The 144,179-nt window shown below is 46.6% G+C and overlaps 1 protein-coding gene across 1 annotated transcript; it reads right to left on the bottom strand.

Moving 5' to 3' along the window:
* Positions 1 to 29,814: 29,814 nt before the first annotated feature.
* On the bottom strand, positions 29,815 to 111,530 carry GNAI2 (G protein subunit alpha i2). The gene is made up of 9 exons (XM_031958936.1): positions 111,307 to 111,530; positions 52,501 to 52,543; positions 51,842 to 51,983; positions 50,656 to 50,816; positions 37,925 to 38,053; positions 36,275 to 36,404; positions 35,310 to 35,463; positions 32,165 to 32,384; positions 29,815 to 31,181 (listed from the first exon to the last, which is right to left on the bottom strand). Exons 1-8 carry the CDS (start codon positions 111,422 to 111,424, stop codon positions 32,194 to 32,196), a joined length of 1,068 nt encoding a protein of 355 aa, XP_031814796.1. The 5' UTR covers positions 111,425 to 111,530; the 3' UTR covers positions 29,815 to 31,181; positions 32,165 to 32,193.
* Positions 111,531 to 144,179: the final 32,649 nt, after the last annotated feature.

Below are 144,179 nucleotides of genomic sequence, written 5' to 3' on the forward strand. Positions count from 1 at the left end.
GAGGCAACTGAGGCAAACAGGGTGAAGTGACTTCCCTGGGGTCATACAGTTTTGTGTCTTAATTATTTGATCTGTTTAAGATTTTCTCCATCACTATAACATTAGACAATCAACAAAACAATACATTAAACCTTGATTTGCAGAGCTTGCTGATTTCTCAAGTATAAATGCTCACCCTGAAAATTTAACAGTGACCTTCAGAGCTGGTCAAAGCTGGCTCCAGAACATTTTTGCCTTTGTTCTCAAAGCAAACCAAAGAGGTTACCACCTCCTCCCAAAGACTGGCATTTAGCAGCTTAGTCCCTGTAGTTTAGCCTAAAGTTCTGGAGAGATGTGCTAATCCACTTGTACATGTGTAGACAATCTCCGTAGCTTGGCATGGCTGGGCTCCCTTTTAGACCAACTCTTTCAGTGACTCTCGAGGTGACCAGTTCCCTAGAGGGACCTTATGTATCTGAATTGGTCTGTATTCTTAGCAAACTCCTGGACTCTTCCCTGGGAAGGAGAGGAAGCTTGTGGACAGGGAATGGGAGCAAGCTGGTACTGGAAGAGGGCAGATAGGCCTGTGGCACTGGCCACATGCTCATGTACACACAGGTCTGGGCAGGTATCTCTGTGCCTCAGGAGAGGTGAGGTGAGTGCTGACAGCATCATTCAGAGTTTGTGTAATGAAGGCCCTAGATCCCACCATGAGGAAGCCAGGATCAAGGTTTCCCATCAACTCCTCCCTGCCCCTAATATACACACACGTACCCAGAACTCACATCAGGATTCTGACCTCACCCAACTCCCCTAGGCCACCCACTATCTCGGCCATCCCTCCCTCCCCCTAAACTCCAGCCCCACCCTGGGCACTGGGTGACGAAGGAGGAGATGAGATATTTCCTTGTGACTTCCGTGGTACCTGTTGGAGGTGGTCAACCTGAATGTGTTTATCTGTGAATTTATGAGTAATGTTTATGCAGGTTCATATCTGTGTGTGGCTATGTTGTCACGCTTTCGACATCAGTTAAGCCATGAAAAAATCACCACTTCTTTCTGAGACTCAGTTTCCTCATCTATAGAGTCTCTGGATTGTTGTGAGGACTCCCTCCAACAATGATGCTCCTCCTTGCCTGTCAGGACTAGTTATTGGAGACAGAATTGAACTGGAATGTTAAGGTCATAGACGGGATGAAAAGAAATTACTATTGCTGAAAGAAACCCTAAGGACTGTCTAGTGCCAACACTCTTATGTTGCAGAGGAGGAAACTGAGGCCCATAGAAGTGAGATGATAATAGCACTTGAGTGGCTGGGTATGCAGGGGCTAGAGTCTGGAAGACATCAAATCCTGCCTCAGACACTTACTGTGTGGTCCTGGGCAAGTCTACTTATCCCTGTTTGTCTCAGTTTCCTCAGCTCTGTAAAATGAGCTAGAAAAGGAAATGGCAAACCATTCCCTTATCTTTGTCAAGAAAATCCAAAAGGAGTCATTGAAGAACTGGACATAGAATAACTGAACAACAAAATTATAGCACTTAGCATGTGCCAGATACAAGCATTTTATAATTATCTTATTTGATCCTCACAATAACCTTGGGAGGTTGGGCCTATTATTATCCTCATTTTACAGATGAGGAAACTGAGACAAGTAGATGAAGTGGCTCGCTCCAGATCACCCAGCTAGTAAGATCTTTCTGATTCTTGTTCTGGTGTTCTATTCTCTGTGCTATCTGATCCAAGTTCACATTGGTAGTAAATATCAGAGCTGAAATTTGTACTCAGATCCTCTGAAAGTGAATTCAGTACACTTTCCACTGCCCCATTCTGTCTCCTTTCTTGGTATTATTATTACTAAAATAATTCAAGGTTCTTTAGTCGCATCAGTGCTATTAATTCAGATTTCAAATCTTCTACACCTGCGAGAAGTAACTCTTCATGACTTTCATATGGACCAGAAGAAAAGAAAAAAAAAATCATTGTTTGGTGTTTAGCCTCTGGTGGTATCATCATCATCATCATCATCATCATCAATCAGTAATAGCTATAGCAGTAGTAGTAACAATAATAAAGTAACAGTAAAGTAGTAGGAGCTGCAGTAGTAGTAATAGTAGTAAAGTGATAGTAGTAATTGTAAAGTAGTAGTAGTAGGAACAGCAGTGGTAATAGTAATGATAGTGTAGTAATAGTAACAGCGAACAGTAACTACTATTGTAGTTGTTAGCAGTAATAGTAGTAGCTATTAGTAGAAGCAGCAGTAGTGATAATAATAGGAGCAGCAGCAGTAGTAATAATAGTAGTAATTATACTAATAGTAGTAGTAGCAGCAGCTGTAGCAGTAATAGCAATGATAGTAGTAGTAGTAGTAATGGTAGCAGTAGTTGTATTAGTAGTAATAGTAGCTGTACACAGTGGCGGGGCAGTAATAGTAGTAATAGCAATAATGTAATAGTAGTGATAGTAGTAGTAGTAGCAGTAATAGTAATGATAGTAGTAATAGCAGCAGCAGTAGTAGTATTAGTAATAATAGTAGCAGTAGTAGTAACAGTAGCAGTAGTAATAGTAGCTGTAGCAATAGAAGTAGTAACAGTGGCAGTAATAGTAATGATAGTAGTAATAGCAGCAGCAGTAGCAATAGTAGTAGCAGTAGTAGTTGTATTAGTAGTAACAGTAGCAGTAGTCATAGTAGTAGTAGTAACAGGAGCAGTAGTAATAGCAATAGTAAAGTAGTAATAGTGATAGTAATAGCAGCAGTAGTAATGATAGTAGTAGTAGCAGCAACAGCAGTAGTATTAGTGATGATAGTAATAGTAACAATAAGCAGCAGTAGTAGTAATAGTAATAGTAGCAGCAGTAATAGTAACAGCAGAAGGAGGAGGAGCAGCAGCAGCAGAACTGGCCATTGTTGGGGAAACAAAAGTAAAAGCTGAATTCTCAGACCAGAACAATACAAAACAATTTAAACAATTTGTGTGACTATGCCAGCATTAGTACAAAGCTCTTATCCCAACAGAAGTGGGAGAAATCATTTGGCTGGAGAAATCAATGAAGAATTCCTGGAGAAGGGGGGCATATGTACGTGGTTGTATCCATCAGTATATGTCTGTACATACACAGTAGCCAGACACCATCTAACCACAACCTCCTCTCTTGAATTCAATGATCCTTTCAGTTCCTGTCCAATAGGGTCTGGAGGGAAGAAGGAAGGCCTGGGTTGGGAGGGGGTGCTGGGGAAGTGGGGAAAACTGTTGCTAGGGGATTTTTCTTATAGGGGAGGAAAAAAGCAAAGTCTGGCCTCTTGGAGATGAATAGCTGGGCCTGGGGAGAGGAATGCCTCACTTGCCATTCCTCAGGACACGGGAGGAGGGATATTCCCTGATCTTCGGAGCCAGTTTCCTGGGAAGAAGAGTTAAAAGAATAGAATGGGGAGGAGGGTTGTAAGATGAGTGGATTTTCCAGGGGACCAGGCATTGGTGCCGAGCCAGAGGAACAGACGATGACCTCAACCGACACAGGGAGATGAGTGCAGCCCCAGTTTCTAGGATTCCAAATGCGGGCCAAGCTGGCACTGCAGTGCAGTGTGTGCTGGGGAGGGTGTCTATAGTGCCATACGTTGGGCTCTTAGCCTCCTTTTTTAATTCATCCTCCAGTCTTTGGTTTGTCTCTCATAGCTTTAGTTCCTATCTATCCAGATGATACCCAAATCGGTCTAAGCTGCTCTTTCCTGAATTCAGAGCCCCTCTCCCATCCCCTTCTGCCAGCTGAATATCTGCCCATGGATGTTCCATACACATCTCAAACTCAACAAACTCCTAAAAGAAACAGATTAATACCCTCCCTCCCTCCCAAACCCACCTCTCCTCCAAACTCCCTTTTATCAGTTGAGACCACTAACCATATTTCCAATTGTCCAAGTTTGTCTCAAACCCTACTCCTTTGAACCCATCCTCTGGTCCATGTCAGTATCCCGTCAACTCCCAAGGCCTCTTTAATCCCACCTGCCCAGCATCTCTTTCATTAGCACCAGCCAAGGTCAGAGCCCTCTCACCTCTTGCCCAGGCGATTGTGATTTCTAACCTCCTAATTAATTTCTCTGTTTCCAGTCTCCTCCCTTCTCCAATTCATTCTCCACACAGCTGCCTCATGTCAGCACAGGGCTGACCATGTCACTCCCTTGCCTGATTGCCCATAGAATAAAATGCAAATGGGCCCGATGTAAAGGCCTTTATGGTCTGGCTCCCACTTAACTTTCCAGACATTTCATTTTAGTTTTCTTCACATTGCAGCCAAATTGGCGGAGTTGCTTCTTCCCTCCCCGATTCAGGATCTCATCTTCCATCTCCCAACCTTTCTACAAAATGAACCCTCTGTCTAGAACAATGATGTCAAACTCAATATAAAGGGGGTGTGGTGTGGGTACTATTCTGTACATAAGGATCCTTGCAGGCTGCAAGTTGATTTACCTTTATTATCTGTTTTATTGTATTTTTATTTTTGGTTAAATATTTCCCAGTTGCACTTTAATCTTGTTCAGCCCCCCCCTTGGGAATGTTGTGCCTTTTTTGACACCTCTATTTAAAACACACTTCCCTCTTTCCCTTTGCCACTTACAATGCTTCACCTACTTCAAGGCTCAACTCCTATGACATTTGAACCTACCCTGACCAACCCCTTCCTTTTCTGTAGCTTGTAGTGCCCTCCTAAAATCATTTCATATTTATCAGTTTACATGTTGTCAACCACATCAGAATGTAAGCTCCTTGAGGGCAGGGACTGTTTCTTTGTTTTTAATATTTGCTCTCCCCTGTAGGTGTTTAATGTGCTTTTGTTAAATTGCTTGAATTACCAAATTAGGTTAGGGTAGCCATAAGAGTGGGGGAGATCAGTTGAGCCTCCAGCCTCCCAGGTGGGGAGGGAAAGACCCTTGCAGTGAGGGTACCCTGCGCTTCTCCCTCTGCTCAGCTGTCCCACAGCTGCTGGCTCCTCCCAGTCCCAGGCAAACAGAATTCTTTGGCTGTTTCCAATTTTCCAGCATAGGCTGCCAAGATCAGCAAGTGCTTGTCCACCCACCCCTCCTCACTCAGGTTCCTGGCCCGTGCCTTAGGTCCCATGGGCAGCAGCACCAGCTGTGGGCCAGGCCCCAGGGGAGTAAGATCTGAGCCCGGGATCCAGAAGCTTAGACTCTGGTTACTCTATCCCCCTACCTACCCCCACTCTGGAGATCTCGAGTTGGACTTCTAGGGAGACAGGGTCTTCCCTAAGGCCCTGGGCCCCCTGACTTTCCTAGGCTCCCCAAGCTAGCCTGGACCTGAGCGGTCTGAGGTGATGGGAAGGGTTTCTATTAGGGAGTAAGTGACCCTGGGGAAGTACCTCCTCCCCCTCCCATATAAAGTGAGGGAACTAGGCTAGATGGTCTGTCTCTAGGATTCTCCCTGGCTTTAAGACTGATCCTTTAATCTTGTGAAATGAAGCCTCTTTAGGCCATGTCTCCACCCTGCCTCTCCCCCGCCCCCTGCCCCAGTCACCAAGGCCAGGCCAGGCCAGATTTCTAGGGCTGGAATAGATGGGTATTGGGGGCAAGATGGAGAAAGGAGATGGAGGAGAGACTTTCTGGCTCCAAACCTGAGGGGGTTACCTGCCTGCATTGGCAGGGCATCCATTTATACACCGAGATTAGGGCCTGGCTCCTACCTCCAGCTCTTAGATTCACATTTATACACTCAAAGAGACATGCAAACATACACATATGCAGACAGACACACATCTCTCCTGTCCCATTATGCTGGGAGCTCCTCATGAGGACAGAAAGAATATTATTTCTCCACCTTTTGGCTAAGATCAAATGAATATACTATATTAAGTATTGCCTGAGATAGGCAGTTCAAGTATTATATTCATTTTACTGATGAAGAAACTGAGGTTTAAAGAGATTACCAGCATGACAATTGGTCAAATGAATGAATGCACACAGGGCTCATTATTTATCAAATTCTAAAGTTCTGGGGAATGTGAAGAAAGGGCCTGTTTTCAAGGAGCCCATCATGGAGTTGAGTGCAAGTTAAGACTTGCACATTACAGAGAGATAGGTGACATCCTTATATTACCCATTTTAATTAAATAATTTACCCAGGGTCATTCAGTCTTGAGTTAGATTGAATCCGAGTCCAGAGTCCACTATTGTCTCTGCTGTTCTACCGAGAACTTGCTACTTACAACAGCCTACTACTGTTCCTAGTGGAGTGGAGAGGGTTCGAAGCTGCTGTCTGTCATTCCTCCAGCCTTTCCTAAGAATGGGTGTGGTGGGCCCCCGGGGTCCTATACTTCTTCCCCACCCTTTTCAGAGGCTGCCCTGGCCAGGGTCCTTGAACTCCCTATCCGTAGGTATCTCCAGCCCCCTCGGGGACTGAGATGATAAAACCATCCTCCCCTCCTCGTTTCTTCCTAAACTGCCGAATGGATACATTGTATCTCTTGGATTGTTTCTTCTGGGACTGCTAGTCATAGCCATCGCCAAGGCCACTCTTGGAAAGGGGTCATCGCCCAGGAGGACTGGGTGGGAGACCAAGGGACTGGGACTGGGACTGGGAAGAGGCAGGGGGAGTCCAGAAAGGGGAAGCTCTGTTTGGCTCCTTCTTTCAACATTCTCTAGGTGTCTCTCACCAGCAGGAGAGCCCATGGAGAATCACACGGGAGTACGGGAAAGTGCTTCCACGGGGAAAGGGGAGAGAAGAGCCTTTCCTCCAGTCTGTTTCTGAGGGCAAGCGATTAATGTCCCTCTCCTGATACTGAGATCTTCATGTTTAGAGATTTCTCCCCAGCCCACCCACACCCTCTGAGATGGGGCATGGCCTCAGACTGAAGGCGGGGATCCCCAGTTTCTTTTTTCAGCTTGTCCCTTCTTAGTCTGGTTTGTCAGTCTGGGGCCTTTATTTCACTTTCTGCAAAAGGAGCCAGCTGCTCTTGGGCTCTGAGCCTGGTCCCTGGGCACCATGGCAGGGAAGGACCCTTGTTTGGAAAGCAGATTTTGGGAGGATCCCTGCTTTGCTCCCCAATGCCCAAGCTGGACAAAAGGCACAATCGCCACTTGCCCACCCCTGCGGTCTCTGCTCCGTCTGAGGGGGGAGGCTGGGCTGGGTGTTGGCCCGTGTGCCCTTCCTCCCCCACTCCCCCGTAGGAATTCACTCGGCTCCTGCCCACACCTGCTTTAGCCATTAAGGTCAGGGACTCACAACACGCCCAGCCCTGGCAATGTGGGCACAAAGAAAGGTGGTACGGACCTGCAGATGGGGAAGATAATTCTGGGATTCAGGAGAAAGGGGGCAAGTGAAATGTTCCCGGGGGGAGACAGAGGGGGTTAGTTAGGGCTAGGGGCCCCAAGAGAGGCACAGGGAACTGAACATTCTGCTCCTTTCCCTCCCAGGCCCATACTGGGGTCTTCTTCCTCTGAAACTGCTTGGAATCGACCTTGCAAGGAGAGGGAGCACCCACAAGGCGCCCAGACCCCCAGACCGATGCTCCTTTTTGGTCTAGAATTGCTCCTTCCTCCCCTAACACAAATACATACTGGGGTGTCGGGCTGTGGGCAAAGGTGATGGCCCCTCAGAGACCTTCCAGATGGAGGAAGAAGGAGGGGGAATGGGGACAGCCCATCCCAGTTTTCCCCTCCCCTGCCCATCCCTGGGCCTGCTTGGGCCCCCAGTCTAGGTCTCCGTGGTGATAGGATAGGGGAAGCAGGTTAGGAGGTCAGGAGACCGTGGGGGGTTGGGGGTGGGGGAGCTGTCCCTGAGGGGCCCCTCCGACCCCTCCTCCCCTGGGAAGGAGCAGCCCCGCCCTCCTCAATGTGGGCTCTCAGGGCTGGGGGTGGGGGAGCCTGACGTGACAGCCTTTCCCCGGAGGCCCCAGCGCAGCCACCACCCCCTGGCAGCCTCCTCCTGCACATTCCTCCCTGGGTGAGGTCAGCCCGCCCCCCCCCCCCTCAGAGGAGAGGGGAGGGAGCCCCGGGCCAGCCACATCACTACTTTCTCCCTGCTCCTGCTTTCTCCATCGGCCCATGGCAGAAGCAGCCTGCCTGGGAGGAGGGGAAGGAAAGGGGGTGGGGGAGACCGAAGAAGCGCTCTCAGCTTCCACAGCAGGGAGCAGGAGACCAGAGGCCCCGGCCCCTCCCCCCAAACACTGGGGGCACACGGGAAGCCCCAGAAATCCTGGAGTCCCGGAGTTCTGCTATTGTAGAAATACCAGGTTAATCTGCATGTATTTGCATACATTTCCATAAAGCTTTGAAAAAAGCGAATCCCTTAGAAACAGGATTTCCCTAAAAGGTGAGGAAGGGGACAGCACCCCCCAAAAACTGGAAACATGGGCTTATTGGGGGGGTGAGCCCCTGGTCCCCGAACCTGGTTCAGGAGAGTATGAGAGCTTGAATTGGGGCATCAGCCTCCAAACACCTTGGAATTCCCTGCAGGGGTCAGAGTTTAAGAAGAAGGGACCAGAACCCCGGGATTCTGATTCTCGGCAGGCCACCAGCCTCCATATATCTATTCTGTGGCCCCGAGACTAAAAGCAGTGGGGGAGGGGGAGGCAGAAAGGAAACCCTAAGGATCTGGGGACATCTCTGCACCTGCTGTCCACATCTCCTCCCCAGAACGTGTGTGAACTCGGCCCTTTTCCTAATTCTTAACCCAGTGGGCCCTCAGGGCTATACTTCCCCCATCACTGAGCCCAGAGAGGGCAGCTCCTGAGGATCCATGTCCTTCCAAAATACACTTGCCTTTAGACTTCTTGTCCTTTAAGGGGAAACTGATGGGCGACGCCCTCAGACCCCAAGGGGAACTAGGATTCAGCAGGCGGCCCCCAAAACACTAATTCCCACTCCCAGTTAGTCAGACTCGTAAAAAACACTCCTAGTCAGGACAGGATGTGTTACCCCACCAAGATATTAGAAGTTTCCCAAAACTGGGCCTGAGCAAGGATCCTGTCTATCCCTTTCTTAATCCCCAAGCTGAGTGAGCTTCTGAGATGTCAGTCAGTGTGATACAGGCCTTCTGGACTGAGTCTGTCCCTTTTTCTTTCTTTCTTTTTTTCTTTTCTTTACTTTTTTTTTTAGCTAGGAAGTGTTAAGCATCTGAGGTCAAATTTGAACTCGGGTCCTCCTGACTTCAGGACTGGTGCTCTACCCACTGCACCATCTAGCTGCCCCTGTCTGTCCTTTCTTGCTCCCCAAGCTGAGAGCTTCTGGAATTACTATAGTGTGTGACTGTAGGGGCCTTGGGGACTGAAGGGCACGGCTTCATCGCCTTTCACCTGGTCTAGGGCAGGACATTCCTAATGGGAATATCCTGGTTTATTCCAGACATTTCCAAATTGAAATTTCTAATGCAATTTTTCAAGCTCTGACCTCCAGCATCTTCAGCAGCTCCTTGTTGCCTCTTGGGTAAGTCACGGTGGATTCCCCAGCTTCTTTCTCCACTACGTTTCACATTATTCCCGTCCATACACTCTATTCCAGAAAAACTGGCTTGCTAACTGTCCCCCAAACTTCACACATCATTTGCTGCCTCCAAGTCTTTGCACAGACTCTCCTGGAATGTTCTTTTCCTCCCCTTAAAATTCTTTGCTTTTTTTCAAGACTCGGCTCCCATTCGCTGACTGTCCTAATTCTTCAGCCTTCTTTTTTCAAGAGATCAATCAGCAAGCATGTATTAATTGCCTACTATATGCCAGGCACGTTGCTAAGCAACAGAAAGACAAAGATCAGGAATGGACTATCCCTGCCCAAGGATCTGGCCTCTAATGTCTCGAATTATCTCATATTGACTTATTTACTTATCTGTATTTATTTGTCTGTCTGTGCCCGGGTTCCACTTGAGCCTCTTGAGTAGGGGGACTGTTTTTCTTTCTTTTCAGTCTTTGTGTTCTTGTATTTCTAGACCCGGCAGTGCCTGGCACCTGGTAGGTGTTTAATTAATACACACTTGTTATTGAATGGAATCGTGTCTGACTGCCCGTCCGCCAGACTCTGAGCCTGTGTGTGTGATTATGAATGGGTCTGTCTAGGCCTGGGTCTGTGTGACTGTGGATGTGATCAGGGCGAGGCAGCTTTAATGGGACAAAGGTTATCGAAAGGGAGAGAGGGCGGAGGGAGCAGTGAGTGGTGAAATCTGTGCCAGGGGCCAGGGAAAAGGGCAGGGTTGGCGGAGTGGGCACCAGGGGCCTCCCTAGGGGCTCTGAGCTCACAGCCACCCTCCCAGCTTGATTCCCGGGAGAGGGAAGGATTAGGGTCAGCTGCCTCCTGGGCTAGGCTCCCAGTGCCCCATAATCTTAGGAACACAGGAGTAAGGGGGGATGAGGAGCCTAACATCCCCCCTCCACAGATCTTAGACCCCCATTCTTACAGATAATCTGCTCCTGAGGGAGGGCAGAGAACACACACACACACACACACACACACACACACACACACACACACTCATCTGTCTGTCTCTGTCTCTGTGTGTGTCTCTCTCTGATTCTGTTTCTCTCTGTCTCTGTCTCTGTCTCTCTCTGTCTCTTTCTCTCTCTCTCTGTCTCTTTCTCTCTCTGTCTCTTCTCTTCTCTTCTCTTCTCTCTCTCTCCTTCTCTCCCTCCACCCACCCCCCCCACCCCCCGTCTCTCTCTGGCAGTAACAGGCCCCAGTACTTCACCCTCCCCTTCATAAAGTTTTTCTGGCCTAAAACGCTGCCATTGCTGGGGGTGTGGCACTTCAGGGTCAAACAGAGTCTGGGTCCAGCAAGGGCAGGCTGTGCCCCTAATAGGCAAAGCAGCAGATTTGGGGTTGGGTATGTAGGCAAAAATCCCGGTCCTATTTTTTTGGGAAAGTGAGGGTCTAGGACCAGATGACCTAAATCCATGAACGTGTTATCTAATGGTGGGTGGGGAATTTTAACTCTGCCTCCTGCCTACCCACATTTCTATGTCCCTGCCTTAATTGCAGTTATATTCACTAGAGACAAAAGGCCGGAGACTGTTTGGGTTCAAAGTGCTTATCCCAGTTCAGGCCAGGGGAACCCAAGTTTCTTTTTTCCTTTTTTTTTGGTGAGGTAACTGGAATTAAGTGATTTGCCCAGGGTCACACAGCCAGGAAGTGTTAAGTGTCTGAGGTCGGATTTGAATGCAGGCCCTCCTGACTCCAGGGCCATCGCTCTATCCACTGCCCTGTCTAGGTGTCCCCATGTGCTATCTAGCTGCCCCCAGCTTTCTGTGTTAATGACTGTTCCCTGGATCTGTGCCTCAGTTTCGCAGTTTGCAACCTCGTTTCTTCCTCTGAGCTAAGGGCCTTGTGGGCCCTTTTGTGGGCTCCTGAATCTCTGGACACGATTAGTGCTCTGGCCTCTTAGGCATGTCCAGCTGGTGGCTGTTTCTGGGAATCCTCTGTCTTCCATGGGAGGAAATGGAAGAGAAGATGCTGGTGAGGAAAGAAACCCCATTTCATCTGCCCTCTGTCTCTGTCTCTCTCCAGCTGCTTCCCCTCCCACCCTCCACTGCTTCCATACAGGTTATAAATAACACACAACTCCACTCCTACCACATCAGGGCTTTCTGAACTATTTTAGGGCAGGGTGGGGCTTCTGGGCACCGCTCCTGCCACCCAGGGGGCGGGGAGGCCTGGCTCCCCACCCAGAAGCCCGAGCATCAAAGTCAATCCTCCCTCAGAGAGGGAGCTGGATGGCACAGTGCTGGCTCTGGGTCCGGAGGACTCATCTCCCTGAGTTCAAATGCAGCCTCAGATACTTGTTAGCTTTGTGAGCCTGGGCAGGTCACTTCACCCTGTTTGCCTCAGTTTCCTCATCTGTTCAATGAGCTGGAGAAGGAAAGGGCGGACTAGTCCAGTATCTTTGCCCAGAAGCCCTCAAATGGGGTCGCACCAGAAAATGATTCCACAAGAGCAACAGGTGACTTCTCATTCCTTTTGCTCATGAAGACAGCCCTGGCCCTGGCCCTGGCAGAGGGGCCTGTCAGTAAGCGGTCCACAGACCCAGGACTTCCCAACTCTCCCATCCTGGCCACATCCTATTCTTTTCCCCTTCCATAATCCCAGAGTCAATTCTTCCCAACTCTCCCACAGCCTGTCTCCAAACCAGCAATTTCTCTGTCCTCTGAAACCTGGGTTCACTCCCTGGATGGATATGGGGGAAGGAGGAGCTAACCCCACGGGCTCTTTGGGAAAGGGCCAAATGACTCAGTCTACGCCTAGAAAGTCATGGGACCCTTACTGACCTCTCTTTGTAGCTCGGTCTCCCCCACCCCGGTTCCTAGAGCACCCTCTTCGTTGCCCCCACAATGGCTGGGAATTTCCCCTAGCCCCCAAGGAGGTAGATAAGGCCTTATTGAGTCAGCCCCCGCTTGCCCGGGCAGGACAATGGGGGCCTTGTCTCCTAGAGTTCAGCGATGCTTAGATGGGGGAGCTGACAGCCTGCCCCCCTCTCTCCTTATTTATGCCCCTATCCTGTGGTGAGGAGGGGGGAGAGAGAGGGAAGGATGAATAAAGGAACAAAGCCTCAGTCTGGGTTGGGGGGAGGATTCAGCCTTACCGCTTTGGCCCCTGTGGCGGGATCTTTTTTTGCCCAGAGGTGTGGTTTAGGGGCTTGGGGTGGAGGGATGTGGGCTGTCGCCTTAAAGAATCACTTGTGGGTCAGGGTCAGGACTCTACACATTCATGAAGAGCTTGGGATCACCTCAGACCCCAGGTGCTTCTTACCCCATCTCCCAGAAAGATCAGGATACAGGGGGATGGAGGATAAGGGACGTGGAGACAAAAGTCTGAAGACAGGGGATTGAGAGACAGAGAAAAAGGAGGCTGGGGGAGATGGAAGGTATGAGATAATGACATGAGGTCAGAAGGATGGACAGAAGGTCAGGGGAACAGGAGACCGGGAAAATGGGGTGGGTTCAGAGGGATAGGAGACAGCATATATGAAGGGCTGGAGGAAAAAGATTGGGGGTTCTGATACCAGAGAGACTGACGACAGATATTAAGCACAGAACAAGAGGCTGGTCACGAGCCCGTGACCCGGGCAGAATTCCTTTCCTCTGGGTCTTTGCTCCCTAACAGCATTGCTGGGGCAGGGATGAGAGGGGGCAGGCCTCCAGAAGCCCCACCTGGCCCGGTCCCCGCTTCCCAACCGGAGGAGGGTGTGGTGGGTGCAAGTTGTCGTCACTGGCAGAGATGCCAGCTAACTCAAAGAGGCCTCTATGTCCTGTACTCCACCAGCTGTCCCCGGAATAGCCCCTGGACAGAGGACAGAGGACACAAGGACTTCCTGGACAGCCTCCCTGGCACAGATGCTTCCGTGTTCTGTGTCCTGTTCAGCTGGGACAGTGGGAGGGCAGCTAAAGGGCAGTTCCCCCCCTCTCCCCCCTGGCCCAGCCCTTCCAAGAGAACTCTCTTCTCCCTTACTTCTCAGTTTTGGACAATGGAGAGGAAAACTTCCATGCTTACTCCATGTTGGAGGGGGAGGAGGAAGATGGGGAGAGGGGTCCAGGTAGGGATGGGCAATGGATGCCTCTCCCAAGCCAGTAAGGAAGGAGCTGGGAAGCAAGGACCCCGGCGGAGCTCTAGGCAGACAGCTGAAAATCGGGGAACCCCGTCCACAGGAAAAGCCTCAGGAAGGGGAAGAGTAGGGGTGTGTCTGCTTCCTTCCCAAGGGGGGAAGGGGCTCTCATCTCATGCCAACATCTTACCCACAGAGGAGATGTCTAGGGGGCATGGAAATCTGGAGGAGAAAGAATAGAGAGAAAGCAGAGGGGTATTAGCAGGAGAAGGGGAAGGGGAGAGGACATTAGAGTAGGATGGACAATGGGAAGCAGAGGGTCATGGGAACAGAGTGATGGACCTGGGAAAAGGGATATGGGTTGAAGGAATGGGGGACAAAGGACAAAAGGAAAGATGAGGTAAGAGATAGAAAGACAAAAGGATGAGGGGTAGAGGAGTAGGTAAGATCTGGGTTTTACCTGTTTCTGTCTCACCTGCACTTAAAGCCTCCTTGGCAGATCTCATCACTGCCTACCTTTTCATCCTAATTTCATACTATTCCCTTTCAGGTATTCTGCATTTCTCCCCATTCTCCATTCTCTTCGAACTTGTCTCCTACCTCTGTGCATTTGCCAATGCCTTGTCCCAATACTGGAACACGCTCCTTCATCCATCATCTTCTTTTATTCCTTTAGGGTTATTTTTATTTTTATTTATTTTAAGCCTAAGGTCACACAGCTAGGAAGTGTTAAGTGTCTAAGGCCAGATTTGAGTTAAAATTTTTTTGGGGGGGAGAAGCGATTGGGCTTAAGTGTCTTGCCCAGGCACACACAGCTAGCTGCCCCACCTTTTATTCCTTTAGACACAGCCACCTTCTTTAGATAGATACCGCCTCCTCCAGGAAGCCTTCATTTGGACAGTAATCTCTCTCAAAATAACTACGGGACATGTGAGCTGGAACACCTCATTCTTTTTCCTCTTTTCTCCTTCCCCATTTAGAATATATGCTCCTCCAGGGCAGGGAACGAGACTTCTTATCTTTCCCATCAGGAGGTTAGAACATTAAATCTTTAATTCATGTTAAACTGAACTGAATTTCTCGGATCTTTCCTCACCTTAGAATCCGTGACCAGCTTTGTACCCCTTCTCCCCCCATCCCAGTCTCCATAACCAGGGTCTGTTTCCCCATCTGATGGAAGGGAATGGTGAAGTAGGGGTCTTTGGGGGGCTTATGGGAAAGGACTTTATGGGGACTTCCTTCCACTTTCCCAAGAAAGAGCAGCAGGCTTGAACCCTCCCACATTTGTGTAGTCCTGTTGGCACATTGGGAACTCCCTCCAATTCTGTCCTGAACAATCAGGGATAGGGTCTGACATCCCTGGCTCTGTCAGCCTCTGTGCCCTGTGCTTAGTGGTTAGTCATGCCTCAGTTTCCCCAGTTGAACAATGAAGGGGTTTGGTGTCTAAAATTTCTTTTAGGTTCGGCACCTGTATCTTGCCATTCTAGGCTCCTTTCTAGTGCTCACATCTGTACTTCTGCCATGTTTTCCTCTAACCCCTTCTGGCTCTGATGTTCGATGTTCTAGGCCCAGCGGTCTCTATGGTCCATGTCCTTGGGTGGCTCTCTGAGGGCCCCTGTCCCGGGGCTCACAGGCCGCTCTATTTCCCTAACCTGCCACAGGTGTAAGGGGAGTATCCCCGAGGAGCGTCAAGGTGGGAGGGGCAGTTTGGGACTAACAGCACCCTCATAGGTCTCCTTTGTTGGGTGGCTTTGGGAAAGGCAGTGCCCTCAGCCCCAGCCTGACCCCAGCTGCCCCGGGTCTGCCCTCCATCTGAGGCCCAACAATGAGGGCCATTGTACCTTGGCCCCAGGGCCCTGGTCTGGGGGCAGCAACCACTGAGCGGAGGGTGACGTCAGCCTCCCAAACCCTGTTCTGCTTATGCTGGGAAGGTGGGGCCCAAAGTGGAGGGGGTGGGCAGAGGAGGTAGGGGGAAGCTACAGCCCAAGCCTCAGTCACTGGGGGAGGGGAAGGAGTGAAGGGGGAGGCAGGCAAGCTATGTCCCAAGGCTGCCCAGGCGGTCATCTCAGAGCCTGGGCAGCTGGGCCGAGCCTGCCCCCTGGTGGGGAAAGACATTTGGGCAGGCTCGGAGTCCTTGTGGGGGAAGCTTGATTCAGAGGTGGGGGAGCCCAGGGGAAGGGGGGAAGTTCCAGGATGGCCGAGTTATTCATAGGGATGCCCAATGCCTTTCTCCGTAGGGCCCAAACATAACCAGCACATTTAAAAAAATATATAATAGCTTTTTTTTCTTAAAAAAATTTTAATAATAGCTTTTTATTTTTTAAAATACATGCAAAGATAGTTTTCAACATTCACCCCTGCAAAACTTATGTTCCAAATTTTTCTTCCTCCTTCCCCTCTTCTTTCCTCCCCTAAATAGTAAGTAATCCAATATAGGTTAAAGCTGTGCAATTATTGTAAACGTATTTCCACATTTATCACAGCATACAAAGGGAAGGCAAACTGGACAATGATTAGCCTTGTGGATAAATCACTCCCCTCTCAGTACCTTAGTTTCCTTGTCCATAAAATGGGACTAATTATTAAACTAAGGAACTTGCAAGATCGCTGAGAGGAAGTTGCTTATGTAAGCCTTATTAGAAGTGGGTATTTATTAAACATAATAATCACAGTATAGAGGGATGATTTCAGAGCACACAGAATGAGATACAGAAGGGAAGCCCCCAGACTCTCTGTATGAAGCCTGGAAAATACATTTGAGTTCTGATCGGAGAGCTGAGAAGTCTGAGCTTCATATTACAGTGAACCTGTAGTATTTAGCTTTACAGAGCCTCTTTCAGGAAAATGCTTTGTAGAGCCACAATTCTGCCTCAATTGCTGGCTCATTTTAGCTTCTGGTGGCTACCTGGATAGAGCTCCCGGCCTAGAGTCAGGAAGATGTGAGTTCAAATATGGCCTCAGCCACTTACTAGCTATGTGTGAGCAAATCAACTTAACTTTTGTCTGCCTCAGTTTCCTCATCTGCAGAATGGGGAGCAGAATGGCATCTAGCTGTAAAAAGTGCTCAGCAGGTAACTGATAGTTTCGGCAAGAATGTTTATTTCTATAATTATGGAAAGTCGGTCAAGGTCTTGGCCCTGCTCCATTTGGATCCTTCACTTCCGGGCTCCCGTCGTACCTTTGCAGTCACCGTCCCCCTCTGGGCGTAAAATGGGGGAGGGCATTGGCGGGCAGGCTGCGGTTCTGGCTCTGGGTCCCAAGTCGGTAAAGCCGTTGCTCTCGTGGCCCGGCTCCAGGCAAGGAAGCCTTTTTTCCCTCTCCTACTTCCTGCCCTCCAGCCCTGCAGGTGTAATCCTCCTACACCTGGAAACCAGGAGCGTGCGCTCAGCTGCCCATTACTCGCCACACCCCTAACTGACTTTCCTGCCTCCTGCCACTTCCTAGGTGGACAAGCGGCTTCTTCTTTGGGACTCGGTTTCTCTCATTTGCAATAATGGAACTAAGAATACTTTTCCTACCTGCGGAAACGGGAGCTGCGCTTCTTAGGAGAAGGCTACTTAGGGAATTTGAGGAGTGGGAATCTTGGGGATCCTTGTGGGGATCGGGGGAGAGATCAGGGATTCCCAGAAGCCTCTGAGCTAGAAGCCGAGTGCTGGCTGAAGGTGAGCAGCACAGGGTGGGTTATTGGGGAGGAAACATTGCGATGAAGGCCGGGGTTCATCCTCAGCCCTCACCCACTCTCTCTCGCGGAGGGGCGGCAGCTCTGATCCCCAACTAGCTGTACAGTTCTGGAGGTCTCAGCAGGGGCTGTAGGGGGTCTGCCCAATTGCAGCCTGGCAGCCTTAGACTGAAAAATACACACCCTGAACACCGGCCCTGAAGTCAGGAGGACCTGAATTCAAATGTGGTCTCAGATACTTAACTTTTCCTAGCTGTGTGACCCTGGGCAAGTCACTTAACCCAAATTGCCTCAGAAAAGAAAGGAAGGAAGGAAAGAAAGAAAGAGAAAGAGAGAGAGAAAGAAAAAATGCATGCCCATGAAAGAATGTTGGTCTCGAGTCAGGGGCTCAAAGTTTGAATCTTGACTCCAATGCTGAATGAGTCACTTAAACACCGTAAACCCTCAGTGTTCTCATCTGTGCAATGAACGTTCATGAAACTTGTAGTATTTAGCTTACAGAGCCTCTTTGAGGAAAATGCTTTGTAGAGCCACAATTCTAAAACAAACAAACAAAACCTGAGTTGAGGGAGGGGCAGATGAGGGCAGGAGAGAAAAGAGACGGAATCCAAATTGGGAACAGGTTGTTAGATGGCTGGCTCCCCAAATAGCCTAAAGGCAGGGGCTCGGGGAAGGGGCTCAGAGGTTCCTCTGGAGTTTATGTGAGTCTAAGGCCAAGATTTTTCCCTTTCTTAGAGGGGAGAAATAAGGTCAAGTGCTTCTAAGGCTGGAATTCTAGTATCCTATAACAGTCCCTTGAAAGTTCGATAACCGTTCCATGAAAGGAAAGCCTCTCAGGATCCAGGAGACCTTTCCAACTTCCCATTTCTTGCCCACACCCTATGTCTCCATCATACTTTTTCCAGCCTAGTTTCAAGAGTGCCAAGTGCTCTGGGCTAGGGGTGGACATGGTAGATTATACAGAAGCTGTAAATCCCACACTCAGCTTGCTCCCCTCTTTTCTGCTACCTGCAGAAAAGCAGGCTAATGTGTATATATAATATATATGCACAACATATGTATGCATGTATACGTGTTACCCACATAAACACACATATAAAACATTTTGGCCACTTGGTTGCTCTCCCTTGGCCATCATTCCCAGGATGGGAGAGAGGGAATTCAATGTGCCCCCCTGAGCTGTGGGCAGGTGTGGTGGGCTCCAGGTTCTTTATAGATCTAACGGTTACAACCTGGAATTTGCTTAAAAAAAAAACAAATTAAAAAAATAGAAAAGCCTCTGAGTCCACTTCCTACCTTAGAGAAGTCCCCTGCAACTGATCAGCCTCATTCACAGAGACAATCGACTTTTTGTTGGCCTGATGATTTTTTTGGAAGCATCATAACCATAGACTCCTTTATGATCCTTCTACCTTCCGCCCTTTTTCTACGAGGAGCAGAAGTAGAAGGAATTGCTAGTTCAAAAATTGGTTGAGAGCAAGATAATTGTATAAATATGTATACATATATTGGATTTAACACACACACAAATACATGTTCACAGGTATATAATACATATGCATTCATATGTGTATATGTGTATCTATGTTTAACATAGATTACTTGCCATATAGTGGAGGGAATGGGGGGAAGGAGGGGAAAAGTTGGAACACAAGGTTTTGCAAGAGTCAATGTTGAAAAATTATCCATGCATATGTTTTGAAAATAAAAAAGCTTTAATAAAAAAAATTGACTAAGATTGAGTCAGCAGTGAGCAGTCAGAGAAATGGAGCAATGGGCGGAAAGGGGAGAGGAGTACCAGAGATGGGTTCCGCCTCCCATTGGTCCCAGATTGGTGAGGAGGTGAGGATTTTCATGGCCAGTTTGGTCACTCCCATTCTTGTCATGGCATATATATATATATATATATATATATATATATATATATATATATATACATATATAATTTATACAAATACACTCTGTCTCAGTGCATTTTAGTGGTTTCATCCATTCTAGGTCCCTCCTTTTGGACATCTGCCATGGTCTCCAGAGCCCTTCAGAATCTGTCCCTGTTCCTGGTTGGAGCCAGCTCAGGCTTCAGTAGCAGGGCCAGTGAGATGTGGAAGGGGAAAGAACTGAGGGTACAAGTCTGCTTTGACCCACTGGGGATACCAGTCCCTGAGAAGTCTCTCCTCCACTCCTGGCTACATCCTGGAATTGCAGACCAGGGCTTGTGGTCTTTAGGTTGCCAGCTATATATAAGGCCCAGAGAAAGAGCTCACCAAATCTTCTTTTTCCAGGTGAAAGCCTAAAAACATTCAGGGAGTTTAAGTCTAAGTTTCACACCTACATGTAAAATCTCATTTTAATCTTTTCTGTTACTTTAGCTCAGTCTTACACTCCAGGTGGCCGTTGTAAACCCTCAGACACAGGGTAACCTCTTGGGCTCCACCCAATTTTGGACCATCTGTCTTAATCCTATGGATTATTTTATAATCTGGGTCAAGCTCCCAGCCAATTAGGAGCCACTGCTCCAGGACCCCACTGAAGCTTCATATCTTCCCTGCCAGCAAGAAGTACCCATTACAGTAGTATTGTAAGCATAAGGCCCTATTATTCTCACAAGTCTGATGTGTATATAAGTTGTCTGTTTAGCCAAAAATTGTGGGGTTTTTTCCAGTTTACATTTGAATTTTTGGTTCATTAAAAAAAAAAGTTTATTTTAGTGAAATTAGTAAAAGAGGGAGAGTGGGGCTTACTTTACAATGGCAACCCGGTCAAAGTCAGTACTGGAACAGGTGAAATCTGTAAGGGTTCCCTGAGTTTTAGAGTTCTTCTAGATGGCTGCCAGAAACACCTACCTGCCCTTTTCAGCTTCTTTGTGCATCTTCAGATTATTTCATCTAATCTGGTCTAAGAGGTGTGACTATATCCCCAACAGTAATCCATATCCTCTTTAGTTTATGCTTGCCCCTATCCTATTGAGATCCTAATTCTCCTTAACTTCATATAAACTAAAATTATTGTTCACTCGCATGTAGATTAATATATATATATTTTCCTAATACTATCCCCACCCAGAAAAAGAACTATGGAATCTGAATGCAAATCAAAGCATACTATTTTCACTTTTTTTTCCTTGTGTTTTTTGACCCTTTTGTTCCAGTTCTTTCACAATATAACTGATATGGCAATATATTTAATATGATTGTATATGTATAGCATGTAGGGGAGGGAGAAGATGGAAATCATAAAAATTTTATCAAAATCTCATAAATTTAAATGTTGAAAACTATCTTTACATGTAATTGGAAAAAAGAAAATCCTATTAAGCGGGGAAAAAAATAAAAGGGGAAATTAACCAAATACATTTTCCTGCATGAACTTATTTTATAAATAAATATGATTAATAATAAATAAAATGATTAAATAAAATATGATCAAAATTCCTAAAGAACAAAGACAATCTAAAATTTCAACTTTTCTCATATGCTTTCTTTTTCTTTTAAAAATTCACTTTAAAATCCTTTTGTCTTTACAACCATTCTTATTTCAATGTCATTCCAGACTGAATCCTCCTTTAGAATAAAGAAAAACAAATAAGCAAAAACCCCAAACCAAAGTACTTTTGAATGTAAATAATATTCCTTTCTGGCACTAGGTGGCACCATAGTGGAGTGCTGGATCTGGAATTAGGAAGACTTCTCTTTCAGTTCAAATCTGGTCTCAGACACTTCCTAGCTGTATGATTCTGAACAAGTCATTTAACCCTGTTTGCCTCATTTCTTCATATGTAAAATTAACTGGAGGAGAAAATGGCAAACTACTTCAGTATTTGTGTCAAGAAAATTCCCAAAGCGTGTCATAAAAGCATTGGATACAACAAAATTGCCTTTTTATAGCTTTTCATATCAATTCTATTATAAGGAGGAGGGAGATTTCATTATCTATTCTCCAATATCGCTTTTGATTTTTAAAAATTCTTCAAATTTTGACTCTCTTAGCAATCTTATTTACATTGTTAGAATCATTGCATTTATTAATATCGGTTTTTCTTATTTCATTCTAAATTAGTTCATACACACCTTTCCATGTTTCTCTGAATTCCTCACAGTTTTCACTTTTTATTGTATAATAATATTCTCATATCTCAGTGTTTTTTTTTTAACACTCCTCAGTTTCTTATATTTTCTTTTCTTTTTTTTTTTTTTTTGCTTTATTTATTTATTTATTTTTATTTAATAGCCTTTTATTTACAGGTTATATGTATGGGTAACTTTACATCATTAACAATTGCCAAACCTCTTGTTCCAATTTTTCACTTCTTACCCCCCACCCCCTCCCCCAGATGGCAGGATGACCAGTAGATGTTAAATATATTAAAATCTTATATTTTCTTATATTTTGCTACCACAAAGAATGCTGCTAGCAATATTTTTTTATATACTGGATTTGTTTTTGTCTTTAACTTCCTGATTCCCAATAATGGGATTACTAGATCAAAGGGTATGGATGATTTAGTCCCTTTGTGTAAAGAAAGATTAGATCATTTCACAGCTCCAAAATGTTTATCAGTGTTTCTGTCTTTCCATAACCCCTTCAACACCAATTTCCTATTTTTTGGGTCATCCTTGCTGATTTGCATGGTATGGGGGGGGGGAGGGTAAAACCTTAGAGTTGTTTTAATTTTATTTTCTTACTATTCCTAAATTTTTCATACAGTGAAAGCTAAATAAACTATTGGTGTTTAAAACTACTGCTGCTCTTAGAAAGATTTTAAATCTTAATTTTCTCTACCCAGTTTTTGGGCCTGCTGTTTCTCAGGAAGCTGTCTCGGCTTTCAAGGTCTCAGGAGGAAAAAAGGAAGTTATTTTACGGCCATCCTGATCCCAGCCAGTGAGTTAATGGAAAGCTCTCACCGTCAGCTTTCAATAACTACTCTCGATTTGTATTAAGTGTAAGCTAAAAGGCAGAGGAGGGAGGGAGGGAGACAGAAAGAAAGAGATAGAATTCTACACACAGACAGATTGGGGGGGGGGAGAAGGAAGAAAAAGAGGAGGACAAGGAAGAGGAAGAAGTGGGGAAAGGGGAAGATAAAGAAAGAGGAGAAGGAGGAGTGGGAGGAGGAGGAGGAAGGAGGGGAGGCAGAAGGTAAGGGGGAGAGAAGGAAAGGAAGAGGAGGAAGAAGGAGAGGGGGAAAGAGGGAGACATGAAGGAGCAGGAGGAAGAGGAAGAGGAGGAGGAGAAGAAGGGGGAAGAGAAGGGGAAAGGGAGAGAAAGAGACAGGGAGACAGAGATAAGAGACAGGACACAGACACAAACCTGGGAAAGGCTATTGCAATGTCATCATACTAGGGCCCACTGAGGTCACTTCCTCTGATGTGGATTTGAATCCTAGCACTGTAACTAATTTGTTGCCTGACCTTAGAGTCTTCCTTCCACCCTCCCCAGGCCTGAGCTCTTAGAAATGAGAATCGGGCCAGATTATCTCCAAAGATCTTTTCACCTTAAATCCTTTTATCCTACTTTGCAAATACTTGTATTTCAAGGATGTGAGATCTCATTCATGTGGGTGATTCCTACAAAGGTGCAACTCTTAGCCTCTTCACACCTCCTCAGCCGGGGTATTCTTGTTCCGTCTCTTAGAAAGAGAGAAGAGGTGTCAACTCAATCCCAGGTCCTGGGCAGCATGAAAGCTAGTCACGTGTTATGATAACGTATAGTCAGCAAATCTACAGTTATGAATTACTTACTATATACCAGGCACTATGCTAAGAGTTGGTTTTACAGAGGGAGGCAAAAGACAGTTCTTGCAGGGCAGCTAACAGAGCACCAGCCCTGAAGTTGGGAGGACCTGAGTTCAAATTTGACCTCAGACACTTAACCCTTCCTGGCTGCGTGAACTGGGCAAGTCACTTAACCCCAATTGCCTCAGGGAAAAAGAAGAAAAAAAAAATAGTTCTTGCCCTCAAAGAGCTTACAATTTAGTAGGGGAACCTAACAAGCAAACAAATATTTACAAACAGGTGATATAGAGACCAAAAGAGAAATTAGAATGAAACAGGATTGGGTAAGGTTTCTTGGAAATGGTGGGATTTTAAGGAAGCCAGGAGATGAAGAGGAGGAGGGAGAGCATTTCAGGCATGAAGGTAAACAGAGAAAATATCCCGGAGGCCAAAATCACTACATCAGAGTATGAAGGCTAGAAAGGAATGAGGGACTTGGAGCTGATGAGGATTTAGAGGCAATAGCACACCACAGGGGCTGCACTTGCTCTTTAGGAAAATCTATCTGGGGGCCAAGTGGCGGATAGCTTGGAGTGGGGAAAGACTTAAGGCAAGCAGACCTACCAGTGTTTTATAGTTTGCGAAGCACTTTACAAATCATTCATTTTATCATCATATTGTTGTTTGTCCTTCATTCTCAAAACTGGATTTAAGGGAGAGAGGGCTGTGCAAGGTCACCTGCCTCACTTTCCCTTCGGGGGACATTGGAGTCCAGTGGCCAGATATAGATCTAAAGATGGCCGGGATGTAGTGGAGCCCGGGGCCTTTTTAAGTTAAGGTCTCACTTAATTTAACAGCCCTGGAGGGCAGACTTGTTAACTCATTTTACAGAGGAGATAGGTTAAGTGACTAGCCTTAGGTCACGTAGCTAGTAAATGTCTGAGGTTGGATTTGAACTCAGATTTCCCCCTTCCAGGCCCAGCACTCTCTCCTTCACTCTTGTTACATTTCCTATTTTCGCTCATATATTACATTTCATTATTCTGCTTCTTGTGCAGTTTTATTTTAGTGGGATGTTGCATATGGAGAGCGAACAGAGAGGCAGCCTGGAAGCCAGGAAGGACAGGATTTTGTCTCATTCCGGTTGTGTGATCCTGTGGTACTTTTCCGGGCTCTAAACAATCTGAGACTTTAAGTTGAAGGTAGAAGTTTTCTTACCTGGGAATTCCTTACATTAATAACATCCGAGTTCCAGTCCTTATCCATAGTGGATTTTCTCTTGCTTAAGGTTAAACACCTTGCACATGGTGGAGCACTTGATAAATTGCCTGTTCCCTCCCCTTCTCACCTCCCAACCCCACTCGTGTTTTCCCTTACTTTCCCAGCTGAATTTGATAAATGCTTGTCCAACTGAACTGGACATCTGTAAGCGGCTTTGTAAACCTTAAAACACTCCATAAATACCAGCTATTATTATTCAATTCTAATCTTCCACGATCCCCAAATTGAGCTAAGGCTCAGAGTGATTGGAGGTTGATAAGAAATAAACATGATTTCAAAAGATTCATAATGAAATCAGCAGTCCAATTCAGAACTAAGAAGTCAAAGGAAAGTCAGATGGAGTCAGAGGGAAGATGGAGACATACATTATTTTTGGACATGGGAATTAGGTTTCATTATCTAGACATTTGTAAAAGTGCTTTTGTTTTGTTTTCTCATTTGGGGGAGGGAGGGAGTTAAGAGAAAGAGGAGGCAGACTTTTTTTTATTGAAAACTTTTTAATTAAAAAAATTATAGAAGAGGCAAAAATGAAAAGAACTTAATTTTAAGAAAAAAAAGCTATCTTGCCAATGGAAGGGGGTGGGAGTGGGAAAAGGCAGATTTTTATTGATTGAAATAAAATTTAATTTAAAAGAGCTATTTTGGGGAAAAGAGCAAGATCAAAGGAGGAATAGGATCAGTGCTTGAGGGTAGATGGGATGATAAGTGGTGATGGAAAAGAAGCAGAACTTGACTATTTTACTTTTCTCTTTCCCATCCCTTTCTTCCCATTAAGGCGAAGTCTTTGGACTGGAAAGAGCAAATAAGGCCAAATAAGGAATTGATACTCAACATAAATAGGGAGATTTTGAGCTCTTGTTCAAACAGTTCAAGGAAGAGGCTCAGAAAATGCCATCCTTGCATACTGAAAGAACAGGTGGATATGGTTACCAAACCCCACACCACCAATGACTTCTGAGAGATCACAGAATAGCTAAGGTATACAGAGGCTTACAGAATTTGAGAGTTAGAAAGATGTCTTAATTCTGAAGGACTCAGCATGGAAAATGCTATTCATTTCCAGATAGAGGACTGTTGAACTCCGAATACAGATTGATACATATTGTATTGTAAAAAAAAAAAAAAAAAAAGAAAGAAAAGAAAAAGAAAGAAAGGAAAAAAAAAAAAGAAAAAGAAAAAAAGGGAAGATGTTTTAGTAATCTGATTTTCTGACAGTCCATACAAAAGAATAACTCTAATCTACAGCCTGCTTCACGAGAGTATCCAATCTCCATTAAAAGACATCCAAGAAGGAGGCGCCCATTCTGTGTTCTTATTCTCATCAAGCCTCAGTTTGCTTCTTTGTGAGTTCCATCTACTGTTCCCAGCTCTTTTACAAGTTTAACCCCTTCTACATGAGGAACCTTCAAATACCTGGAGATGGCTATTAGATTCCTTTACTGAGTTTTCTTTTCTTCTGTCTAAACCAATTCCTTTAACTGATTTTAATGTTACAGACCCATGCTTTTTAGCTATCTTACTTATCTTCAAACTGGAGAAGTGGAAATATCTCAAATAAAAAAAAAGATAAGAGAATGGATTTTCCACAACTTGTAGGCCAGTGGATTTGACTGAGGCTAGAATGGTGTTGGCTGCAAAGAACCAGTATGGCTTCATCAAGAACAAGACATGCCAGACTGGCTTGATTTTTTTGAGTTGCTAGATGTTTGATTACATAGATTCTTAGCAAAGTTTCTTATGCTAATTTTTTGGTAGAAAAAAATGAAGATATAGTCTAGAAAAGTGGATTCATAATCCATTGAATGGCCAGACTCTTATCATTAGTTTGCCATCAACTCGGAAGGATTTTTTACTGGAGCTCCCAAGAGATCAGTCCTTAACTGTAATGGGCTGAACTCTCAGAAATTGATAGGAAATATCCAATGGATGCAATCAGTGTTAGGCTTGACTACCTATCAATTGCAACTGTTATATGACATTTTAAGGGGAAACAGTGATTTAAACTCACCACGCCAGCCTTCAAAAGAAGCTCAAGAGGCTTTGAGAGAAGTTGAACTGGCTTTATCCAATGTGGTTGAAAGAGTCACTCAAAAACCCTTGGAAATATCAGTTTTTGCTACACAAGAGGCACCCACAGCAGTCCTTCATCAAGGAGATAGTGTGATAGAGTGGGTGAACCTCCCAGCACAACCAGAACAAAGCATTACTCCTTACCCAGTGCTTGTGGCTAGAATTTTATTAAAGGCCATTAAGCGAACAGTACAATTATCTGGGATAAGACCTCACAAGATATACACCTTTTATACTAATGCACAAATTAATGTATGCTGTAAAACCATCCCAGAGTGGCAAATTTTATTAGCAATGGCTCCAAATTTTACACATGAGTCTCCATTAAAGATAACTAGACTATTACATAATTGGCGATGGATTCTTGAAAAAAAAGTTTCTAAAGTTCTTCTTAAAGAACCAACCATCTTTATAGATGCATCCAAATATAATATTTGCTCTCTCATGACTTAACTATAAAGAATTACATAGGAATAAAAACCAATAATGGGCTTGCATATACTTCTAAACATTTTGCACATCACCTTTCACACCACTGGCATATCTTTTAATTCTCAAGGACAGGCAATAGTAGAGAGGAGAAACAGTCATTAAGATGCTCCTCCAAAAACAAAAGAAAGGAGGAACCACAGGTAACCCTAGAGAACTTCTAAATCTAACCCTTTATACTATTAACTTCTTGATTTTTTGACAAAGATGCACTGGCTCCAACAGGTTTTATAACTCACCAGAAGGGCAGTGTCCAGTGCAAGCAACTCTACTATCTTTAGATAATCACCAGGTGATGTGGAGAGACCCAGAGAGTGGTGAATGGAAGAGACCAGATCGGTTAACTGCTTGGGGGAGAGGATTTGCTTGTATCTCTACAGAGGGAGAAGAAATCAGATGGGTGCCAACGAGCCGTATTTGCCTTGTCCATCGCAGAGAGATGGAGCAGACCCTTGAAATGAAGAAGACCCAAGAAACATTGGATGGTTCCATTGCTGACTGTGCCCACCATTGAAAGAGTCTGGATGTTATGGCGTTTGAATCATGGACATCAAAAATTGTTGGACTTGAAACCCTCAGGAATCATTGGATTCTCTGAGACATGGTAAGATTGTTGTAGGACTTGAAAACCCTCAGGATCTGAGACATAAGATTGTTGCAGGACTTGAAAGCCCTAAGAAATCATTGGCTTCTCTGAGACATGATAAGACTATTGTAGGACTTGAAAACCCTAAGGAATCATTGGCTTCTCTGAGACATGATAAGACTGTTGTAGGACTTGAAAACCCTCAGGAATCATTGGATTTTCTGAGAAGTGATAAGATTGTTGTAGGACTTCAAAATCTGCAGGAATCATTGGATTCCCTAAAATATAAAAAGACTGTTGCAGGACTTCAAAAACTTGGGGGGATCATTGGATTCCCTGACACATGAAGCAATGGACAATAGATTGGTTTTGGACTATTTCTTGGCTGCTGAAGAAGGCGTATGTGTAACTGTTGTTTACACACCCTCCTTCTAGGACTTCTGAAAGTCTTTTACATCATGATGTTGATTCATATTGTTTGTTATATCACTACTTGCGCGTACAATTCATGTTTGTTACACCACATCGAGCCTGTATTGGTCGTGGGGAGAGTCATCACTAATAGCCTGTGCATTATTGCTATGTGCTTGTGTAATACCTCCCATGCTGATGGGTTTATGCATACCTATTTCTAATAAGACTCTTCAGCCTCGAAACCCACTAGCAATCCCCACTTTTCCTTTGGTGCTTTTCATCTCTCTTCTTAAGATGTCACCTCCTTTCCTGAAAAGTCAGGGAGGGCGTGATCACCTCCCCTTGGGGGCTCTCACCTCCCTGAGAGGTCAGGGATGGTGTGACCACCTGTGTTCTAAAACAAAAGAAAGCGGGAGATGTAATGGGCTGAAGCTGAGTTGATGCACTGAGGTCTGGTCCAAGCACTTATGGCTAATTACCAATTGGACAATACTCTATTAATATATGCTTGGAGAAAGAATGGCCCGGCCCACTCTCTGTGCAAGTTTAATCTGTTGTACAAGAGATTGGGTGGAGGATTTAGGGGGTGGAGTGAGAGAGCCAGAGTCACTCCTGGCCAGATTCGTGTTGCCATTGCTCTCACTTTGTAACACATTCCATTTACATCCACAAAGAATAAAGATCAAGGACTTTTGCTGATCCTGACTCCGGCCGATTTTAAAATATCCTGACTCTGGCTGATTCTAAAATATCCAGTGTGCTAGCGTGGTCATCACACTTAACGTTGGCCATTTATGTTAGATATAAGGGTATAGACGGAACACTCACCAAAATTTCCAATGATCCCAAACTATCAGGGATAGCTATCACATTGGATAAAAAAAATCATCTCAAAAGTATCTCGATGTGCTCAGACACTACATTTAATATGTTAAAATGAAGTTCAAGTACAAGTATGGCTAGACAACAGTTGCCCTGGGAGATCTGGGTAACTCGGTGTCTTCATACTCAATGGCAATCCCAACGCTAAGACTAGTAACAGGATGCATTTAAGAATTACAGGATTCTTTTATTATTGTTCTGTAAGAAATGACCAACAGGATGATTTCAGAGAAGCTTGGAGAGACTTACATGAACTGATGCTGAGTGAAATGAGCAGGACCAGGAGATCATTATATATACAGTATATATACTGTATGAGGATGTATTCTGATGGAAGTGGATTTCTTTGACAAAGAGAAGATCTAATTCAGCTTCAATTGATCTCTGGTGGACAGAAGCAGCTACACCCAGAGAAAGAACACTGGAAAATGAATGTAAACTGTTTGCATTTTTGTTTTTCTTCTTAGGTTATTTTTACCTTTTGAATCCAATTCTTCCCATGCAACAAGAGAACTGTTCGGTTCTGCACACATATATTGTATCTAAGATATACTGAGACATATTTAACATGTATAGGATTGCTTGCCATCTAGGGGAGGGGGTGGAGGGAGAGGGAAAAAAATCAGAACAGGAGTGCAAGGGATAATGTAAAAAGTTACCCAGGCATATGTTATGTTAATAAAAAGTTATAAAAAAAAAAAAAAAAAGAATTACAGGATTCCAGAGTTACAAGGAGGTACCTGCATTCTCAGATTTCTTCTAGGTGGCCTTTGGGGGGCAGAATGGAGCATGTAGGTTTTGAGGACAATAAGGGAGAAATGTTTGCTTTGGGAGTGAACTCTCCTACGTCCTTCCTATACCAATATGGAGACATGAGACACAAGAGGCACCGGACCCTAGGGAAGGGTGCCCAGTTAACTCCCCAACACTCTTCTCCCTTCTGAGTCCCTGCTCCTCTGCCTGCCCCATGTCAGTTTAATGCTCTGTGCTCTGCTGGGAGGGATGCTGTGCCCAGGGTACCACCACACACCACCAGCGCTGGTCCGGGACAGGTGTGGGAACACCAGCACCCCCTTGCTGGCCCGGGATGGGATATCCTACTCCCTGGGGCTGGTGCAGGGGAATTCTGGGAACTGAAGCCAGAACCTGAGGAACCCCTGAGCTACATCGGAGAAGACAAAAAAGACCTGGAGCTAGTGGAAGTTTTTCTTTCTACATTTTATTATTTCAAACCAGGTGAACAATTTGATAAAACGTGTGAAAAAAGCGAGGAGGCATCCGATGCTGTTGACTCTGGGGCCTGGGGCAAGGTTCAGGGGACTGAGGATGAGGATGAAGACGGGAGCCCTCATGGCAGTGGACTTTCCTATCGTTAGAGCTAAGGAGCTACAGTTAATGGAGCTGACGGGAGAGCTGCCGAAGGGGGACGGGGCAGGGTTGTGGGAAGCGGGAGATGAGGAGAAGCCCCCGGTGACGTTGGCAGTTGACTCGAGACTTAGCCCTTTGGAACCTTTGTTGGGGGGACGGGAGACGGACTGTAATGGAGAATTCTGGGGGGAAGGAGGAGGATGGGTTGGAATGGAGAATTCTGGGGGGGGGGAAGTTGGAATGGAGAAGAAAAGGAAGGGGGGGAAGGAGATGAGGCTTTGGGCGGCTGGAGAGGCTGCTATCCCCTCGTCAGGGGGCACGGGACACAGGTGAAGCCCCCACAACAGCCCCCAGGGCCAGAGCAAGCAATGAGACAGACAGATGTAAACAGACAGACAAGCCAAGGCACGGGCTCCCCTGGAGGAGGTGATCCAGCACAGATCAGGACGACTCAGCCATTTAGTACGTGACAGTTTTAAATAGTCTTCTCTAAAAAGGTCCCTACAATTTTGTTTTATATTTTAAAAAAACACACACACAAAAGGTCCAAGAAAAACAGAGAGGAGCTTTGGGACTTCTGGGCTAAGGAATGTTGTCATCGCTGACCCCGTCCTGCTCAGGGTGGGTTTGTGCTTTATCCTGGAAGGGCTCCCCGATACCCAGAGCGGGCCGGGCCAGCTTGGGAGGGGACGGGCATGGCGGGCCAGGGGCTCACTGCGAGCACAGGGCCCGGGGACCATAAACACGGACCGGGGCTGGGCTGGGGACAACGTCCTGGCAAGGCAGAGGGGCTGACAGTATTGGCCAGAGAAATACAGGGTTTCCTTTACCATGAACCCGAGTTTCAGAAAGACCGACACCCCCCTCCCCCCAACACAGAATAAAGTAGAAGAGAAAGCGGGGTGCGGCCCGGGGCAGAGCTGAGGGGGCTGCTGCGGGGAGGGGGAGGCAAGGGCAGGGGGGGAAGGGCCCTCCCAGCGGCTGGGCGGCAGGCTCGGGTCCAAAACCTCGGGGACCTCCGCCTTCCACTCTTCACCAAAGTCTCTTTGTTAGGTAGGGAGAAACCAAAACATGGAAACAGAGGGAGGGGGAGGAGGCTGTGGGGAGAGAAGTTGGAGTCACTATCACGGTGCATCCTTCCTTTCTTGGTCCTGTCTGCATCTTCCTCCTGCTCAGTGACTGAGCAGCTCGAGTGGTCCTGGTGGGAGGGAAGAGGAGAGGTGAGGTCACCAAGGCCGCCCAGGTGGGCCCCGCCCCCCCACGGAGCTCCCACTGGAGGCTTCCGTTTCAGCATCTCCTTTGCTCTGCACTTCCCGGCCCTTGGAACAATGGCCCTGCCCATCCGTCAAGGTCCTGGCTGCGGGCTTGGAAATCAGCCTGCCGTTGCCTGGTTACCAGGTTTTCTGAGGGCTTGGGGGTGGCAAGAAGGATGCCAGCGGCCCCTCCGCCGCTTGTGTCTGTGGCCAACCCCCTGTTGCTAGGCCCCCCCGGGGAGGGAGGCCTGTCTGGCCTTTAGTTCCAGTCAGCCCGCCTGCACTACTCACAGCAAGTGTGTCCCTGTGTGTGCATGTGCAAGTATGCATGTGTGTGTGTCTGCACATTGGTCTCTTCCCCAGAGACGTGACAACCCTAGCCCCCAGCTTGTTCCCCCTCCTCTCCAAACAGAAAACTTCCTGGGCTCAGAGCTGTGTCTCCCCCAGGAAGTGCAGCCCGGCCGTCTCCGTGTCTCCCCCAGAAAGCCCAGCCCAGCTGTCCCTGTACCCCCAGAAAGCCCAGCCCAGCCGTCTCCGTGTCTCCCCCAGGAAGCCCAGCCCGGCTGTCTCTGTGTCTCCCCCAGAAAGCCCAGCCTGGCCGTCCCTGTACCCCAAGAAAGCCCAGCCCGGCCGTCCCTGTACCCCCAGGAAGCCCAGCCCGGCCGTCTCTGTGTCTTCCCCAGAAAGCCCAGCCTGGCCGTCCCTGTGTCTCCCCCAGGAAGCCCAGCCCGGCCGTCCCCGTGTCTCCCCCAGGAAGCCCAGCCCGGCCATCTCCGTGTCTCCCCCAGAAAGCCCAGCCCGGCCATCCCTGTGCCCCCAGAAAGCCCAGCCCGGCCGTTTCCGTGTCTCCCCCAGGAAGCCTGGCCCAGCCATACCCCTGAGGCCTGTGCCCCACTCCCCGCCCGGCCCCTCACCCCCTGCTCCCCACCTCCTGCCCGCAGGCCCTCGGCCGCCTGCTCAGAAGAGGCCGCAGTCCTTCAGGTTGTTTTTGATGATGACGTCAGTGACGGCGTCGAACACGAACTGCACGTTCTTGGTGTCGGTGGCACACGTGAAGTGCGTGTAGATCTCCTTGGTGTCCTTCCGCTTGTTCAGGTCCTCGAACTTGCTCTGGATGTAGCTGGCGGCCTCGTCATACTTGTTCGCCCCTGTGGAGAGAGGGGGCGTTGGGCATTGGGCATGGGGCAGCTGCAGTGCCCGGTCACTGACCGCGGCCCTTCCCAGACCCGCCCCAAGCCTTCGCCTCGGCCCACCAGGACCAAGTGTCAGAGATTCCTCAGGGGCACCTCTGGTGGGGGCTCACCCGTGGGGGGAGAATAAGCGGAAAAACAATTCTGGGGAAAAAGGAAAAAGGAAAACTGTTTAACAAGTTTGATGGGGCACAGAGGGAACTCCCCGCCCAGCTGAAGGCCTTAAAAGACCTTGTGAGTGTGTGAAGCAAGGGTAGATAAATGATGATATATAGTGTAATATAGCAAAGATAACTTTCTCTTGTACTGGGGGAAAGAGAAGGCTCAAGGAAAGAAGGAATAGGAGCGCCGCTGCTCAGGCTGGAGGGGACGACGGCAGTGAATGCCGTGGGACCTAGATCATTACTGCTTTCTCTATATGGGAGCATCATCTTTGGACAAAGAGAGAAAAAGTGGCTGATCAGAGAGTTCTAATTACTCCCGATGAGCCTGAGGCCCCAGATCCAGAAAATCTCTGCCTCTGGACACTGGGGAGACAGGCAGATGCCATTACTGAATCACTGACAAGGAACTTGGAAAGACCATAGAGAACGCGGGAAATACTGCAGAATTCCACGGTGCAAAGACAGCTGCCCCAAAGAGGAAAAAATAAAATTTGTATGTCTGCCAGTTGGATCCCGATGAAATCTGAGAATGCGAAACTCTAGGAACAACTAGCAAATGGACATCTAGAAAAAGAGGTGCTGATCGGTCATAAAAGGATTCTAACAAGTAGGGATAAATGTAATTTTATATGTAGGGTTCAAAAATCAAATTCCCAAGTCTAAGATGGATTTCTGGTCAAATTAGATGAATTTTACTTCTTCTCACATCATTCTAGACTGATGCTAGATTTCAGCGGAGGATTTACCAAAGTGGGCCACTCAGAGATAAAGTTCCATGGAGGCCGTTTTTGACCCGCTGAATGGCCACGTCCCAAGAAGAGACATTCACGGTCTGCCGACCGCTTGGCGGCATTCTCCAGGGGAACATCCTTGGCACTATCACCTACTGGAACAAGAGCCAAACTTGGAGCTGGCAGAAACTTAGTTCAGATCCAGCCTCCGACACTTAGCTATGCGAATGCTAGCAAGGACTCGGGGCTCTTCTCGGCTCCCTTTCTCCTCCTGTAGACTGGGGGTGTTGTCTGCAGAACTTACTTGCCCCTTTCAAGTCAACAAGCATTAATAACTAGTGTGCAAGGCCCTGGAGAAACGATGGAAGTAAAAATGGCTCCTTCAGTCAGGGAACTTCCTGTTTGTGGGTGAGGGGGACATGAGATGTATACAATGACGATGGTAACAGTTAACATTTATAAGGATCCTGCCGGGTCTAGCCTTCGACCACCCAGCTGCCTCAAATTAATTGCAAGGGGGAACGCACATTAAGGAGAAATTGGGCAAAAGTGAGTGTGACAGAGCGGCGCCTGGGCCGGACTGAGAGGGATGCTGGGGGTTCTAACAGGCAGAGCTGGGAGGGAGGCCGTTCCAAGCACAGGGATGGGCTACAAAAGGCCTGGAGTCTGGAGAGCTCAGAGTGAGTTCAGGGAGCAGGTGGAAGAGCAGTTTGCCTAGAAGGTGCGGCGCTGGGAGGAGAGCAATAGAAAGTAAGTACGGAAGGAGATAGAGGGGCCAGATGGAAGGGGTTTTAAATGCCAGGCTGGAAAGCTGGGCCTCATCCCAGTGGCGAGCTGCAGAGGATTCTTGGGACCGGGAGCCACACAGCTACACTGGTGGTTTAGAGATTAATTTGACCTGTGTGGAAAATGGGCTGGATGCTGTGGAGGCTTCCAGATGGTCCGTCAGTCAGGGATTTACAGTGGCCACCCTATAAGCCACGCCCTTTGCCCAGGGACTCACAGAGAGGAAGAAACGCACTTCTTGCCCTCTCGGAGCCAATGGGCAGAGAACGTTTCTACACAGTAAAAATGCCGGTGAAGCTCCAAGGCCGGACAGGGCCCAGGCAGGGGCCTCTTACATGAGGTGGGCCTAAGCCAAGTTCTGCTGGGGGGAGGGGGGGCTGGCTGGCATATAATCAGGGTTTTCCCATCGCTGCCTGCTCCACCTCGGTCTTCCCTTTCTTCTGGTCATGGCAGAAGCCTGAACTGATATCAGGGCGATGGGCCCTCCATCAGAGGGGCTTCCTGAGCCCCAGCCCCCCTTCCCCTTGGGGACAGTTTCTATGGCCAGAGGCTGAGAACTCAGCTTAGGGCTAGCTGCCATCCTCCTCTCATCCAGCAGAGGGCCCCCTTGGACCACTGGACAGTGCTTGCCTGGCCTTCTCGGGCCCAGTGGGGTCCAGGGAGATCTCAGTTGTCCCAGTCACTGTGTCCCTCTGTCAGAACTTACCTGCCTTCAACCCTGACCACCGCCCTTCCCCACCATCCTCCCTCTCCATCCAGAGCCTGGTTCCTTGTAACCCGGACAGGAGAACACTGGGGAGGGGTCAGAGGCCCCCCCAGCCATGTCTCCAGCCCCTGTCCTCACCCACCCTGTCCCACAAGGGGCACAAGGGGCTAGAGGGCTATTAGCAAAGGCGCTCAGGCTGCCTCTAGGCCAACTGCTCTGACTTTCATTTTTCCAATGAGGAAACAAAGGTCCCGAGTTAAGATGACTGAGGGTCCCCGAGGCTGCCCCTCTCCTGCCCGGGGCTGCAGGGCAGTTACCTCCCTGCGGAGCCGGGCCGGCCACTGTTGGGACCTGTGAAACCTGGCCTGGGCCCGTCCCCCACTCCCTCCGGGCACTCAGGGAAGCAGATGGAGAGCTCCACCTGCCCCGCCAGCCTGGCACCTGAGGAAGCAGAAGGCAGTGCTCCTCCTCCTCCCTCTCTCCCCAGGCCTCATACCTGAATACTCAGGAAAGCAGATGGTGAGGGGGCTGTGAGTGATCTTCTCTTCAAACAGGTCCTTCTTATTGAGGAAAAGGATGATGGAGGTGTCTGTGAACCACTTGTTGTTGCAGATGCTATCAAAAAGCTTCATGCTCTCATGCATTCGATTCTAGGGGAGGCAGAGGGAAGAGAGAAGGTTGGCCGAGGGGGAGGAAGAAACGGGATCCCGGAGGTCTGAGGCACCCAGGACCTGCTCTTTCTGGAGAGGGAGGGACATGTTCCCTGCTAGTGGCCACCCTGTCCCACCCCATGGGCCAGATCGGAGGTGGGAGAGGTCCCTGGGCACTGCCTCAGGCATAGCTGGGGGGGGGGGGGAAAGGGAGGTCCCTTCTGTCCTTGAGACCCACCTGCTGGGGAAAAGGGAACGCAGTTGGGTCCTGCTGCTGCCCACCTCCCTCCCAGCTGCTCCCCTTGTGTGCTAGTTTGCCAGCTGAGCCCTTTCTGGGAGCCAGTGGGCTCAGGAAGGAGCAGGGAGGCGGCAGTGGGTGTCAGTGGGAGACTGAGGCCCCTTTGTTACAAGAAAGAAGCACTCAGCCTCCTGGGTGGGGGGTGGGGGGCAGGCAGGGCCTTCGGGGATAAAATCTAGGCCTGATTGAAGGCCTCCTTCTCTCCCAGCCCAAGGTCCCTCCAGGCAGCTTTCCCACCGTACTTCCCAACTTATCTCCCTGCAACTCCTTCTGTAATTAGACTTTTCTGCTGATTGTCAGTGGGAGTTTCATCTGGGAGCAAGGGCTCCTTAAGGCAGAAGGAGGGAGTGCTTTGTACCCTGTCCCGGTCCCCAGGGCCTCCGGTCTTCCTGCCAAGGGTCCTCCCCCTCCCCTCTCCCTCATTGAGCATCAGTGTGGGGGAATGTCAACCCCACGTGCCGGAGCCTCTGAGGGGAGCGCTGGCCGGCAGGGGGGAAAGGGGTGAACCCTCACCATCTCCTCATCTTCGGCCAGGACCAGGTCATAGGCGCTCAGGGCCACACAGAAGATGATGGCCGTCACGCCCTCGAAACAGTGAATCCACTTCTTCCGCTCGGACCTCTGCCCGCCCACATCAAACATCCTGCCAAACACGGGGGATTGGGTCAGTCTGTGGCCCTGCTCCCTCTCCCTGCCCGCCCCCAACTCCGCCCCAGGAAGAAAGGCAATTCCCTCCTGCCCTGGGACAAGACCAAGCAAACTGGGCCCTCAGAGCAGTGAGCCGGCCTCTGCCCAACATACTCAGACACGCAGGCAACCCCAGGCAGCCTGGAAGACAAGTCTCTTCTGAAGCTAAACCCCGGTTCTCTGCTACTTCTCCAGGGGTGCGCCACAGAGAATGATTCCCTAGCTCACCGCCTCCCATGCTTTGCTCAGAACCTTTCCGAGGCTCCCTGCTGTCTGCCACATCCTCTCTCGCCTGACAAGCAAGGCCCTCTGTAGCTGCACCTCATACTTTCCCTATCTTTGGCCCAACCAGATGGTCTGCTGTCCCAGGAAACACGCTCGATACCTGCGGGCCCTGAGCAGCTTGTCCTCCCTGCCTAGTCTGTCCATGGTGGAATCCCCCCCTGCCCTTTCTGAAAGCCTGCTTCCTAGGCTACTTCCTCTAAAGAGCGAAGATTCCTCTGGTCCCCAAGGACCGGGACCTCAGACAGTGAGAGCTCTTAGCCAGCTTGCTCTTTATCATGCTCCCAGATTATAAGCACCACCAGGGCAGAGGCTGTCTTAGCGAGAGTTCATATGGACAAAGAGCTGGCCTTGGAGTCAGAATCTTGCTTCAGACACTCTCTAAGTGTGTGACTTTGGGCAAAGTACTTGTCCCAGCCTCTATTTCTTCATCTGTAAAATGGGGACAATAATACCAACCTTATGGGACTATTGTGAGGACCCAGGAGCTAATGTACACATAAAGCTCTGCAAAGAACCAGATAAGTGCAATGTTTTATTGGGGTCTAGAACCGGTGATTTTATTAGCATATAGCACTTGTACTGGTGACAATTCACTACAGAAAGGAGATTTGAACCTAGATTGTTCTAACTCTGAGGACAACCCTCATCTACTTTCCCATGTGGTTTCCCTCATTGTGGAGATTTGTTTTTTCTCAGCCCCTAATCCTGTGTTGTGAATGTAATAGGTGCTTAATAAATACCGAATGTTCTTAACTGGGGACACTCCACTCTCTCTTTCACCTTCCCTGACAAAGGGGGACAGGGATCACAAAAAGTGGTGAGGGTTTGAAGCCTGGAGGGCCACAGGCCAGGCAGGACCAGGAGTCTAAGAGCCTAGATTCATACCCTGGCTCAGCCACTGACCACCTGTGTGACCAAGGCAATCACTTAATCCTTCCACGCTTCACTTTTTCCAACTGTTCAATGAGGAGGCTGGACTTGATGGCCTCCCATGTCTCTGGTGCGCTCCCTCTGTACTTATGTGATCCCTGCTTCTAGCCCTTCTGGGCACTCAGACTGAGACAACAGTGCTACTACAGCAATAGTCTTTTTGCTAAGATTTTAGTTAACATTTTTATACCATTCTCCTTCAGAGATACTAGTTGAGAGCTTTCTTTTTCACTTTATCCTTCCTTAGTTTTACCCACTTACTTGAAGTGCAGATCCTTGAAGGTGAAATGAGTCTCCACAATGCCAGTGGTCTTTACTCGGGTTCTCAGCACATCCTGCTGGGTGGGGATGTAATCGGACCGAGATATCCTTTCCAGGTCATTTAGATAGCTGGGAAGGTGGAAAGAGAGATGGGGTTATAAAGCATTTGGGGTGCTGAAGTATTGAAACTTTCCCAGAAGAGATACCTGGCCTTCAATCTACCTATTTGCCCCTGACACTCCCAGACCTTATAAACATATTCATTCAAATCTAGAACTCCTCTTTCCCTTTACCAAAGATGCTCAATTGTAGGTCACTAACCTCACCTCTGATTTTTGCTTCTAACAATTACCATCCCTCTTCACTTGAAAAGACTGAGCATGCTCTTCAACAATGAGATGATTCAAACCAGTTCCACTTGCTCAGTGATGAAGAGAACTATATACACCCAGAGAAAGGACTGTGGGAACTAAGTGTGGACCACAACACAGAATTCTCACTCTCTATTATTTGCTTGCATGTTTTCTTTCACAGTTTTTTTTTCCCTTCTAGATCTGATTTTTCTTGTGCAGCAAGATAATTGTATACACATATTGGATTTAACATATATTTTAATATATTTAACATGTATGGGACTACCCGCCATCTGGGGAGGGGGTGGGAGGAAGGAGGAGAAACTTTGGAACAGAAGGTTTTGTAAGGGTCAATGTTGAAAAACTATATATGCATATGTTCTATCAATAAAAAGCTTTAATAAAAAAAAGAAAGAAAAGACTGAGCATAGTTTTCAAAGTTCATTTGCATCTGGATCCTGCCCATATCTTGAGAAGACAATGGAGTAGGGACTATTACACTAGCTCTCCTATACTCACCATTTTAAACTCAGTAAAATGAGATCCAAAGGAGTTGACTTAACCTGTCCGAGTGCTGGGGAAATGTTTGTGAAAGAATTATTTTTTTTAAAGCTAGATCTATGATTGTTATACTGAAAATCCTTCAGGAGATGCAGATGAGCAGCTCATCTGTGACTGACAGTCCTAGAGCTGCTTGGGGCAGTGATGGCCTTCAGTGACTTGTGCCAGGTCACACAGCTAGTCTGTGTCAGAGACAGAACTTGAATTCAGCCTCCAGACTCCAGCCTTCTACCTTGAACAATAGCTTGCATTCTATAATGCTTTAGAGTTGACAGTACTTTTTTCTCGCTGTAGCCTGGAGAAGGAGGTAAGTTGAGTACAATTATTAACATTTTACGCAGTGGGAAGTTCTGGTTCAGAGGTGGATGGTGATTTGTCACAGCTTAGGAAATGTAAGAATTGAGGCTCAAGCCCTGCTCTTCTGACTTTAAGAGCAGACTTTTTTCTACTATCTTGTCGAATTGGTTCCGCTTTGCTAGTCTCTGGGAGAGGGCCAGTAGTGAGGACTCAGCCAAGGATGGCACACATGGGCCAAAGAGGAGGACGGGAGCCAGGTAGTCCTTCTGCTCTGAGGGAAGCCAGGCTCCAGCTAGGTCTCTGCCATGTAATCTCTGGCATATAATTGGGTTAGAACAAACAGGCTGCCTCTGAGCCATTAGCTGGGCTAATCAGGGAATTCTCCAGGCTGTAATCTGGCAATTAGCAACTCAGAGCTTCCCAGACATAGACTCTCTCCCCACCCCAGCCCCACCTTCCCCCAACAGCAGGGTGGGCTGATGCATGCTGGTCTTCCCAGAAAACTGACAGCCCCATCACAGCCGTGGAGCTGGGGGCCTCACGGGGAGGAGGTGGTGCCGACACCTGTTCCCCTGGGCCTCAGCTCCCTTTTACCCGATAATTAACAGAGCTCCTCTCTCATTAGTGGCAAAACACCTTACGGGCAACAGCTGCTGGGTGGAGGCTGTTCAGGAAGAAAGCCCGGCTGGAGCCCTTGACGTTCCAACTAGGCTGGCAATCAGCCTTTGCTGAGTCCCTACTGTGTGCAGATGCCTAGTTTGGGGCGGGAAAAGGGATAAAAGGGCAGTGAGACAGCAATGCAGGGCAAAATGCTTTGCACAACCTGGGCATCTGCAGCACTCACTGTTATCTTTTCTCTCCCTTAGCCTCAGTTTCCCAATCTGTAAAACAGGTGGATTGGATCAGATCACATCAAAGTCTCCTTTCTACCTCCGAATCCCAAGAATTCCAAGAGCCCTCTGGGTTAGAAACGTTAGCAACTCTGTCGAGAGGCCTAGGAAGCTGGGCTGCCCACCACACAGCAACCGGAAAGGCAGTCCTGATCCAGGCTGTGGTATCATGGGGTATGTTACTCTACCAAATGTTCCTGACCTTACCCAGGTCATGTGATTCAAATAAATTTTTTTGGGCGTAACTCCTGGGTTGTTGTCCTTTAAGGACGGAACATGAATGGTTTACATCTACGCCCTCATACTCTTCAGTCTGTATATGTACATACTTATTGTTATTGACAGAGAATCTCATTTCCTATACTCTGAAGTTTACAAACTCTCCCTGTTTGATAGATGAGGCAATTGAGGCTTAGAGAGAAAATGACTTGCCTAGAATTAACAGTGATAGCACTCGGACTCCAACCCAGGCCTTCTGTGTACCTGAGTATCCTAGCCTACCTGTCCTTCTGGGAAGCTCCCCTGACAACTCAATACCCCAGAGGTCCCCTTTTTTGCCCCTTTTGGAAATAGGGAGTCTGAAGGACCTAGGTGGAGGCAGGAGTTAAGGATTACTCATATGCTGAGCAGCACTGTGATATGCACACAGAAAGCAGCAGCTTTCCTCAGATCTACAGGCACAGGCTTTTGTGAGTCCTGTGAGTGGCAGAAGTCACTAACTTTGTGTCCCTATTGCTGCTGGGCCAGTTCTGGGGCTTAGCTCTCATCTCTGACGAGTGGCACTGAATCCTTAGTGGAAATGCCAGGGAAACTGTCTCAATCTCAGTGGGGAAGGGGAGGAAGGGTGTGTGAGGGGGGCGGGGAGCCCTTGGTTATGCAGGCAATCAACTACCTAAAAATATGAAACATAAGTTAGTACAAGATCCACTCCTAGTCTCAAAAAAAAAGAAAAAAAAAAAAAGAGGCATCAAAGCATGAATAAAAGAATACAACTTGGAAAAGTAACAGTTTCAAATCCTGGCTCTTCTATTTATTAGCTATGTAACCCTCTCTAGTTCCCTTCTCTAGACCTTAGTCTCCTCATTTGAAAAATAGGGATGATCAACCAAGTTGGGAGAAAAAATTCCAAAAATGTAAGCAATTACAATGGTAAAGATGGAATTACATCCGGTCTTCACAAAGACTTCCTGCAAGGAAGAGGAAGTCCCTCCCTGACCTGTGCAGGGGCACAGAAGGCTGAGTACAGTCAGTGGAAGGAGATTCAGTCACCCTTTGGTGGAAAGAATAACAGGGTTTGGAGTTAGGGTCTGGATTTAAGTCCCCTTGTGTTACCTTAATAGCTGTGAGACTGGGACAGTGACTGAGCTTCTCTGAGGGGGATGGACTGGATCCAGGCCACCTGGCTTAAAGACCAAGGCCTCGGCTGGTCCCAAGATCCTCCAGAGAGCTAGTCCGGATGCTCTATTTTGGCACCCCAATTTGGGGGCTCTAGAAAGCACACTATATTCCCTTCCTAGTCTAACTCCCTATCACTTTCCTCTGGTCTTCGGGCCTAAGCTGGCACAGCTGTTCAGAATCTGGGAGATGGACTTCATGACCTCTAGATATCTGGAGTAATGCAGAAGGGCCGAATGTGTCTCCAGCCCCTGTGGGATGGGCCTTGGCCAGCACAGCTCAAGGCTTCCGTTGCCAAGGGAAGGAGGGGCTAGAGCATGACAGAACCCCCGCCTTAGGACTATTTGTGCTGGGCCCACCCACACCGTCCTGGGGCCCCAAATTATGACTTGTGGATTTAATGACAAAGCTAAGTCTGGCCTGACTCGGTGGTGATGTGCATAAGCTTCAGGATATATAGCCGCTGGCCTGTAGGAGGGAGTTCAGCGGCCTCCCTCTGGGTGCTTTGAGCCACAAAGAAAGAGAGGAAGGGTGGGTGTGAGCAGGTTTCTCCTCTCCTGTACCCTCCTTCCAACTCCCACCCTCTTCCCTTGCTTCCTTTGTTCTGTTCCTTCTCCTCTCTCAGGTCCCTTCCATTCCCTGAGCCCCACTTCCATGAGCTCTAAAACCCCACCTTCAGCAATGGCTCTTCAGCTCAGCTTCCTCCCCAACTCGGGGAAGAGACGGAATGACTTGAGACAAAGGATGCTACAGCCTTGGCTGAGAGCTGTCTTAGGGGTGGGCAAGGGAGAAAGGGATAAGGGACAGGGGTGTGTTCAGAAACCTGAAGCTTGGCTGTCACCCTCTCTGCCACGAATGACAAGGCCAGGGATGGACCCGGCCATGCTAGAGGCCAGATCTGGAGGAAGAGGAAAGGGCTGTCCAGAACTCTGGAGCTTCTGTTGCAACCAGGACAGGATATGGAGCCAAGGAGGAGGGCCCATGGGGCTGATGCCAGCATGAAGGACAGATGGGAAAAGGGAACAAGAAAAAACTGGGCCTCAAGCTCCTTTTTAACGCCAGAATGAGAAAAAAGGAAGGGCCGGAGGATGGAGCTGTCAAACTTAGCTCGGGATTATCTAAAACTTTGGCATTTATAAAACATTCTGCACAAGCCCCACGAAGTAAGTGGTCCCAATGTTACCCACCCTTGTTTATGGATAAGCAGAGCCCTTAAGGGTCACCCAGATGAGTCAGGACACTGAAACCTACACAGATTAAGTGACTCAGGGAAGGAAGCAGCAGGGGCAGAATTCAAAACTCACATCGGCTGACCTCAACCCAGCTTTTCATGAGCCTTGTACCCCAAAGCATCCCCCCTCGTCTCTCAGCTAGCTCAGTAGGTCCTCGGGTAAGTAGGAACAGAGGTGCTACCATCTTTAAAAAGTCCTGTGATCAACAGCCTTCAGGGACAGCAATCTTTTTGGAGCTGAGTTGTCACTGCCTCCATTTCATGCATACTGACTGCCCAGCATTCCATGGCATTACAACAGAGGCCTGAAAACAGAATTTAGCTATCGGATAGGATGGAGGGGCAAACTGGGGCTCTCAGTTTTCCCTTGGGCTTGGAATATGTTCTTTTTTGTGCCTCCTGGTGGCTAATGGCTATACCCTCACATTGAGGAGAGAAGGTGAGAGGGCTACTTTCCATTTCACACGGTAAGACATCATTATCTGGCCTCTTCCTCTAAGGAGGTTCCCCCAAAACAATACCTCTGCAAATCAGAGAATCGAGGCTTTAAATTTGGAAGGAACCATAGAGAGCATCTAATTAGAGCTCCTCATTTTAGATGGTAAAAGCCCCTTTTAGAGGCAGCAGGAAGACTGGAATTTAGATCCTACCTCAGTCACTAACTTGTTAGGTGATCCTGGGCAAATATCATTTTTTCCCCCTGAGGCAATCGGGTTTAAGTGACTTGCCCAGGGTCACACAGCCAGGAAGCATTATGTGTCTGAGGCTGGATTTGAAGTCTTCCTGACTTCAGGGCTGGTGCTCTATCCACTGCCACCTAGCTGTCCCTGGACAAGTAATTTAATCTCTCTGTGTTTCATTCACCTCCCTCCCTCACAGGGTTGTCATGACGATCAGATGAGATATTCATAAAGCGCTTTGCGAACCTCAAAATACAACATAAGGGCCAGCTATCATTATTGTTATTAAAAACCCAATCACAATAAAGTGGCTTGTTCAAAGTCATCCAGGTCACAAGCAGGAGAACCAAGCCTGAAATCTAGAACCTTGGCTTACGTGTTCCCTGCTGCACACGAGCCTCTCTTCCCAGCCCCTATTGACTGTAAACAGTCCCCACAGCCGCCAATCTAGGAGCACTGACCTCTGAAGGGCCTGCTCCGAGACAGGTGGCCTAGTGAGGCGAGCATGCTTTGTGCCAGAGACAAAGCCTAAGGGCAGCAGAGGCTCCGGAGAGGCGAAGAGCCCTGGGAAAAACTTTCCCCCTCCTTCCACAGAGACTGAGCTCTCGGTGGAGGTGGCCCAGGGCTGGAAGACCCCAGACTCTCCAACTCAGCAAGACGCCAAAGTGGGCAGTGGCTGGGGACCGAAGGGGTCGGGGCCACCGGCCACCACCAGTGGAGATGGTCCAAATTCCACCACTGACCCCAAGTGCTTCTACTCTTATCTCTGCTCTCCATCTGGGGAATCTCCGCATTCCCACCCAGTGCAGCCTGGGAACCACACCCTTCCCAAACTCCCTGCTTCCACCCAGTCAGACGGCATTTAACTCTTCTGTTCACCCTGAGGTGCCCATCTGCCGCCTACTCCCACATTCCAGCCTGGTACAGACCACTGAGAAGACGAGGTGGGAGACCACCTGCGAGGCTCAGTCCCCCCAGAACCTCAGCTGCTTCTCCTAGAAAAGGGAAGTGGGGCAGCTACATGGTGCAGTGGGTAGAACACTGGCTCTGAAGTCAGGAGAACTCTGCTCAAATCCGGTCTCAGACAATACCTATTAGCTGTGTGACCCTGGGCAAGTCATTTAACCCCATCTGCAAAGGAAGGAAAGAGGGAAGGAAGGAGAGAATGATGGAAGGAAAGAGGGAAAGAAGGAAGGAAAGGAAAGAAAAGAAAAAAGAAAAGGAAGGTGAGGAAGGTTTGAGTGAATGCTCTGCAGGTCCTTCCTCTAGGGAGGGTGCTCCAAGGCTGCAGACAGAGGCAGGGGTGCGCCTGGCTGAAGGATTAGGGCCCTCCCCAGGCCAGAAAACTTAAAGTCATAGGGTCCAAATCTGGCCTACTGGCAGTGGTACCTGGGAATGACCCGGAAACAAGATATGTCATTTCTCTGGGCTTCATGCTGTAAAATGAGGGGACTAGACTAGATCATTTAATATTCTGATAGCTACATTTCAGTCTAATAAAATCTAATTCTATGCATTTGTAAAAACATGATTCTGAGAAGGGTTCATAGGCAATAGACTGCTCAAGGGGCGTTTGACACAAAAATGGTTAAGACATCCTGGACTAGACAAATGCTAGAACCTCTGTCCTGGCCAGGTAGAATGACTCCAGGACTAGATTTCTAGTTTGGAATGAGGGAAAAGAGGGAGAAGAGGGATTTGAGGGAAGGAGGGCCCTCAGCTGAGACAAGAAGAAAAGGCTGCATTTTTCACATGAAAGATCTCAAATCCTACTTGGGTTGGAAGAGGCCTTTTGGCCTAAGAGCACTGCCAGCCCCTGCCCAAATCAGCCTTGCATTCATGACACCAAGGTGATGAGAAACAGAGCCATTGGTCCTTAATCTCTGAGCAGTTCCTCTGCTCTTCAAGGCCCTTTCTATCTAGGCTGAAGGACTAACCTCCTCCCAGTGCCCAGGCGATCTGTGGACAAGCTTCCACTATCTTCCAACACTTCTTGGCTCTGAAGGCCACAGAAGCACTGGACTAGGAGTAGGGTAAACAGAGATTTGCAAATACTGCCACTGAATGGAGAAAGGCCAGGTCATTTACAATCAGAGATGGGAAGACACCCCTTCGAGACTCCATCATGGGGATGTCTATGGGATTGGACTGGCTACCTGGAACCCTAACTGGAACCAGGGTAACTTCTCATAGAGGAGCGTCTCCTTCCAGCAGAGAGCAGGACAGGGCCTAAAACGCCCCTTTGGATACCCCAGACAAACTGGATGGAAGAGGAAACTGAGGCACCTGCCCTATGGAGAGTTCATGCCTTAACTGGAAAGAGCAGTAGCTATAGCCTCAGGAGAATTGGCTAGGCTCGAGTCCCAGTCCTGGAGTTCCAGGTTCCTCTATTAGGAAAGTGCCTCCTTTTCTCTCCTTTTCCAGGGCCTTTCTGTCAGGAAAAGAGCAGCAGGCAGGGCTCAACTTCATGATCTCTCACAGTGGAAATGCAGGCAAGCTGAAAAGGTTCAGGACCACACAGCGTGGGGGTGACCTGTTTCACATATAGCTAGCCCATATTTGGGCTCCTTGTAAAAAAGGTTTTGGGAAGGGGTTGGCTCCTGGTGTTTGAAGGGTCTTCTTGGGGAGGTCGCCCAGCAGGTGAAATTTTCACTGGATCAATGGAGCTTGGGGAAAGAGAGAGGAGCCGGCTTCCCTCCTGCTTCCTCTGGAAAGAAGACTGGGGAAGCTTCTTAGAACAAAGTTTCTTAAACTGGGGCCCATGAGCTTAAAAAAAAAAAAAAAAAAAAAAGTATCTTGCTAGCTGCATTGCTATATGATTTCTTTCCTTTGTTCTATTTTCAGCATTTAAAATGGATTTTGAGGAGTTCTTAGGTTTCCCCAGCCCGCTCAAGGGGTCCATGATAGAGGCTGAAAAACACAGCCACTTGATATTCTCTCTCAGACCCATCTCCAGAGGAGGGGAGCTTTCCTGAAAACCAGCAGGGGACACACATGCAAAAATGTTTGTGGCAGCCCTTTTTGTAGTGCAAGGAACAGGAAACTGAGTGGATGTCCATCATTCAGGGAATGGCTGAATAAGTTGACATATGAATGTAGTGGAATATTATTGTTCTATAAGAAATGAAGAGCAGGCTGATTTCAGAAAAGCCTAGAGAGAATTACATGAACTGATGCTGAGTGAAGCAAGCAGAACCAAGAGAATATTGTACAGTAACTAAAGATTATGTGACATTCAACTGTGATGGATTTGGCTCTTTTCAACAGTGACGTGATTCAAGGCAATTCCAACAGACTTGTGATAGAGCCATTCACATCCAGAGAGACGGAGACTGAATATGAATCAAAGGATAATATTTTCACCTTTTTGGTTTGTTTTTTGTGGGTTGTTGGCTTGTTTTTTTTTTTTTTTTCCTTTCTCATGCTTTTTTCTTTTTTGATCTGATTTTTTTCTTGCTCAGAATGATAAACATGGTTTGAAGAATTGCATATGTTTAACCTATACTGGATTGCTTACTATCTAGGTTAAGGGGAAGGAGAAGAGAGAGGGAGAAAATTTTGGAACACAAAGTTTTGCAAAGGTGAATGCTGAAGGTTGTCTTTGCATGCATTTGGAAAAATAAAGTACTATTAAAAATTAAAAAAAAAAGACGGGCAAATGCCCCCACATGGGAGAGGGAATGGAAGCAATGACTCCCTCCTCCGCCTTACTTTAGGGAGGTGACTCAGGGGAAGGAAGGGCTTCTCTACCTACAGAGAAACAAATCAATTATTCAGGATTTTGTAAAGGGAAAATACACAAGAGAATTCTCAAGAGCTTGGTCTGAGGCAGAACAGTGCAGTGGACAGAGCTGGAGTCGGAGGCCTCTTTGGGCCTCATCTGTAAAAGGAGGGAGCTAGATTGGTTCTAAGACCCTTCCCCTCTGAATGCATGACCCTAAAGTCAGCTGGAGGCCCGGCACATGGTCAAGGTTACTGGTGGTTCCCCAGGTGCTCCCGAGATGACCCTTTCCACTCCAGCCTGGATATTCTTCGGCTCAGCATCCTGCAGCATTCTGGGCCTGATCTCGTCCCTAGCTGCAGGGTGGACCTGCCCAAATCCTCGCCCCTTTGTTGGGGCAGGTACCCTAAGTGGAGGAGCCGATCTCCAAGCACCATTTCAACTTGGGTACTTAAGGGCTCTGGCTCCCCACTGCCTAGAAGGAACCTCACTCCAAGGCAGCAAAGCTTTCCCAAGTGACAGCTAGGACTAAAAGCCCCAGGCAAGGCACGAGGTAAGCCCAAATACGTCAAACTGGCATTCCAGGGTCTCCAGGTTCTGGGTTCTTCCTGGAAGTGACCAGGGGATGATTCCCGTCTTGCCCAGAAATCTTCCAGCATTTCCAAACCACTGGCTGGGGCTCGCTTCCTCGGCTCCCAAAGACAGGCATGGGTGCAAGAAACTGGCCTGAGACCAGGCAGGAGCTGGGAGGGAAGGTACAGGCCTGGAAGACAGGCCGACATTCCCCGGGCTCTCAATGTCCACCTCCTTTGGGCCCCTCCCGAGGGCTCGCACAGAGACCCCAATCCTTCTTCTCCCATCAGGGCAGGTAGTGGTTGCTTGCTGATTACAATGTATCTTTGCAAAGTAATCTCGGCTCCTTGGGAGTAAGATTGTTTAACTCCAGAAGCTCCAGCGGTGAGGGCTGGGGGAGGGCTTGGCTGGGGGCCCAGCGGGGCTCTCCTCCAGAACGGGAAGCTAAGCATCCTCAGGCTGAACCCTGGGAGCATGCAACAGTGAGCCCCTGGTTCTGAGAAGCGGAGGGCAGCAAGGTTCCAGGAAGAGATCTGGCCGGGAATCGGGAGCTGGGACTCCGATCCCTGACTCAGGGGGGTGAGTCCCTTCTTCATTCTGGACCCCGGGATTTCCCCTGCAGAGCTGGTTCGGGGAGAGCAGCTTGGTGTGGCAGTCAGGGGAGCTGGGTTCAGACCCCAGTCTGACCCTTCCTGGCTACGTGACCTTGACCAAGTTAGACTGGGACTAAGTCACCACGTCCCCTGGCGGTTGGGACAATCTGCGGGCACTGCCTGCGCCTGGGAGGAAGGGCTCTGGCCAATATTCAAGCACCGGGAACATGGGATCCTTGTTAATGCCAGAATGTAAGCTCCCTGAGGACAGCGGCCCCTCACTGAGACTGGGCCCACGGCGCGCAGTCAACACATCCTCTCTGAACAACAGGTTCTGCCAAGCCGAACACTCGGCTCGAGGAAGGGGTCTCCGGGCAGCGGGGAGGGTGGGACTGAAGGGTGTGTACACGAGTCCCTGGCCCGGCTTCCAGGAGGTCTGGGAAAGGCAAGCGCTGTGGGGGTTTCAGTTACTCGGCTCAGCCCTGAAATCCAAACAATCCCAGCAGCCCACGAGACCCCAAACCCTGGAAGAAGTGTTTCCCAATCAGAGGGCCACAAGAGCACGTGACAACCGGAAATACATGGTCCAAAAAAGATTAGTGAGCAGGGTCACGACCCCAGGGCTGTCCCGGTCCGGCTCCAGGAAAGGCCCCCCCCCCTCCCCCGCAAGGGCGTTCTTCCACCCTAGGAGGGGGCAGGGGAGACTTCCTCCCACAATCCCCTGTCATTCCAGAACCTATCTCCCTTCCTATGGGGCCCTCAGTCTTCAAGAATTTCCAATTAAAATGCAAATATCTATGGAAGGGTTTACGCTGCTCAGATAATTCCTGGACTGATAGCAAGGCCAAAAGCTGAGCCTGATGGCACAGAGGAAGAACAGCGGTCAGGAACGTGGAGGCTGGACGCAGGCGTGCGGGCGATTTCCGGGTGCCCGGCCCTTCGGCCTCCTACTCTGTTGGGTGAGGAGCCAGACCAGATGGAACAGGCTTTCTTAACCCGCAGGGATTCATGAAAAATGGGGAGAACGGCATTTCAGGAGAACTGATTTCCCTCCGATGCTGAGCACTTTACTTTATGTACTAAAAGCCTTCTAGGAGGGGTCCAAGAAACCAAAGGCTGAGGCGCCTCTGGCCTAGAGCCCAGCTTCTTAAACCATGGGTCGTGGCCCCTCATGGGGACATGTAATAGAATGAGGGGTCACAAAATTACGATTGATTATCTGTAAATGTTTGATTTGTACACCTATTTTGTATAACTATATGCCAGAGATCATGTAAAAATTTCTCAGGCAAAAGGAGCTCGTAGGTGGAAAACATGTAAGAAGCCCTGGCCCAGAGGATCTCGGCGGTTTGGGTCAGTTCTGCAGCACAGAACCCCATCTGTTTTTTGACAAGGGCTTTTTCAGGGCATCAAGGCAGCCTTGCCAAGGTCTGCTGAACATAAACCTGAGAAAGAAAGGCCTAGCTTTCCATTTATCTGTTGGCAAGAGCAAGTCACTTTTCTTGTTTTGGTGGACATTTCATCCTCTGTAAATAAGGACGGGAGGACCTGAAGAACCTGCCCTCAGAGTGTGGTGGTGGGGAAGGCACTTGGGAAGGCCTTTCGTTTCTTTGGGCCTCAGTTTCCCTATTTGTACTACACGGGGGTTAGAATCACAGATGTTCCAGGTCAGTAGGGAACTCTGGTCACTGAGGTCAATCTCCATCTGAAATTCCTCCACAAGATCACCCAGTGATGACCAGATGGGATAGTGCATTGTCATCAGTCCATGAGGTCACATGACCTCATTTGTCCCTTTTTAAAAAATGGTACTGATTACATTTGACTCTGCATAATTTTCTGTGTCTGTCTTATCCCTTGAGATTTTGTTTGGATTCTATGAGCCTAGTTAGGAGCTGTGTTTTAGCCTCCAACCTCTCCTACACATGGGGTTCAAGACCCTCCACACAACAGAACTCCAGGAAGTGTGAGTGGAGGGAGGGGGGGGAGCTGGTCTGCCTAGATCCTCTGGGTCCCATCCCCTTCCTCCCAGGAATGAAAGGGTCTGTGCATGCGTGTGTGTGTGTGTGAGACACAGAGAGAAAGGGAGAGAAGGAAGGAAAGAGGGAGGGAGAGACAGAGACAGAGAAAGAGGGAGAGACAGAGAGGGAAAGAGAGAGACAGAGACAGAGAGAAAGAGGGAGAGGAGAGGGAGAAGGAAAGCGAGAGTGAGAGAAAGTGAAAGCAAGAGAGAGAGAGGGAGAGAAAGAGAAACAGAGACAGAGACAGGCAGAGAGCAAGGTGGTCAGAGTCCTTGAGGATGTGAGCTCAGAAACTCTCTCCCCCATGTGCTCCCCCACCCTGGCCAGGCCCAGCCTGAGATGCCCTCTGGGACAGACGTCCCATGAGTCTCTGGGGCCCACGGCCCGGCCCTCGCCAGCAGCGCCGAAGTACTCACTAGGCCGCCGAGTCGTTGAGTTGGTACTCCCGGGAGCGGCCAAAGCAGGCCTGCACGCCATCATCTGACCACAGTCTCCGGATCACGCTGGCCAGGTCATCGGGCATGATGCCCTGCTCCTCTGCAGTGCAGGACAGGGCAAACAGCTGGCGGGCGTCGTCCTGGGGGCAGGAGCACAGTCAGGGGGCCTCCTGGTGGCAGGGCCAGAGCGTCCCTACCTTGGACTTTCCTCCCTTTCTCAGGGCGGTGATTTAAGACCCCCCTGGGAGAGAGCTGGGAGACGCGGGCAGGGATTCGGCTAAGCTTGGAGCCAGAAGACCTGGCGGTGACTTCCCTGCTGTGGCCCTCAGTTCTCCTCTCTATCAGATGGGGCCCATAACACAGGGGCCTCCCCCTCCCTCATGGGGGGAGGAGACACCATGAACTAAAGTGGCAGAGACACGGGGGCCGGTTTCCTCACTCCTGCCAGCCGCAGGGGACCTGAGGAACTCCTTTCATTTCTCTGGACCTCGGTTTCTCTATCTGTGCAATGGCACAGACTTTCCAGCTCAGTAAGGAACTCTAGCCACTGAGGTTGTGCTCCCTCTGAAGCTCCTCCATAGGATCACTAGAATTGACCAGAGTCATCGGAGCCGGGGCTTGTGGCCTTCCAGCATTGGGGAAAGCCCCCGCTAACACAGCCCGCTCCAAGGAGGGCTGGCTCTCCTCTCAGGTAGCCCTTTCCAGACTGAATCTGAAGCCGCCACCTCCACCCCCAGCTCCCGCTCTGCCCTCTGGGGCCAAGAAGAAGGAGTCTTATCTTCCCTGTACTGACAGCCCTTCAAATACCTGCAAACAGCTAGCTATCATTCCCCGCCCCCCACCCACCCAGTCTAGGCTTCTCAGGCTAAACATCCCCAGTTCCTCCCACAGAAGCTCTGATCTCTCTCATTCTGAAAGGAGAGGTGGCATGGAGGCACCGGGAAGGGCAGGAAGGCTGGGTCCGGGCTGAGCCCCCGCCCACACTCACTCCCAAAGGCTGGGCCCAGGGCCGAGCCCCCTACTGCACTCACTCCCGACCCTCCAAGTACGGACATGGGCAGGGAGTGCTCCCTGGGCTCAGGCCCTGCCCTGCAGACAAGGAGCTGGCCTCTGGTGTAACACAGCCTGCAGCCACCCAGGGGGGAAATGGGGCAGGAGGACGTACCGCTCTCGAAGGGTCCCCAAAGTCAATCTGCAGGTTGCCCATGGCCTTGATAATGGCCATGATGGACTGGATGGTGTTGCTGTAGACCACAGCCTTGTACTGCCGGCACTCCTCCTCTGAGTAACCGTCCTCATGGATGATCCTGCAGGGGAGGGGAAAGTCAGACTTCTGCCTCTGGGCTGGACCTGCCCCCCCCCGCCCTCCCCCCCAATTCTGCCCCTCCGCCCAATCCCACCCCCCTTCTTGCTCTGCACGGCCACTGCCTGTTCTAGGTACACCCCAGAGAGAAGGCCGGGCTGCCTGCCTTCCTTGGCGCTGCCCCTGCCAGCCCAGGCCAGGCCAGATGCCAACATATGAATGAGACTAAGGAGATTCAGCCCGAGGAGCCATTTCTCACAGGTCTGTCTGTATTACACCCTGAGCCTCATGGGGAGTGCGGGGTCCTAGCAAGGAGAAGGAGAAGCTGTTTCACCCAAATCTCTCATTTTATCCAATCATTTACAGATGACCTGCCCAAGTTAGCAAGAGCCTGGCCCACCGCTCGGTCTGACCAAGGATCTTGGTCTGAGTAGTCCCAGGGGGCCGAGGGGCCCAGGCCCCATATCCAACATGTGCCTCCTCCCACCTCCCACTCTGCACCTCCCTGAACAGTCACTTACTTCATCTGTTTGACAATTGTGCTCTTCCCGGACTCTCCGGCACCTAGAAACAAAGGAGAAGAGGTTGGTGAAGAGGCAGAATGAGGCCGACAGCCAGCTGGGGTCCGGGAGGTGGCCGGGCTGCTCTGACGCTACAGGGAGGGCTGCGCTTGGGTGGCTTTCACCCCTTCCCAGGGGCTGAGGCCTGTGAGCAGGGGCTGCTAGTCTTGCACGGATCACCCTGGCCCAGGCCCCAGCCTTGCCCTCCCTCCCATAATCCCCTCCGTGGGGACAGCCCAGCCCGGCCTGGAGGCAGGGAGAGTCCCAAGCGGGAACGTGGCCATGGGAGTTGACTGTATCATCACTCTGTGTGTTCCTGTCTAAGAGAAGGCCTCGGAGCAGGCTCAGGAAGGCTCAAAGTCGGATGTTCGGCACTGGATCGTCGCTTCCCCCCGGAATACAAATCATTTCCGGGGAGCCGGCCCATCCCCGAGAGAAGGGCTGCACCCTGCCCCAGCGGAGGGCCCATCGGGGACAGAACTGCAGGTGCCTTAACGTACATCCTGCCCAACCCGGACCACTCGTCGCTCCTTTGGCGCGGCCTGTGCTTTCTTTAAAGAAAAAAATCTTATGACCAACATCAGCACGTCTGCCTCTACAGAGAGCAGAAGAGGATGACGTAGGAAGCCATGAATTTCTACAGCATCCAGGCTGTTCTTTCATCCCACATTTTCTTTTTTTTCCTTCCCACATTTTCAGCAGTTTCTTTTCCCATCTGATTTACCTCCCACCAAAACTCTCCTTGCTAAGTCTCTGATGCCCTTCAAGGCCCGCCTCCCCGCGTCCTCCGGCCCAGAGCACTGCTACAAAGTGCCCACCGACTGGGCCAGGCCTTCGGGGCCGGCCTGCACGTGAGCCACAATGATCAGAACTGGCAGGGCTGCGGAGGTCACAGTCCAAGCCATTCGATTTTCATGGAGCAGAAAAGGGAAGTGGAGCGAGATGGAAGGAGCCCCGCCCCCCAGTCCTGGAGGTGGCAGGCAGCTGGAGAGGGGTGCTGTGCTCTTTCCCCTGTCATGCTGCCCCTTCCAGGTCCCCACTTCCCCCATCCAGACCGCCTTCCTGATCCATCACATTTTGCTTTGTATTACAATTATGTGTGTTCATACCTCAATTTCCCCCTCTGTAAAATGGGCTCCCAAGGTTTGTCACAGCATTTGATCTATGATTCCATGCCAGAGCCTAGGATCTCACTGCCCCCCCCCCCCCTCAGCCCGGTGTCCTGCACTCAGAGGCGCCCAGCAAAGCTTGGTGGGCTCTGAGCCAGTGATGGAGGCCGCGGCACCCAGGGGAGACATTGCTCTCCTCAGCAGGGGCCCACGCCCAGACCTGGAGTGCACCAGGCCCGGCTCTGCCCCCCAACTTCCCCGAGCACAATGGCAGGAACTCGGAGCCGAGGTGTGGCCCAGCCGGCCTGGCTTCCGCCTCCATTTCCCCTAGTCGAGAGGGTGAGGATGGTCTTCGGGCCTCTGAGGTTCCCGGGGAGGAGGACCCATCGGCAGGCCTTTCCCAGTCTCTCAGCTTCCTTCCAGGAGCCCCTTCAGCCCAGCCTGGGGATCACCCGAGCAGGCGCAAGGCAGAGCATCCCCAGCTTCCTGGGTGGCCTGGGACCAGCCTCCCCTCCCTTTGTACTAAAACTGGGACAACAAAGGCAACTCCCTCCTCCCTGGGACTTCCCCAGAGCTCTGAGCCTCCCAGACCCACAGGAGGAACTCCTGTTGTCCCAAGGACTGGTGGAAGAGCAGCTCACTCTTCATCCCACTCACCAGGCCAGGGGCACTTCCTTAACTGAAGGGCAGGAAAAGGCGGGGGGGGAACAATCTCTGAGCCACAGGAGAGACCTCAGGGTCGCCAAGTCTAATCCCTCCAAATTTACAGCCGAGCTACAGGGTCAGAGAAGGACTAACGCCAGAATTTGAATCCAGAGCCCCCGACTCCAAATGCGGGGCGCTTTCAGATTTTCCATATCGGGGTCTGGGCTAGTGTGAATTTCACACACATGAGACAGTTCTCTCAAGTCCCTCCTAGGAGCCCCGGCATCCTACACTAGGGCTTGCCTGAGGTCCCAAGCTGGGACGCTGAATGTTCTTTGGGATTCTCCACAGTTCTGAAAAAGGGGATGGAGGCTTCCCTAGCCCGCCAACGGGGGCCATGACACAAAGACTAAGAGCCTCCATTCTGTCCCCTGAGATTGCTCCCAGCTCTGATGATCCACACTGTTCATTCCTCTCTGCGGCCTCCTCCTGGCTTCCACCTCCTGCCCCCAGGAAGGCCCCTGGGGGACTGGGAGCCCTTCTTGAGCCCTTGGCTCCTGCCCTCTCTTCAAGATCCAGAAAAGAGATTCGGTTTTCTTTGGGTCTCAGGCCTGTGGGGAATCTAAGCCCCTCAATAGTAAAAATAATGTCTCATTTCTCTGATGCTACAAGTTTTAGAAGATGTTTCTCTCACATTCTTGGGAGGCGGGCCATGCAAGTACAAAGCCCATTTACAGATGAAGAAACTGAGGCACTGACGAGTTAAGTGACTTGTAGCCGAATCTACAGATTTCACGTCTGGGACCTCGCCACTAACCAACTTCTACATTTTCTAGCTGGCGCTGGCAGAAGACCAAGTCTGGTCCCAAGGCTACTTCCAGCTGCCGAGGAGCAGGTCTTGCAGATACCAAGGGGCATCCAATGTGGCAGGGAAGTCTCTGAGATTTGTTCTGAGATCGCAAAATAAAGCACTGGGGTACACGGTCTGGAGCTCCTCACCCCGCCCCTCCCCTCTCCCCCATGGATTAATACCGGCCTTTATGGCTCGGGTCAACGGCTTCTGCCCATTTTGAGCTTTCAAGGAGACTGGCTTCTTCCACTTGCTACCCCAGAGAGCCAGACGGCAGGTGGGAAGGTCGTTCTGTTCCTGTGGGGACCCAGACCCCTTTGTGGGAGCCATCTGCACCTAGCTGGCTCTGGGACGGCAGAAGTGAGAGATGATTCTGTTTCAGGCCTTCTACGCACCGGACCTTCCCTATTTCTAACCAGAGGTGAGACCTGAGACTCTGTTCCCTCCACCTGAGGGTGCCCCCTTCCCCTCCTCCGCTGCCAGTCACAGCTTCTCCTCGGGACTGGAGCAATTACAGACCAGTCTTTCTGAAGGCGGGCAGTGGGGAGCCAGGTGCCCCCTGGGATCTACCACAAGCACAAAGCGGAGAACACAAAAAAGCTATCAAACGGGCATCTGCCACTCCAAGTATGTCATGCTGTTCGGCCGGCAGGGCAGGGCCGGAGGATTCGACGTTCTTGCTTCTGAGCAAAATTAACTAGTTCTGGAGCTGAGAGACCTGGCCCTCCTGCGGGACTTGTCTTGTCTTTACTCTCACAGGAGGTCAGCAGGCCAATGGACCATCTGTGTAGGTAACTCGTATACAATAGGCGGTTAGCAAAAGAACGTTTATGTCAATTTGACAGATAGGGAAACTGAGGCCCAGACAGATTAAATCACCTGAACATAGTCTACATACAGTATGGTGTGTAGAGCTGACAGTCAAACCTGGGTCTTCAGATCCCAAACCCCGTTTTCCCACTGTAGTGTGGCTGCTTTTCTTTTGCTGGTTTTGAAGAGACCCTGAGTGACTGAGTCCCCAAGGGGGGTTGGCAGCCCAGCCCCGGCCCTGCTAGAAATCTGAGCTCAGGCACAAGCTGCCCTCTGAGCATCCCCCCGGCCAGGTGCGGTGGGGGCTGGGAACTGAACTTCTGCCATCCGCAGCAGTCAGAGTCTCACTCTGGAGGATGCAGTAAAACGCTTGTAAAACGTTTGCAAACAAAATTTAATTAAGTGCTAAGGGCCCTCCTTCCCAACTAGCCAAGGTCTTCTGGTTTCCCTCTGACTTAGCAGGGGTGGGGAGAGCCACAAGCCTCCTGTCATCTGCCTTTCTTTTCTTTTTTTCAGAAAGTCAGACTCTGCTCCGGGCAATGATAATCCCAATGAATTCCAAGGAGTGGCTGGCTGGGAGGAAGGAAGCCCAGGGAGTAGGACCATGGGAGGTCATTGAATCTGGGGTCAAGAGCCCACTCTGGATCCTAGTTCTGGTGCTTGTGACCTGCGGCGTCTGGGGAAGGGCTTCTCCCCTGCCTCAGTTTCCTGATTAGGAGGTATCTCTGCAGAGGGAGATCCACAGTCCTTCCCATGAAAAATCCTGAGATTCTGTGGCTGTCCAAGGGTGGAGGGCAGGGAGAGCTGCCAGGAAGGCAAGAAACCAGAGCTTTTCAGAAATGGCACTGCCTAGATAATTGTATCTTGAAGTAGGGAGGGCTAGGGTGGGGCAGAGAAGCGAAGAATCCCAGCACAGACATGGAATCGGGAACATTCACGCTGTGTCATTTAGGCCTGGAAGGAACCTTGTGCATCGTCCAGTCCAAAGCCCTCTGTAACCAGTGAGGGAGTAACCCGAGGCCCGAGGTGGTTCGGGGGGAAGTCTCTTCCTCACCGCTCCCCCACCGACCGCGCTTGCTCCCACAGGCACAGTCTGGCCTGGGAGTAGGCAGACTGGGGGCCCCTTCAGGAAGGCCTAAGGCCATCTGGGGAGAGGGCGCTGATGGGGACACACAAACCAGCTCCCAGATCCTAGCCAGGTCCAGAGAGCCAGAGAGGGCGAGGTAGGATTGAGCTGCCCTGGCAAGGGGGCATGGGATAGTGGCGACAGGCTGTGGGTCTCAGCAGGGGGGCTGCCTATTTCAATGGCTGGATTCCTGAAATCACATGGTCCGGGAAGCCCACCCAGACTCTGCGGCAGATTCATCCTGGTTTGTATGGGGCTGCATACTGGGGCAACCACCAAGCGGCCCATTCTAGGCCTTCTAGTAGGGCAATGGGCCAAGTGCTGGGGATACACAGAGACAAAAGGCAGGACCTGCCCTCCAGGAGCTTCCAATCTAACAGGGACGGCAGTGAACAAAAGAGGTGGGCTGACATGGGACCAGAGAGGGCCATCAGTCTGGGGCCAGGACACCCAGCTCCCTCTTTCACAGACGAGAAAACTGAGGTGCAGGACAGTTACCCCAGTGACTGAGGGTGGATAAAGCACCCAAGGCCAGGCCTGAAGCCGGGCCCTTCTGATTCCAGGGCATTCGGCCCTCTATTTCCTGCTGACACCTGTGGGCCTGCCCCGGGGAGGTGGGCTTGGAGGCACAGAGCCATCCTTGGCACTTCAGATCTTCACAGGCTGCCAGAGCTTCTGGGGCAGCTAAATAGGGCCAGCTGCTGTCCCTCAGACACATCTCCAGTTAACCAGGAAATAGGCTCCCTTGTTAATATTCTATCCCAACCCTCAGGCCGGATCAAATGTCCCCTCCCCAAGAAGCTCTTTCTGGTCTGTCTTATCTGCAGAGGAGGGGGGTGGACTCCATGGCTTTTAAGGGCCCTCCCAGCCCCAGCAGCCACTCCGTGCCCGGCTCCCCTGTCTCTGAGCCCCTGCTGTGCTGTTTCCCTGGCTCTCCTGCGGCACCGATCGCGAGCTACCTGATACTCCCAGTAAGTGACCTGCCCTCTGCCCAAGAGGCCCTTCAGAAGTGACTGGGGAGGAGAAAGGCTGGAGCTGAGCTCTGGAAGTGCCGGCTTATCACATTTCAACGACTTCTCAAAGGGGGTTAAGGACTTAATAATGACCAGAATCCCCAGTCACATTCACTTCTTCAAACACCTGCAAGTACTCTCACTCTCGCCAAGTTCCCTCGATTCTTATCTCCAGAGCAATTTGCAAGAAGGAAGGGGTCGCTGTCCCAGGACTGTTATAATGACATGAAATGGGCTCCTGGCTTCCACTCCCCACTTCCCAAGGATGCACACGTGATCTCCGCAATTCACAAGTCCAACCCCAGCTACCTGCCTCCCACTTGGGCTCCCACCTCCCCTTCCCATCCCCATTTGCTGAAACTCATTCTTTCCTTCAGTGTAGATGCTACCTCTTGCACAAAGCATTCTTCCCAGGAAGGAGAGCAATCCATCCCCTCCTCAAATTTCTCTTAACAGTTTATTGCTGCTGCTACTTAACATGTACATACTTAACATGTGCTAAGTGATCTTCATGACAGCTCTGGGAGGTAGGTGCTAATATCATCCCCATTTTATAGATGAGGAAACTGAGGGAACAGAGGAGCCCAGTCACACAGCTAATAAAAGTCAAGAGACTGGACTGGAACTCAGAGCTCCCTGACCTGTGCTGGCAGAGTGCCTAACACTCTGTCCCCTTTGCCACCTGCCTTGACCTTCTATAACATTATTTCTCGTATCACACTTGTGCATGGATCCCCTTCCACCACACTTCTCAAGGGCAGATGGAGCGTTTGAGACAACGGGGCTATTTCAGTTTTCCGGCACCGGCCCAGGACCTGGAACCTAATGAACGTTTGCTAAATTGCCAGGGGCTTGAGACTTCTCTTTCTCCACTGGCCTCCCACAAACCTCGGCCCATACGAGTTGCTCACAGTGGGGTCATTCAGGCAGGGCCTGGTGTCTGTCCTGAAATAAAGCAGCTTGGTCCTAAAGTCAAACACCACTGACAGTCTTGCTCTGGGCTCTGAGGAGGATCCCCTAAGCTCAAACTGCCCTCAAGTCCGCCTGCCTGAGGTAATGATCTTTAGCCCAACCTTGCAGGCTGAACTCCCTTCAACACAACCTCACTTCAACCTTCCTTGACAGAGACAACGCCTTTCAATCCATCAATTCAACCACGCTTTGCTTCTCCTTCAATTTTATCCTAGAGGCACAATAAACCCACACTGTCACCCAAACACCCCGTCACCCACCCAGTGCTTCCCTCCCTTCCGAAAGGGGGAGAGGAAGCCCCCAGCTTGTCCTCCTGGAGAGGCTGACGCCAGCCACAGGCCCGGAGACCTCGCCAAGGTACACAGCTCTTTCTGGCCCACCCTTCCTGTCCCCTTCTGGCTTGGGGGTCCCCGAGCAGGGACACACAGATCCTCAGGAAATCGCTATCCCAGCCCCCAGCCGGATACGGAACAGCAGACCCATAGGACTGGGAGTAGCCAAGCCGAGCATGCATGTTTAAAGGGATGCCTCAGATTTTTACAGCCAATTCATTCCCAAACAGATCCCCCGCCAAAAGTGGGAGCAGAATCCAGGCCTTGGGGCCTTCACTCCAGTCTAGTGATCTATTTATCCTCCGGGCATGGGCCAGACACAGCAAACAGAGGCCATGTATCAAAAAGAGTAAGGTGTCCCATTTTCCAAGGTCAGAGGGTTACTAAGTGCCAGAACTGGGATTCAAATCCGATCCCCCCTCCAATTCTCACAGCAGAGGGAAGAATGAAACCATACCCCCGAGGCTAAATGAGTCCCCCAGATCGTACCATAGAGATATGGTTAATCTCTACTGCACCGCTAGAATAGACAGGAAAGTGCTTTGTAAACTAAAAAAGTACTTACGGACGACAGGGGTAGCTTATTAACAAATGAGCTGATGTATGTAAAGTGCTTTGTGAATGGTAAAGATTTGCGCCGTCTCATCTGATCCTCCTCGGTACCAGCACACCCTTCTCCCCCCAGGGCCAGCAACAGCTGCTGGGGCCGGGGAGCCCGGGACAGGCTCCGCTCCCCCAGGCCTGTGGCAAAGAGCCTAGTGGTGATAATTAGGCTTAATGAGTCTCTCCCAGGTGGGTGCCATCGCACGGGGCTGAGGTGCCAGCAGGTGGGCCGGCTCCCTGGGCCCGAGACGCTATTCTCTCATGGTGGCGGTGGCGAGACAGATCCAAACCAGCGTGTTCTAGAAGGGGGGGGGGTGACTCGGGGGGTGCCCTGGAAGAACCAGAGTCAGCAGCAGGACAGCTCAGGCACAGGGCTGGCCATCATTCAGCAGCATGATTCAGGGCTCCTCATTCCGCTTATATACATACAACATTTTTTTGTGTGTCGAGTGTAACACTGGGCACCGGGAGAAATAAGGAACAGGAAAAGGGGGAGGAAATTTGTTAAGTACCAAATATATGCCACATAGTGTGCTAAGCACTTTACAATACTGTCTCATTTAATCCCCAACAGCCCTGGGAAGTAGGGGCTCTGTCTCCATTTTGCACAAACTGAGGCATAAAGCTTAATTGATTTGCCCAGAGTTGCCCAGCCAAGGTCGCTTCCAGACTCCAGGTTCAGTGCTCCATCCCCTGGGCCATCTGCCTGCCCACCATGGGAAATTTGGATGGTGAAAGGCCGGCTGTCCAGATACAAACACCCATAACCCTCATTCATGCGCGTGCAGGGGGGAGAGGCCCAGACCAAGAGCCTGCGGAGCTACAGGGCCCGGGGAGGCTTCCTGGGGAGGTGGCAGGTGTGACAGGTAAGGAGCCCACTGCAAAGGGGGCACACACATCTGTGAGTATGGAGACTGGAATGCCTGCGAGCGGACTTTGCTCTTGGCAGACAACAGGAAGCCATGAACGGTTTTGAGTGGGAGGGACAAAACTAGATCTGTGTGTGCCTAAGGAAGAAGAGTCTGGCAGGACTAGGAAGGGAGGGATGTGGGGTGTCAGGAAAAACGAAGGGAGGAAGCCCTACTGGGAGCCTGGGACAACGGTTCCAGGAGAGTGGAAGGGAGAGGTGATGGCTCAGACTGGAAGGGAGGGACAGAGGGATGGAAGGGGGCGCATTCCCTGGAGCTCTCTAGGGGTCTCTACCCCAAGGTCTAGCTGGGGTTCCAAGTGGGGGAGATAGGAGGGACTTATCAGAAGCTGGGCTCCCCAGGGACGCGGGACGGGGGGCTGGCCAGCAGAGGGGTGCAGAAGGAGGCCACAGAGTCTACAGGATTTAGAGCAGGAGACCTTGGCTTTATCCGGTACAAACCCCTCATTTTTGCTGAGGCCCCAAGAGATTAAGACAAATGGCTGGCTTTTATATAGAAACAGAACAGAGATCCAATCTCAAGCCTCTCAATGTGCACGAGTACTCCTTCTACCCCACAGATCCCCTTCTTGGGAGAGAATGGGTCCCAATGTGGCCGAACACCCCCGGTTCCCAGCTGGGAAGCGGCACAGAGCGCCCACCGGCCATCAGGCCCAAGTCGCAGGCTGGGCCGTCTCACCGAGGTCAGAGAGCCGCAGCAGGCCCCTGTTTACACCCAGCTTCCCTCTTGCAGAAAAATGGACTCCCAACGTCTAATGATAGGGCTGCTGAGTCACATGCCTTGGGGAAGAGACATTTAGAGGGGGAGGCAGGAGGAGAAAAGCGAAGGATTATGCTAAAATTAACCTGTCGTCAAAACACAAGTATTCATTTTGCTGAAGAAAAAGTCAGCAGGGAAGAATGCACTGCAGAGGGCCCCGGAGCTGACGCAGCCAGCCTCCACCAGGGACCCAGGAGGATCCGGCTGTGTGCTGCAGGGCGGGCAGCGTAGATAAGGCCAGCTAGGGAGATCATGTACCCAGATCAGAGACTTCCTCAGCTGCAAAGGACCCCGAGGTCATCTTGAGACACATCATGTGAGGGATTGTGAGGAATTGAGGAGGTTTATCCCAGAGAAGACTCTCTGGGGCCATGAGCAAGTACCTCATGGGGCTAAAGGGGCAGCCTCACTCTGTTCGGCCCTGGGGGGGATAGGGAGGGGGTGGGGGCTTCGTGGGGAGAGAAGCTAGAGGGAAGCGGATTCTGGCTGAATGTACGAAGGCCTCCCAACAAGGGAAGCTGCTCTAAAATGGGAAAATGGGCAGTGCAAGTCATGAGATCCCTGGCAGTTAAGAGTGTTCAAGTGGAAGATGAACTGTGAAAGTTTCCTGTTTTAAAGTGAGGCGGGTACGGAATCCCAAGATCCAGAGCTGAGACTTTGGGGGCGTCCGAGCCCAATTCCCCTCATTATACAAATGGGGAAACTGAGATCCAAGGTCTGGGATCCTGGCTCGGCTGGTTATGAGCTGTGTGCCCCAGGGGAAATCAGTGACCCTCTATGACCCCCATCTCTCCCTGCATTACCTACCACATCTGGCTGTCATAAACTGAATTGTTATCGAAATATGATTTATTATTACTCAGTCACCAGCTGGACTCGAGAACTTTCTAAGTCTCTTCCAACTGCAAAGGGCCAAACTTCTCCCATCTTCGGCAGGAACCGCTCAAGGCCTCCCCAGCACCAGGAGCATCTCAGAGAGCCAACTGTGTGGCAGCTCTTGGGACGCAGGAGCCTTTCCTCACCATCGTGATGTTTAACAAACTCTGGTCTCACACCAATAGTCCCTGATGTCAGATTGCAGTGGCTTTTGTTTTTCTTTTTATGAAAAGCTTGCTGTTTGATGGCTTCATTATAAGCCTGTTAACATTTCTTTCACATTTAATATTTTAAAAGTTGTCAGGAGTGATTCATGGGGGTCAGAGAAGTTAGATATTCCCACCTGCCCTTCCACTGATCCGGCCATCAGAGTGCTGTGGAAGGTGCCCACTGCCAACCCTACCCCCAGGGAGGGAGCTGACCCAGGGGTTCCTAGGATGAGGAAGCCCCCAGGGCAAAGCCAACTGGAACTCTTAGATGATCTGGCAGTGGCTGTTACCAGGGTAGGGAAGTGGCCCCGACTGCCTGCCCCCACTCGGGGCCTCAGCTTCGGTAGAGCCTGACTGACCCCGCCTGACTCTCGCTGCCCTCCTGTGTTCTCTGGGGGCTGGCCTCAGGAATTGCCACGTGGCCCCCACGTGGGGACAGGAGAGTAGGTGGGGAGCGGTTTAAGACTCCCGAAGCCCTTGGGGCCAAACAGTGGCCCTTTAAATGCAGCTAATTTGGGTTTCTGGGAATCCAGGGGAGGTTCTGTGGTTGTTCCTAACTATTGCTGTGTTTGAGATGTGAGTGGAGGGGAACACATGAGTTTAGAAAGTCCAGTCATTCATCAATAAGGAGCTCGGAGAAAAGAGGTCTTTGGGGGGGGGGGAGTGGGGATGGGGAGAAAGGAAAAGAACACAATTGTTATCTTCAAGCACTTGAAACAGGAAAAGTGGGATCTGTCTTACTCAGCTCGGCCACAAAGGGCAAGGCTAGGTGCAGGGGGACAGAGATGGGAGGATGGGGGGAGTTCTAGGGTCAGATTTTGTCTTACTCTAAAGAAAATCTTCCTAATCGTAAATCATCCTGAAAAGGAATGGCTACTCCAGCTCCAGGCAAGAAGGGGAGATAACTCACTGCACAGATATCTCCAAGCAGAGTACGATGATGACTGCTGGGAAACTGCCCAGGCCCAGTGTGGGGCTGGGTGCTCTGAGATTTTGCAAATCTATGGAGGAAAGAGGTGTACTTGGCCAATTCCTACTGGTTTGTCCCCAAGTAGGCTCCAAGGGGCGGGAGGCCAAGGTCAGGGCCCTAGCCTTGCCCACCCAGGAGCACAAGAGAATACAAGGGGGGCTGGGGAGAGAGCTGGCGAGCCAGCTGGGAGAGACTCCATGGGTCTCCAAGATTGGGAGGCAGAAGGAGGGGGCTGCCTCCGGTGAGGCTGACCCCAGCCCATCTAGATGCTGCGGAAGGAGCTCTGAAGAAGTCAAACTTCCCCTCATTTCAGAGGATGGGGGGAAACTGGACTCTCCCACGGCTTTCCAGCCCCAGACCCCCACCCCTGTTTGTCCTGGCAGAGAGGCAGAAGGGGTCGCTGACTATATCCCCAGGCCACTAAATCTCAGCTTCATGCCTAATGCTGGCCTCCGGCCCGGGCCTGGGAGAGGAGCCTGCCACATGGCCAAACCACGAGGCAGGCCACATTCTTGCGGACAGCCTGGCTTCCAGAAAGGCTGAGCTGGGGGAGGGAGGAGCACAAGGCTCGCTGCCCCAGAAAGGGGGAGGGCAGAGATGGGGAGCCAGGGACACAGAAAGACGTTCAGAGCCTCCAACCGACTGTGGGCAGGAGATGAGGGATCTAGTTAGAGGCAAAAACGGGCTCAGCATCCCCTGTCCGGCACTATGCCAGGCCTGGGGCTAACGGCCGCACCCGTGAGGACGGCTTGGGCTGGCCCTCTGGGACTGGTGGAGATCTCTTTGTTTCCCCGCCACTGCCCCCCACGCTGTCTCCCGCAGCGCAGCCCAGCCTTCCCAGGCCACCTCCAGGGCTCCTTCCCCTCTCCGGCCCTGGGGGCGTGCCAGGACTTTGGCCAGGCAGGAGCACAGGTTTTCTGGGGCCCGAGGGCAGGAGGCCCTTTCCTGAGGGGGAGACAGGAGAGCAAGAGCAGGCTGTTACCCTCGGGGGGTTCCAGACTCAGGACAAGGCACAGACTTGAGAAGTCCCAGGGCCAGGCAGGTGTTCTATGAACGCCAGAAATGCCAAGAGCACACGGGCGGGCGTTCCACTTAGCCAAGGGCGCAGTGGGGAGTTCAGGCCTCCCTTGCAAGCCTGTTTCCTGTGTGACTGTGGCAAGGTGTTGGAGGCCCAGGGCTGTGGTGTCCCCTGTGTAAAACCAGCCTGGGTAAGATCCCCTCTGGCCCCAAGTCCTCCAGCTCTCTCAGGGCCGTCTCCCTGCCCTTCCCCTGCCCCAGGCTCTTCCCGCACAGATGAAACAGACTGGTGTCTGTCTGTCTCCCTGCCATAGAACTCGTAGGTAACATCTTCCAGCTCTGGGACACACTCTTTAATTATGGATGCCAGTCGGGCTCTGCGTCCTTCCATTCCCCGGCTACCATGGAGGGGAGATGGGCTTCCAGGCAAGCTGGCCCCCCACTCCCCATGCTCGCGCCCCAGAGCATCCCCTTCAGAGATATGGCACGCCTTCCCTCGCCCCCTGCTCCCCAGCCCAGTCACTCCCTCACACTTGGACCCTCCATTTGCAGATGGCAGCTCTCGGGCCCTGAACCTTGGGAGAGTGTTCCTGTGAGAGCCCCGCCACAGCCCCCGGGAGCATTCCCCAGTCCCAGGAACGCTGCCTAGCAGTCCAGTTGATTGAGATCAGGAACACTGATAACATCGGTGCTTTTAAGGGTCACAAGGCACCTCCCTCACTATGTCCCACAAGAGGTGGTGCAGTTTTTATTTACCCCATTTTCCAGATGAGGAAACTGAGTTTGAATGATGTGGCCTAGGGTCATGGAGATGGTAAATGATGTCCCAGGGAGACAGTGCTGCACCAGGGATGAGGTTGCAAGGAGGGGCTGTCTTGGCTGGCCGCTGAGCCATTTCCTGGAGAATGGCCGGAGTTTGAAGTCTATCAGCTCGTGCACATTCCCCCATCTCGGGGGGGGGGGGGATGCAAATCCCCCTGGAACAGGAACTCCAGAGAACAGCCACACCCAAGTTCAGCTCACCAGTTGCCCTCAGAACCCTTCACTCCTGCCATTAGCCCTGGCCCAGATTCAGGAACGGGCCATTTGTTCACAGTGCGCAGGAAGCCTACCTGGCTGTCCAGGCCCCCCCCAGACTCCTCTCTCCACAGCTTGTTTCAATGGGCTATGGGGGTGGTTGGGGAGAAGTAATTAATGGTTGAACTCCAATCAATGATGAACCCACTGATTGCTTAGCTGTTCAACAGAGGGCACAGCGAAGCAGGAGCTGTGATTTCTCACGGATGCACTTTCCCCCCATCCTGAATGGAAAAGCCAGGAGATAATTTGCTTTATCTTCCTCATAAATTCGAACACATTTTTTCAGCGGCAAAAAGAAACTCTCCTAGCCAGAACTCTCAAGCCCGGGCTCATAGCTGGGAATGGATCAGAAAGGCTCCCGGGAGATGCAGAAGGAGGATCTCAGAGAACTCACTTTCTCTGATGAGCTCGGAGACTTTTCCCTTCCTGGCATTCTTAGGAGACATGGGGCAGGTATAATGATCCCCAGGTCACGGATGCACTAGTTCATGTCAAGTTAAGGCTCTGTTAGACCAGGACCAGCTGGGGTCCCCAGAATGCCACCGGGCTGAAAGCCGGGCAGTTCGTTGTGTGAATGAAAGCTGACATAACTCACAAGCTAAGGCAGAGCCGAGGGCCAGACCGACTGCCATAGTCCTGGAACCGGGGTGAGAATAAGCCTAGGAAATGCAATGGTGGTAGGGATAACCTGGGCAGAAGGCATCAGGGTGCAGGCTGGGCCCAGTGCAAGAGCACAAGCAGTCCTGCCAGGGGCAGCATGATCTACAGGCAGGCAAACCTAGAGCCGCAGGTGAAGACAACGCCCTTGGAGGATGCTCCTTCCCCTCCAGCTTCAGTCACCAACGGCCCAAACAACCACAGTCAGACCAGTAGGCAGCTGGGGAAGGATGGGAAATAGGGGCACCAGAAGGCTCCCTAAAGAAAGATGAATAGGGCCTGTCTCTAGGATAGGAAACTGAGGCTTGACTCCAAGGTCACCCTCTGCCCCTGACTGAACAGTCTTTAGCCTTGCTCATTTCCCTCTTCCCAGTATCACTGTTCTTGCGGTCTTACAGATAAGACTTTATCTCGTTATCACACCATCTTCCCATCTTACACAGAAGGGCCACCAAAGTTCGGTGCTTTGCCCAACATTACACAAAAAGCAACAGAGTAAATGCCAGCCTGCTTCTGGTCTGCAGGCTTCTCCCTTTTTGCCCTCACTGAGTGTAAACTCTCAATGAGCTATACTCATTTCTCATTTAATTCCCAGAGCCTTGCATGAAGGCAATATTAACTAAATTAAAATTTCTTGATCTGAATTAAGCAAAAGGCCAGGAGTTCCAAACTGAGAAATCTTTACCAGTGATGGGGTCTTTCCAAGAAGGATTATGCTTTTATCTCTGTGAGTTCCTGGCTCCGAAGGCTCCCCTAACCCATTGAGTACTACAGAACCAGACCTTAATGTCTGTGGGTTCCTGAATTCCGATGGGAAGGGGGCTCAGCCCCAACTCCTGGCCCAGCTGAGCAGGAGCTGATCCGTCTCTCTCATTGAGGGAAATCAGCAAGTCATACCTTGCCGTGGCTCTGGGCAGATGCACAAAGACCAGGCCGGCAGCCACAGCTTTCCTCTGGGTCCCTTCTGGACAAGGGCAAGGCAGGTCTCCTGAGTCAATGGTAACTACCAAGATCTGGCTCCCAGGGCCCAGGCAGCAGGGCCCACAGCAGGCCAAAGTCAGCTCCTCCTCAGGACAAAGAGCTTTTTTACTCAGCGTCGGGCCGCAAGGAGTCAGGCTGAGGAATCCTATCAAGCTTCCCCATTCCGCTGCCTGAGCCAATTAGAAAGCTAGGGGCTCCTGCAGGGTGCAGAAAACACTGAATTTTGAGTCAGAAGCCTTGGGTTCAGACTGGTTCTGCCTCTGTGACCTGGGAGTAGTTACTGGGTCTCAGCTTCCTCATCGGTAAAAAGAGACTGGACTGGATAGCCTCTAAAGTCTTGTCTAATTCTAAAGCTATAATCCTGGGATCATAGGGATGCTCTAATTAATTCAACCTTCTGGTCAAGTGAAAGCTGGTATAAATACATCAGAAGATTACCAAGTTTCATAATAGGATTGCTCAGGATCACAGAATTTGAGCTTGGAGATGATCTAAAGTCAGCCCCACCCAATTCTAGAGGCAGGAAACTGAGACTCAGAGGGTTGAGGGCATGTTCTCAGGTTCACAGGTAGGGTCTCTTGATTCCTCCCCTTGGAGGCCACGGCTCCAGGCCGGCTAGCCTCACCAGACACAGCCAGACTGGCCACCTTATAGGCATTCCCCGCCCCCGGGCGTAGACACTGTTGGCTGGGGATTCCTGGCTGTGGAGGGGGTTCCTAGATTACCACCTGCTTTCCTTCTTGCCTAGAGAAGAACAGGAGATGCTTGGGTAGGGCCCACTTCAGCTAGAGGACCCCGATGGCTCTGTCAGGTACTCCATTCCTAGCCAAGGGGTCGACACTCAGCAGCCAGAAATCCTGGGGTGAGACTGTGACAGATGGACGCTTCCCCACAAAGAAGAGGAGTCCTGAACAATATTCCCTGGGGCCCCTGAAGTGGTAGGCTGCTTCCAGGCCTTCCCAACTGCAAGCTGCCACTTCTTCCTAGCTCTGGCAAAGCCCATTAGCCAGAGGTGATGGTTTCTTGAGAGCTGTAAAAACAGGAGCATCTGCTGAGCCTGGCTCTGGGAACGGTAATTACCACAAGACTGCTCTTCATTACTGCATCTGGTCCCCACTCTTGCTCTCTACCTGCCTCCCTCCAGTGACAGAATAAATTAACCCGATAGTTACCATCCTGCTCTGCTTGGCTCCAGCCTCAGCCCTAGCTCTTCAGCTTAAAAGGAAGAGCTCAGAGCAAGGATGGGTCTGAGGAACCAGGGGACAGAGCTGCTGGGAAGCCAAGGAGCGGGTCCTGGAGGGCAGCCTCCCTGGTTCTGGGCCATTCGGACCAGCTCACCGGTACTAATTATCACCTCAGATCTCCCTCAGGGCTGAGGAGGGCATGGGAAACTGGCCTATTACACAGCCAGAGAATCACACAATCTGAGCTAAGGAAGCTCAGAAGCCTAACAGGTTGAGCCCCATCTGAAGTGAAATCATCCTTCCTCCTAGTTTCCTATCCTAGTGCCCCCTAGGCTTGAAGACCAGGAGGTAAAATGGAAAGTACTTAAAAGTTAGGAGGCTCTGTCATAGGTGCCATTCCCCTCTCTGGGGCTTGAGTTTCTTCACCTGTAAAATGGGACTACTAGAGTCACTCTTGCAGAATGCTGAAGGGAGTTGGTGGAGCTGCGGCCATCCCGCCACCCCACTGCCAGGCTGAAAAATTACTATCTTCTCCCACAAAAGAGCCTCAGTCTTTTTCTGCTAAGAGTTGGGAGGAAACTCGCCTTAAGTTATGGAATAGCCTTTACCACCCAGAGTCACTGGCCATGGAGAAGGACAGAGAGAAGGACCAGAACAGAGGGGCAGAAGCAGCCAGGTTTTCCCAGGCAGGGAACCACCCCCACTGAGTCAGGAAAGTAAGGATAAGCCTTGACAAATGGGGAAGAAGTCCTCCTTCAATCATCTCTCTCTCCCTTCCCCCTGGCCTTGAGGCAAGCCAGGGACATCACCTTTATTCTAAAGCCTAATTCTGACCTCCCTTATTTATGTCACAGAATTTAGACCTGAAAAGAAGAAAACCTAATCCAATCCCTCCATTTTACAGATGGGAAAAAGTGAGACCCAGAGTGAGGAAGTGACTGTCTCGGGCCACATAGTCAGCAGCAGAAATGCGACTGGAACTCAGGTCCTCGCTTGTGTAATTATTGTAATTCTGGATTAGCAGAGGCCTCAGGGGTACAGAAAATCCAACCCTTTGCTCCATTCTCCAAAGCCCGTTAATGTGGTTAAGCTCTCTCTCCTGTGTACATAAGGAACTGTGGAGCAAGGTGATCAGGGACTCTTAGAAACAACTGGCTGTGGATGGGGGAGACCCATCAGGTACATCCCCTTGACCTTCTGTGACTAACAGACACCGATGTCTGACCTAGTCAAATTTTCCACCTAGTGCTAATAGAATGGATCTGGGATCCTAATCTTTATGAAAGAGAAATCTGAGTGCTGCCCGTTGAGAAAGCCCATTTTCTCACTGTCCTGCTGGCTCAAAACCACTGTTTGGGACAAATTATTTTAACGATCCGCTTCCAGGAAGGAAAATGCTGCTAACCAGCCACCGGCCCTGCCCTCCCCAGGCCAGCAAAGCCACAAGAAAACATTCCTCAAAACGAAAAACCTTGGCTAGTCCGGAAGCCATCGGGGAGAGCCAGGAATGGAGTCACCATAAGAGGAACAAGGTCATTTGGAGACGTTTTCAAAATTCTAAATCCCAATTTAGGAGAACAAGAGATAGAGACAAGAAGGTTTGACTAGCAACCTAAACTAGCACACCGTTAGGCCCACCTCTTCAGGAAATAAGGGAATGGTTAAGGAATGCAGTCCCTAGAAGCTTGGCCACTTGGTCCACAACCACAGCCTTAGGGGAAAGAGTTACCTCACCAGAGAAACACAGAAACAAAATAAAGGGGCGTTACCTCAGGATCATGGGATCACAGATTCGGAGCCAAAAGGGGTCTTAAACGTCATCTAGTCCAGGACTTCTTAAACTGTGGATCGAAACACCATATGGGGTGAGGTAACTGAATGGGGGGATTGCAAAAAATTTGGTAACAGTAAAAGACATCAAATATTTCACCAAGATTTAATTCTTTTATGTAAAAATAAATAACCACATTATCTCATTATTATACAAATTTGCTTTCTTCTTTAATAAATGGTGTATATATACACCAAAGAATTACTTTAAAATAAATTTCTTCATGACTTATTATCAGCAAATGTTTAATGTGTATACCTCTTTTATATCTCTACATACTGCTGTCATGAAAGGACGTCTTAGGAAAAAAGGAGTTGTAAGTGGAAAAAGTTTAAGAAGCCCAGATCTAGTCTACTGCACATTCCCCCGTCTTCCTCCATTTTACAGCAAGGAAAGACAGAATTAGAACAAAACTTCAAATCCAGTACTCTTCTCACGTATAAAAGGCCCAGCTCAGGTGGCAAAGGACAGGTAGGCAGCATGTTGTCAAGGAGACAGAACCTTAGGCCTGGAGTCAGGGAGGCCCAGCCTGCTTCAGACAGTAACTAAGGGTATGGGGGACATTGAGAAAATCACTTAACCTGACTCACAGTTTCTTTATCTCTAAAATGGGGCTAATATTTGTAGATCCTGCCTCATAAGACTGACATGAGGCTCAAGTGAAATCCTGTCTGCAAAAAGAGAGACTTGAAAGCATTACAGAAATGTCCACAATGATGATGATGATTATTCCACATGGCATTCTCTGGGTCTGGCTTAGAAGGGAAAGGCTAGATCCCAGGCTCCAGGTTCAGCGGGACAGCTGCATTTCTTGGCACTGCTCTGGTCTCAAGAGACTCAGCGAGTCTCTGGTCCCTTCCTACGGCCATCGTTCCGGAAAGGGTCTCTTTCAAAGGACTTCTTACTTATTGTTGGTCTCTTCCTACCTTCCATCCAAAAATCAGGTCATTTTGAGCAGTTCCTCCCTAACCTGTTCCAACCAAAGTGCTTTGCCCTCCATTAAGATGCCCCAGGTACCCAGAATGGAAAGCCATGCTGCCAACTGAATGTGGTCCTTCAAGTGCGCCCTCATTCTACTCCTCCTCCTTGGCCCAAATCGACTTGCCTGGATATAAGCTTCCTTGAGCATAGAGTCTTTTTTAGGTTTGTAAGCTTGAGTTCCCATAGGGTGAAGTGTTTGTTTTTTGAAAACTGAAGATTAAGGGAGTGCTCTATTGAAGAATGGCAATTTTAAAAATTTACGGCACAGGAATGATATGAAATATTGTTGTGACACAAGATGATGATGAAATGGACAATTTTAGAGGAAACTCAGAAGATTTTTATAAACTGATGCAGAGTGAAAAAAGCGGAACCTAGAGAACAATTTATAATGACAATTATGGAGAAAAATAAATTTAAAAAAAGCTTTAGAACTCTTATCAATGGGAGGATAACTCACAATTCCAGAGGACCAAAGTAAAGTTGCTACCTACTACATGAGAGAGCACTGAAGGATTTAAACTATCAAATAGGATACACTCTTTGAAAATAGTGTTGGAATTTATTTTATATGACTACGTGTACTTGGTCTGAGAGCCCTCTCTTTAAGAAACTGTTAATGAATGGATGGGATATGGGAGAGGAAAAAAATAAATGCTTATAAAAATAAATAAAACAAAAAAAAATTTTTTTTTTTTAGTTGAAGCCTTATTCTAGCTGGAAAGTAAGATTAAAAAAAAAAAATCCCACTTCCCCTCCCCTAATAACAAATCATATTTACATAGTATTTTAAAATTTGTAATTTCCTCATAACAGCTCTGTGAGGTAGACATTACAAGTATGATTATCCCCATTTTACAGATAGGGAAACTGAGACAACATCCTTCCTTCAAAATTTGAACTCAGAAGCAATTAGTTTGGTCTGATCAATTATATTACTGGCTGACTACTGGCAGCCTGTTAAAATGTGATATTTTTGAAGACACACACACAGAGAGAAATATAACACCAATAATAGGATGTATTCCTGTTTTAAACAAAGCTGACTTTGAGGAAAAGTGAAATCTATATTTTTCCCACATGGTAAGCTAAAAGTGTCCACCGTAGCAAACAAACAGGAACTGGATAACCACTGCTGGAAGGTCAGGTCAAGACCAAGTGTCCTGCCTGCCCCATCCAATGAAGCCCTCCTGCTGATATCCATCTTAACTTCTCCTGTGCAAGAGAGGAGGCTCAAGTTGAGGAACCACTCAGGATTATCTGTAGTTTTGGTCTTGGTTGCAAAGCTAATTTTCCTTATCTCTTAGTCATCTCTGATTGCCGAGATTCAGGTCCTTGATTCCTAATGACAATTGGACTCTGAGGTGCCTTCTCAATGCTGGACCAACTTGAATCTCACACTCTTGGGAGTTGTCCCAGTCTACTCCTGGACCAAGATGACCTGAGTTCTTTTGTGCTTGTGGACTGCCACACTTTTGGCCAAGTAGTGGTTACTGCAAACTTTTGAAATGGCTCTCCAAAACGCTGCCATGTCTCAAGTCTGACAAGTTGCTGCTTTTGTCTTAACTTCCCCCTCTAGTTTCTCCCTGGCCCTGTTCCTTAGCACTTGGTAGGGGAAAGCATTTGCTTTCCTCTGATGTCCAGGATACAAACCTGCGTCTACACTTCCACACAAGACTGTTTCTGGTTCATATGTCTTAGACAGAAGAGTCAGCTGAGATGGGCAAAGAGAGCCATGTACTTATGGCCTTCACTGGTTTTCTCTAAACAGATTCAACAATTAGAATCCTTCCTGGCAACCCAGACTCTGGGGATCTAAACCTGAACCTTTCTTTTCCTAAAGAAGTCCTTTGGAACACGAAAGAAGGACCAGGATAAAGAATGTGGGTTGAGAAAGACACTTTCTACTAGAATCAAGGTAGTGAGAGAAATTGTCCCAGTAGATGCCATCTTTGTTAATGGAAAAATGACATTTTAAAAAGTTTCATTGATGCTTTTGAAAATCACTCTCTTGGAATAAATAAGAGAAAAATAGCATGGAGAAAAATATAGTAACCACAACTATAAATATCAATGGGATGAACTCACCCATAAAATGGAAGTGGACAGCAGAATGGATTAAAAACCAAATCCTACAATATGTTGTTTACAAGAAACACATTTGAAGCAGAGAGATATACACAGGGTAAAAGTAAGGGTCTAGAGTAGAATCTATTATAATTCAGCTGAAGCAAAGAAGGCAGGGGTAGCAATCATGATCTCAGACAAAGCAAAAATCAAAATAGATGTAGTTAAAAGAGATAAAGAAGGAAACTATATTTTTTTCAAATGTACCATAAACATTGAAGTCATATCAATACTAAATATGTATGCACCAAATGATATAGCATCTACATTTTTGGAGGAGAAGTTGAATGAATTACAGAAGGAAATAGATAATAAAATTATACTAGTGGGGGACCTCAACTTTCCTTTTCACAACTAATTAAATCTAACCAAAAAAACAAACAAGAAAGAAGTTAAGGAGGTGAATAAAATTCTGGAAAAGTTAGATATGAAGCTCTTTAAAGAAAATGGAATGAGAATAGAAAGGAATAAACCTTTTCCTCAGCAGTACATGGCACCCACACAAAAACTGACCATGTATTAGGACATTTAAAAAAACCTCACAACCAAATGCAGAAAAGCATAAATAGTAAATGCATCCTTTTCTGATCATAATGCCAAAAAATTACATTCAATAATAAACAATGGAAAGAGAGATTAAAAGTTAATTGGAAATTAAATAATCTAATCCTAAAAAACAAGTGGGTCAAAGAGCAAATTATAGAAACAACTGATAATTTCATTAAAGAAAATGGCAATGAGATATCATATCAAAATTTATGAGATGTAGCCAAAGGGATACTTAGGGGAATTTTATTTCTCTTAATTGCTTATATCAATAAAAGAAAGAAAAAAGCAGATCAATGAATTGGGCATACAACTAAAAAAAAAAAAAAACTAGAAAAAGAACAAATTAAAATCCCTCAACTAAACACCCAATTGGAAATCCTGAAAATCAAAGGAGAGATGAATAAAACTGAAAGAAACCATTGAACTAATAAATAAAACTAGGAGCTGGTTTTGTTTGTGTGTGTGTGTGGAACAATAAAATAGCTAAATCACTGATTAATTTGATTGGAAAAAAAAGAAAACCAAATTACTAGTATCAAAAATGAAAAGAATGAATTCACCATTAGAAAATCAAGACAATTGTTAGGAGCTATTTTGCCAATTATTTGCCAATAAATTTGACAATCTAAATGAAATGGATGAATATTTATAAAATATCAATTATTCAGATTAACAAAAGAAGTAAAATACTTAAAACAATCCAATCTTAGAAAAATAAGCTGAACTAGTCATCAATGTACTTCCTAAGAAAAAAATCCCCAGGACCAGATGGATTCATAAGTGAATTCTACCAAACATTTAAAGAACAATTAATCCAAATACTATATAAACTACCCAATTCCTTTTATGACATAAATGATACCTAAACCAGCAAGAACCAAAACAGAGAAAGAAAATTACAGACCAATTTTTCCCTGATGAGCATTGATACAAAAATTTTAAAGAAAATACTAGCAAAGAGATTACAACAATATGTCATAAGGATGACTGAGTGAGATTGATACCAGGAAAGTGGGTTTGGTTCAATATTAAGAAAACTATCAGCATAATTGACTTTATCAAAAACAAAACTAATAGAAATCATGATCATCTCAATAGATGCAGAAAAAAACCTTTGATAAAATATAGCATCCATTCCTATTTAAAAGCATGTAAGAGCATGGAAATAAATGGAGTTTACTTTAAAATGACAAGTAATACTTATCTAAAACAATTAGCAAGTATAATCTGTAATGAGGATAAGCTAGAAGCCTTCTCAATACAATAAGGGGTGAAACAAGGATGCATATTATTGCCTCTGTTATTTAATATTGTACTAGAAATGTTAGCTACAGCAATAAGAGAAGGAAAAGAAATTGAAGGAATTAGAATAGGCAACAAGAAAACAAAATTATCATTTTTTGCAGATCTGATATTATATTTAGAAAATCCCAGAAAATCAACTAAAAATTATTTGAAATTATATCCTGCAACTTTGCTGATTTTAATAAATTAAGTCCATATAAGTCATCAGCATTTCTACATATTACCAACAAAGCAAAAGAAAGAGAAATTCAATTTAAAATAATTGTAAATAATATAAGATACTTGAGAATCTACCTTCCAAGACAAACCCAGGACTATAAGGACACAATTATAAAACACTTTTTATACAAATAAAGTCAGATCTAAACAATTGAAACAATATGAATTGCTCTTGAGTAGGCTGAGCCAATATGATAAAAATGACAGTTTTACCTAAATTAGCCTTATTTATTTAGTACCATGAGAAACAATAAAAAAATTATCTTGTTGAGTTAGAAAAAATAATAAAATTAATCTGGAAGAACAAAAGTTCAAGGATATTAAGGGAACCAATGGGGAAAAAAATCCACAAAAGAAAATAGTTTAGCCACACTAGTAGTAATTATCAAAACAATCTGGCACTAGCTAAGAAATAAAGTGGGGGGGGGGCAGCTAAGTGGTGCAATGCAATGGATAGAGCACCAGCTCTGAAGTCAGGAAGTTCAAATCTTAATTCAAATCTAGCTCCAGACATTTAACACTTCCTATGTTGTGTGTGTGTGACCCTGGGCAAGTCACTTAACCCCAATTGCCTCAGCCAAAAAAAAAAAAAGAAAAAGAAAAAGAAAAAATAAAGTGGTTGGATCAGTGGAATGGAACAGGTACAAAACCACATTATAGTAAATGACCATAGTAATGTAGTATTTGATAAACCTAAATATCTAAGCTTTTAGAACAAAAACTCATTATTTGGCAAAAACTGCTGGGAAAACTGGAAACCAGTATGGCAGAAACAAGGTATAGACAACATCTTATACTGCATACCAAGAAAAAGTCAAAATGGATACATGATTTACACATAAAGGGTGATACCATAAGTAAATTAAGAGAACATGGACCAGCTTATCTATCAGATTTATGGATAAGGAAAGAATTTAGAATCAAAGAAGATAAAGAGAATATTACAAAATATAAAATAGATAATTTTGGTTATATAAAATTTAAAAAGTTTTTGCAAAACAAAACCAATGCAAACAAAACATGAAGAAAGCAGAAAACTGGGAGGGGGGGAGCAGGAATTTTCAATAATTATTTCAGGTAAAAGCCTAATTTCCCAAATATATAAAGAGAACTGAGTCAAATTTATAAAAATGTAAGCCATTTCCCAATTCTTGATGGCTCAGTAGGCCAGCTCTGCTTGATGGAAAGTGACTTTCAGTTCCTGAATATACCTTAGGTCATATTCACCATCACAGAATCACTTCCCATTCCCACAGAATGGAGCCTGCTCACCAGCTCACCAGTCATTTAATTTCAACTCTTGTCTGAGTTGGGCTTAAGAGGGTCCCCAAAGTGGCAAGAACCACATTTGTCCAGAGGACCCTGGGGGAAGTCAGGACAAAGGACTATGGTCTACCCAGAACTTTCTCTCCATTATCATATTTGCTCTTCACAACAACCTGATGAGGCAAATAGAGCAAGGATTATCCTCTTCCTCTTACCTCAGAAAAATTAACTGACTTGTGTTAAATCACATAGACAGTCCAAGGCTTCTTAAAACTTAACAGCACCTCCCTTCTGCTTCTGGGGAAAGCCTGACCATTTCTGTTCCCCTCTCATTTACGCAGTTTTCTTATCCAGCCCGCTGGGTATAGTTCCCCCTCCTGCCTATGTGGCTCAAACTCCCCCCGGCCAATCTACTCCTTAACTTTGAGCATCTCAACACCCCTCAACCCTCCACTTCCTTACTCAGTGGTAAAGAAGGTCACTGAAGAATAAGGAGGCTGAGGCAAGTGGGCCCAGCCCATCAAATGCCAGCCTGAATAGAAGGAGTCAAGCTCCAAGCAGCCAAAGGCAAGGGGGCACGGGGCAAAGAGTCCTGAGCCTGGAGTCAGGAGAGCCAGGTTGTAGTTCTGGCTCTTATTGGGCAAGCTTAGGCAAGTCCATCCACCTCTTTGGGCCTCAGTTCTCTCATCTATAAAATGGGAATAGTTTTCACTTCTGTGAAATAGGAATAATAATTCTTGTACCCTCTATCTTGTACAAATTGCTACAGAAACATATGATCACTATCAGGCCCAGAATACAGTCCTTAGAGGAGAAAGGCATGAGATTCACTAACAACTCATTTCTAATTACTATTGGGCAGAAAGGAGGGTGGGTACAACCTGCTGCTGACTAGCTGTGGGATTCTGCCCAGAGATCATTCAGTTCCTATAAGGCCCCTGAGTAACCAAAGAGTACAGAGGGTCACCGTCCCAGCAGGCACCTCTGCCTCTGTGCCCTGTGATAACGCCAGCAGTTCTGGGCACAGCTCATGCCCAACCACTTCCTTCCCTATAAAATATGGGGAGGGGAGAGTGTGGCAAGGAGGAAGTCCAGGATCCCAGTCTTCTCTGGAGAGGATTTCAGGGCTGAAGGCCCTTCTCCAGCAGAGCAGGCTGGTGCAGGCCTGGGACCGGACCCTTTTAACTGACCTAAAACAAGTCACCACCCCTGATGCTTCTAGAGCTTTAAGAATGAGGAGACGGCCTCGATCCGGGGTTCTTCATCTGGAGTTTATAAAATTGGTTTTGTTTTACTTTTTTTTTAAAGTATTCTGAGGAGTTGTATTTCACTATAATGGGTTTCCTTTGTAATGCTATAGCTCTAGTTTACACATTTAAAAAGATGATTCTGTGAGGTGACCATAGGCTTTGCCAGACACTGCAGAAGGGGTGGCAGAGAGCAAAAAGATTAAGAATCCTTGTTCTATATAATCATAGTTTATGTTTGTGTGATGGTTTGCAAAGCACCTTCCTACCGATGAAGAAACTGGAACTCAGGGAAGTTTTATGTGATGGCTTTAGGGACAGCTAATGAATGTTTCAGGCAGGACTGAAGCTCAGAGCTCTGACGCAGTTTCCCTAAATCCTCTGCCCCTCGACAAGCCGTCCTTGGGACAGCTAAACCTCCAGGTTGGTGAGGCGAGGGAATGAGAACAGCAGTCCTTGGAGGCACAGTGCCAGCTCTCTCTGGGCTCCTGACCTGGGAAGTAACCAGTACAGCACAGAAATGGGGCGGTGTTGGAGACACCCCCTCTCCCACACAGCCCCCCACTTCCCTAGCTAAGGGAAATCCCAACAAGGAAATGGCCCCTCCTCATTCCCCAAGCTCCCCTGCAGAGATGCCAGTCTTTGAGCAGAAATGGGCCCGGCTCGGGGGCAGGACAATGGAAAAAAGGAAATCCACCAGGTGGCCCAGGCTGGGCCCCAAAGGCCACTTCTCAGGATGGGGAAACTCCTAACCCAGAACAAAAGCCTTTTCTGACCAGAGCCAATGCAGATGGAGGCATGGCCCCTGCCCCTTCCCCAAGGCCCTTACCTTCCTTCCTCCAGGTGGAAGGGGAGAAGGCAATGGTGCTAATTATACCCAATGACATCACAACCTCTTAGCAGAGAAAAGCCCCTTCCTGTCCTTTCCTGCTGTAGCACCGACTGACCCAGAGACCTTGGGCAAAGGGCTCCATGGAGAAGGTCCCCTCAGGTGGATGAGAAGGGAAAAAAGTGGCTCTCTAGGAACCCCAATGGCTGCCCCGATCCCACCGCCTGACATTTGTAGGGGACTTTCTCACCCTTCTTTCAGGAACTTTATGCTAATGCAAACTGCTTTCTGCCATCACAAACCCACAGTGCTTTTAAAGCTCGGGCCTCGTATCACGTGTCCTCCTGACCCTTGTTCACCTGGAAACTGCACCTGCTCAGGGCAATGTCATCTAAAATTTGGATCCCCTCAGCAGACGACATTTACCAAGATTTTACTGCAGGAAGGAAGGAAAAGTAAATCAGCAACGAAGCTGGGACTAGAATCCAGGTCTCGCTTCCCAGCTTAGGAGCCGTTGCTCTCTCCCCTGATGCCCACCTAGTCTCAGTCCAGAGGCCCCCACAACAGGTACCTCACAGTAAAGGGAACAGGGAAGAAAGAGAGAGAAGAAACGAGAAGTGGCTGTTTAGGAGCCATGCGAGGTGGGGACAAGCCAGGGTCTCAGCAATGCTTTATAGGAAAAGCAAAGCTGTACATCTTGTCCAGAGGCAGAGATAACGTCCCTTCTGGGCCCTCAGCACCGGACACTAACTTTGGAAGAAAGTGAGCTTATCTTTTTCCTCTGTTCAGCCCCATGGAGGGCTTCTGGGAGTGCTGGTGATCCCGGATCTTGCTCTCTTCCCCCCCCCCCCCCAGGGTAATCTCAGAGTTCTCATCCCTGTACCAATAAAGACAAGGGGACAAAAAAATCAAAACAAATCTGATTTCCCCCTCCCCCAGTCCTGAGCCCAGGTTCAGGCCGAGCTCTTGGTGTTCTGCCAGGAGCTGGCTCGCCAACCAGAGGGCTGTGGCTTCCAACGCGACTCAGAGCCCACCTGGCAGCCCAGCTCATCCTAGGCTCCCCAGCTACTGGGGGCCGAGGGAAATCCGAGATGCCAAGATGGAAGCCAAAGGGTTCCCAAAGCAGCGTGCCTCCAGAAGGCTTTCCTAGCTGGACAAGGGCCTAGGCCGCGGTGCCGACCCGAGAAACGGAGACCCAGCCCCCTTGCCAGCCAGGGGAGCAAGCAGCAGACCTCACTTGCCAGCCGGCCCTAATTTTATAAAGCAACCTCCCCTACCCGGATTGTCTCAGCGACAACCAACACCGAGGTTCTACCCCTGGTGCCGATGGACTCTTGGGGATCATTTCAAAGACATTGAAGCAGGAACAGAACGAGGCAGGGCTTTGCCAAGGGTGATCCCACAGGAGTGGCAGGGCCAAAAGCAAGCGGAACTCAGCGCTCTTGGCAGCAGAAGGTGCCCTGGCTAACCCCCCGCAGCAGACTGGGCACACTGTTGTGTGACAACCCGGCCCATCTGTGGCTTAGCAGAGAAGTCCTGGGGCGCCCAGACCATGCATCTTGGGTCAGAGGACGGTTGTGAATCCGGGTCTTCCCAATGTCACAGTCCAGCTCCTCTTTGCTAGCCCCAGCTGGGCCCTGCACACAGCATCATTCCTTCCCTTCCTGCTTATCTTCAAAGCCTCATCTCCTCCAAGCCAGGTCTGACAGAGAGAGTCAAGGCCTTGGAGCCAAAAGGTGCTTAATTAGTCCGACTGCATCATTTTACAGGTGAGGAAACTGAGGCCCTTCCATCCTCCTACAACAAAACCTCTCTCCTCACCATCTGTCCTCCTGCCTCCGACCTGCCTGGGGTCCCTCACAGAGAACGCTAGGCCCAAGCACAGCCTGAGCAATAATCCTGATTATTGTGATCTGAATTTAATCTGTGGGAATCCCCCCTCCCCGCGCATCCCTCCCCGTGGCAAGCCTTCGGAGCTGCCCCCACCACGGCGCTTGGTCTGGGTCTCTTTCCTCCACCGCTCACCTTCTGGACGTGATCTAGCTTAGGACCAGAAACTTCAAGCACAGAGACCTCTGAGGTCATGCACTGGGATCTGTTTTCCAGACGAGGTATCTGACACCCAGAGACCAGAAGTTTTGCCCCAGGCTTGTATTTCTTGGAACATGGCGGTCAGAACTGACCCCAGGGCCCAGCTGTGGTCTGACCCAGGGCTGTCCCTGCCCTCGTGCTGTCCCAACGCACCCCAAACCACTAGTGCCGGGAAGCAAGGCTCTGATCATCAGTAAATCCCTCCCTCGCGAGCCTCCTCACCCACAAACCCCCCTGGCTGGGATTCCTGGGACCAGGCAGCCTCCAACCAGGCAGGAATGCATCTCCCCAACCTGGTCGGAGCAGCATGGATGTGGTGACCAAGGGGGCTGGGAACCAGGAGACTGCATCTCTCATTGCCCTTCCAGAGTCTGGCTGGGCGACTTCAGGAGGACAAAGTCAGGTTCTGGGCTACCTCTCCTCTCCAAACTGAGCTTGCCTCTCTGCTCCTTCCAGCTCCATAAATCAGAATCACACGCTCCAAGTTGGAAGGCCTTAGCCTAGCCAGTCCAGCGTCCTCCCTCCTTTTGCAGATGAGGTGTTGAGAGGGAAAGGTCTTACCCGTGGCCCCACTCTTTTAGTGCCATAGGCTGGCCTCAAACGCCCATCTCTCAGTCTGAGGCTCTGTGTTCTAAGAATTCTCTCCAGACATCTCTGCCTGGATCTGTTTTATTGATAAGTGACTTGCCCAGGGTCACACAGCCAGGAAGAGTTAAGTGTCTGAGATCAGATTTGAATTCAGGTCCTCCTGACTTCAGGGCTGGGGCTCTATCCACTGCACCAACTAGCTGCTCCTCTGGCATTCTTTTTAAAGTGACTCTTCCCCATCTCACTTTTCTCAATTTCTGTGACTATAAGCAGTCGGAACAGAACATCAGTTGAGTCTTGAAGGAAGGGCAGGATTTAAGGTGAAGGTGAGGAAGGGGCAGATACTAGTCAGGCAATGAGAATGGCAGGGGTGAAGAGGCTCGGTCACTCCCTACCTTTTTTCCCCTACCTGCTTGCTGCCCCCAGCCTCCCAAAGCCCACCCATAATGCCAGCTTCATCAGCACTATCACAATTGGAAGCAGAGCAGGTAATCAGGAAGACAGCAGATGCTACCAATGACTCTCCAGGGAATACTACCCCTCTCTCATTGAATCTTCCAACAGACAACAGAAAAACAGGTGGGACTGCAGTCCTGGATTGGTGCCCCCTACACTGGCCTCTGGACAAGCCAGCTGGGTGAGAAGGTGGCCGCAATGTGCAGCAGGCCACTTATCTGGGCAACTTTCCCAACCGTCCCTCTGGGTCCCAGGGAAAGTCCACGATGACTTTCTGGCAGGGCAGAAAGATGCCCAAGTTGCTAAGCACGGAGAATCCCAAGGAGCGAGCTGGTCAGCAATGCCTGTTTGGGATGCCCCTGGTACAGCGTGGCCCAGGATGCTCCGTGTCAGCCCTCACAGAAGCCTGATCACTAGGGCTTTCAAGCAGACACAACAGGTTTCTGCAATCATTGCCCTTCCGGGTTTTCTTCAGCAGCAGCAGCAGGAGAGTTTGGGAAAGGTGTGGGGGGCAGAGGAGGAGAGATGAGACCTGGAGAGAACCAGGAGGAAACAGAGGCTCCATCTTGGTGCTAGTTTCACACCTGAGCAGGTGCTGTTCAGTCTTCTGTGGGTGCTCAGGGGCACTGGCAGGAGCTTCTGCTACTCTCAGATATGATAAGGTGGAAATGAGCCATTTACTCATTCATTCCCCACAGTGAAATCTCGGCTCTGCCATTAACGAGCTTTGTGGTCTCGGGTCAGTTTCTTCTAGTCTTGAGCCTCAGTTTCCCCATTTCTAAAAATAAAAGGCTGCCCTTTACAAAGTCCCTTCTAACTGTCATATTATGATTCCCAGGCTGCCTTGTGATAAGATCTTTGCAGTGGCCATTGTTCAACCTCCGGCACTTAAGCTACAGGGGAAGAAAAAAAAAAAAAAAAAAGCCCAACCACAACAAATCCGTTGCTCTGGTTTTTTAAGACAGAAATTGGCACTTAAGGAATTGGTTGTGAGGGAAGGGGATGGGGAATTTCAGGAGCTTAATGGCCCTGGGGAAATGAGAGTTCTTTGGCAATATGGGCTGTCTTTCGGGGAGGCTGGGCCCTGGGCCAGTGGCCCAGAATCTAAAAGAGTCTGCTAGGATCTTCTGCCTTCCTCCTGCCATTGCTGAAATCTTTCATCTCTCCCCAGCTCACCAGAGAGGGTGGGAAGGAACTGAAAATGGGGAGGCGGAAGAAGGGGAGCTATTGTCTAGATAGGATCTCAGAAGCTGCTGTCAGCTGCTTCCGGGGAGGGGCAGAAAGAGGAATGGGGACAGGAAACCTTAAAGAGGGGCCTGGAAAAACTACCAACTCTCAGTCAAGGGTCTCCCTTCTCAGATGCACAGAACAATTCAACTCAGCAAATGTTTCCTGCTGTTGACAACATGCAGGACTCTGGGCTCAGACCAAGAGGGCAACAGGTGGAAAAGGCCCCAGCTCCTTCCTCAGTCTCTTGGGCCTCCCAGATTATTAGCTTCCTAAGCCTGGATAGCCAGACTGCTCAAAACCCACTACTGCCCGTGTTCCCAATGCTTTCCCTAGGGCTTCTAAAGACATGGCAGCTCAGTGCAGGTGAAGGTGGTGGTGGTGGGTGATGGGGGTGGGATTTGAACAGAAGTTCCAGAGGGGATTCCTGTACTAGTAGAGGTTCTCTAAGGTCTCCACAACTTCTGAAATTCTGTGAATGAGTCATTCAATAAGCACTTACTGAATATCTACTATGTAGGTGCTGAGATGGGTGCTGGAGATAGAGACAGAAAACGAAGTCACAAAGGCAAAGTATCTTGGAAACTTAAAAAGCAACATCGCAAGTTCTTATTACTATCATTATTAAATAGTCTGTCCACAGACAGCTTCAAATGAGATGCGAGCCATCGTGAAGCCAAACCCTACACAGAACCCCCATTTGGCTCTGTACCCCATGCATGCTGCTTCAGCTCCAGATACCCCCTCCCCTAATGTCACTATAATGAGACCTTTGCCTCTCCAAGCTCAGGGACCTGGCTGGACACTGACTCTCCGCATGACCACAGCAAGAATCATTTAACCTGCGTTTAAGTTTCCTCCTCTGTAAATGGGGAGGATGTACCTAGGAAGACTTCAAAAGTCTCAGTGCAGTTTTAAGCTATTAAAACTTCAAGTATTTCTTACTAGTGGGGGTGGTAGTAGTGAAGAAAGCCTTCTGCAAACCTTCAGTCCCTCCCTATGGAGCCATTATCACCAAAACGCTGCCAGTCCCAGGGAAGGCTGTTCCTTGGTGAGGGGGCAGCTCTTGGGAGCCTCTCACTTTCCTTTCCAAGCATGGGAGTCTCCGTGGCACAGAGGGTAGGCCTAGAGCATTGGCCTGGGCTGGCAACCCTGTACAGTGCCTCCTAAGACAGGCAGATATTTGAACAGAGGGTCAGAGAGTTAGAGTCATTTTTCTGACCTCTAAGTCTGTCACTTCCTAACGGTGGGAATCACCCCCATCCCGGAGGGTCATTTCTTGCTGGGGTCATTGTTTCTAAGGGTCCTTCCACATCCAGATATTCTGTTTGATTTCCAAAACCCTAAGAACAAACCCCATAGGACAAACCAGGGGCGACCGCTACGTCATCCCTGAGGCCTTCACGGGCAGATGGAGATGCCGTGGTACTGGCTGAGAAAATGTTCCCTTTGGGTGGTGGTTGTTTCAGTCAGACCCCACAATTCCCGACCGCATTTGGCACAGATACTGGAGGGGTTGGCGATTTCCTTCTCCAGCTCAATTTACAGATGAGGAAACTGAGACAAAGAGAGTTAGGGGGCTTGCCCAGGTAAGATTTGAATTTAGGTCTTCCTAACTCCATGACCAGTATTCTGTTTACCTAGCTGCCCTTCTTTATTTCCTGCCTAAAGCTGACACATTAAATAACAACACATCCAACAAGCATTGCCTTCTCTTCAGGACATCCCTAAGTACTCTCACCTGAGGGTCTCAAACCCGTATGGGAACTATTCAGTCATGGGTCTCATTAACTCCTGGAGGGAGGGAGGAAGGAGAGAACCCCTGTGGGATGCATAGCCCAAGAGCTCCAGTGTGGGTTGCTATAAGACACCCAGGTAGGATCCCCCACCTCTGTGGTCCCCAAACTGACAAACTGGAAGTACAGTAGCTGCAACTAGGCCCTCCCCACTGCAACTGACCCCTGACCCCAGGAGGGAGAAGACTTTGAAATCAGAATAAACAACAGTGCACAGCACCTACAGAAACCAGAACCTGATGGGGGATAGGGGAAGGAAGGAGATTTTATGCCTGGCATTTACTAGCCAACTAGGATTTACATAGTACCAGGTACCAGGGCACCCCCTCCCCCCAAAAAGGGATCAGATAGCAGCTGTTTCTGCCAAAGCTACCAATGAACATGGTGCAATGGCAGCCAATGCCTTGCCCTAAGACTCAGGAAATTTGGATTCTTTCACATCTCTATCACTACCCAGCTGTGTGCTTTTGGAAAAGATTCTTCTCCTCTCTGGGCCTCAGGATCCCCTTTGGTAAGAGGAGAGGAAAGGTCTAGATGATCATTACAGTTCCTTCCAGCTCAGATCTGCCACGTGCTAAAGTTTCTCCCAACTAAAACTGGAAAGCAATCTTGCAGAAATTGTTCTTTGACAACATCTTGCACCACATTCTACCACAGTTTAAAAATGGATACACAACTTTACTATTAAATATTATACCTTAAAAACAATTAGAAGAGAACCAGAAACCAAACTTTTCACAGCTCTGGGGAGAGATGGATTCTAAAGAGCACAAGGGAAAGTGTTACACAAAAAATAAAATGGCTCTTTTTGGTGTGAAATAGAAAAGCTTCTTCACAATCAAAATGAACGCGTTGGGATTCAAAAGGGAAGTGGTCAAATGGGTAAAAAATCTTTGTATCAAATTTCTCAGATAAGAACTTAGTATCCAAGACAACTAGCAAATAAGCACTCAAAGGATGGGAACAGCTCTCAAATGAAGAAATGCAAACTATGAATAATTATATGAAAGAACACTCCAAATCACTAATGATAAAAAGAAAGACACAGCAAAACAAGTCAGAAGTTTCACTTTGACTCCAGTAAAGATGACAAAAAATGGGAATAGTTGGAGGGGATGTGGGAAGATGGTGGCCCAAGGGTTGTTGGTGAAGTTGTGAATCAGTACCATCTTCTTGGAAGGCAATTTTAATTTTGCAAATAAAGTGACTAAAATGTAAATATCCTTTGAGCCAGAGATTCCAGTATTAGCTGTATACTTCAACAAGGTCATTGATAAGAACAAAGTCCACATTATACACCAAAACACAGCAGCACTCTTTGCGGTAGTCTGATAACTACAAAGTAAATGCAAAGAAAAGTCACAAAATAACCACAAGTGAACACACATAACAGAATAACAGAGAAGGAACCAGGCCCCAAAGAAGAGCCAGAAGGCAAGTCCCTTGATGGGTAGGGACTATCTACTGCATAGATTGTCAGACTATTCTGATGAATTGGTGATTTGGGGTTCTCTTCTTCCGCTTTTTCTTTTAAAAAAAAAAATATATATATATATTTTGTGACACGGGCTAGCTTTCTAGCAAGGGGAGAAATTGAGAAGCAATCAAAACAGAAGATATCCCTAAAATTTTACCTAGCACCTTCTGTTCTGTATTCCAAGGTTATTTTTATTTCTAATGTTCTTGATTTGTCCCACTTCTGATACGCTATAAGTCACCTCTAAACTTTGGATAATTGCTAGAGAGGGAACTCTTCTGCTTATCAAGCAAATAAATTTCTTTGGGTCAAATGCCCATTTCTATTGTCTACACTACTGATTTGCTTGTTTAAACGAAAGCTTCCTTCATTTATGACTCCCAGTCCCAGAGAGATATCAGTTAAATTTGACCAGACCATTGGACAGGGAGGAGCCTACACATAGTCAATTATTTCCAAGAAAGCAAGTCACCTCCCAGGAAGTGCTAGGGTCCCACTTCAGCTAACAAAGGGCTGTCCTTCACCCTAGAGTTATAACCAGGATCCTCAGAATGAGCTAAGGGTTCTGCTCCATTCAGAGACATTAACCCATATTACAGAGTCATTTAGGAGGGGCTTTTGTAGTCACTTTTCAAAGGTGTTTCTCTCTCTCAGTAAGAGCCTCTCTTTACCTCCTCAGTCCTTGAGATCAGGAATTGGTCAAAGTTGGGACCTAAATGACTGGTTCGAAGGAAAGCTCTTACTACTTACAGGTAGAGAAGGAAGAAGTGGATACCTCAAAACAGGTAAATTGGAAAGGAGACTCTTTAGTTTTAGCTCTTCCAGGAACTCGCTGAGTGACTTCAGGCAAGTCCTTCTTTCCTTTCTCTAAACCTCAGTTTCCAGTTCTGTGAAATGAAGATCCTGGACCACTTAACCAATAAAAATAACTCCTGCTTGGATTTTCTTTGGTTTAAACTCGGTCTACGGCAAAGGAAAAGTCTATAGGCCAATGAGAAGTAAAGCTGGTGGTGGGCGGTTTCCAGAGTCGGAGTCTCCTGGCTGCTCCCATTACACCCCTCTTGCTTGTTTCAGTGGAAGCAAGCAACCAACCTCCCTAACAAGTTTGCCTGGGGCTTTATCCAGGAAGCCCAAGGCCTAAAGTTGCCCTCTCCTTTGCTTAGACAAGGGACCTAAATGAATTCCTAATATAACTCTCTGGCACCCTGTCAAAGGAAATGGGGCCACCATTTCCGAATATTCATCACTTCATACTCAAGAGATCACCGAGATGGTCGGCCCCATGCATTGTTCCACACAACAGTCGGTGGGGAGCTTCCTGCCTTCAGTTCAAGGCCACTACTTGCTTTGTTTGTGTCTGTTTCTCTGGTTCCTTCACAGCTAAAGGAAGCAGACACTGTCCTAGAAGGGCAGCTCCCCAACTGGGCCCTGGCAGACAGTCTGAAGGAAGACTAGAATCCTTCAATGCCCCAGCATAACAGGAACAATTATTCACATTCATATCTACAGTGTTTTCAGTTCTACAAACAATACAGCTCTATGAAGTAGGTGGTATGGTGCTTCATTTTACAGATGAGCAAACTGAGGCCCAAGGGGATGACATGACTGAGGTAATTAGGATCGGGGCAGGGATCTGTATGGTGCACACAGGGTAAGTCCAAATTTAGTCTCTGTGTCCCTGGGCAAGTCACTCAGTCTGCCTCAGTTTCCTCATTTGTAAAATAGGGATAATAAGTAGCACGTGCCTCCCAGGGCTGCCACAAGGATAAAATGACAACATTTGTAAAGTAGCCAAACTTGAGCCAAACTTAAGGCGGTATATAAATATGAGCTTTTAATACTGCTATCGTTTTTATAAATATTAATTACCCAGATCTTTATAGGCTCAGGCTAGGTGTGGAGGCAAGCTTTGGCCATTCCTGTGGGGCTTTGCTACACTCCCTAGCACAGATAACACTCACTCTAGTGAGGGGAAAAAGGAAGGAGGGATCCAGTGGCTCCCTTTAGGGCAGGGGTACAGAGAGTGGCACCCAGGACCCTTTTCCTGGCAGGATTTCAGTATTTTTTACAACTCAGACTTCTCTCCTACAAGGGAGACCCCTCTTCTCCATAAATGGCCGTACCTTCAAGAAAGGGGCAAAGAGCGGGGCTTCCAAATGCTCCAGTGAGGAATGTTGTTCTTTATCCCACAGAAAGAGGGCAGAATGTTCCCCCTCCTCTAGAATCCACCTCCCGCCCCCCCCACAAAACTATATATACATCCAGCAATCCAATCTGTTTCCATGCCAGCCTCCTCTTGGCGGCTTTACTTCCTGTAAGGGGCAGGTGGGCAGCCAGCCATCGGGCCTCCTTGGAGAAATAGGGCAGCCAGAGTGGGGAGTTTCCAGTTGCTAAAACATCCTCAGAGACAAAAATCAAGTTCCAGGGAGAGAGAGTCTACCCCGAGAGGCGCTAGGGCAGCAGAGAGGGCACCCAGCAGTCCCCAGGGCACAATGAAAGCAGGACTCCAGTCTCCATGGTCCCCTAGGTTGGGTGAGTCTGCCCAGCTGGTGGCTTGGGGAGTTCAGGAGGCAATGGCTCCTTTCCAATGGGCCAAGCCTGGGGGATGACAGTGATGGCAGACAGGGGACTTAACTCCAGGACCCCTCTCACTAAGAGTTTCAGCCACAGGAAGAGGACTGGGCCGCTGTTCCCCATCTCCTGTCCATCCTCTCCCCTCATTTTCAGAAGAACCCCCACAAGGAGCATTTATTGAGCCTGAAGGTGCCAGGCTGCTTTGTGGTGTTGGATCCTGCAAAGCAGATTAAGCTGGTGTGGCTCCTTCTCCACCCAACAAGGTCGGAGGCAAAGGGAGTGCGCCAGGAAGGAAGCAAAGGGAAGCTCAGTTTCCAAACATACAAAGAGGGTTGGACTAGACCCCCTCGTAGGGCCCCACCCACCTGAAACCTTATGGTAGTATGAAACAGACCCACAGTGTAGTAGGGAGACCAGGATGGAGAAAAAAGGGGCAGAAGCTCAGTGAGCAGCGGGGGCAGCCGTCTGGGAGGCCAGTGCCCAGAGTTATCAGCTCTCTACAATGTGATTTGCCCAGCCAAGACTAGGGGCAGGAATGGAACAAATTCCGCATTCCACTGGGCCAAAAGAGCCTGCTATGGGAGTAGGTGTTTAATAAGCATGCATAAATAAAATTAATTAAAATTAAATATAAATTAAATAAACATGAAGATAAATGGTTAATAAAGATTGATTCCTATTGGACTAATTTTTTTTTTTTTAAATGACCAAGAAGGATGCATGCTAGAGAGGTGAGTGGCCTTAGACTAGTGTGGTCCTAGCAAAGAGACAGCCCATTCTATCTTTGGGGACTGCCGCTAAAGTGATTTCCCTCACGTGCAGATCTGACCTCCTTGGTCCCCTACTCAATAAATCTCCAATGGGTCCCTATTACCTTTAAGTACAAATAGAAGCTCCTCTATTTAGCTTTTAAAGGGGCAGCTTCCCTGGCAAAGTGCTGGGCCCAAAGGCAAGAAAACTCATCTTCCTGAGTTCAAATCTGGCTTTAGACACTTCCAAAAAAAAGCTATGTAAGCCTGGGCAAGTCAGTTTCTTCACCTTGAAATGGCAAACCACTCCATCATCTTTGCCAAGAAAACTCCAAATGAGGTCATGAAGACTCTGAAAACAACTGAATTTAGCCCTTAATTTTAAAACCCTTAATGACCTGGTCCCAACCTACTTTTCCCACATTATTATATATTATTCTCCTTTCTTGTACTCTATAGTCTAGCCAAACTGGGCCACCTTTTTGTTCTTCACAAACTATCTTCCATCCCCCATCTCTGAGTCCCAATCTTTGGTATGTACCCACCTTATTTCCATCAAAATGTTGATCAAGAAATATCTTCTCTATCTAGCTTTTTCTGAATCATCCTCCCCTGCCCCTTACATGCTACTACTCTTCCCACAAAAAAATTGCATATGTGCTTCCCCCCAAAGAATGAAAGGTTCCTTGAGGGCAGGAATTTTTTCTATTTTTCTATTTTCTATTTGTCTTTGAATTCCTAGTGCAGTAGCCAATTAATACAGGCTTGTGGATGGATTTGATCTCTCCCTTTCCCCAGAACACTAGTGTCCTGGAGGGTTTGGGTCTTTGATCTCAGTGGGAGGTTAAGAGGCTGTCTCAGAGAAGCCAGCTCTCAGAGGACAATAGTTTTGAAATCCTGGCTGGCCCAGCCCCCTTCCCTTTGTTTCTTCCCTTTTTGGGCGCCTTCTCCTTCCAGTATCTTCCCTATTTTCTCCTTAAGCAGCCATGTCTGAGCTCCCAGCCCACTGAAGCACTAGATGTCATTTCATTTCCTCATTAAAAGTAGGCTCAGGTTTATTGGGCTACAAGGTCCCTCAGAACAGAGACATCAGGGGCAATCTGAGTAAAACTCAGATAGAAGCAGGGTCCGCTATCTCAGGTACCAGGCCCCCTCTGCAGCCCAATCTGATCTTGTGTGTGACACTTGTTCTGGTCCAAATCCAAAATCTCAGCAATGGCGATGACCTGGGAGTGGGTGGAGGGAGGGGCCAGGCCAAGGTCACGGGGAATTAATGGCAGAGACACATCTACAGCCAGAGCCTCCTATCCTGAGCCTTCAGTTCCCAGGCCTGGGGCAAGTCCGTTGGGCTACGCTGGGGACCAGCATTTGTGTCTCCGCTCTCCTGGGAAGTGGGAAAAAGGTCTGGGCTCAGAGTCAGGAAAGTTAAGCTTGAGCTCTTGCCCTGATGAGCTCTGTGGGCACGGCTACCCACTGGGCCTCAGTCTCCTGCTCTGTAGAATGGACTATTCCTAGAATATGGCAGCAAAGAACTGAGCACAAAACTAGGCGCCCACTGAGTGGGGAGCAGCTAATGCAGATGGGTCAGTGGTGGGTGCATGTAATGAACGGTTAGTGGGTCGTATGAACTAGGGGATATGGAGAATGCAGACCTAAGAAAACTACCCAGTGACTACAGTGTAAACAGAAGGAACCACAACAACACAAATATAGCCAAACGCCGGATGATTATGCCGACCAACCCGCCTCAGAGAAGAGCATCTCCATTTTTTCCAAGAGGTCTCTATGCTGTATCCTGCATGTATAATAGACACTGTTTAAGTATTTATTTGTTTTGTTGAATTCTTTTTTCAAGGGGAATTGGGAGAGGTTCCTAAGCTGCGATGTTAAAAGAAAAGATCAATTAAAAAAAGTTTTTAAAATCTTATCGTGATAGAGAAATGGAAGACATGATTACTTAGAACAAAGGTTTGTCTCTTCCCTAGTGTCTGGCAGAACATAGCAGGTGCTTAATAAATGCATGAAGATTATGACCAGTCCCATTCCCTTCTGAGCTTCAGGGAAGGCGTGCAGACATTCCCCCCCCACCCCCAACTCTTACCAAAAGTTATGTCATCCCTGTCTCTCAGCATCAGCCCCACCCCCTAGGCTGAGAGCACGCTGCTCAAAACCACTGGCCAGCCCTGCCCCGGAAGCGACAGCAAAAAATTTAGTAAGAAAAAGGAAACCTTAGAGGGGCCCAGGAACCCTGCTGAAAAGCAGCCCAAGCCTCAACACCTGCAGCAAGGGCTGGGACCAGTGTTCTGCCAGTGTAAGAGCCAGGGGGCCTGGGGATGCAGAGCTCCTGGGCCCAGCTTTGCAGGCCATGAGAAAACTGGGTAGCCCCCTCTGAGGGTGTTCTAAGCAGCTCCAGGAACGGGGGGGGGGGGGGGGGTGGGAAAGGGGGGCACTCCTGGGACGCCTCAGCCTGAGAGCGTCTGCTGGAACGGTCAGGCCAAGGGTCCCGGGCAGCCACAGACCCTAGCAGCGGCAACAGCAGGGTCCCACCCAGGCCATTGGGACCTCAAAAAGGGGGAGAACATGGTCCATGGGAGTAGCTCAAAGGATAAGGAGTCAGAAGACTTGGGTTCAAATTTCAGTTTCATAGCTATGTGACCTAGGACAAATCATGACTCGTCTCTAAGAGTCTTAAGATGGCAAAAATCTCTATGACTGCTTTCATTTCAAAAATCCTGCCATTAAAAATACTTAATCCGTAGAAAGACCTGGGCCCAGTTACGCCCAAGGAGACGCCGGGCCCAGTTACGTCTGAGGAGACGCCGGGCCCAACCGCCAGCTCTCTGCCCACTGGGGGTCCCCATCCCTGCGACAGCTTTAGAATGGGGATCGAGTGCAGACAGGACGATGGAGGTGGGCAAGGGACCCTGCACTGGGATCAGAAAACTGGCCGCCACTTACTCCTCCCAAGATCCCAGCCCCTCATTCCCTGTTCTCTCAGTTCTCTCATCTGTAAAACGGGGGCAGATATTGGGCTGCGGTGAGTGAGGCTCCAGGGCGATGTTAGCAATGATGTCAAACGCGACATCTTTGCCAGCTCTACCTGCTTATGGACCCGTTACTTCAGACCCTTCCTCTCTGGGCCCATTAAGTCACTCACTTGAACTTAGGACAGAGGGATTCTCACTGATGGGGAAAGAGACCTTACACACTGGGAGCTTCATCACAGCCCCACACAGGACACTTAAAAATAACCTCGGGGAGTTGTTGGGGGGATAGGCTTTGTAAACCTTAAACAAGTCACAGGAATTTGCATATGCATGTAAAACCCTGACTCATCTACAATCACAAGCTATTCTTACCCAGCTCTCCGTACTTCTAAGAATTACCCTCTCCATCCCTCTCCCCTCGTTCCCAGGAGGGAACAGGGCCCGAACGCCTCGGTCCGGGGGCCTCTCGGCTCAGCCTGCTGTGTGACCTCAGAAGGAAGGAAGGAGGAATGCAAGAGTTCTTGGGAAACATCCAGAGCAGAATCAGGAGCTGCAGCCAGCAGCCAGGTGGGCAGGCTGACGGGCCAAGCTGGCTGAGGCAGGAGCCCAGGAGTCTGACTTCCCCAGCCCCGCCCCGCAGGAGCTCCTGGGGCACCTGGCAGGCCTGGGAGGCACAAGAATCACAAGTCCAGCAGAGGCTGGGAGGCACTCAAAATCTCTGGGTGCAAAGGGGCATTTAGCCCGGCCACCAGACCTTCCAGCCTGGGAAGCAGAGGCCCACGGTCTGCAGATGACTCGGGAGCCCACCCAGTGAGGCAGATCTGGGAAGTCGGGAGGCCTTCCTGCCGCAGTCCGGGGAAGCTTCAATAAATAAAGCCCAGCTCAGATGCCATTCTCAGCAATTCAGTCCGTGCCAGCCTGGGCTCTGGAGCCTTATCCAATAATCTGAACACTACTGGTCTTGGGCCTGGGGAAAAGGGGGTGGAGGAGGAACTTGTCCCCACAGAGGTGCTGGTATCCCAATGGGTAGCAGAGTTTTTAAGGGCTGGCCTTCTGTCAGGCAGATACAGCCAGCGGGCACGGCGGACCGCGTCCTTCCCAAGGCCTCTGCCCACTTTCTGCCAGCTTATCACCCATGCCCCTCCCCATAGAGCCCCCCTTGCCCAGGCCCGCAGCAAAGGGAGCCCCAGAGCAGCCCAGCACCTGCCGCTTCAGAAAGGGGGGAGGAGAAATCGTGCCCCACGCCAGACACCATGAGAGAGTCTTTGTTGTCCCCCTGTTGGTCTGGGGGGAAAGAGAGCCGGCCTCCAGCGGGTGGCCCCAGCTCCCGGGCCTGCCCACCCTGCCTCCCCTAGTGTAAATGGCCTGGGGATTTAAGAATACCTTCATCAGTCCCCCCAAGCACGTGGGAGAAGGGGATGGACAACAGAACTGGGAACCAAGGCCGTTCTAATCCTGCATCCTCTCCTAGATTAGGCCCTGGCTTTCCCGAAACCCCTTCCTTCCTTGGGCCTCAGTCTCCTCTGCTGTAAAGCAACAGGGCTGAACTAGATATGGAAGTACTGCCCTCCATCACCGAGGTGGGATTCCCAGCGATGCAGGGGTGGCCTGGGCCATCCCCCACCACCAGGAAGCAGGTCAGGAGAAACCCAGACCCGAGAAAGCGTCTCTGACCTGACATGGAGACCTGGGCGGGCAGGAGACTGAGGTTCCAGCGGGGGCCATGGAAACAGGTGTGCTGCCATTCTCCCCCCAGCCTGGGGAACCGGCCCAGGGCTCCCCCGCTTTCCCTGCAGAGCAGGTGGCTGGGGTGATTGTTGCAAGCACTGCCAGACTCATAACGTAGAGAGGTCGGCTTTGCTGAACTGGGGTTTTTTCCCCCTGATTTTTTTTTTAAACAAACCAAAAAAAAAAAAAAAAAAAAAACCCAAAAAGGATAGAGGAGAATATATTCAGAAACAGGTAATATAAAAATAGAAGCTATCAATAACCACTATTTTAAGGTCAAAGCCCAGTTTCTCCTGTCTCAAGCCCAGCATTTTTCTCACTACACCACAATGCCACAGAATAGCTTTAACTAAGGCAGAAGATGAAATGAGGTGAGGTGGTGAGGGGGTTGGGGAGGAAGGAGGAGAAGGAAGGGGGAGAGGAGGGGCCTGAACTCATCTAGAGAGAACAAGTGGAGTAGAATCTGACTCGTTCAGCCATGGAAGCCGTATCAAGCAGGTTTGAGCGAAAGCGTGAGAGGAGCTCTGAGAGAAAGGATCTTGGCCATTATGTGGGCCCTGAATCATTGCTAGCTAGGGACTTCTTACAGGATGGGAAGTCATCCCCCTCCAATGGGGGAGGGGAGAGGATGTTGACAATGTCTCTTAAACCTCCCGACTTCAGTTATGGTCAGATCCCGCCCTCTTGCTAGGAGGCATCAGAGAGAACATCCCAGGGCCACCTGGCAGGCCGGCTGGCCTTCAGGCTTCCTCCACAACCTAACCAGTTGCTCCCAGAACAGCCCAAACCCAGAGGCTCTCAGACTGGATTGGGGCCGGCGTTGCAAGCCTGAGTGGGCCGGGTGGGGAGGCAGGGCTGGGGCTTCTTGGAGGCTGCAGGCCCCCCGCAGCTGTGGTCCTGCCCACTCACTTTTCTCCCTGGCCCTTCCGAGCCTCTACAAGGCAGGTACTGCCGAGGGGGGCCACCTCCCAGCACCTCGACTGCTAGAGCTCCTCACAAGCAGACGTGGGAATTGTCGTTGTTGCTGTTTGCCCAGGAAGTCCCCGCGGGCCCCAGCAGCCCCCAGCAGCCCCAGGCACCTCTTCCCAGCCGCTCACAAAGCCCAAGCAGACAAAGGCGGCTGCCAGGCCGTCTTCCCCCTTCTTTAGCCTCCCCTCCCAGCAGAGAGAGGCCAGACAGGGACTAGGCCTCCTGGAGACAAAGCCCTATTAAGGGGGAGGGGAAGAAAGGCTTCTTTCTGGCCCAGCATCTCAATGCCTGTTGCTAGCCTGGACCCATTCAAGTTCTAATGAGCTGGCTGCCCGGGAGGGAGGGGCAGCGGGAGGGGGCCCGGCCCGCTCGGCGCTTAAGGGGCCAGCACCCATCCCAGGAGGCCGGCTTCTGCTCTGGTGGCCACACACCAAGCAGGCCTGTCCCAGGGCCCCGCTGCCCACCCGGGGCAGTGCGAAGGAGGGACAGCGGATGGAGGTCCTTCCCAGGCAGAATTCACAGCAACCCAACTCGGACCTAAACATGGGCATCCTGAATGGCCAGGGCTCTGCCCCATTACCACCCCCCCCAAGGCACTCTGGTTCAGAACCAATCTGGCAGTGCCTCTAAGTGCCCAGGATTCCCCCCCCTTTCCCTAGCATAGTTGGGGCTCACTTTCACCACAAATCCCAGAGAGGCATCTGACTGCCCTGGAAAAGAACCCAGGATTCAGCCCCCTGGTTCTGCACTTTGTTCCCCCTGTTAGAGGGCCAACTTCCCCTCCAAATTCCCAGCTGCAGGCTTTGGCCCCTGAAACCTTGTGATTCTAATGATCAAACCACAGAAGCTGGGAAAGCCCCTTGATCTCCTAGCATCTCAGCTTCCTCATGGGTAAATCAGCAGGGTCCCACTGGATAGTCTCTGGCAGGGACACTCCCACGGAGCCCTCTCTCATTGGCCCAGCCATCGGCCACCCCACCCCAGGGCCCAAGGTCCCTGCAATGAAGGAGCCAGAGATTGCCTTCTGAGCTTACAAATGTCCCTTGGCAAATTTATTGGTGAACATCACTGGGAAAAAACCAGGCTGGCAATGGCACAGCACATTTATAACCCACTTAGGGCATCATTACAGCCAGTAATTCTGCTTTCATGGCACCATTTCCCCAGATAACAGGCAGGCAGTTCCCACTGGAGGGCCAGCCGCCGCCTCCAGGGATCCCCAGCGCACCTTGGTGAGCTAAGCAGCAGCATCCTGAGCCTGGGACGCCAAAGCTGGTGTCCATCCCCAGCCTGTGGACTCTGCAGGCCCAGGCTCCTTTTCTAGAGAGCATATGGGCAGCCCACCATTATTTATTCTCGTCTTAGATCTCCCTTCATAGGATCCAAGTTACAATGCGTTGGAGATCATCTAATAAACCCTTAGTTTTATAAAGAAAATGAAGTCCATCAGGGATAGGTGGCGGGATTAAGGTCATCCAGAGAGTAAATAACCCAAGTGAGAACTAGAGCGGACTGCAGAGGGTGGCTGTCTAAGCCAACCCACACAACACAGGAATCCCACCGTAGGAGGGATCAATCCTGGTTCCCGCACTTACTGGAACCTGTAGGACTTTGGGCAGGTCACTCTCCTCCCTCTGGACCCCCACTTCTCCCACTTCTCCTTCCATACAGTTAGGGTAGGTTGGGCCACATTATCCTAAATCCTGTAACAGGGGAAGTAAAAGCACACAAGTAATTCTGATACAAGAAAGAGTACAAAGACAAGGACCAAATAGAATGCCATGAGTCTGGTGAAGGTGAGAAGTCACCATCTTCTGAACATCCTTCAAAGACCTTCTCAAGGGTCACCCTTCCCAGGAAGCCTTGGGCCTCTGAATTAGTGTGTACCAAGTCCTTCCTCAGGATAACATCTCTCAAGAGATTATCTCTTGTTTTTAGTTGTGGGGGGTTTGGGAGGAGGAAAGAAAGGGAAAAGGAGAGATATTAATCTTGTCTTTTTAGCTCTGGATAGATATTACATATACCTTGTGGGCATAACAGAAAAAAGGAATGTACAATCTGCTTTGAGCATTACTATCTGGGGTGATGAATACAGTGACCTTAGCCAGAACTTCTCTGGGCCTCAGTTTCCTACTCTGTAAGGCTAAAAATTCAATAATTTCCATAGAAGTTTCAGAGGTAACCACAGGTCCAAGCCTGAACCCTATGGGCACATATGAGGGCCTCAGCAGAGACTCAATCCTAATTGTGGAATTGGGAGCTGGAGAGAAAATTGTATGGGATGCTGTCTAGTATAAAATGTGGCAGTGGTACCTCCTCTCTATAAGCCTTGGAATTTGGTGGCTGGAGAGGGGGGTCCACTAGGTGCCAGGCTGGGGAGAGGATTGGGAATCTGCAAAGCAGAGTTCTAGACTCTCCTCCTCCACTCACTGTATCCTCCTGGGTAAGTCCCTTTCTTTCGCTCAGTTTCAGCTTGACAGAGCTGGGGCTTTGTCTAAGGGCTTTCAGAATTGTCTTAATTTTAGAACCTGGAAAGTTGGAGCTGGAAGGGACCCCGAGACACTTTCCTCACACAAGCCCCCATTTCACAGGTGAGGAAAGTGAAATTCAGAGATAATGCTGAACTCCAGGAGACACAATTAGTCAGGGGGTGAAGGATGGAGAGGGGGTCAGCCCCAGGTCTTTCTACTTTGCTATTATTCCAGCCTTTCCAGCTCTGAGCCCAGGGACTCCCAGAAGCCCAAGCTCAGGGAGAACATTATAGCCTGAGCAGAATCCCTAAGCATTACAGGCCTATTGGGAGCAGGGGCCTGCCATCCCTAGAGGGGATACAAGATGCAACAAGACAAAATCCCCCAGCTTAGGGACCCATCTCTTATCTCCCCAGCAATTTCCCCAAAGAAAAGGAGCAGCCTTCCAGTTTTAAGACAGCTCAGCCCTTTCTTCCCTTTCCTGCCTCAGACTATAAAAGGGGACAAAGGGTAATGGAGGACGCCCCACCAAGAGCTAAGCACTTATATTCCTCTCCCCCTCCTTAGCCACCCACAGGGGAGAACACACAGTAGGGTCAGAAGTAACCCCCCCCTCCCCAAGCCGGTCTCTCTTCCCCTCCCCCAAAGTCATAGGGCCTCTACAAACTGGTGGAGGTTATTGAAATGCAAACTAGCAGAGAAGCCAGCCAGGGTTACATTTGCATCTTCTTTACTACAATTCCTCCCCACCCAGGGTAGAGAAATGGGGCCTCCACTCTGGGGCTCATGGATTTCAGAGCTCAAGTAGTGATCTTAAGGGGTCAAATAAATGAGAGCTCAGGGCCAAAGGATAGTTTCCATCAGAGTCCGGGCTCCTCCCTTCATTTTATCTACCTTATTATCATCACCATAATAGCTAACATTTATGCAGCACCTACTATGTGCCAGGCACTTTACAGATATTAACTCTTTTGATCCTCATAATGACCTAGGGAGGTAGGAGCATCATTATTATCTCCATTTTACAGATAAGGAACCTGAGGCAGACAGGGGTAAATGATCCATGTGAGATCTTCACCTTTCTTGGGGGGAGGGGAGGAGATACAAAGGTGAAACACTAATGAGTGACTGGCTGGATTTGAACTCAGATCTTCCTGCCTTCAGACCCAGAGCTCTATCCCCTGGAGCCACTTCGATGCCTTCAGACACTGTTAGAACATCACGGTTCTACCTTCTTCTACCAACAATTTAAGGTGTGACCTATATCCTAGGGAAAGGGCTTGGGCTAGGAGGCAGTGGGGTATCGGAAAGAGATGTTTGAAGTATAAAGATCTGGGGTCAAACTCAGCTTGGACACTTAGGACCTCTGTCTGACTGGACAAGGCTCTCAACCTCTGGAACTCAGTTTCCTCATCTGCAAAGTGAATCTTTCCAACTCTAAAGCACCGATTCTATAATTGCTAACTCTCCCAATTCTGCCATCCTAAAGTCCCTTCGAGTCTGACATTCTATATTCTGAGGTCTCTTCCAACTCAAATGAAAGCTGAGCCTCTAAGTCAAATAACAGAAGACAATACTTCCTGTGCTTCATCATCAACAAACATGAAGTAAGATGCTACATGTACCCATTCCTCTTCCTCTCTCGGCAGGGCTAATTCAAGAGAATCAATTCAACACACATTCAAAAAGCGCCCACTGTGTGTACTGCCTACCACCAGGTTCAGGAGGTAGAAGCAAAGCTGGAAGAAACTGCGTGGCACTGCCAACTCCATTTTCTTTCACTGCCAGTGAGGAAAGCCAGGCCCATTCCTGGCCCCCCACTCCCTTCTTCAATCAATCAAAATATATTTATGAAGCTCCCGCTACTTTGACCTTACTAGGCCTCCAACATACAAAGACAAAGAGGAAACAACCTTGCTTTCAAGGAGCCTACAGTTCAGATGGAGGAAGGTGAAGACAGTGGGAACTTTGGAGAAGTATCCTTGAAACAAGGTGTTAACAATGGAATTGATGAGGTAATGGTTCTCTAGTTCACATATATACTTAGTATGGCAATATAATGATTCTCTAAGTTCACACATAATCAATGAAATAAAGGTCAGGGAGGGTGTGATCACCCTTTTTTTTTTTGTGTGTGTGTGTTTTCACCTCTCTTCCTGAGAAGTCAGGGAAGGTGTGACCACCTGTGTTCTAAAACAAAAGAAAGCGGGAGATGTAGAGGGATGGAGCTCTGGAGAAGTATCCTTGAAACAAAACGTTTACTCAGAAGAACTGATGAGATGATGATTCTTTAGTTCACATATATACTTGGTACAGTGATGTAATGGTTCTCCAATTCACACATAATCAGTATGCTGTAATTACAATAAGGTATATAAGGGCTAAGAAGGATTACTAAGATCGACATTCTATCTTTGACCAGCCTCATGGTGGCTCTCATGCCTCCTGCACTAAGATCAAGACCGGGCCAGCAAAAAGAATCTAGACTCTATTCTTGACCATTCTCGTGGTGTCTCTCCTGCTGAGACCAAGGCCCTTCCGGAGGACCTCTCAGAAAGCTAGCCTGAACATTACAGGAAGGGGAAGAAAAAAATATGTACAAGTACAGAACCCGTACTAGGTGTCAGCCAGTTGGTGGAGATGACTTAAGACTTGAGTAGAAGGTGGCCCCTGAGCTGAGCCTTACAGGAAACTCAGGATTGTGTGGGCAGAGCAAACCTTTGGAACGGGAGTTCCTAGATAGGAAAAAGGCCAATATGACTGAGGAATAAGGTTGGAGGGGGAGGCTGGGACCAGGCTGAAATGTCAAAAGATTGAGAATATATCTGCTCCTAGAGATGGTGGGGCTGGTAGTAGTAGTAATAATAATAACAAATAAACTTTATATGGCACATATACATATACTTCCATATACATCAATACACACACATACCCTCTCTTAGTTGACACAATCCCATGATTGTTATTTTCACTTTATAGATGAGGAAACTGAGGCAGACGGTAGTTAAGGAATTTGCCCAGAGGTCAAATAGTTAGTGAATGTCAGAAACAAGATCTTCCTGGCTCCCACTTCAGCTATGTTCTCTGTCTCTTACCTGCCTGGGGATCCACTGAGATTTATCAAGCCAGAGTGACATGGTCACACAGGTGGTTTATGACAATCATTTGGGCTGCATGGAAGGAAGAGAAGTAAACAGACCCTATTGTGCAGAGAGGAAGGAAGACTGTATCCCTGACAGTGTGGGACTGCCATCTATGATGAGCTTGGGCAAGTCACTTCCCCATTCTAGGTGATATTTGTGTTTCTCCTCTCTGGAATGAGGTGATTGAACTAGAGAGGGTCCCTTCCAGCTCTAAATCTTATGAAGGCAGATGAAATACTTGGGGAAGAGGCCCAGTACCTTTTTCCTATAGGTTGATTGAATTCTGGGAGAGGAGGTAATCCCTAATACTCAGAGGAGCTAAGTTAGCCCAGGCAAGAGATGCTGGGAATATCAATCCTTTATCCTGAACAGAAATATTGAAGAGAAGAGACCAGGAGAAACTGAAGGAAAGCTGTGAAATGGAGCCACTTTTCAGGCTCAGGCCTGGGTTTTCCCAAGTCTCCTCCTCCCCAAATGTTTGGGACTCAAAGGACTTTCCTGTCTTCATCTAAAAATAACTTGGGGCACTGGGTGAAGTGGGGAATGGTAAAGGAAGCTCACAAGACTGGAACTGGAGAACAAGAACACTCTATGGCAGATGGGGGAGAAAAGAGGAATAGAAACGAGGGCTGTGTGTTCTGCTGCAGAGTTCAGGCTCCAAAAACCGTAATCCTCCCAGACACAGGGGAGATCACATCTTTGGTTCTCTTCCCTTCCCCTCCTCCCCTAATCCTTCTGCTGATTCACAATCAGGAGAGTGATGGGAATGGTGACAGAGGTCAGTAGCCCCAGAGGGTGGCCCTGATGCTTAGAAAGCTGAGTCTGTTGAAGGATGTCCATAGGATTCTTAACTGGAAGGGTCCTTTGAAATCCATCCAGTTCATTCCCTTCATTTTACAAAAAAGGAAACTTAAGAGAGGAAGGAATTTACTTAGAATTACACAACTTGTAAACAGCAGTTGGGATTTGAACCTTGGCACTACTTCCAAATCTAGGACAACAGAGGCTCCTTCCCCCAAAGGATCTCATTTTGAATCTTTCCAACTATCCAGTGAGGGAGTTGGGCAGGTCTGCAGGCCTCATTTTACAAATGGCTAAGTGATATTCCCAGGTCACTGTGGGGAAGTCAGTGCCAGGGTTTCAGTACAGGTCTCCTGATGATAAATCCAACATTTCTCTCCACCATGCTCAGGAAGGGGGACAGAAAAATGGGCAGGACTCAGACAAAACAGCTTCTGGGACATTAACTCCCATCCCACCTCCATATCCCTAAATCTTGCCCATTACCGCCCTTCCCTACACTCTATCTCTGATTGAATACCCAGAGACCCACTGGCTTCGGACTCTCCATACACAGAGAGCATTAGTTGGAGAATGGCCAGTGATGACAGCCCCCATTTCTATAAGGGCTTTAAGGTTTAGAAAACACTTTTCTCACACCACTTTGGTGCCCAATTACAGATGAGGACATTCAGAAGCTCGGAGAGATGAAGGTATCTGTCCTAGGTCATACCACTAGTAAGTGATGGAGTGAGTCTCTTGCATTGCAGATAGTCTCCCATCTGAATCAAAGCAGCACAGGATTTGAAATCTGATGATCTGAGTTCAAATTATGCTTCTGTTTGTGAGTTTTTGGCCAAGTCCCTTCCACACTATGAGCCTTAGTCTCCTCCTCTCCCAAGTATTGGGGCTGGACTGGATAGATGTCTAATGTTCATTCCCATTCTAAATCTTATATTCTTCTAACTTCCAATCCTTACTCCCATGTGCATCCATAGAATAACTTCCCAAATCCAACCAGTACAGATTCCCTCCCCCACAAGCCTGGCAACCAAATGGAGGGGGGGTTAAAACCCAGCATCAAGGATGGATGGTGTAAGCCCTTTGGACCCTTAGCACTAGGAGCCTGAGCCCATCTCCTCCCCAACAGCTGTCTCTGGGAATCACTGCCCAGGCCAAGGGCTGAACAGGATTTCCAGGCATCAGGGATAGTTTTGAGAGCAAGGATTCCTGGGAAAGCAACTGCTGCAATTGACTGGGCACTGAATTTGAAGCCACAACACCTGGTTCAAATTCAGACCCTGCTATTTTTGTTGTAACCTTGGCCAAGTGATTAATCTCTCTCAGCTTCAGCTCTAAAATGAGGGCATTGGGGAAGATGGTCTTTAGGTCTCTTTGCAGCCCTAAATCAATTTGATAAAAGAGCCAGGTTCTCTTTGGACCTTCACAGGTTGACTCTGTCCCCGATTCAAAATCATCTCCAAATATGGACCTGAACTCCTGCAACCATTTTAAGCTTTGGTAAAGTGTGTTAGCCAGAATCAAAGCAACAGAAACCGAGGTGAGGAGGGAGCCAGGACAGAGGGATACTGGCCTACCAGACACTTCCTAAAAATGGGCACTGGGATGGTATTATGTTCAAACAACATTATTAGCTACAGACCCTGCACACCAACTTAACCCAACTGAGCCTATTGTTTTGGGCGCTGGCTGCTGGCCAAAAGAGCTTTACAAAATTAAAAGGATTTTTTTTGAAAAAAAACCATGGAGCCAACAATGAACAAAGATGTCTTTCCCATCCTGGTTAATTCTTCAGAGAGCTATTAGGGAGTGCTTAGCTTGCTCAGGCACAATGCACGCCAATAATAACCCGCCATGATTATAGGAGGGCCCATTATTGTCACACAAATCTTAAATGTGCCCAACACAAACGGATGCTGAGGCCAAATGAGTGAACTTGAGTTTATAGCGAGAGCAGAGAGGACCACTCTCCTGGTAGAACTATGCAGATGACATCCAGGCCCATTTCAAGGGCTGCCCCATCTGAGTTAGTACCAGTACACCCTGTGACCCCAAATATATTACTCAATCTCTATGGGCCTTCATCAAAAATGGGAGTCAGGGTGAAAACTCCTCCTTCTAGGGTGCTGTAAGGTTCACAGTGGGCACTTGCCTTTCCCTCATGTGTGTAATGGGGCTATAATGGAGAGGCTCTCCCAGGTACCTCAGAGAAAGCATTCCTTGTTTGGGGTGGGGAGATGATTAAGCAGGTGCATCCTTCCTATTAAACCAGGCTCACCTATCACAGCACAGACTTCACCCACTCATCTTCTGAGAGGAGTCTATCCACCTGTGATTCATCCCAGTCAGCGCAACCCACAGCAGCACTAGCCAGATTGAAGCTTATGGGGAGGGGGGAACTCTCAAAACACAAGGGCAGATGGCCTCCATGATATTCCAGCGACAGGGAACGAACTGCTCTGTGTATGGCTCTCATATAGTATAAGAAGTTCCTTCTCTTCCTTCTTCCCTGAATTCCCCACCAGCAGGCCTGTGTTTCTGCAGAACTGGACTGGATGACCCTTCTAGGGGTGTCCCTTCTCTTTCCCATCCTTGAGGGACAAATGCCTCCTTTTAACTTCTACCCTCACCAACCCAGCACCATTTTCTCTCATTGTTATGGTCCAATTCCTGGTTAAAAACATTAACCCTCACCTTGTTATATTGTATTTCAATACTGTGCCCCATAACAGCCAATATTCACCCTCAGGGAGGCCCAGGTCTGATCTTGAACCCAAGAAAAGGGTTGCTTCCTATGGGCCTATTAAAGAACTCAGTCAAAAAGGGGGTGGGGAAAAACAATCACGCTTATAATAATTTTCCAGGGAACAGAAGCACATAATCACAGTCTCAGTCACACACAGTGTCAGAGTTTGAAGAGACCTCAGAACAAAGAACACAGAATGTCAACAATCAAAGGGTTATTGGGGCACAGATTATTCACACTAGAAGAGAGCTTAGAAATCATCTGGTCTATCTCCTTCATTTGATAGATTAAGAAACTTGAGGCCTTGGGAGGAGAAGTGACCAATCTACCCAGGGCCTGAACAGTGTCAGAAGAACCCAGCTCTCTCTATTTCCAGTCCAATGGACTTTCCCCTGCACCATGGAAACCTCACCTCACTCCCTGGCCAAGACTTCATCCTGCCCAGTTCATCTAGAGTAGTTTCCCATCTCTCCTAAATTCTTCCAAGAGTCCTCCAGCTAACTTCTGGTTTCCTGGGAGAGAGAATACTAATGAGACTCCACCTGTGGCTACCTTCTCTTTTCCATTCTCAATCCTGGGGACACAAGCTCTCTACTAACTTCTAGCTACCAGCCAGGCCTGAAGTGCAGTAGAGCCACTCCATTCAATTCAGGTGAAGATTTGCTCCAGGAAGAAAGAAGAGGGTGGACGATAAAAGTAAGTGCCTGCTGCTTTCCTGCCTAGCGGGCACACCTGTGCTTCCTGTTCATCACACACTTGCCTCCAGGGGTCCAATGTGGGCCGAGCTCTAATTTTCACTGAAAGGAGACTAGACTGTTTAAAAATATTTTTGCTAGGGACTTAAGGCAAAGAAAAAAAAACAAAGGTCTTTAATCCTTGCCAGACTGTTTTATCAGCTCTTGGGCAAGTTCCTTTCCTTCTGGGGACCTCAGGTTTCTCATCTGTTTAAAAAAATAAAAAGAGATTGGGATTGGGGGGGAGGGAGAATGGTAATATGTAAGGTCCCCTTATAACCTCTAAGGGGAAGAAAGGGGAAGTAGCATGTGTTTATTAAATGCTTTTTATGTGCTCAGCATTGTGCTAAGGGATTATTTCATCTAAATCTATGATACTGTAAATAATAATTAATAGGTCACATTTATATAGTGGTTACTATGTATCAGACTAAGTACTTTACAAATAACTCATCTGATCCTCTCAACAACCCCAGGAAGTAGGTTCTATTATTATTTCCCATGTACAAATAAGGAAATTGAGGCAAACGGAGGTTAAGTGGCTTGCCCAGAGTCTCTGAGCTAGTGAGTGTCTGGGACTGTATTTGAATTCAAGTCTTCCAGATTGCAGGCTTGGAGCTCTCTCTACTGAGCCACCCAGCTGATGGCTCTCAAGGTTTCATCTCCTTTCTTAACCAACAAATCCAGATTCTTCTCCAAACTGTAAACTGGAGGGAGGGGGAGCTTGAAAAGCCTTGCAGGTACAGGCCTGGTGCAGAGCCCACAGACTTCCCTTTCTTAAAGGCTGGATGCTTCAGCTCAGTGAGACTCTGAGAAGAGAGAAATCTTAAAGATTTTAACTAGATTTCTTCCAGGATCCTGTTTGGTGTAGTTCTCTCTAGCACTTCAGTTACTGATGTGTTTATCCTGTACCAAATTAGACTGTAAGTCCTTTGAGAGCAAAGGCTGTGCAATGGACACAGGACCTTACATCCTTGTTTTATACACCTTTGTAGTGGGAACACGCTGAGAACCCAGTGGAAATTACCTTCTCATTTATAAAGAGCACTGGCCTTGAGGTCAGGAATCTTGGATTCAAATCCTAATGACTAACACTTTGATGAGTTGTGAAACCTTAGGGATTCTCCTCTGATAAAACAGGGTACTTGCAACACCTATTTAGGACCAGAACAAGGGAAGATTGTAAGCACCTTGAGAGCAGGGAAAAGTATCCCTGACACCTGACAGAGTGCCTTGCAATAAGAAGCCCTTAATAAATGTTTACTGAAGTAAAGCATTTATTTACTATGTACTTAAAAAAAAATAGTGAGACATGGTGGCAAATACTCTAGATTCAGGGCAAACCTGAGTGCTGATCCCAGAGACAACATTTATTATGCCAGGTGACCACAGGCCTTAGATTAGGGTTCCTCATTTGTAAGATGGGACTAATAATCCTTATAAAGGTTTGCTATAGGGAAAACATTTTGTAAATGTTAAAAGCACTAGAGAAATGACAGTTCTTTATCAATGTTCCTGAAAAAAATGCACCCACAGAAGGATCCATCAGGAAGGGTGATCTGGGCCCCAAAGGCAGACACATAGGATAGAAAGTGGCTGGCACTGCCAGGGAGAGAGGGAAAGAAAGGAACAAGAGCCACAGAAATGGATAAAGGAGAAAGCTTTGGGAAAGGCTTCCCAGGACAGAGGATACGTTGAATACTGTGCTCTGCTCTTTTCCTTCCTCTGGGCTTCCCCTCCTCCCCTGCCCCCACCAAGGCCAAGTTCCACTAGAAGCCGGACAAGGAAGGTCTTCTCTGACTGGTCCAGCTGCTTCCTCAACCCCCCACACCCACCCCAAACCAGTCAGGGGGAAACTCGGAGTAAGACTCCCAGTACCAGTCCTCTGACAATAAAATCTTTCAACAGGGTAAGGGCACTTCAGCCTTTGGGGAGCCAACACAGGCACACAGGCAGATCCCTTCCATCAAAGCCACCTTAAAAACCAACTCTACAAATGACACTCTGGAGACATCAAAATACAGATCAGGTTTCTGCTAACCCAGAGGTCACATCCAAACCTGAGGGCCAATCGAAGCTTACAAAGAGACTGACTGCCAAGAAGACCGCCCCGTGCTGTCCCACACTCTGCTATCACATTCTCGGCTGCTTGTTTCCTCCTGCCAACCAGGAAGCTGTTCCTCTCTCAGAAACTTTTAAGAACCCAAGGACCATAAAAGCGTTCCTCCCACCCTGGACACACTGCTGGACACAGCACAGTATGTCAGGCCAAGAATAAAGCAGGGCTTGGGAGGAGGGTGGGCGGCAGACCTGGGCTCTGCAAAGCCCTTCACCACCATTCAGTTGCCATCTTGAAAAAGTGCTTATCCCAAAGCCTCCCTGGTCAGTCATTCTCTCTGAAAGCCACAGGCGATGCCAGGATCCTTAAACCCACAAGTCCAATGAATGGCTTTGCTGGAGGTGAACATAGAGCTGTAATTACCCTAAAACTGATGCATGTGCCCAGAAATTACCACCTCTAATAGCACCTCTAATTAGTCACCATCTAGAAGAAAGGATGGATGCTGCCAGCCTGCAGCTCTCCCATCTTCCGCTGTGAAAAACAGTCTCATTTTACAACCATCTGAAGGGGAGCCCAAAACCATTTCTGGCTTCAAACAAGGGGAATAAGATATCTCAAGACTTCAGCACTATTTACACTTACTTGAACAGCTGCTAATTAAAAAAATTTAATAAGAAAAAAAATCCAGTTTATTCCTGCTTTAAAAAATCTCAGGGGGGGCAGATCAGAAGACAGGTAGCCCAGCCCAGCATTGTGGGTTGAGAATCCCCAAATTAGCCTTCCACCCTCTCCTCCTAACCAAAGGCCCCACTGTCCCTCCCTCTCCCATTTTCAAAAAAGGAGGCTAGATAAGGGCAATACCAATTGGGGGTATAAAGGAGAATGGGGTTCAAAGAAGAATGATGTCATTGTGAAGAAAACAGCAGTCTCTGCTAGGGAAAGCTTCGGGCTGAAACAGGGACAATCTTCCACCTGCTACTTAAAGCTTGAGGTGGGCCCATCCCAAGGGGAAGGCCAACGTGAATGCGGAGAAAGGCATACACAGCTTGGGACCAGCCCACACAGAGCTTCCACCCACCTCTCAGGAACACACCGCCAGGCACAGGAAGCAGCTTCTAACTGTGCTGAGAGTGATGCTGTGCTGTGCCCTGCCCTGCCCTCCCCTCCCCGTAAACAGCTGGCCTCAGCCTTCCCCAGAGCACACACACAGTACTGGGTACATCCATTTCCTCCCCTCTCGACGTCAGAACATTTCATCAGTGATAAGCACAAGAAACACCACACAAACCGTCCGGGAGATCCAAAGAGGAGAATCCTCCCCCCTTTCTTCCCCCATCTCGATTTTGCCCCGCACGGGCCTTCAGATGATTTCCTGATGCCCAGGGCCTAGGCCTCACTGGGCTGGGGCTATTTCCTTTCTACAGTTCCCAGGAGTCAGATGCCAGTCCCACAGGATCACAAACCTACCAGGGGTTTGTTTTCCGGCCCTTCAGACAAACCCCAGAGGAGTGGCCCAGCATCGGCCCAGCCGCTTTGTTTTTCTCCCTCCAGGCTTTTTTTTTTTGTGGGGGGGGGGGGGGGGGAGGAGGGGTAGGATGAGCGTGGGGAGAGGTACCAGCTAGCACAGAACCACTTCCTTAACTCTAGGTTAAAGAATGGCTTCCCCATCAGCTCCAGAGCCCCCCCCTCCCACCCCAGGAGCCTCGGGGAGTCTCTTTACAAGATCCACCCCCCACCCCCGCCAATCCCGGGCAATCGCTAGGACGCACAGTCGCCCCGGGCCCCGCTGGTCTCTCTCCCCGGCCACCCGCCAGTCCCGCGGACTGTGAAAAGGGGAAGTCGAAGCTGCCTCCAGTTCCCGGACAGCAACATGTCCGTCCCTCCCCACCCCCTTCCCCTTCCCCTAGCGCCACCATTTTCCCCAGGGGCTGGAAGCAGATTTTTTTTTTAAAAAAAAAAAGGTCGAAAACCCATTTCCCAAAAATCCAAACAAACTCCCTCTCCCCCGGTTTAGGAGCACTCGGGAGGGGGTCGGGGGGCGAGAGCACACCCTGGGAAGCCAAGAAGAGATTCAGTCCCCCATCCCCCAGCTCAGAGGGAGGGGCAGAAGGGGGGGTACACTTCGAAACTCCAAAGCTCAAAGTAAGCGGAACGAGGCCCGGGAGGTGAAGGCAGCCCCAACCCCCAGCGGCTCGGCAGCTTCCCCCCTTCCCACCATCAAGAGGAACTTCTCTATTTCCACCCCCCCCCCCACACCCGCACCCCGCCCTCCTCTCCAGTCCAGGGCGTTTCCGTAACCTGGGGGGGGGGGGTTAGGGGAGTCGGAAAAAGCCTTTGATTCCTTCAGCCTTCCCTCCACCCCCAAGGCTTGGGAAATCCACCCACATCTCGCGCCTAGGAGGCAGCCACCCGGCTCCACATCTCTGCCCCAGAGGTGGGGTGGGGTTGGGTAGGGAGATAGCGGAAAGACCGGGCTCGGCCGGGGACAGAAGGCTGATCCGTAGATCAGAGACTTTAGGGGGTATGGGGGAGGGAGTGGAGGGGAGGCGAGATGCGAGTGGTATTTGGGAGGACGTGTGACGTGGAAAGCGGTAGAGAGAAATAAGTGAAACCTGAAGATAGGCAAAAGGCAGGTGGGGGCGTCCCCTAAGGGGGCAAAAGAAAAACCGGAGGAAGTCTGGAGTAGAGGCTGGTAGGATTTCTGGGAACCCGGGATAATGAGATGGGAAGGTACTTTAAGAAGAGTCCCCTCCCAAGGAAAGCAGAGATTCCAAGCCTCTCCCCCCCCCCCCCAAGACATAAAGGTCAGTTTGGTGAGCCTTGAGCAGGATAACAAAGTTTGGGGATCACTGGACTGGGGATGGAGGAGTTTGGGAGGCATAACGAGGAGGCCAAAGATTTGGGGAAAACGAGAAAAAAATGGAATTCAGAGAGGGGACAGTAAAATTGAGGAACAGTAGGAGAGAGAGAGAGAGAGTGTGTGTGTGTGTGTGTGTGTGTGTGTGTGTGTGTGTGTGTGTGTGTGTAGAGATGGAGAGAATAGGTTTGTGATTGCAAAAAGGAAAGCACTCGTTTTGGAGGGCCTTATAAGGCTTGAGGGCATTAAGGTTTAGGGGTATAGAGAAACAAGGATTTGCAGCCACAAATGAGTTGACTGTAGATAAGAATGCCAGGGGTCTGGCGATATAGAGGGAGGGTTCAGCGCGCGGTTTGGGGTGAAGATGGTATACTGGAGGTTTGGGGTATAAATGAGGAAACAGGATCTGGAGATGGAGCTGGACCACAGATTTGGGGATTCGGGTTCAGAGTATTGAAAAGAGATGTACCATTGATAAGGCTGAGGAGAGGACGGGGAGGGGGGGGTTGGCAAGCAGGGGCAAGAGGGGTGCAGGTTTGGAGGGATCAGAGGGGGGGGTCTCCATTCCACGGTGAGGGGCATGGCAGGCTGGGAGCAGGAGCTGACAAGGTGGATTCGGGGACCCCCCTGCCCGGGGTGGGAAAGCAGACCTCCGATGGTCAAAAGACAGATTAGCGTCCAGTAAGTGACCGGCGGCGGACTGAACAGACCAGGGGAACCGTGCCGGCCTTTCTGGAGCTTAGAGGAGGAGGGGGTCGCGGCCCGGGCGGAGCTGGGGGGGGAGCCCGGCGGGGGCGGGCCCAGGACCAATCCGGGGATCAGGCCCCAGCCTTACCGAGGAGCAGAAGCTTTACCTCCCGCGCCGCCTTCTCGCCGTCCTCCCGCAGGTTCTTGTCGATCATCTTGGAGCGCTCGGCCGCCGCCTTGTCCTCGGCGCTCACGGTGCACCCCATCCCGCCGGTCCGGCCCAGCCTGGCCCCGGCCCGGCCCCGTACCGTTCCGTCCCGCCTCCGCGCGCTCTACCCGGACCCCGCGGACCGCGCTAGTGTGGGGAGCTCCCAGCAACTGCGGGCGGCGCCGGTTCCTCCGCAGCGGCCGCGACGGCGGGGCGGGGTGGGGCGGGACGGGAGCAGCCTCGGAGGCGGGGATTGGCCTGGAGGTGCGGCAAGAGCGCGGGACAAGGCGCGAAGATTGGGTTGAGGAATGAGTGAGGTAAATCGGAGGCGGGGAAGAAACCAAAGGGACGATCGTAGGTGGGGATTGGACTGAAGACTGGGCCAGGACGAAATGAGAAACAGGATTGGGAGAAAGGCGGGATCGGAGGCGGGGATTGGTGCGGGGTGGGTCCGTAGGCGGAGCCAGAACGGGTGGGGCGGCAGCTTGGGGCCAGGGATTGGGGCAGATCTAATCCTGAGCTGTGAAATGGGGGTGGGAGTGGGGAGTCCCCACTAACTGAGCCTCGGGCTGGGGGCGTGGTTTAACATAATAATAACTAACATTTATATGTCACTTTAGGTGTAAAAAACTTTTTATCATCATCTCGTTGGACACTCCCAACCGCCCTAAGTAGTTGGGAGAGCTGGCTGGTCTTGGAAGGGAGCCGATCCACGGCTTGTCAATGTCACAGTCCACCCAAGTTTTTCCTGATTCCAAAAAAATTCTTAATGGACGAAAATATGCTTTCAGATCACGATCAGAGGTTTCTGCTGGAGGCCACCTCCTCAAAGCACATCCAAAAAAGGGAGAGCTCCTAGCCTTCCTCCATCCCCCAATTCACACGAGCATCCAGGAAATAACCTGACAATTTTATTTACACGGATGTGTGGGTGTCTGGCTGGATTGCCTAGCTGCGTCCTGGGAAGCGGGATTGCTGAAGGGAAGAAGGAAGGGGTGATTTTTGGAGTTCCCTGAGATCATGCCAGATGGTAAAGAGCTCTGGACTGGGAGCCAAGACATCTGGTCCCCTACTAGAGTGACCTCGAGAAGAGATGCTTTGTGTAGAATAAAGGCCCTGGAATTTGAAACCCCTCCCAGATCTGAGATTGTCCACTTCTTGAGGGTAAAGACCCAGTTTGGGCAAGATACTTATCCTCTGCTTGTCTCAGTTTCTTCAATGATAAAATGTAGATAGTAATACCACCTACCTCCCAGGGCTGTTGTGAGGATTCCATATTAAATGCTTTGTGGACCTTGAAGTGCTCTATAAGCTTGGGAGAACTGTAAGGAGGAGCAGAGATTTAGCTCTCAGCTAATTTTGGAATTCACAATGGTATTGGAGAGGGAGATCCCAAACAAAGAATCAAGAACAATAGACCAGGGAGTGATTTAATTTTTTTTAGAATTTAATACCTATTTTGTACAAGACCTTCAGCTTCAGGCTAGAAATACAAGAATGTAAAAAAAGTCCCCAACAGAATTGACATGCTACTAGAGGTTCCACAATTTCCACTAGGAAAATTAGGGGATAATAAGCAAATTAGGAAAACAAGGAATAGGTTACTTGTCAGACCTATTACTTTGTAATAATGCCTTGTTTGTAATATCAGTCAGTGAATGAATGGGATGAATAATTTTGAGAACATTACATTTTAAAAGGTTTTGCACAAGTCAAACCAATGCAACCAAAATTAGAAGAAAAACAAAGATGGGAAACCATTTTTACAACAATGGTTTCTAATAAAGGCCTCATTTAAGGGGAAAAGAACATTTTTCAACTTAAAGGGGGCCCAATGAAGACTTCATAGAATAGTTGGCACCTGAGCAGGATCTTGAAGTGAAAAAAAGGGTTTAGTGGGCTTAGATTAAAGTTTTAAGGACCACAGGAGTGTTAGAGTCCTAAGAGCTTAGATAATAGAGAGTAGTGGTCATGGAAGGCTTCTAACAGAACTCAAGATGATTGAGACCTCAAAGGATTTGTATAGCCGGGGAGGAGGGCAAGAGGATAACAATAGAGGAAGTGGGGCACATGGAAGATGTCTAAGGCTGATAAAATTATTAAAATACTTTTTATATTTCAAAGATTCAAGTGGATTGGTAACCTCACTGATGTGGAAATTCCCTCCACTGATGCTAATTGCAGCTCATCCTACACCTAAGTAACTCTTGTACATGTCCTTTCCTCAGTTCAACAAGGGAACAATCACCACCAGTGATCCAAGGGCCTTTCTAGAGCTCTCCTAACCGCACAAAAATGAGGCATAAAAGCTGGAGGTCAGTTTTCCCTCACAGCCTGACTGTGCCATTTTGGTCACATTTTTTGCTGTTTCTACTTTGTAATAATGCCTTGTTTGTAATGTCAGTCAGTAAACAAGCATTTAAGTTAGGAGAATTAGGCCTACTAGGGAAGGAAATAATCATCTCACTCATACTATAGAAATGATCCCTGAAAGTATAGTCTTAGGAAATAATCATTTATTAAATATTTATCATGTGTCAGGCACTGTGCTAAGCACTTTACAAATGTTACCTCATTTGAATCTCACAACCACCCTGATAGGTAGATGCTATTATTTCTATTTTATAGATGAAGAAACTGAGGCAGATGGGGTAAAGTGATTTACCCGGGGTCAAACAGCTAATGTGTGAGGGCAGATTTGAATTTAGGGATTCCTGAATTCAGGTCTGGAACTCTACCCACTATACCACCAAAGCTGCAGGAAATGGGAGAAGGGGACAAACATTGGAATGGGGTGTTCCAGGGTGGAAGACTCTGCAAGCCAGTGTAGCTAGATCACAGAATATGTAGAGGAGAATAAAGTGTAAGAAAATTGGAAGGTTAGGAAGGGGCCAAATTATAAAAGTCTTAAAGGCCAAATAAAAGATTTTATATGATTCTATCAATAATATCGGGTACAATTAAATGGCGCAATGGATAGAATGTCAAGTTTGGAGTTAGAAAGGCTCAGTCCTCCTGGAGTTCAAATATGGCCTCTCAGATATTTAGTAGCTTACTAATAAGTTTCTTTCTCTTTCTCTCTCTCTCTCTCTCTCTCTCTCTCTCTCTCTCTCTCTCTCTCTCTCTCTCTCTCTCTCTCTCTCTCTCTCTCTCTCCTTGCTTCCTTCCTTCCTTCTTTCCTTCCTTCCTTTTACTGAGCAAGTCACTTAGTCTTTTTTGCCAATGAGCTCAAGAAGGAAATGGCAAACCATCTAGTTTGTTTACCAAAAAATCCCTAAAGGGGATCTTGAAAAGTCAAATAATGGAAAATAACTGAACAACATCAATAATAGAAAGTTACTGAAACTCATTGAGCAGAAGGATGACATCAGAACTTTGTTTAACCATCTTGTTAGCTGAGTGGAGGATGGATTGGCATAGAGAGGGACCTAAGATAGAGATATCAGGTAGAAGACTATTCCAAGAGAGAGCTGAGGAAGCCCTAACCAAGTCTGTGGCTATACGAGCAAAGAGAAGGAGACATTGGGAAGATAGAAATGACAACATTTGGCACTGGATTAGATTTGGGGAATGAGTGGGCGTGAGGAATCAAGGATGAATTTCCACAGGGGTTCTAAGCCTGCATGATATGCAGAGAGGATATCCTTGTCAGTTAATGGGGACATTTGGAAGTGTTTGGGGGAAGCGATGATGTGCTCACACTGCACCCTCCTTCCCATCCAATTATGTCTCCATCACCCTTTGGGTAAGTTTCTATTTCAATCTTCAGAAACTTCAGTAATATTCTAGGACTAGCAGCTATATCATAACACCAGAAGAATGGGGACATTAAAAATATGGGCCTTTGTTCCAGAGAGCAGCTTGGGCTTATTAAAGGAATTTCTCAAAGACAGTCAATCTAGCCTGTTGTCCTCCAGTGGATTTCTGGGCCCAACCTATTTAGTACTTTATATGTCTAAGACATCATACATGTATGAATGAACTCTATAGGTTGTCCATCCAACCGTATATCATAGTCTAGCTTCTAGGTATTCTTTTAAAATGTTTTATTGACTCTCTCTCTTCCTCCCCTCTTCCTTCCTTCCTTCCTTCCTTTATTTTAACAATTTTGTCATTTCCCAATGACCTTTCCCCCACCCTCACCCAGTAGAAACCTCCATTGTAACCAATAAGTATAGTCATGCAAGATAAACTAATATATTGGGTGTATATGCTGCATTCTACACTTGTTCACCACCTATCTCTCTGCTAAGGACAATGGACATTATTCACCCACATTTTTTAACCCCAAACTATGTTGCGTGATCACTGATCTCATTAGGAACCTTTGCAATAGTTAAAAATCAGTAACATCTGAAACATCTGACCATCTATAAGGAATTCCCTCTTCAATTTGGATTCTGGGATGAATAGCCTTCGTGACAGTTGCTAACCCCTTTGGCAAGTACACATCTCCTTATTTTATGCCTCACTTAGTATTATGAATAAAGATCTTTGAACAAGCCTGTTAAGCCTAGCCCCAGCACACGGTAAATATTTAATAAGTATTTTACCTATTTATTAATAAATAGGCATTTTTTAAGAACAGTATTTTGTTCTCTATATCAATTTTTTATACTAATAAATGATAAAGATGATTTCATTTTATATCCTAAATATCTTTTAGCTAATTTTGTGATGATAAAGCAGTGCTCACTACATCTAGATGATAGAGTGGAGAGAGTTCTGGGCTTAGAGTTAGAGTAACCTGAGTACAAATCTGGCCTCAGCCTAGCTTTGTGAGATTGGGCAAGTCACTTAACCCTCTTTGCCTTGATTTCCTCATATGTAAAATGAATTAAGAGAAAAAAGGGACAAAGGACTCTTAATATTTCTGCCAAGAAAACCCAAATGAGGCCATGAGGAATTGGACATGACTGAAATGACTCAAAGAGCAACAGCACAGTAGACCAGTATAGTTGGAGCATAAAATGTATGAAACAAAGTGATATATAATAAGATGGGAAATAGGTGATTATTGTTTTCTCATTTTTGTTTTTTGGGGTTTTTTTTGGTATTGATAAGGTCTGATGTTTTCCCCCTCATTCTTGGTTTTGCTTTTTGGTAGTGATAAAGTCTGATTTTTTTTCCTACAATTGTATTTTCTCCTCCATTAGACACCTGGCTAATTGATGTCAGTGCTCTTGGAATCCTATTGCCTGTAGCATTAACCTCCTCTGATTATATTTGGTCTGGTCTAGCTGCTTTTCTTTTTTCTTTTTTTTAAATAACAGATTATTTTCAAAAAATATGTGAAGATAGTTTTCAACATTCATCCTTGCAAAACCTTGTGTTCCAAATTTTTCTGCCTCTCTTTCCCCATCCCCTCCCTTGGACAGAAAGTAATCCAATATATTAAACATGTTCAATTCTTATATACATATTTCCACATTTATTATACTGCACAAGAAAAATCAGATCAAAAAGGGAAAAAAATAAGAAAGAAAACAAAAAGCAAACAAATAACAAAAAAGGTGAAAATAACTCTGCTGTGATCCATATTCAATTCCTATAGTTCTCTCTCTGGATGTATGCAGATGGCTCTATCACAAGTCCATTGGAACTGGCCCGAATCAGTTGAAATAGAAAAGATTTGGCTCTTATCAATCAGAATTGATCTTTCTGTTGCTGTGTACAATTTCTTGGTTCTACTCAGTTTACTTAGCAACATTCATGTAAGTCTCTCCAGACCTCTCTGAAATCATCTTGCTGATCATTTCTTATAGAACAATATTTCACAACATTCATATACCATAATTTATTCATCATTCTTCCCCCAACTAATGGACATCAATTTGATTTCCAGTTTCTTGTCACTACACAAAGGACTTCTATAAACATTTTTGTACATGTAGATCCTGTTCCCTCCTTTATGATATTTTTGGGATATAGGTCCAGTAGACACACTGTTAGATCAAAGGGTATGCATAATTTGATAGTCCTTGGGCATAGCTCCAAATTGCTCTTTCGGAATGATTAGATTAATTTACAACTCCACCAACAATGTATTAATGTCCCAGTTTTCCCACATTCCCTCCAATATTTATCATTATTTTTTCCTGTCATCTTAGCCAATCTAAGAGGCGTGTAATAGTAAGTCAGAGTTGTCTTAATTTGCATTTCTCTGATCAATAGTGATTTAGAGTATTTTTTTAAAATATGGTTAGAAATGGTTTTAATTTCTTCATCTGAAAATTGTTTGTTAATATCCTCTGACCATTTATCAATTGGAGAATGGCTTGAATTTCTAGTTGCTTTTCTTTTTTTTTTTTTTTTTTTTTTTAGTACCATTTCTACTTTATTAACACATTCATGACTGGGTCCAAACGTGACAACTATCCTCTCTTAATGGTAAAAAGAATTTTAAAAAAACCTTTGTAGATCTTTTCCAATGTGTTATTTCCTTTTCAGTTTCATCTTTATATACCCTCTGCATGATTTTGCTAAACTTCTTTAATCCGATTCTTCTTTCCACTGCTTCTTTTAATGGACAATATTATTCATTGTCTCCTACCATCTTTCTCCATAACATTATATATTCTAGGTTAAGTAATACCCTTGACTAAAAGTCAACTATAACTAAAAGAGTTTAGGATTTGTTTTGGTGGTCTCATTATGTTAACTGATTTATATTAGTTGAAAGTCTTTGTGAATATATCATCTGTGCTAATGTCTTTTCTTACATCCATTTTTAATATTCCAGGGCTAATAGCTTATTTAAATTGGTCAATTTGGAGTTGTTTTGATGGCATACTGCACTTTTGTTCTCATTTTTAGTCTTTTTTAAGCTTTAATTTAGATTTTTATTCTAAGTAGCTGGTTTGACTATTCAAAGAACTGACTTCCATGTCAGACTATTTTCTATCTATTAAACTATAATCAATTCCATTTTTTGTGCCATTATTTAATATTTATCATGTCTAGAGTCTTATAAATCACTTTATAGGTTTAAGGCTGCTTTGTAGTCTACAAATCTTCCCCTTTCTCATTCCTATCATATGAACCATATTTTCCAACATGTATTTAATCATCTCTAATTATGCCTACTTTTGCATTAAATTTGCCCAAAGTATTTATCAACTTATATCAAAGTATACATGTTGATTTAATTTGGAGAATTTTATCAAGTTCTTCATAGAAATGGTAGTCATTTTGCAAATACTTATTGTGAGCATTCTTAAATGGTCAAATGTCCCATGAAATGTTTCTTATTGCCTTTGGATGCATAGTAAAATCAGCTTTGTCATTTCATTTAGTTGCTTCTACTAAGAGAATTTATGTGTTATCCTTCCATTATCGCTGGCCATTTCTTAATTATAGTGCCTGCAATTTCATTTCTCTCCTGCCTCATCTTGAACCACATTCTCTGGGTTACTAGCCTTCTACAGATGAGTTTTTGTCTTTATTTTGCCCAAAGCTAAACCATTTGCCAAAATATAACTCACTCCTCGTTCTTGCTCTTTTTAAAGTATTGTTTTCTCCCATTAGAACATAAGTTCCTTGAAGGAACTAAATTATTTCTCTGGAAATAATAGTATCTCTGCCAGAGATACTATCTTTCTTACTTATATTTGTATATTTGTAGCCATTCAGGAGCCCCTCTTTGAGAATGAAGGACTAACAGTAACAATCCCTAGCTCTTGGTATCACAGAACTGTTAGAACATGGAAATGCTTAACAAATAGTTTTTCATTTATTCATACTTCTTTCTATATCTTGGCTTTGTTTATAGCAAAACATGTCAAAATATACAATTCAGTTTCTCCAGGAATTACCTTCCTTGCTGGTCCTTGAAGAAGTATCTTACATTTAGAGTACCAACTGTTAAGTCAGGGTCTGTGGATTGTCTGAAATCTTGGGTCTTAGCTTCCTTTGTTCCTTTCCTGCCATGTTTCTCCCATTCTTGCAGAGGCAGCTGGGAGCTGTACAGTTCAGAGGTATGTATTATATTTGATTTTGTTTCACAGGTTGCCATGGCCAGAGAATTCATCACCAAGTGGCTGGCCAATGACAATAAACCTTTCCCTGCTGAATTGGGCTTGACACAGTCTGTTGTCAGGACTGTTCTCATACATGGCAGAATCTGCCAGAGCTTGCTCACTGGCATGGCCTTCAAATACATAGCATGTCTTCCAGGCCATGATGAGGCATCAGAATAGGACTTTGTGGACGGCTTAATAATCATAATAGCAATCATAAGAGCAGCAATTTAGGGTTTATACAATTCTTTCCTTTCCTTATCTATGAGAGAGAGAATACAAGAAGTATTCTCATTTCGCATGTGGGAAAATTGAGGATCGGTGAAGTGATTACAAAGTTAAATAACAAAATCAGGATTCAAACTCGCCTCTTAATTTTATTTAATTCCAGAATTCTTCCTACCAAATCATATAGTGAGTAGACAAGAGCTCTGGAAATAATAGTATCTCTGCCAGAGAGCTGAAAGGAATACAGGGAGTTCCAAGTCTTAGTGCAGCCTAAAGCAGATTTAAAATAATAGGTATAAGTTATATCGCTCTTGCTATGTGCTAGCCATTGCACTAAGAATGTTACAGATATTCTCACTCTATCCTCACAATCCACTCTCACCAGTTAAAACTGTTAAAACAGTTTAAAACTGTTAAAGCTTAATACTACATTAAAACTTTTGGAATATTTCTTCAAGATCCTTAAAATAAAAGGCAACTTCATTTTGTAATTCCTAGAGATCATCCCTTAAATGTGTATTGAACTGAATTGCTAATGGAGTCCTTGAAAACCTGTTATGTTTGGATTGGAGAGGTATAGTCCTCCAGTAGATCATAGGATTTACATCTGGAAGAAACCTTAGGAATTATCAGGCCCCATTCTTCATTCTACAGATGAGAAAACTGAGGACCCCGGAGGGAAAGGAAGTGACTTACATACGATCACAGATGTGATTTGAAGAGATCCCACAGGAGAGTTCCCAATGGCTTTAAGGAGGAGAGAGGGAGAAAGGGAAAGAATAAAGGAAGAAGGCAGAGAAGGAAGAAGAGTAGAAAAGACAGAGGGAGAGGAAAGCAGGGAGAGGGAGGAAGAAAGGAAAGGAAGGAACTAGAATTCAGGAGCTCTGACTTCATGTCTTAAGTAGGACTGAGTGTCAGACAAGGGCAGGATAAATTGTTTTTAGATTTGAACAGGAAGTTTACAAATGGGAAACCACAAAAGGGACTAGAGAACAGATGCAGCAGTTCTGGGATGGTTCCTACCTATGTCAAACCTCCTCTCCAGCTCTCTGGACTCATTCTAGGCCTTCGTCTTAGTCCTGGTCCTGGCCTGATAGCCCTGTAAGTTCCAGGTAAGACAGAGTGAGCCCCCATGGCTGCCAGAGGCTTAGGAGTGAGTAGGCAGACAGTGAGTGAGTCAGGAGGCCCACAGCAAATTCTGAATGCTGGGAACTATTTTCGATCTGAAGCTGCCCAGAGGAAAAACAGCTCATCTGGGGACTCCCATTTTTAGAAGGAAGGGGCAGTGGGCCAGGACCCAAACAGATGTGATTTGAAGAGATCCCACAGAAGGGTTCCCAATGGCTTTAAGGAAGAGAGAGGGAGAAAGGGAAAGAATAAAGGAAGAAGGCAGAGAAGGAAGAAGAGTGGAAAAGATAGTGAGGAAAGCAGGGAGAGGGAGGAAGAGAGGAAACGAAGGAAGGCTGGGAGGAAGAAAGGAAACGAAGGAAGTCTGGGAAAAAGAGATGGAAGAGAAAGTGGCAGAGAGCAAAGAAAAAAATGGAAGGAAGTATCGAGAGATTAATTTTTAAGTTGTGGTAAAACATAATCTTACTATTACAAAAAAAAAAAGAAAGTAAGAGAACATCAATAAGGGTAAAAAGAAGAGAGAAACAGAAAGGCAGATTGATAGAGATGGCAAGATGAGGGAATGAAAGATGGCAGAGCCAGAGCCAGCCAGCCAGAGATAGACAGACATACAGAGATAGGCAGAAACAGCAGAGAGAGATGGAGATGGAGACAGAGAGAGAGGGAAGGAGAGGGAAAGGAAGGGGAAGGGGAAAGGAAGGGAAGGGGGAAGGTGAAAGGGAAGGAGAAGGGGAAGAGGAGGGGAGGGGAAAGAGGAAGGGAGAGAAAGGGAAGAGGAGGGGGAGAGGAAGGGGAGGAGGAGAAGAAGGGGAAGGGAGAGGAAGAAGAGAAGGGGGAGGAAGAAGAGGGAGGGGGAAGGGAAGAGAGAGGGGGGAGGGAAGAGGGAGGGGGAAGAGGAAGTTTAAAGGAAGGGAGAGAAGGAATGAACTAAAAGCTTTGAGACAGACCTACCTTTAGGTCTTTTGCTGAGCTCTTGTGAAACTCAGGAGTTTGGGGGATATGAAAGCTTTGGAAGCAGCACAGCATGATTTTAGGGGGCCAATTTAGTGCTTGTTAGCAGGATTCCCATGCTGACATCTTGTATAAATTGTCCTGGCTCCTTGGAAGCTGCCACTTACAATGAGCTTCTTTTGCTTCAAAACATTTTTTCAATAGAAAACTGGAGGAGGTTTTAAAGCAGACATTTTCAGAGTTTGTCAGGAGGTAGGGTTGGGGTATGCTAAATGAGGATTGCTCAGAACTCTGGTAGGTATAGGAATTTGGGAAATAATTTTTCCACAGACTTTTCTTCAGTTATTTACCCTTCTCTTCTACTGATCACCACTTGTATCAGCCGTCTCCCTCTCACCATTGCCAGGACCACATCCCAGAATTTTAGAGTTAGGACTTCAATGATCATCTTCCAGGGCTCTTCAAACTATGGGCCCGTGGGCCAGATATGGCAGCTGAGGACGATTATCTCCCTCACCCAGGGCTATGAAGTGTATTTAAAGGCCCACAAAACAAAAGTTTTTATTTTTATTATAGTCTGGTCCTCCAACAGTCTGAGGGACAGTGAACTGGCCCCCTATTAGAAAAGTTTGAGGACCCCTGATTCTAGTCCAACCAATATCCAAAAAAGAATCTCCATTATAACATACTCAACAAGTAATCATCTAGTCTTGGTTTGAAAGTCTCCAAAGAGAGGGAATTCATTAATAATAAAAACTAGCAATTACAGAACACTTCAGGATTTGCAAAGAGTTTTTATATATGCTATCTCATTTATTCTCACAGTAATACAATGAGGTAGGTGCTGTTATTAACCCCATTTTATAAATGGGAAAACAGACTGAGAAATTTTGCCAGGGTCATATAGTTAGTCGCATCTGAGAATGATTTGGGATTTGAATTCAGGTTTTCTTGATTGTAGGCAATTAGGTAGTACAGTAGATAAGAGTGCTAGGTCTGGAATCAAGAAGACATAAATTCAAATCCAGCCTTAGACATTTACTAGCTGAGTGACCTTGAGCAAGTCACTTTACTATGTTTGTCGCAGGTTCCTCACCCGCAAAATGAGTGGGAGAAGGACTTGGCAAACCACTCCAGCATTTTTTCTAAGTAAACCCCAAGTCGAAACCCCAAGAGTTGGATATGATTGAACAATTTCTTGGCTCCACCCAGCATTTGCCCTACCAAGCCAACTAGGCTGTTTCAACAGGTGTTCCATTCCACTTTTGGACAGTCTAATAGTGTAGGATGTTTCTCCTTATATTAAGCAAAATTTGCCTCTTTTCCAACTTCCCATAATTGCTTCTGATTCTGCTGTCTGGGGCCAGACCAAACAAGTCTAAGCTTTTGTCTGTGTGAGAATCCTTCAGATCCTTGTGTCTTCTCCCCTGCAAGCTTCTCTTTACTGTGCTCAAAATCCTCAGTTTTTTCAATTGCTCTTCCTATTCCAGGAGCTCTCTGGATCCTTGCCATCTTTATTGATCTTAATTTTAATTTGTATCACTCAAAACTGAACCCCAATGTTCCAAATGGAGAATGATGGGGTAGAAAGAATGCTGGATTTGCAAGCAGAAGACCTGAATCTCACTTATTCTCTTATTTTCTACCTGTGTGACTTTGGGTAAATTATCTCTCTAAGACTCAGTTTCCTCATCTATAAAATGAATGGGAGTTGAATTAGATTACCTGAAAAGCAAATTAAAAAAAATTTTATTATAACTATTTACAAGTTAGATGCATGGGTAATTTTTTAGCATTGACAATTGCAAAACCTTTTGTTCCAATTTTTCCCCTCTGTCCTCCTATCCCTTCCCCCAGATAGCAGGTTGACCAATATATGTAAAATATGTTAAAGTATAAGTTAAATTATATATATATATATATATATATATATATATATATATATCTCCACACAGTTATTTTGCTGTACAAAAAGAATCAGACTTTGAAATAATATACAATTAACCGGTGAAGGAAATTAGAAATGCAGGTGGACAAAAATAGAGGGACTGGGAATTCTATGTAGTGGTTCATACTCATTTCCCAGAGTTCTTTCACTGGGTGTAGCTGGTTCAATTCATTACTGCTCTATTGGAACTGATTTGATTCATCTCATTGCTGAAGAGAGCCATGTTCATCAGAATTGATCATCATATAGTATTGTTGTTGAAGTATATAATGATCTCCTGGTCCTGCTCATTTCGCTCAGCATCAGTTCATGTAAGTCTCTCTAGGCCTTTATGAAATCATCCTGCTGGTCATTTCTTACAGTACAATAATATTCCATAACATTCATATACCATAATTTATTCAGCCATCCTCCAATTGATGGGCATCTACTCAATTTCCAGTTTCTGGCCACTACAAAGAGAACTGCCATAAACATTTTTGCACTTGTGGGTCCCTTTCCCTTCTTTAAGGTCTCTTTTGGGGTATAAGCCCAGTAGTAACGCTGCTGGGTCAAAGGGTGTGCACAGTTTGATAACTTTTTGAGTATAGTTCCAAATTGGTCTCCAGAATGGCTGGATGTATTCACAATTCCACTAACAATGTATCAGTGTCCCAGTTTTCCCACATCTCCTCCAGCATTCCACATTATCTTTTCCTGTCATTCTAGCCAATCTGATAGGTGTGTAGTGGTATCTCAGAGTTGTCTTAATTTGCATTTCTCTGATTAATAATGATTTGGAGCATCTTTTCATTTGGCTAGAAATAGTTTCAATTTCTTCATCTGAGAATTGTCTGTTCATATCCTTTGACCATTTATCAATTGGAGAATGGCTTGATTTAAATTAGAGTCAATTCTCTATATATTTTGGAAATGAGGAATGAAGCCTTTGTCAGAACCTTTGACTGTAAAAATGTTTTCCCAATTTGTTGCTTCCTTTCTAATCTTGTCTGCATTAGTTTTGTTTGTACAAAAACTTTTCAATTTGATATAATCAAAATTTTCTATTTTGTGATCAGTAACGATCTCTAGTTCTTCTTTGGTCATAAATTCCTTACTCTTCCACAGGTATGAGAGATAAACTATCCTATGTTCTTCTAATTTATTTATAATCTCATTCTTTATGCCTAAGTCATGAACCTATTTTGACCTTATCTTGGTATACAGTGTTGAGTGTGGGTCAATGCCTAGTTTCTGCCATACTAGTTTCCAATTTTCCCAGCAGTTTTTGCCAGACAGTGAGTTCTTATCCCAAAAGCTGGGGTCTTTGGGTTTGTCAAACACTAGAGTATTAAAATTATTGAATATTTTGTCCTTGGAACTTAACCTATTCCACTGATCAACTAGTCTATTCCTTGCCAATACCAAATGGTTTTGGTAACCGCTGAAAAGCAAATATTTTTAACCAGAGTTCGTGAACTTAAAAAAAATTGAATACTCTCTTGATATTTGTTTTCTTTGTAATCCTACGGATTTTGCTCAAGGGTAGGCTGCAGTTTTGCCTTTAACAGGGGAATAGTTAGGAGGATGTCATAAAGATACTAATGGATTTAAAAGCATTATTATGAGAAGGGATCCATAGGCTTTGCCAGACTGCCCAGTGGGTCCATGACTCCAGAAAAGGTACAGAGCCCCTGATCTAAATCCACTTAAAGCTCTAAATTCAGGATCCCCAAATATTGTTCAACCAGGCCAGCAAAGTTATCATTTCCTTATTCCAGGAAAATAAGATTCTTCTATTGTAGCTCAAGAAAAGTATAATGGAAGAAAATAAGGGAGGTCCCTTCCTGATATGTCCTTTGGCACTTTCTTTGGTCCCTTGCTAAAGAACATCCACAACTCAGCTCCATGGGAAGTGCTCTAGTCTAGTAGATCAGGGGAACGCCTCCTAGTGATTACTCTCTTTGACATTAAATCCTTTTTTTTTTTTTTTTTGCTGAGGCAACTGGGGTTAAATGACTTGCCCAGGGTCACATAGCTAGGAAGTATTAAGTGTCTGAAGCCAAATTGGAACTCAGGTCCTCCTGACTTCAGGGCTGGCATTCTATCCACTGCACCATCCAGTTGCTCCTAAATCCTTTTTTTTGACTGCCAAGTTACACTGTTAATTTTGGTGATGCCTGTGATCTTTAAAAATTCCAGGATCTTTTTCAAATGACTTGATATCCAGCCAAGCTTTCCTCATCTTGAATTTGTGAAGTTGATTTTTTTTTAAAATGCAAGTGTAAGACTTTACATTTATTTTTATTTGATTTTATCTTATTAGATTTAGCTTGATATTCTAACCTGTCAAGATAATTTTGAATCCTGTTATCTGGAATGTTAGAAATCCCTCCTAGATTCATATCATCTGCAGTTGTGATTAGCATGCCAGCTGTTTTTTATCCAAGTCCTTGATAAACAAGTTAAATAGAGTAGGGCTAAGCATAGATCCTTGAGGATTTCCACTGGAGAACTCCTGCTAAGTTGTTAAGCAATTAATGACCATTCTTTGAGTGTAGCCATCAAATTGTCCAAGTCCATCTAATTGGTCTGTTATCTAGTCTACATCTCCCTATCTTTCCCATAAACTAGCGTGAGGTAACTTTATCAAGCTCTTCTAAAAACTAGGTAAATTATTTCTACAATATTCCATGATTTACACTTAGTAGCCTTGTCAAAAAAAAAAAAAGGTAATAAAGTTAATGTGACATCATCTGTTCTTAAAGAAGCCATGCTATGATATATCATCTACAATTCCTGTGAGCATGCTTTCTTTGCCTCTGTCCAAGTTGCCGATAAATATAATTGATAGATCTCATCCCTAGAGGACCCTAAAAAACTCTGATTTAAAGTGCAAGAATTACTTATTTAATTATAGCTTTTTGTTGACAAAACACATGCATGAGTAATTTTTCAACATTGACCCTTGCAAAAACTTCTGTTCCAACTTTTTCCCTCCTTCCCTCCACCCCCTCCCCCAGATGGCAGGTAGTCCCATACATGTTAAATATGTTAAAGTATATGTTAACTATAACAGATATATATATATATATATATATATACATACTATTTATACAGTTATCCTGCTGCACAAGAAAAATTGGATTTAGAAAGAAGGTAATAACCTGGGAAGAAAAAAAAATGCAAGCAAACAATAACAGAAAGAGTGTAAATGCTATGTGTGGTCCACACTCATTTTCCAATGTTCTTTAGCTAGGAGTAGCTGGTTCCGTTCATTATTAATCAATTGGAACTGATTTGGATCCTCTCATTATTGAAGATAGCCACTTCCATCAGAATTGATAAAGTGCAAGAATTTTAATGGTAATTTACTTATCTTAGTTTGCTTATCCCTACCTAGTTCAAAAAGTGTAGCTTTTGAAACAGATTTAGGTCTAAATATTCAGAGACTCACCATGTATCCAGGGGCATATGGAGTGTTCAGGGAGGATTAGCACCTCTGATGTAAAGATCTACTGGGCCCTTTTCATGGTTGCTCATCCACCTTTGGTACCCACCTATTATTCAGTCTTTATCTGGGGCTTCAAGAAGCTGTAGCAGCAGTCACACTCTGGTAAAACTATCTTGTCAGATGGGCTAAACCAGGGCAAAAAAGGGTAACTGATAGAATTCAAACCTGTTGGTGAATAAGGAGGATGTCTACGCCAAGCAAGTAAAGTATTCCTCCGTCCAAATGGGGAGAGAACATTGGATGTTCTAAGTTTTATTGCCTTTTAGTGATGACTTTATTTAAATTGTTGTTCTATATTTTGTTTGTTTTGTCTGCTTTTTTCATTCAGCATCATTTTATGCAAGTCTTCTGATGCTTCTTTGAATTCTTCATACATGTTCTTTTTTTCTGCTGTAGTAATATTCTATTACATGCAGATACCATGATTTCTTTCACTTAGTGGATATTCATAAACCATCCCCTTTGAAATAAATTCTAGAATTTTTTTTAGGAAGTGAATCAAACTCACTAGACCAAGTTCTTTCCTTTTTCAAAAAAAATAGGGAAACATTTGTTGGCCTCCAGTCACGGAATCGTAGGATTATAGAATCTTAAGGTAAGAAGGTATATAAGGCGGCTGCTATTCCAATCCATGTCTGAAGATGAATCCTCTCTCCAACATAACCAACGAAGGCTCATCTAGCCTTTGCTTAAAGGAGAAGGAACACTCTCCATCTTTCCAAGATAAACTACACTAATAATCCAATCACAAAAGAAGATAAGTTTGGTGTGACAGACATGACCTATTTTTAATTAAGCCATGGTGTGTGATCACCACTTCCTTAAGCATCTGTCTAAATTTCCTATAGCTATCAAAGATTATGTGTAGTAGCTCTTCTAGAGTTCCTCTGGAGAGAGTTCATTTAGTGAAGCAAGGTGCCTGCTCTCTTAATTTCTTGTCCTTCATTTTTACTCAGTACTTCCAAGTCCTCTGTTCTAGACATCTGGAGCAGCAAATGGAGAACTCTTGCTTCAAACAAAGTTTTTTTGTTTGTTTTGTTTGTTTTTTGGTTATCCCAAGCCAGTCTCAAACCATTCTGAGGTTTAAGGTTCCTGCTGCTGCTCCTACAGTCATGCTAAGCTTTTGTATTCTACATCTTATACTTTAAAAACAATCGGAACTGGTTAGTGGTTGGTCAGTCTCTTTAGGAAGCTTCTTCTTATTCTGGTCAAAATTGTTTCTGCTTTTGTTTTCTGTTTTGTTCTAGTTACCTTCTCCTTATTAAGCCAACTTCTCCTGTAGTTTATTTCTTATTTTTTCTCTGAACCCTTTGGATCTGTTCTTCATTCCTTTCAGGTACCATATCATCCAATGACATTAGCCTCCTGGCTGTTTCTCACACATGACGTTCCATTTCCTGACTCCAGAAATTTATATTGGCTATTCCTCATGCTTGGAACATTCTCCCTCCTCATTTCTGCTTCCTATATTTTTCTATCTCCTCCCCTTCCTGCTTTAAGTTGACCCTATGCTAAGACCCCACCTTCTGCAAAAAAAAAAAAAGCCTTTCCTAGTCCTCCTTAATCTTAGTTCCTTCCCTCTGAGACCACTCCCAATTCTTCCTGTTTCCATAGAGTTGTTGGCATGCTGTATCCCCCATTAGGCTTCGAGTTCCTAGAGAACAGGGACTATTTGTTTTTTTTGTCTTTTTTTGTATCCTCAGTGTTTTGCACTGTGACTAGCACATGTTGTCACTCAGTCATTTCAGTTGTGTCTAATGCTTCGTGAGCCCATTTGGAATTTTCTTGGCAATCAAACTGGAGTGGTTTGTCATTTCCTTTTCCAGCTCATTTTATAGATGAGGAAACTGAGGCAAACAAGGTGAAGTGACTTGTCCAGGGTCACAGATTTGAACTCAGATTTTCCTGATTCCAGTTCTGGTGTGTAGTTGGTACTTAACAAATGCTAGTTAACAACTGATAATTCTTGTGATACTCTGCATAAAGTAAAAGTCTAATGTCTGCAGTTAAAAAAAAAAAAAGATAACTTTGCTTTGGTTTATGTATTTGTTGGTCTTAACCCAAATGCTATCCACCATGCTTCCTGCTGCTGGTTCCTGAATTTCCTCACAAGACACATTTTAACATTTTGCAATATTATTCTACTTCTCCTTTTAGCTAGTCTGTTCTTTTGAATAAATGTTCTTCCAGAACCACAGTCCAGACATTAAATCGCATCCCACCTTGTTTTAGCAATATACCTTGGTCAAATTTGCCATCTTGCGCAAGGAACATTCATTGGTTCACCTTGATTAGTTCCTATAATTTGTATTTTTGCATGTAGACATGTGAGGTCAGAGAGTTTATTGGCTGGCCTCCTTCTTGGCTAGCAGCCCCTGCGAATATTACTGCTTTCACAATTAAACATCACAGCCTCTGTTTGGCTTTTAAAGACCCTTCTTAAGCTGGCCTCTTCCTATCTTTCCAGCCTGAGCCCATCTCCTGCTTTGAGGACTGGATGGGGTCTTTTGCATCTGCATCTTTAGCAACCTGTAGCTCTCTAGCCAGATTAGGCTTCTCCATGGGTTTGTCCCCCATTCCTTCACTTATATCAGCAACAAATCTTTGTTAAGTGTCCTGAAAGGGTATAAGGACCAAGAATGAAACCATCCCCATCTGCCACCTACATTCTAATGGGAAAGACTTTTAATCCTAAATAGGTGTGTGGCAGTTGAATTGGATCACAGTAAAGAATGTCCAGTAAGCCAGGAAAGGCAGTTTGGGGGGAGCAAGCTAGGAAGGGACTAGAAGAAGCAATGTTTTATACATTCTATACTCTTCCCCTGAACTAAAGAGAAAGAAATCATCAATCACAACAAGAACAGCCTCAAGTGAACAAAGCTGAGAGGGGCACAATTCGTCCAGGCTCCTTTGTTGCCTGAAAGCTCAGTTTCTAGCTGTTGTGTGACCTTTTTCACCCTCACCGTTGATGCTCCTCTCTTGTTGGTAAAATTTAGAAGATGCTTTGAGATCATCCTTTTTTAAAAAAAATTTTAATATGAACCATATTCCCTCCCTAAAGACCAGTGAACAGATCTTTATGGTTTGGGGGAAAGCTATTGCTTCTAGTTTTAGAATCACACTCTCAGACAGTCTTCCCCTGCCTGGAGGCACTTAATTCCCTGTGGCTTCAGGACTGAGACGAGAGGCCTTTGGGGACTCCTGGGCCCTGATGATTAATTGGCAAATACAAATTACCTGAGTCCTTAGAATAAGACTCCTAGAACACTAGAGCTGGAAGGGATCTGGAGAACATTTTTCAACTTCACATCATCCTGAGCAAACAGAGGCAATCCCTTTAGCCTTTTTCAGTTAGACTCCAGGGCCCAGATTCTGTACATCCTACCAGCTATAGGAAGGGGGGTGGGGTGGGGCTTGAGATAAGCTTGGTTGCCTAAAGTTGGGAGCATCTGCACATACATAATCAACTCAGTCACTCCAAGGGAGATGCCTTAGTATTACAGGAGTTAGATCAGTATGGGAGCTTCAAGCTCATCTGAGTCCAAAAAAAAGGGGAAACAGGTGGATTGATTTGCCCAAAGTCAAACAGCTCATAAGAAATCCCTGAAGTTCTACATATTTTTGACCAATTGTTAAGTAGCAGATTTGGGATTTGAATCTTGGTCTCCTGAAATTCGGTCTAGGCCTTATTCCCTTATATTGTGATTTTCCTTATAATTCTTATCTTGCTCCAGAAGGTCCTGGGAAGTCATCTTCCTGCACTGGAGCTCCAGACACACAGCTGAGTATTTGTAATGAAAGGCAGAAAGGTCACTTCATTTTGAGGTATAGTCTTCTGCTTGGGGATTGCATACCCTCTCAGATGGAAAGGAAGAAAAAGAATTAAAGAATGAAGGAGGGAAGAAAGGAATGAAAGGAGGGAAAGTAGAAGAAAGGGAAAAAGGAAGCAAAGAGGAAGGGGAAAGGAGAGGGAGATGGAGGATAGAAATGAAGAAAGGAAAGAGAGGATGGGTAGAAAGGAAGGAAAGAGGCAAGGAAAGAAGACAGAAAAAAGGAAAGATAGATTAAAGAATCAAGAAAAGGAGAGGGGGTGGGTAGGATAACATAATGCCACAAAGTTATTTCAGAAATGCCATTCATCTTTCAAGAGCCAGTTCCATTATATCCTTCTCTTGTCCTAGTTTGCTTTAGGGCCCTCTCTGTACTTCCCTTTACTTGGATGGAATATGGTTACCTGTTTTGACAACTTAAAAGGCAGCATCCCTTTTTTTGTTCTTCAGCCTGTAATGAAGGAACAGGATCAGAAAACCATAGATCTTGGTCAAGGGGAGAGGAATCAATTAGGCAAAAAAGCTATAAATTCCCCAAGTAGATTGTGAGCTTCTTGAGACCCCAGACCTAAAGCAGCATTGTCTGGGCACATAAGAGAGGCTTAGGAAATGTTGGTTAATTGATGAAAGGAAATGTCAAAGTGGATGCTTAGGCACCTTCTATCTCATTGTTACAATCAATCCTAAAGCAAGCAATATAGGAGACAGAGATGATTGAGATGTTTCCAAATAGGAGTAAAATAAAAAGACTAATATATATTTTGGTTATGTTCAATTTTAGATGCCTATATAAGAGATCTAGGCAACTGGTAATGAAGGACTGGAGCTGAGGAGAAAGCAGGGTTGAATATATAAATATGGGAATCATTTACATGGAGAAGATAATTGATCCCATGGCACTGATGAGATCAACAAATGAAGGTAGTATAAAGAGAGAAGAGAATTGGTCCCATGATATAGCCTTAGGGGATGTCGATAGTTAATGGGCATGACATGGATGAAGATCCAGCAAAGGAGATTTGAGGAGTGGTCAGATAGAAGGAGAACCAGGAAAGGGGAATGTCACAAAATTTAGAGGAGATGCAGGAGAAGATGATTAAGTATTAAATGATGCAGAGAAATCAAGAATGATGAGCACTGAGAAAAAGGTATTAGATCTGGCAAATGAGATGATGGGTAACTCTGGAGAGGGCAAATTCAATTGTGTAATGAGAAGTCATATTCTAGAAGATTAAAAAGACAGAAGGAAAAATGGAGATGCTTAATGTAAATTGTTTTTTCCCACTTCTTTAGCCAAGAAAGGGAATAGAGACAAGATAATAGCCAGCAGGAATGATTGGAGACAGGTGAGTTTGTAAGTAGTAATGAAGGAGCTGCATATAGGAGTTACCAAAGATTAGGTAATTAGTGAGAAGAGAGACAACTTGCTGAAGATGATGAGGGACAGTATCAAGGCCATGTGCAGAGGGATGAGTCTTACTGAGAAGATGGGTCATCACTTTGACTGATAAAAGCATGAAGGAGGGGAAACTAGGGAACATGTCTGAGTTATGTGAGATGAGGAAGAAGGGAGAAGAGGGAGCTCTCAATCAATGGATTCTAGGTTGTTTTTCAGGGAAATACAATGGCAGATCCTCAGCAAAGAGTGGATGGGAGTGAGGGAACAGGTGCCCTGGAAAGCATAAGTAGAGGTAAGAGGGTTTAGAACAGCTGTTGTGGAGAGTGGGATAGTCAGTTGATAGGGAGGTGTAGAATGATTTGATTGCTGCAGTTTAAGAGCCCAGTTAAGATTAGATAACATAATCTAAGTTATATTTTAATATATTTAACATCTACTGGTCATCCTGCCATTTAGGGGAGGGGGTGGGGGGTAAGAGGTGAAAAATTGGAACAAGAGGTTTGGCAATTGTTAATGCTGTAAAGTTACCCATGTATATATCCTGTAAATAAAAGGCTATTAAATTAAAAAAAAAAATTAAAAAAAAAAAAAGATTAGATAACATAGCTTTGTAGTGAATCCAATCAGTATGGTTTTGTGATTTTAATCTAACTCTATTGGGCATCATATGGCCAGGACTAAAGTGGGAAATGGTAGAAGTAATTGGAGTTGGTAAGAGTTAATCATCATAATAGCTAGCAGGAATTGTCAACAGGACAAGGGGCAAAGAGTTAGAGAATGGAGGATAGTGATTGTAGAGTTGAGATGATTCACTAAGGAATCAGGTTAAGCTCTGATTGGGGAAAATGAAGAGAGTATATTCAGTGTGTAAGTGTGATGCTCTGGTATCCAGTCCCAGTACTAACTCCAACTTGAACCATAACTCTAAACCCAGTCTTGTTCCCCAACTCAAACCCTAACTATGAAATCAGAATCCTAATTCTAACTTGAATCTTAACCTCAATCCTAACCCTACTTCTAACATAACTCCAAAATCTCAATCCCAACTCAAGCTCTAACCAAAACTTTACCTTAATCTTAGTAGCAAAACCCCCATCCTTTACTATAATTTAACTCTCCTTCCTTGCTCCCAATCTCCCCACGCTATTGCAAACAAACATCTCCCTAACTCCTCTTCAGAGCAATTTGAGAAGGAAAGGACTGCTGGCAGACAAAATTGAAGACCAATGAGGGACACTCCAGAGAATACCTTATACCTTCCTGAAGCCAAAGATGACCCATTGTTTGAGTCAGTACAAACCTTGCAGGCCCCACTGTGCTAAATTGTGCAGAGAAAAATTGTGCTTTGGAATCAGACATTCACTAAATCATCCCTACTGTCCTCACGGCCTACACAGGAACAGTAGTAGCCTCAGTTGGTACCATTTCTTAGTTTCCTAAGCACTCCCCAGTCAATGAGCTTTCCCCATACATGCTCCTAGCAACCATTGTTACAGCTCAAGGTTGCCCAGCAACAGATGATATCTATCAGGCACCTGTATTTTTTGCTTCCAAGGTACCAGCATTATGGACTGATATTCTATTTAGATTCAATTGTTGGAAGGGAAGAGTGCTATAAAATCTTTTAGCATAGGTTCAGACTTGGAGGGGGCTGGAGGATCTGTGAACATTATGTGTGGGCTTTCAGAGAAGGCTGGAGGACTTTTCAGCACAGAGTCAGGTTTAGGGGATAATTCTGAAGGAAATGTAAGCATATGGTTAGGTTTGGGAAAAAATTCTAGAGGACCTGTGATTCTCATGCTTTTTAGACTTACGACCTCTTTACATTCTTTTTTTTAAAAAATTATTTAATTTTTTTTAACACACATTGCTTTATGAATCATGTTGGGAAGAGAAAAATCAGAGCAAAAGGGAAAAACTATAGGAGAGATTAAAAAAACAGAAAAAAGGAGTGAACATAGCATATGTTGATTTACATTCACTCTCCTTAGTTCTTTTTCTGGATGCAGATGGCATTTTCTGTCCAAAGTCTATTGGGATTGCTGAAGCACTAAGAAGAATCAAGTCTTTCATAGTTGATCATTGCACATTCTTCTTGTTATTGCGTACAATGTATTCCTGGTTCTGCTTATTTCATTCAGTATCAGTTTATGTAAATCTTTCCAGCTTGTTCATCGTTTTTATTGAACATTTTATAGAACAATAATATTCCATTACTTTCATATACCATCTTTTACACTCTTAAAAAATTATTGAGGAGTCTGCTCCCACAAAGAATCGTGTATTATAGCTATCAATATTTGCCATAATAGATTTTAAAACATCTTAGAATTATGATGAAAAATATTTTGATCTCATGATAACATGGCTCCTGAAAGAGTTGCAGAGACCCCTAGGGAATCCCCAGAATATACTTTGAGAATTGTTGGATAATATCAGAGCACCTGTTAACAGAGATTCAGCCTTGAGAGAATTTGGAAGAATATGTCTGCACAAAGGCAAACTTGGAGGAGAATTGGGGAGGATCTGTTAGCAGAAATTTAAGCTTGCTAGAGAGTGCTGGGGGGATCTGTCAACACAGGGTCAGGCTTAGGAGGCAGGATGCTGAAGGATATGTCAGCACAGGCTTGGGAGCAAATTCTAAAAGTATGTGTTCAGTGAGTCTTAGGAAGAAACGATTTTCAGGACTTTTGGTTGGAATATGAAAATCTCAGGCCAGGCCACAGAAACACAGTTCCTCCTCAGTGTCAGACCAGAGGCACGGCATCATCACGTGGCTGGCAATAGAAGTTACTCCAATTGTGTATTAGGACCATGAAACTTTAGTGATTGCAATACTTTATAATCTTTGTAGTTCTGTACCCCTTCTTATTTTGTCTCTGAGTGTAGTTTTGCTACTTAGACTTTTGAAGCAGCCTTTCTCTCTTTGAAGAATGTAAATGATTCAGTATTGCTTGCTATTGAATATCCATAGGCATATACTCATTTATACATAGCTGCCTTTATAAGGATATCTAGTTCTACCCACTAGGCAGCTGATGGTACAGAATTGGAGCTCACAAGATATACAAGGGTTAGAAATACAGATCTGGGGGAAGTCATGACAGATTATTAAACCCATGACAGATGATGGAGTCTCTGAGAGTAGAACAAGAAAAGACAATTCATCATAGAGTATTTTTTTATTTTTTTCCCAATTACATATAAATACAATTTTAACAGTTATTTTTAAATAACATTTTCTCCCTCTTTCCCTATTCTCTCCCCTCCCTAAGATGGTAAGCAATTTGATATAAATTATATATGTGCAATCATGTAAGACACATTTTCATATTAGTCACGGTGTGAAAGAAGAAACAGAACAAAAGGAAAAAAAATTTTTAAATGTGAAAATGATATAGTTTGATCTGCATTCAAACTTCAATTCTTTCTTTGGATGTGAACCATCTTTTCCCTCACGAGTCTTTTGGACTTGCCTTAGATCATTGTATTGCTGAGAAGAATTCAGTAAATCACAATTTATCAATCTCCCTCCCTGCTCATCGTTTCTTATAGCACAATAGTGTTCTATTACATTCATATACCACAACTTATTTAACCATTCTCCAGCTGATTAACATTCCCTCAAATTCCAATTATTTGCCACCACTAAAAGAATCAACATAGAATCTTATTATACCCTCAGAATTAAGAGTCACATTCAGTAAAAGAGACTAGATAGGAACAATCAGGTAGAAGAACCAAGAGAGAAAAGAGATAGTTTCCAGGAAGAGAGGCTAATTCACAATGTTAAAGACTGTAGAGAGGTCAGGAAGGATGAGGGTTGAGAAAAACCCTCATAAGATTTTGCATTTAAGAGGTCATTGGTAACTTTGGAGGGAGCCCTTTCAGTTGAGTATTGAGATCAGAAGCCAGAGAACATACATTCTTATGTTGTTATGTTAATATTTTGAATGTGAGAGATGTCTTAAGCATCCTAGAATCCCAGCATGGCACTCCCTTCTTCATTGCAAATTCACTTGAACTTTTAAAGGATAACAAGTCCATGTGTTTGGTCACCTGGGAACGCCAACTCCTTGATGACCAGACCATGGCACCAGTATGGGCACGTTTTGGTGACTGAGCATAGGCTGAAGCCCACAGGGGCATCTCAAACAGTTATAATTGACCCCCAGGGTCCCCTAGAAGTCAGAAGAAGGGCTCTTGTTGTTCTAGAATGCAGTCTCATACAGAGCAAAACAAGAGTGAAGTTTGGGGGGCTTGTCAGGTTCTCCCCACTGATTTCATTAAGTCTCCCTCATTAATGCTCTGGTTCCAGGAATTTAAAAAGTATCAAAAACAGGGATAATTAAGCTGATGCAACCTGCAGAATAGTCTATACTAATAACATGCCAATATAGGTATACCAAAGGGAGGGCAGGATGGAGGATGGATTCAATTATCCAAAAAGGAACTAAGGGCTAATCCAGGCAGGCTTCAGATGAGGAGGTTCTGGTTGAAGTGGGAAGAGCCTTGACCTTAGAGTCAGAATATTTAGCTCAACCTATTTGTACTCCCATTATTTCCCCTATAAAATGGGACCAGTAATACTTACGTTATACATTTCCTAAGATTGTTGAGGAAAAGTGCTTTTCGAGCCTTAAAGCATTATAGGAAAACGATATTATTATTATTATTATGAGTAGGAGTAGGTGTAGTAATAGTAAGTAGTAGTAGCAGCAATAGCAACAGCAACAGCAGCAATAATAATAGTAGTAGTAATAGTGTATCCAAAGAGTTGGATACAGCTGAAAAGTGACTGAACAACAGTAACAATATACAGCTAATAAGTATCTGAAGAAAGAACTGAAATTTGTGTCTTCCTGACTCCAAATCTAGCCTTTGCACCATTAGTTCATCCAGTTGCCAGTTCGCTCTTCCTAATTAATTTGTATTTAGTTTCAGAGTGGAAAAGAGTGCTTGTGATTGGTCACAAGGGAGTAAGGGTCCTTCCTGGTCATACAGTTCCAGGATCAAGAGAAGCACTACTAATATTTGTGGCTTAAAGGGAACAGGGGCTGTCTTTGGGTGAAGACCAACTTGCAACCCAGAGTGACCATATCTCTCCCAAGATAACACCACCTTGGAAGTGCTGAAAATTTGCAGATCCCTAGAAGTAGCTCTGATTGCAGCCATACAAAAAAGCCTGGAATTTGGCACATTGCTTCCCAAACTCTGCAGATAAGTAGAGCCCAGCTTTAAGATAAAATTCAATGTCAACAAATAGACCAGAAAAGAGCAAGCAACAAAAAAAGAACTTGACCATAAAAAGCTGCTATGGTTTCAGGAAAGACATAAACTTAGAAGACAAAGACATCTGTAAGCCAAGTCTCAAAAATGTTAATTAGATCCATGGTCAGCAAGAATTCTTAGGAGAGTTAAAGAAATAAGAATGGTAGAGGAAAAATTGGGGAAAAGAAATGAGCATACTGCAACAAAATTATGAAAAGAGAATTAACTGTTTGGTAAAAGAAGCAACAAAAATATGAAAAAAAAACCTTAAAAAACAACACTGACATAATGGTAAAAGAGGCATAAAAATTAACTAAAGAAAAGAATTCCTTAAAAAGCAGAATAGGCCAAATGGAAAGGGGGGATACAAAATTCACTGAACAAAAGAACTACTTAAAAAGCAGAATTGATCAAATGGAAAAGGAGATACAATAACTCACTAAAGAAAATAATTCCTTAAAATCAACTGAAAGCTAGTGAGAGATTAAGAAACAATAAAACAAAGTTAAAAGGAAGAAAAAAATGGAAGAAAAACTGAAATATCTCATCAAAAAAAGCAACTGACTTGGAGAATGGATTGAGATAATTTAAGAATTAGTGGACTTGAAAGCCACGATTTAAAAAAAAAAAAAGCCTAGATATCATATTTAAAGAAATTACAAAGGAAATCTGTCCTGATATTTTAGATCTAATGGGAGAATCCACTCAGCCCATCTACCCAAAATAAAAATTTCCAGGAATATTATAGTCAAATTTCAGAACCCCCAGGCTCTGAAAATATTACAGCAACCAGAAAGGAAAAGTTCAAAAATTATGGAGTCACAGGCAAATTCACACAAAATTTAGCAACTTTCACTGTTAAGAATCAGAGGCTTTGAATATGATATTCTGGAAGACAAAGGATCCAGGATTACTTACAACCAAGAATAATCTACCCAACAAAAATAACTATAATCCTTCAAAGGGAAAAAAATAGTTATTTACTGAAATAGAGGACTTCCAAGCATTCCTGTTGAAAAGATCAGAGATAGAAAATTTGACATTCAGACAGAAGACGCAAGAGAAGCATAAGAAGGAAAACATGAAAACATAATCATAAGGGACTCAATAAAGTTAAACTATTTACATTCTTATATGGAAAGATGATGTATATCTATATACCTATCTATCTATAACTTCTAAGAACTTTATAATTATTCGGGCAATTAGAAGGAATCTAGATAAACAGAGAGCAAAAGTGTGAGTCAATTATGTTGTGATGATCTCAAAAATGTAGGGGGAGAAAAAAGGATGCACTGGGAAAAGGGCAAAGGGAGAGGTAAAAAGCGCAAAATTTTCTTACAGAATAGAGATGCATAAGAAAGAGCTTTTATAGTAGAGGGGAAAATAGGGGTGGTGGCAAGCAATGCTTGAACCTCACATCAGAGTTGATTCAAAGAAGGAAAACACACACACACACACACACACACACACAGTTGTGTATAGAGATCTGGCTCATCCAGTAGGGAAATAGGAAAGGAAGAGGACAAGAGATATTGGGAAAGGGTGATGAAAAGCCAGATTTAGGAAGACAGTGGTTAGAAGGAAACAGGTTTTTGAGGAAGGTTGGGATAACAGAGGGAGAGAAGGATAAACAGAAGAAAATAAGATGGGGTGGTGATAGAAATACACAGTAATCATAACAGTGAATGTAAATGGAATGAGCTAACCTATAAAATGGAAGTAGATAGCAGAATAGATTAGAAATGAGAATCCAGCTATATTATGTAAAAAAAGTTATGAAATAGAAATACACACAGAGAGAATTAAAACAAAGGGGTGGAGCAAAATCCCTTATACTTCTGTTGAAGTAGCTAACACAGAGGTAACAATCAAGATCTTAGACAAAGCAAAATCAAAAATAGACCTAACTAAAAGAGATAACTAAAAGTTACAATAGATGATGATGTCAAATTTAAAAAAAAATAGGTAGCAATTTACATTTTCATTTCTCAAATATATAGATAATTGAATCAAATTTATAAAAATAACAATGGTCAAGAGATAAGAATAGCAATTTTCAGAAGAAATCAGTGATATTTATAGTCATATGAAAAATTTTTCTAAACTATTATTTGATTAGAAGAAAGCAAACTAAAACAACTTTAAGGCAACACATTACATTTATCAGAAATGACATATGGTGGAGAGGAAGAAGGAAAAGAGGTACATAAATGAATTGTTGGTGGAATAGTGAACTGGTTCAACCATTCTGTAGAAAAATTTGGAACTATGCCCAAAAGGGTATAAAGTTGTGCATATGTTTGGGAAAGGGGATGAAGGAAAGGGGTAAATTGGAACACAAGGAGGGTCAATGTTGAAAAATTGTCCATGCATATATTTTGAAAACAAAAGGCTTTAATAAATAAATAAAAATAAAACTGTGCATAATGTTTGACTCAGCAATACCATTATTAAGTGGTTCCCCAAATAGATAGAAGGAAAAGGATGTATGTATACAAAAATATAACAGATTTATGTGATGGCAAAGAATTGGAAATCTAAGGGATACCTGTTGATTGGAGAATAGCTAAACAAAATTTGCATACAATTGTGACAGTGTACTATTGAGAATGATTATGATAGAGTACTATTGTGCTATAAGAAATGATGAAAAGAGTAGTTTCTTTTTAAATTCTTTTTTTAATTAAAAATTTTTATTTACAAAACATACTTATGGGTAATTTTTCAACAATGACCCTTGCAAAACCTTGTATTCCAAATTTTCCCCTCCTTACCTCACCCCCTCCTTTAGGTGGCAGGTAATCCAATACATGTAATATGTTAAAATGTATGTTAAATCCAATATGGTTATATATAGTTATACAATCATCTTGTTGCACAAAAGAAGAGTAGTTTCAAAAATATACATGGCAAGACCTATATGAACTGATGCAAAATAAAGTAAGAATTGGGTGATCATTGTGCACAGTAGCAGCAATATTATAAAATGATCAACTGTGAATAACTTGATTATTATGAACAATACAATGATCCAAGACAATAATAATGATGAAAAAATGCTATCCACTTCCAGAAAGAGAACTGATGAACTCTCTCTCTCTCCTTCACTCCCTTATTCTCTTCCTCCCTTCCTCCCTCCCCCCTTCCTTCCTTTTCCTCTCTCTCTCTCTCTCTCTCTCTCTCTCTCTCTCTCTCTCTCTTTCTCTGATGTGGAATCATGCTCTGCATAATTTCAAATGTATAATTGATATATTGTTTGTCTTCTTAGTGAATGAGGAAGAGATGGCAGAAATAGAAAGAATTTGGAACTCAAGTTAAAAAGAAAAGAATGTAAAAAAATAAATAATAAAATTTTAAAACACTTTAAAAAAATCAGAAGATTTGAAAAAAGAAAAGGAAAGAAAGGGCAAATCAGTACAGTTCAGAAATGGGGTAGGTCAAAGTTTCTATACCAATCAATGTACTAGACTTCTGAGTATATTGCTAACTATTTAGAGCATTTTCTTATATGACTACATATGGCTTTGATTTCTTCTGAAAACTGCCTGTTCTTGTCTTTTTACCATTTATTAATTGAAGAACTGCTCTTGATTTTGTAAATTTGACTCTGTTCCCTATATTTTTGAGAAATGAGACTGTAAAGAAAAACTTGCTTTAACATTTTTTTTATATTACTTCATTGTCTATGGCCTAGCTTCTTAAACTGTGATAGGTGACCACTTATGAGGTCTTTTTTTAAAATCAAAGCTTTTTATTTTGAAAATATATACATGGATAATTTTATACAAAATCTTGTATTTTACATTTTCTCCCTCCTTTCCCTTCACTGCCACCCCTAGATGATAAATAATCCAATATCCTTATAAAGTCTTATAACTTAATGTGGGAGTCACAAAATTATGATTTATTATCAGTAAATGTTTGATTTGTATACTTATTTTATATACCTGCATAGCTGAGGTCATATAAAAATTTCTTGTATGAAAAGGGATTGCAAATTGAAGTTTAAGCCCTGCTCTATGGGACTTTTGATACCTTAGTGAATTGGAGAGGGAAGGGGCAGGTAAGCAGAGGGATGGATGTGGCTAATGCATAAATATGCTTTGCATGACTTTATATGTATAATGGGCATCATATTTCCTGCCTTCTCAACGGGTGGGGTGGGGGAGGGGAAATTTGGAAATGAAAGTAAAAACACATACACAAATGAGAAGGACTGGATTACATCATCTCTAATGTTTAGTGGCCTGCAAACTCAGTATGAGTCAACAGTGTGATATGGCAGCCACAAAAAAAGAAGAAGAAAAAGGAGAAGAAGGAGGAGGAGGAGGAGGAGGAGGAGGAGGAGGAGGAGGAGGAGGAGGAGGAGGAGGAGGAAGAGAAGGAGAAGAAGGAGAAGAAGAAGGAGGAGGAGGAGGAAGAGGAGGAGGAGGTGGAGGAAGAGGAGGAGGAGGTGGAGGAGGAAGAGAAGGAGGAGGAGGAGGAGGAGGGGGAGGAGAAGGAGAAGGAGTAGGAGAAGAAGAAGGTGGTTTGGGATTCCATTTAAAAAAGGCTTCTGTGCTTCTAGGAATAAGGAGGTGACAATCTGGCTGGGGTTTGCCTTAGTATTATGTTCCATGCTGGCCACTTGTGATTATGAAGAGCTCTTCTAAGCTGGTGAGTGTCAAGAAGAGTATCAGACTTACATGAACTGATACTAAATGAAGTGAATAGAACCAAGAGAACATCATACACAACAAGAAGATTATGTTATGATCAACTCTGATGGACATGACTCCTTTTAACAGTGAAATGATTTGGGCCAATTCCAACAGACTTGTGATGGAGAGATCCATCTACATCCAGAGATGGGAATGTGGGAACTAAATGTGGATCACAGCATAATACTTTCGCTTTTTTTTGTTGTTGTTTGCTTGGTTTTTTCTATTTCTCATTTTTCTCTTTTTGAGCTGACTTTTCTTGTGCAGCATGATAAATGTGGAAATATGTATAGAGGAATTGCACATGTTTAACATATATAGGATTACTTGCTGGGGTAAGGGAAGGGAGAGATAAAAATTTGTAATACAAGTTTCTGAAAGTGTGAGTGCTGTAAACTATCTTTGCATACATTTTGAAAATAAAAAGCTATTATTTAAAACAGTTAAAAAATAAAATGCTAGTTGATTGCCTCATTGATATTTTGTGTTCTATGATGAATGAAGAAAATGTCTAGCAAAAATAAGCATCCAAAAGTAAGACTGTAGGCAACACTTGCCTCATCAGGAAATGGCTAGGGATAGTCTATGCTCGGTATAGAAAAGGATGGCAGTAATAAGATTCTGGGAAGATTATATTTCAAAACAAAATGGCTTTAAGTCAAGTGGCATGAGCAGTCCTATTCTAACCACCCATAGTGATTTTTATCTTATTTTACTTTAAAAATTCTTTTTTATGTTATACATGTACATTTATTTTATATATTTTCATATGAGTCATATTGGGAGAGAAAAATTATAGGAAAATGGGAAAATCACAAGAAAGAAAGAAAAAACAGGAGGAAAAAAAGGTAAAAACAGTATGCTTTGATCTTCATTCAGTTTCGATAATTCTCCCTCTGATTGAGGATGGCATTTTCCATCCAAATTTTATTGGAGTTGCCTTGGATCACTGAATTGCTGAGAAGACTTAATTCTATCCTAGTTGATCACCATATAATCTTGCTGTTGCTGTGTACAAGGTTTTCCTGCTTTTGCTCACTTTACTTAGCATCAATCCATGAAAGTCTACCTATCGTGATTTAAGAATGAATGTGGCACTTCTTCACTGCTAAATAGTCTCATTGTCTCCCCTTCCATACCATTGTTCTCTTCCCATATCTCCCTGCACTTTGGTTTACAATCTCTATTGAATTCTCTCTGCAAGATTACCAATGACCTAAACATGTATTCTTTTCAAACACCTCATTTTTCTTGATCTTTCTATAATATTTAACATTGTTGGCCACCATCTCCAACTGGTTACTTTTTCCTTGCCCTTTATCCCTTCCAGAATATCATATTCTAAGCCTTCTGATTTTTTACTGTGGAAGCTGCTAAATCTTGTGTGGTTCTGACTGTGGCTCCATATTATTTAAACATTTTCTTCCTGGCTACTTGCAATATTTTCTCCCTGATCTGGGAGTTCTGGAATTTGGCTATAATATTCCTGGAAGTTTTTATTTGGGGATCTCTAAGTAACATTTCCTGGCTCATTATTCTCCTATCTGCCAAGACTAAGTCTTCCCCAAGGATTTCTTGTTGGCATTCTTCTTTTATCCACTTCCAGAACTTGAAATATCATTGCATGAAATTGATTCCCAAATCTATTATCTCTAGCTACTGGACTAGTTTTTCATTTCTAAATGCCTCTTGGACACTTCTACCTTGATGTCCCCAAGTAAATGAAATTCAGTGTGCCCTAAAATGAACTTTTCTTCCTCTTGAAACCAGTTTCTCCTCTTCACTTCCCTATTTCAATCAATGATACCACTATCCTCAGATAAAACCTCAGAGTCATCTCTTAT

This window comes from Sarcophilus harrisii, chromosome 1 (assembly GCF_902635505.1).
Source record: "Sarcophilus harrisii chromosome 1, mSarHar1.11, whole genome shotgun sequence".
Classification (NCBI taxonomy): domain Eukaryota; kingdom Metazoa; phylum Chordata; class Mammalia; order Dasyuromorphia; family Dasyuridae; genus Sarcophilus; species Sarcophilus harrisii.

What these genes read in the sequence shown, in the direction of transcription:
- GNAI2 (XM_031958936.1), bottom strand. Translation starts at nt 111,424, where the DNA reads ATGGGGTGCACCGTGAGCGCCGAGGACAAGGCGGCGGCCGAGCGCTCC. An exon ending in GGTAAAGCTTCTGCTCCTCG is followed by an intron (nt 52,544 to 111,306) that starts GTAAGGCTGGGG and finishes CTTTGTTTCTAG; the next exon opens with GTGCCGGAGAGTCCGGGAAG. An exon ending in ACAATTGTCAAACAGATGAA is followed by an intron (nt 51,984 to 52,500) that starts GTAAGTGACTGT and finishes CCTCCCCTGCAG; the next exon opens with GATCATCCATGAGGACGGTT.